General features: G+C 43.7%; 2 protein-coding genes across 4 annotated transcripts in view; both read right to left on the bottom strand.

The window, feature by feature from the left end:
• Nucleotides 1-4,133: 4,133 nt before the first annotated feature.
• On the bottom strand, nt 4,134-102,032 carry vps16 (VPS16 core subunit of CORVET and HOPS complexes). Of its 2 annotated transcripts, XM_056300983.1 has the most exons (25): nt 101,891-102,032; nt 101,372-101,460; nt 96,454-96,545; nt 90,745-90,873; nt 74,721-74,865; nt 69,288-69,403; nt 66,410-66,532; nt 64,937-64,992; nt 64,774-64,863; nt 63,936-64,107; nt 63,682-63,813; nt 56,447-56,574; nt 50,983-51,018; nt 47,834-47,942; nt 41,638-41,772; nt 41,268-41,376; nt 32,283-32,380; nt 31,354-31,458; nt 22,988-23,065; nt 22,724-22,810; nt 9,958-10,040; nt 7,370-7,466; nt 7,012-7,115; nt 5,777-6,019; nt 4,134-4,232 (listed from the first exon to the last, which is right to left on the bottom strand). In XM_056300983.1, exons 1-24 carry the CDS (start codon nt 101,938-101,940, stop codon nt 5,875-5,877), a joined length of 2,508 nt encoding a protein of 835 aa, XP_056156958.1. In that variant the 5' UTR covers nt 101,941-102,032; the 3' UTR covers nt 4,134-4,232; nt 5,777-5,874. The 2 variants fall into 2 exon arrangements, with proteins under 2 accessions (XP_056156958.1, XP_056156959.1); XM_056300984.1 differs by lacking the exons at nt 47,834-47,942; nt 50,983-51,018; nt 56,447-56,574.
• Nucleotides 102,033-106,604: 4,572 nt separating this feature from the next.
• The window catches only part of LOC130131332 (formin-like protein 2), a 214,405-nt gene continuing 176,830 nt past the window's right edge, over nt 106,605-144,179 (bottom strand). For both annotated transcript variants that reach the window (XM_056300987.1, XM_056300986.1), the window contains 8 exons: nt 138,933-139,001; nt 138,681-138,761; nt 133,519-133,648; nt 129,580-129,743; nt 126,897-126,998; nt 125,227-125,322; nt 121,114-121,237; nt 106,605-108,707 (listed from right to left, as the gene is read on the bottom strand). In XM_056300987.1, the coding sequence (XP_056156962.1) occupies nt 108,619-108,707; nt 121,114-121,237; nt 125,227-125,322; nt 126,897-126,998; nt 129,580-129,743; nt 133,519-133,648; nt 138,681-138,761; nt 138,933-139,001 (855 nt within the window). In that variant the 3' untranslated portion in view covers nt 106,605-108,618. The remainder of the gene's footprint in view (nt 108,708-121,113; nt 121,238-125,226; nt 125,323-126,896; nt 126,999-129,579; nt 129,744-133,518; nt 133,649-138,680; nt 138,762-138,932; nt 139,002-144,179) is intronic.

The following is a 144,179-nucleotide window of genomic DNA, read 5'->3' on the forward strand; positions in this document are numbered from 1 at the left end:
CCATGGTAGAAGAGTTTGAAACCACCTCCGATACTCCTGGCCTTACTCCCCTTCCACCTGGTCTCTTGCACACACAGTATGCCTACCTTTCTTCTTTCCATCATGTCAGCCAGCTCTCTCTCTTTACCAGTCATAGTGCCAACATTCAAAGTTCCAACTCTCACCTCCACACGCCTACCCTTCCCCCTCTCTAGCTGCCTCTGGACATGCCTTCCCCCTCTCCTTCTCCTTCACCCAAAAGTAGCATAGTTTCCACCGGCACCCTGCCGGTTAACAGTACCGGTGGCGGTCGTTGGTAAACCGGGCCTCGACTGATCCGGTATGGAATCTTATTTATGATCCGCATATTTGATTTGGCAAAGATTTTACGCCGGATGCCCTTCCGGACACAACCCTCTGTCCGGGCTTGGGACCGGCGCTAAGAATGCACTAGCTTGTGCATCCTCAGTGGCTGGGTTTTTCTTGCATATTTAAAACAATGTCAAATGCATGTTTTAGTAATACATTACAGACAACATACCAAGTAAGTTTACGGTCATCAAAGTATCATATTTTCACTGAAATGCCATAACTTTTGTAAGCCATTTTGAAAAATAAATTATGTGATAGTGGTTGTTTGTTTCTGTATGGCACTATTTTAAGATAACTCCAAATTCTGCATTAGTCTTTTTTTCCGCCTAATAGTTTATAAGAAATGCAAGAGATGATTCCTTCATGCTGCCTTTTTTAAAGGCATCTTGTGTTGGGCCTTCCTTCAATGCACATATCCCTACTGTCTCCCTATGGAGACCAATTGTGCTGGGAAAGTGATGGGGACCATCTATATTTAGGTTGAAGGTACTAACATACTTACAGAATAATAGCTTAATACCTGTAATGGTTTACAGACAGAGGGTTGGTGACTTAAACTCAAATCCTTTCCTTTATAGAAAGCCTTCCATTCCAGCGGAGAAAATGTGAACATGTGACATCAAGACTAGTTTTGGAGAGAACATGAACATATGACATCATCAAGACTACACTGCTCAAAAAAATAAAGGGAACACATAAGCAATGCAATGTAGCGCCAAGTCAATCACACTTTTGAGATATCAACCTGTCCAGTTAGGAAGCAACACTGATTTGTGAATCAATTTCACCTGTTGGTAAATTGTCTAATTTCCACCAGGTGGAAATTAGACAATTTGCAAGACAACCCCTATAAAAGGAATGGATTTGCAGGTGGTGGCCACAGACCATGCCAGAGGTGGCATGAGGCGGTATCTGCAACCTACAGAAGTTGCTCAGGTAGTGCAGCTCATCCAGGATGGCACATCAATGCGTGCTGTGGCAAGAAGATTTGATGTGTCTCCCAGCACAGTGTCCAGAGCATGGAGGAGGTACCAGGAGACAGGCCAGTACACCAGGAGACGTGGAGGGGGCCGCAGGAGGACAACAACCCCGCAGCAGGACCGCTATCTGGTCCTTTGTGCAAGGAGGAACAGGAGGAGCACTGCCGGAGCCCTACAAAACGACCTTCAACACGCCACTGATGTGCAGGTTTCTGCTCAAACAGTGAGAAACAGAATGCATGAGGATGGTATGAGGGCCCGACGTCCACAATTGGGGCCTGTGCTCACAGCCCAACACCGTGCAGCCCGATTGACCTTTGCCAGAGAACATCTTGGTTGGCAGATTCGCCATTGGCGCCCTGTGCTCTTCACAGATGAGAGCAGGTTCACACTGAACACATGTGACAGACGCGAGAGAGTCTGGAGACGCTGTGGAGAACGTTCTGCTGCCTGCAACATCCTCCAGCATGACCGGTTTGGCGGTGGGTCAGTGATGGTCTGGGGAGGCATATCCTTGGAGGGCCGCACAGACCTCTACGTGCTAGCCAGAGGTACCATGACTGCCATTAGGTACCGGGATGAGATCCTCAGACCCATTGTCAGACCATATGCTGGTGCAGTGGGCTCTGGGTTCCTGCTCATGCATGACAATGCTCGTACTCATGTGGCCAGAGTGTGTCAGCAGTTCCTGTATGTCGAGGGCATTGATGCTATGGACCTGCCTGCACGTTCCCCAGACCTGAATCCAATCGAGCACCTCTGGGACATCATGTCTCGTACCATCCGCCAACGCGATGTCGCACCACAGACTGTCCAGGAATTGACCGATGCCCTGATCCAGGTCTGGGAGGAGATCCCTCAGGAGACCATCCGTCGTCTCATCAGGAGCATGCCCAGACGTTGTAGGGAGTGCATACAGGCACGTGGAGGCCACACACACTACTGAGCCTCATTTTGAATCGTCTTGAATAATTTCCACAGAAGTTGGATCAGCCTATGTTCTCATTTTCCACTTTGATTTTGAGTATGATTCTGAATCCAGACCTTAATGGGCTAATGATTTTGATTTCCATTGATCATTCTTAGGTTATTTTGCTCTAAACACATTCCTCTGTCTAATAAATAAAGATTTTCAGCTGAAATATTTCATTCATCGAGGTCTATATTGTGTTTTTAGGTGTTCCCTTTATTTTTTTGAGCAGTATAGTTTTGGAGAATGTGAACATAAGATATCATCAAGACTAGTTTTTGAGAGAATGTGAACATATGACATCATCGACTAGTTTTGTAGAGAACGTGAACATATGACATCATCAAGACTAGTTTTGGAGAGAACATGAACATACGACATCATCGACTAGTTTTGGAGCTAACGTGAACATATCACATCATCGACTAGTTTTGGAGAGAATGTGAACATTTGACATCAACAAGACTACTTTTGTAGAGAACGTGAACATATGACATCATCAAGACTAGTTTTGGAGAGAACATGAACATACGACATCATCGACTAGTTTTGGAGCTAACGTGAACATATCACATCATCGACTAGTTTTGGAGAGAATGTGAACATTTGACATCAACAAGACTACTTCTGAAGAGAAAGTGAACATTTGACATCATCAAGACTAGTTTTGTAGAGAACGTGAACATATGACATCATCAAGACTAGTTTTGGAGAGAACATGAACATACGACATCGACTAGTTTTGGAGCTAACGTGAACATATCACATCATCGACTAGTTTTGGAGAGAATTTGAACATTTGACATCATCAAGACTAGTTTTGAAGAGAAAGTGAACATATGACATCATCAAGACTAGTTTTAGGCCGCTCTGATGGCCCAGCGAAATAAACCACTGTTCTCGCGATCTGCTCGTCATGTGGCTGGGAGGTTCATATCCCACACTCGCCGTAACCGGTCAAGGCCAAAGCATCCACGGGGTAAGGCATTCATTAGGCCGTCCTTACCCGAGGGATAGAGGGTGTAGATCAATGTAGTGTTCGGGGACTCGTCATTCTCCGGCAACCCCTCTGGCCCATCCGGGACCCTGCAGCCAAGCAACCGAAAGCATTCTCCCTACGCCTCCTTTGCAGCCTGAAGGTAATGCAATCCATGTGAGGCTTCAGCGTGTAAAATAGCGAGAGCAGCCGATGCAAGTTTGAAGGAAGCTGGTGTTACGACTATCTCCTTCCTGTGGAAATGTGAGCCAGGGGAGTTATTCGACAAGAGTTCTGGCAATATGCCATTGGCTTAATCGGGTGGGATAAGGGGCAAAACTAGAAGAAGAAAAAAGACTAGTTTTGGAGAGAACGTGAACATATGGCATCATCAGGACTAGTTTTGGAGAGAATGTGAACATATGACATCATCAGGACTAGTTTGGGAAAGAATGTGAACATATGACATCATCAGGACTAGTTTTGGGGAGAATGTGAACATATGACATCATCAGGACTAGTTTTGGAGAGAATGTGAACATATGACATCATCAGGACTAGTTTTGGGGAGAATGTGAACATATGACATCATCAGGACTAGTTTTGGAGAGAATGTGAACATATGACATCATCAGGACTAGTTTTGGGGAGAATGTGAACATATGACATCATCAGGACTAGTTTTGGAGAGAATGTGAACATATGACATCATCAAGACTAGTTTTGGGGAGAATGTGAACTTATGACATCATCAGGACTAGTTTTGGGTCCCTTGCTTCATGCATACTGTTGAATCCTGGGCAGACACTACATGAAAATGAAATGAAACAACACCATGTCACCATCACATATGTATTGTTTGTCAAAGACTGACAACATGTTTATTCTTTAGACAGATGTGTTTGGATCTATACTGGTACTTATACTGCGCTGTAGAGAGGAAGATGAAGGCCGTCTGTGGACAGAAGAGAAATATAGCTGCAGTGGACAAAAAGGATCGCTGTTCAGACGGTAACCTTGACAACTTTTAGTTGAGTACATGAAGAAGAAAAAGTCATTTCAGATCAATAATGTGACTGATTCCAAACATATTCCAACTTTATGAAAAAATCCCATGAGGCATCGCTGCTCTTTACTACTTGTTATTCCAACCATCGTGGGAACCAGGGGACAGGTTAGTGAAATTCCTTTTTTTTTCCTTCTTAAATTGTTATTCATGTTTACTAAACAGGCAGAACCATTGCATTACTAGCTGTTGTGTGAAAGCTGTAACCCTCTAGAGGGCTGTGTACTGGGAGGATGAGGACTGTCAGCTGTTTCACATACCCAGAGACATCACCATGACATATATATATATATATATATATATATATATATATATATATATATATATATATATATATATATATAAAAAGCACGGTGACAACTCAGAGACCACACTTTCTTTCACTCAGTTTCCAGTCAAATGACCATTCGATACAGATTATTTTTTGTGTGTCAAACAATAATGCTGAGAACATATTGAACAGAAAATTACACAAAAGCCTCCAACACTATGTATATTATCAAGTCTATCAGGATTCAGTTTGCCCATGCATCTAAAATGACTAAAAGGAAATATTTCTGATGAGATTAGAAAATAATTCACTTGCATGAAGAAGGTTTAAGTCAAAGGAAAATAAGAGAAAAAACAGGAGTTTCTAAAATGGGAGTTCAAGAAAATCATTGCAAGATATAGAGAAAATCCTTCCACTGTGAGAAGAGAACCGGAAACTGTGGGTCTGGAAGGATGTGCAGCCATCAAAAAGACGTTACAGAGAAAAGGAAATGGAACAAAAGCAAAGAAAAATGTGCACTGGTACACCAAAACTGGACACCTAAGATTTGCTGTAAGGTTTTAAGGACCAAATAGTCTAAATCTGAGATTTCTGGAAGTAAGAGAAGGCAGTATATGTACGCCACACCATCTAAGCAGTGAAAGACTCTTGGAACTGCACCTATAATCATCAGTCAAGAACGGTGGAGGATCAGTACAAGTTTGGAGATGTATAACAACATCTGGACTTGGGGATTTGTTTTGATTTTGTTTTTGAGAACATCATGAATGCTGATAAATATAAGCAAATCTTAATACATCATGAGATTCCCTCTGGAAAACGTTTGATTGGAGACGAATTCATTCTTCAGCAAGCTAATGATCCCAAGAACACTGGATATCAAACTAACAAAAGGGCAGTCTCTGACACTTGCACAGTACTGTATATATATATATTTAAATCCAGAAGAGAGTGATAGTTCCAGACCTCCACTTCCAGACTCCAGTTCCTAAACCTCCACTCAATGTATTACATAATTGTTTATAACACACCTCCATCTGACAGCTGGGACAAAGCATACAACTGACAAAGTACAAGTGTATATATATATATATACACACACACACACACACGTCTCTCTCTCTCTCTCTCTCTCTGCCCATATGTAGTTGGTGAGGCTCACGTTTATCTTATGGCAGTGCTCAGCCTGAGCTTCTTTTCACTCGACTTCAGATGGAGGATTCACTTTTATGAAGCAACGGTTCTGGTTTGGAGAGAGGATCATTTTTTTCCAGTGGTGGTTCTGGCCCGGTTGAGTCTGTCTATGAGAAGGCGGTCAGTGGAGGCAGAACATTGGGCCAACACCATCCCGATCTCTGCTTCGCTCCTCCTCTCTATGGCTGCCTCCGCTGCTCCCTCCAGATCACTGAGGACCACAAGCAACAAGTCACACTGTCATGCAGTTATTTCAGTTTTCGACAAATCACATGAAGAGAAGGAGAGCGCACACATCACAAAAACTAGAAATCAGCTGCTGGACCAAGAAGACACTAACATGAAGATACACGAAGGTCTGCATGCTCTTCTTCAGATCTTAAATAGATCATGAGCTCTGGTCACATGACAATGATGTGACCAATCATGTAGCTGGAAATGTCACTTTTTAGATGTCTGAATAAACGTCATGTTAGGAAGCTACTGTATGTGGACCTTCCTTTAGCTTCATTTTAGTCTTCTAAAAATCAACACTGAAGAGTCATTGTTCATCACACTGACAAAAACTAGGAAGCTTCTTTGTTGTGTGTGTGTGGTGCAGTTTAAAACCTGTATTACAGCTGGCGTAGCTTAACGTTCTTCCAGTGTTATCTGTGACATATTACAGCTGGGAGCAATTCAAATGGTCTGAGAGAAAACCCAGCCCCTGTGTTTCAACCTGCATCTGTGTTCAGGAGCTCGCCATGTTCTTGTCGTCACTAATGGATCTCAGAGGTAGAGCGTCTAAATCTTTATAAATACTTCAGCTGTAAGTAAAGCAGTTTCACAACATCAGTGTGGGTGTAAGTGAGAGACTCGCTGGAGAAGATCTCCCTACATGCAGAGATGAACAACTGCGGTTAGTTTTACCCTCCGTGGTGTATGGCCAGAGGCTGGCACACCGCTACTTTGGAAATAACAATATTTATAAATACTTCAGCCTTAAGTAAAACAGTGTCTCACAAAATCAGTGTTTGTGTTACTGACAGGTTTGCTAAAAATGTAAAAAAAAATTTACTTCTCCAGAGCTGCCCACCCTCGCTTTAGTCACTTACTTTAACATCTTGTTCAATTAATGCTTCTGTGTTTGGTTTTAGTTGAGAGACGCATGGGAGAAGTCAAAAGCACACACACACACACACACACACACACACACACACTTACCCAACAGCCAGGTGAGCTTTGACCTTCTGCTCTGGTGTTACCTTTGAAATGTACTTCTTGGCCTCATACTTATTGTGATGTTTTACACACACTTCTATAAAGACCTGAAGATGAAAGCAGAGGTGAGAAGAAGAGAAAAGAGGGAAGGAGAAGATTAGAGAAGGACATGGGGAGAGGAGAAGAGGAAAAACAAAAGGAGACCAGAGGAATGTTGGTGAACCATCAATTAAGCTGACTGATAATTGTTCTGGTCTTCATTATAATTATTGTTTATTAATATTCCTGTTCTTTCTCTTTGACACAATAAAACATTCAAATAAAATAAAATATCAGCTTCACTACCAACATGACTTCCTACCAGGTAGCCAATAGGAGACTTCTTGCTCTTGGCGAATTTCTCAAGCTCCTCCCAATCCTCCTTCTCGGCCAGAGACCTCAACTTCAACCACCAATACCTACACACACAGACCGACACACAGACAGAAAGAGAGACTGTGATGGAACCAGATTTGTTTTTTTTTATTGTATTTGCTACACACACCCTAGTGGCTGTTCTGAGTAGTTCCTTTTGTTAACCCCGGAAATAGGAAGTGCTCCACTTCCTCTCAAGATCTTGCCAGAGACGGCTGCATGTTACTGCTAGCTGCAACACAACGCAATCCTTTCCTTCATAGCTTATACATGGCATCATGTGTAAGTTGCATGTGTTATTGGTATAAAAGGAACAGTATGCATCATTATTTCTTTGTTGTGCAGCACAGTAGTGTAAGTTTTCATTTGTATATCTTCATTCTTTGTTGTGCAGCACAGTAGTGTAAGTTTTCATTTGTATATCTTCATTCTTTATTTTGTAGTACAGTAGTGTAAGTTTTCATTTGTATCTCTTCATTCTTTGTTGTGTAGTACAGTAGTGTAAGTTTTCATTCGTTTATCTTCATTCTTTGTTGTGTAGTACAGTAGTGTAAGTTTTCATTTGTTTTTCTTCATTCTTTGTTGTGCAGCACAGTAGTGTAAGTTTTCATTTGTTTTTCTTCATTCTTTGTTGTGTAGCTCAGTAGTGTAAGTTTTAATTTGTTTTTCTTCATTCTTTGTTGTGCAGCACAGTAGTGTAAGTTTTCATTCGTATCTCTTCATTCTTTGTTGTGTAGTTCAGTAGTGTAAGTTTTCATTTGTTTTTCTTCATTCTTTGTTGTGTAGTACAGTAGTGTAAGTTTTCATTCGTATCTCTTCATTCTTTGTTGTGTAGTACAGTAGTGTAAGTTTTCATTCGTATCTCTTAATTCTTTGTTGTGTAGTACAGTAGTGTAAGTTTTCATTCGTATCTCTTCATTCTTTGTTGTGTAGTACAGTAGTGTAAGTTTTCATTTGTTTTACTTCATTCTTTGTTGTGTAGTACAGTAGTGTAAGTTTTCATTTGTTTTTCTTCATTCTTTGTTGTGTAGTACAGTAGTGTAAGTTTTCATTCGTATCTCTTAATTCTTTGTTGTGTAGTACAGTAGTGTAAGTTTTCATTCGTATCTCTTCATTCTTTGTTGTGTAGTACAGTAGTGTAAGTTTTCATTCGTATCTCTTCATTCTTTGTTGTGTAGTTCAGTAGTGTAAGTTTTCATTTGTTTTTCTTCATTCTTTGTTGTGTAGTACAGTAGTGTAAGTTTTCATTCGTATCTCTTAATTCTTTGTTGTGTAGTATAGTAGTGTAAGTTTTCATTCGTATCTCTTCATTCTTTGTTGTGTAGTTCAGTAGTGTAAGTTTTCATTTGTTTTTCTTCATTCTTTGTTGTGTAGTACAGTAGTGTAAGTTTTCATTCGTATCTCTTCATTCTTTGTTGTGTAGTACAGTAGTGTAAGTTTTCATTCGTATCTCTTCATTCTTTGTTGTGTAGTACAGTAGTGTAAGTTTTCATTCGTATCTCTTCATTCTTTGTTGTGTAGTTCAGTAGTGTAAGTTTTCATTCGTATCTCTTCATTCTTTGTTGTGTAGTTCAGTAGTGTAAGTTTTCATTTGTTTTTCTTCATTCTTTGTTGTGCAGTACAGTAGTGTAAGTTTTCATTCGTATCTCTTCATTCTTTGTTGTGTAGTACAGTAGTGTAAGTTTTCATTTGTATCTCTTCATTCTTTGTTGTGTAGTACAGTAGTGTAAAGTTCTGTTGTGTTCTCCACTTAAAAAAGCAGTACATCATCCTCTAGTATGACCCACACCACACCACAGTCTCTGTCCTCTAGGCCAGACCTACATGTGTTCTCCACTACACACAGCAGTATAACATCCTCTGGTATGACCCATACCACACCACAGTCTCTGTCCTGTAGGCCAGACCTACATGTGTTCTCCACTACACACAGCAGTATAACATCCTCTGGTATGACCCATACCACACCAGTCTCTGTCCTGTAGGCCAGACCTACATGTGTTCTCCACTACACACAGCAGTATAACATCCTCTAGTATGACCCATACCACACCACAGTCTCTGTCCTGTAGACCAGACCTACATGTTGTGTTCTCCACTACACACAGCAGTATAACATCCTCTAGTATGACCCACACCACACCACGTTCTCTGTCCTGTAGGCCAGACCTACGTGTTGTGATGACATGAGATGAACTGATATGTATAACATACTTCATTTAACTGTAAAAAGAAAAACCTTCAACCAAAGTAGAATATTCACTGATTTAACTGTAAGCATCGTAAACATGTCACATAATTACCACGACTTAACCTTTTTCTTCCCCCCTTGTTATCCCCAATTGCACTTGGCCAATTACCCCAGTCTTCCAAGCTGTCCCGGTCTCTGCCCCACCCACTCTGCCCATCTGGGGAGGGCTACAGACTACCACATGCCTCCTTCCATACATGTGGATTCACCAGCCGCTTCTTTTCACCTGGCAGTGAGGAGGTTCACTCACACACACACACACACACACACACACACACACAAACCTCTTGTCGGGCACTCTGAAGTCTCTGTAGAGTTGTTCTGCCTGCTTGTGGAGACCAGAGGCCAACAGCGCCTCCATGGTGGCCTGGAGGAAATGACAGCACATAAGTTGATTTGACTGCAGTCCACTTTTACTGCAGTGAACATAACGAGAACGAACTTTCTGTAACTGCACCTTCATATTCCTTTTTTAACAATAGTTTTATTGAACTTAGCATACATTTCACACATGCACACACACCAATAATAATAAATAAACAACACAATAATAATAAACTAAACAATTAACATATTTAACAAAGTAATAGAACAAAAACACATTGGACAAAAAGGGGAAAAGAGCACTCAACAACACACAACAATTTCAAAATTACTTTGCACCATGACATCCAAGGAACTCCAACAATTTTTTTTTTCAATTGCCCTGAGCATATTTCGCCTTATCCTGTGGTTCACTCTTTCTTTCCTCCCTTTGAAATTTATCTTTTTTAAATGTTATTTTAGGGTGTACCTACTGCGGGTGGAAAAGCAAAAGGGGCTACACAGCAGAACATACATAACAGTATACATACAATATTTAAAGACACAACTAGAGGGGAACAGAGCCTTCAGGGGTAAGCAAGGCCATATTCATCTAGACAGCACTACTGTTTATGTCCTTTTCTTTTTGATTTATGTGTTAACCACTTCCCCAGTCTTTTTCAAAATGTCCTTCCTTCATCTGTAACCTGTGTGTGAGAGTCTCCATCACTGGGATATCATCTGTGGTTTGGTGCATTGTCCTGAGCCAGTTCTTTGTGACTGCCTTCTTTCCAGCAGCAAGGAGGATCTTGATCAAATACTGGTCTCCTTTATGCACGGCTCCTTCCATGTGTCCCAGGTATAGCACAAGACAGGATCAAATACTGGTCTCCTTTATGCACGGTTCCTTCCATGTGTCCCAGATATAGAACAAGACAGGATCAAATACTGGTCTCCTTTAAGCACGGTTCCTTCCATGTGTCCCAGGTATAGAAGAAGACAAGATCAAATACTGGTCTCCTTTATGCAAGATTCCTTCCATGTATCCCAGGTATAGAACAAGACAGGATCAAATACTGGTCTCCTTCATGCACGGTTCCTTCCATCTGTCCCAGGTATAGAATAAGACAGGATCAAATACTGGTCTCCTTTATGCACGGTTCCTTCCATGTGTCCCAGGTATAGAATAAGACAAGATCAAATACTGGTCTCCTTTATGCACGGTTCCTTCCATGTGTCCCAGGTATAGAACAAGACAGGATCAAATACTGGTCTCCTTTATGCACGGTTCCTTCCATGTGTCCCAGGTATAGAACAAGACAAGATCAAATACTGGTCTCCTTTATGCACGGTTCCTTCCATGTGTCCCAGGTATAGAATAAGACAGGATCAAATACTGGTCTCCTTTATGCAAGATTCCTTCCATGTGTCCAAGGTACTGAACAAGACAGGATCAAACACTGGTCTCCTTTATGCACGGTTCCTTCCATGTGTCCCAGGTATAGAATAAGACAGGATCAAATACTGGTCTCCTTTATGCACAGTTCCTTCCATGTGTCCCAGGTATAGAACAAGACAGGATCAAATACTGGTCTCCTTTATGCATGGTTCCTCCCATGTGTCCCAGGTATAGAACAAGACAGGATCAAATCCTGGTCTCCTTTATGCACGGCTCCTTCCATGTGTCCCAGGTATAGAACAAGACAAGATCAAACACTGGTCTTTATGCACGGTTCCTTCCATGTGTCCCAGGTATAGAACAAGACAGGATCAAATCCTGGTCTCCTTTATGCACGGCTCCTTCCATGTGTCCCAGGTATAGAACAAGACAAGATCAAACACTGGTCTTTATGCACGGTTCCTCCCATGTGTCCCAGGTATAGAACAAGACAGGATCGGGGGATTTTGTAACCCAAAACTTCTTCACAGAACAGAATGTACACCATCCCAGAAAGCTTGTATTTTCATGTAACTCCAAAACATGTGTGTGGTTTGGTTCCATGTGGTTACATAGTCTCCAGCATGGTTGTTGAATATTTATTTGATATTAATTTTCATTTTGGGTGTGATAAAGTAATGAATTTGGTTCTTCCAAACACATTCTCTCCATGTCTGTGATTGTGTCATGTTCTGATGTATTTTCCACTTATCATACCACATTTTTTCTGTGATCTCTACATTCAGTTCTTTTTCCCCATTTAGCTTTTACAGATAATGTTGAGTCCTTTCTAGATTCCATCAAACAAGAGTACATGATTGACACAGCTCTGGGTGTAGCCTTATTGTATGCTTGTACTAATACCTTAATGATTGGGTGTATCTTATTCTAATTTTTCTTGATTTTTTTTTGTTATAATCATCAATTTGTCCCTATCTAAATAAATCCTGATTTGTTAGTTGATATGTGGTTTTCAACTCTGGAAAGCTTCTCATTTCACCCTTTTGAGTTACCTTGCATATGGCTGATATACCCATTCCTGTCCACTGTTTGAATCTGGTATCAGTTCTTCCTGGTTCAAATTCATCAACATATGCTATCCATCTTAACAGACCAAGTTCATGTCCCAGTTTTAATTGTTTGCCAATGGAATACCATGTTTCTAGAGTAAATTATGTTATTGGGTCTGGATCCACCTCATCTTTTATATGGGTGGGGATCATTCTTCCCCCTATACTTGTTTAGATTGGGAATTTAGATGTAGACACTTCAATATCTTTCCATCGGGCTACGTTAGAGGCTAAATTAGAGGGACCGCTCAGGTTGGACGGTTTAGAGACAAAGCAAGAAAGGCAAGATTGACATGGTTTGGACATGTGTGGAGGAGAGATGCTAGGGTATATTGGGAGAAGGATGCTGAATATGGAGCTGCCAGGGAAGAGGAGAAGAGGAAGGCGAAAGAGCAGGTTTATGGATGTGGTGACGAAGGACATGCAGAGGACAGGAAGAAATGGAAATGAATGATCCGCTGTGACAACCCCTAACGGGAGCAGACGAAAATAGTAGTCGTAGTAGTAGTCGTCCATCGGGCTACGTAATCTGCACTGCTACGTAATCTGCACTTCCACGCGGCGCAATTGGAAGTGCCCTTCCTCCTTTATCTTTTGTTAACTGAAGAGTGGTATAACATACTCTGGGCCTTTTACCTTCCCATATAAATCTTGAAATGAGCTTATCTCATTTAAGAAATTTGACTTGTGGTATATTCACAGGTAGGGACTGGAACAAATATAGCAAACGTGGTAAAATGTACATTTTCATCACATTTATCCTGTCGTATAACCCCAATGGATAAGTTGACCATCTGTCAATATCGTTCCTTGTGCTAACATCGATATGTTCCTAGTTACATTTTTTTTAGGTTTTTAGGTATTTTCACTCCCAAGTAATTAAGCAATTTTGCTTCTCACTTTATCTTAAATTCTTTAAGTTTTTGGTTTGGTGAGCAGTTAAACATGAGAACTTGAGTTTTAAGTATATTTAATTTATAACCTGAATATGAGCCGAATTTTCCAAAATTTTCATTAGGTGCATAAAGGTGTTAACTGGGCCGTTCAGGTGGATCATAATGTCATTCGTGAACAGACTTATTACATTTTTACGACTGTTGATTTCTATTCCTGTAATTGAAGTGTCCTGTCTGATCATTTGGGCCAATGGTTCAATGCATAGCGTGAATACAGTCGGACTAAGGCAGCAGCCTTGTCTGGTTCCTCTCTCTAATGTGACTCCTTCTGAGAGAGATCCATTCACTTTTACTCTCACTGTGGATTTTTTATATAGATAGACTTAATACAATTAATTGACTTTCTGTGAAAACCAAATTATCCCAATGTTAAGTATAAAAATTCCCAATTGACCCTGTCAAGTCAATTCAAGTCCATTTTATTTGTATAGCCCAATATCACAAATTACAAATTTGCCTAAGAGGGCTTAACAGCAACACAACATCCTGTCCTTAGACCCTCTCATCGGATAAGGAACAACTCCCTAAAAAATGTCAAATGCCTTTTCTACGTCTAGGCTAATCAATGCTGCTGGTAACTTGTTTCTTTTTTTTTCTTAAATTTATTTCTGATTTTTCTCTTTTTTCTCCCAATTTAGTGGCCAATCGCTCCCTATTTTAGTTCAAACACCCACCCTTGTACGCGATCGCCAACTGCATTTCTCCGGCCGGCAGTCTCGAAGGAGACACCTCACCACTTTCGTAACAAGGCCAATCCATGCCGAACCGCTGCTTTTTCCGACACACGTAGAGATGCATTCATGTGACTAACACAAACCGACTCCAGCCCCCTCCCGAAGACAGCGTTGCCAATTATTGCTGCTTCATTGAATCCGGCCATAGTTGGATCTGACGAGACCGAGGCTCGAACCCCGGTCCCCAGCGGGCAAACTGCATCGACACAAAGCCGATACTTAGACCGCTACACCACCGCGGACCCTTGGTAACTTATTTCTATGTATTCTATGTATGATGTGTAGCGTTCTGCTAATATTATCATGTGTTTGTCTACCCATAACAAAGCCGGGCTGATCTACGTCTACTAAGTCCGGTACAAATGATTTGGGCCTGTTTGATATAATAGAGGTGTAGAGTTTGTAATCAACATTTAAAATTGATATTGGCCTATAGTTCTGGCAATATTCTTTATCCTTTAGTGGTTTGGGAAGTCCTGTGATTATTTCTTCCATCCACGAGGGCGGGATAGTATCTTTGGTCATAATCCAGTCGAAGGTAGTATAGAATAGAGGTGCCAGTTCTTTTTCAAACTTCTTGCACCACTCCGATGGATATCCATCACTACCGGGTATCTTGTTTGTTTTCAGTTTTCTCATTGCTTTCTGGATTTCATCTATAGTTTTCCCTGTTGTTATGCACTCATTTTGCTCTGTACCAGGGAGTCAGGGAATGCTTTAGTATCATTTTGATTAGGGGCCAATGATTAGGTATAGAGTTCTTTGTGGTAGTCTAAAAATGTTTTCAATTTCTTTTGGTTCATATTTAAGTTGATTTGTTTTTGGGTCATACATTTTATGGATCTTAGTTTCTGTCTGTTGTTTCCGTAATCATCTCGCCAGTAATTTGGCAGCTTTAGGGCTTGATTCATAGTAATTTTGTTTTAAGTATATTGTTTTTATCTCTATTTCCTGTTGGAGTAAATCATTAATTTTCTTTCTCACCTGTTTAATTTGTTGTGTCTTTTGGTCAGTTTTTATTTTATGTTTTTGTTCCAATTGTCTTAGTTAAGAGTATCTTATGTTGTTTCACTTTATCTTTTTTGAGATTACTTGTGTTTGCAATCACTTTTCCTCTTATGACCACCTTTAATCCATCCCATACTCTAGCTCGGTCCGTCTCGTCATTATTATTTTCCTCCAGATAATTCTGAATATCTGTTTTGAGTTGCTCAACTATCAACTTATTGTTTAATATTCCCACATTCGATCTCCATATTGTATCTTTCTGTCTACTGTTTAAATAAACGTTTAGGTAAATGATCAGACATGTCAGACACTCCAATCTGATATTCTTGTATTCTATTCCTATTTTCTTTCTGCATAAAAAAATAATCAATTCTGGAGTATTAGAGTAAGTTGCAGATTGAGGAGAGCCTGGAGAGGTGGAGGTATGCACTCGAGAGAAGAGGAATGAAAGTCAGTAGCGGCCAGATGAAATACATATGGCTGCTCTGATGGCAGAGCGGAATAAACCACCATTCTTGCAATCTGCTCATCATGTGGCTGGGAGGTTCATATCCCAGACTTGCCGTAACCGATCACGGCCAGAGCGTCCACAGGGTAAGGCATTCATTAAGCCACCCTTACCCGAAGGATAGTGGGTGTAGATCAGTGTAGTGTTCGGGGACTCATCGTTCTCCAGCGACCCCTCTGGCCCATCTGGGCGCCTGCTGCCAAGCAGGAAAGCATTCTCCCTACGTCTCCTTCGCAGCCTGAAGGTAATGCAGTCCATGCGAGGCTTTAGCGTGCAAAATAGTGAGAGCAGCCGACACGAGTTTGAAGGAAGCTGGTGTTACGACGATCTCCTTCCTGTGGAAACGTCAGCCAGGGGAGTTATTCGACAAGAGTTCTGGCCATATGCCATTGGGTTATTTGAGTGAGATAAGGGGAAAAACTAGAAATAAATTTATTTAAAAAAGAAAGATCAAATATCTATGCGTGAACGAGAGGGAGGACAGTGGAATGGTCAGGATGCAAGGAGTAGAGGTGACGAAGGCGTATGAGTTTAAATATTTGGGGTCAACTGTCCAAAGTAATGGGGAGTGCAGAAGAGAGTTGAAGAAGAGAGTGCAGGCAGGGTGGAGTGGGTGGAGAAGAGTGTCAGGAATGATGTGTGACAGAAGGGTACCAGCAAGAGTTAAAGGGAAGGTTTACAAGATGGTAGTGAGACCAGCTATGTTGTATGGTTTGGAGACAGTGGCACTGATGAAAAGACAGGAGGTGGAGCTGGGGGTGGCAGAGGTGAAGATGATAAGATTTTCATTGGGAGTGATGAAGAAGGACGGGATTAGGCACGATTATATTAGAGGGACAGCTCAGGTTGGACGGTTTGGAGACAAAGCAAGACAGACAAGATTGAGATGGTTTGGACATGAGAGATGCTGGGTATATTGGGAGAAGGATGCTGAATATGGAGCAGCCAGGGAAGAGGAAAAGAGGAAGACCAAAGAGGAGGTTTATGGATGTAGTGAGAGAGGACATGCAGGTGGCTGGTGTGACAGAGGAAGATGCAGAGGACAGGAAGAGATGCAAACGGATGACCTGCTGTGGCGACCCCTAACGGCAGCAGCAGAAAGTAGTGGTAGTAGAAGTTAGGTAAATGGCACTGTGATCAGACACGTCAGACACTCCAATTTGACATTCTTGTATTCTATATCCTTATTTTCTTTCTGCATAAAAAAAGACTCAACTCTGGAATATACTGAGTGTGTTGCTGAAAAATGACTGAAGTCTCTCTGCAGAGGATAAAGATCTATCCACACATCAAAAAAAGCCCATTTCCACCCATGTATTTTTTATTACTTCTGCAATAGATTTTTCATTTCTCTTTAAGCTCGTTGTGTCCAGATCATAGTCCATTATCATATTGAGGTCTCCTCTACATATACACATGCCCTCAGTTTCTACAGCGATAGTATCCAATAGACATTTAAAGAATTGTTTATCACTTTCAGGCAGTGCATATATGTTCACCAAAGTAATCACCGATCGGTCAACTGTCCCTTTCGCAATAATATATCTTCCCTCTTTATCTTTTATTTCTTTTTGGCATTCGAATTTAATCGCATTAGATATTAGAAGTGCTATTCCTCGTTTGCGAGTATTAAGAGTGGGAGCTTTAAAAGGTGTTTTTGAATCCAAATCTCTTCAATTGCTCATGCTCTGTTTGTAATAGGTGTGTTTCTTGTAGGAAGCTGATCTGTGTTTTATCCTTTTAATTTAGCCATAGTTTTAGCTCTTTTGACTGGGTTTCGTAATCCATTGACATTCAAAGACATGAACTTCATTTCTTCTTGTTTAGTATCCATAGGTTGTTTTTGGGTCTATTAAGTTTATAGTAATTCCCCCACAGGCTAACAGAAACATCATCATGAGTGATTAACAGCATTATAAACAACAGGTAAGAACATCTAACTTTAACTACGTACGTACGCAAAGATGATGTTGTGGTTAAACCGCCCCGAGCTGCCTCCCCGGCATGTTCAAGCCGCTCCCCCAGCTCGGACGTGCCAGAAACATCCGAACGCTGGGCTGCAGCAGGTGTTTGCCATCATCTATCAGGCACACCTGCGGCAATCACGCAGCCCTCTACAAGAAGCCTGCCAGAACGTCTCTCTGTGCTTCGACGTACTGAACCCTGCGGTAAAGCTCTGACAAGCCTATTCGAGTGATTTTCCTGCATACCTTTTTCTCATGCCTATTCCCACGTTGTTGTTTTGTTCCTCAGTATAAAACTCCTGTGTTCCTTTTTTTTTGTGTTTGGTCTCGCCGTTTTTGTTTTCCCTCAAGACCCTCCCTCTGCGAATTCCATGACTCCCTGCGTCTCCCTCACTCCTCGTCCCCAGCGACCATCACATTTTCCCCGGACCTCTCCAGCGATCTCCCTCCGCGTCTCTCTCCCTGGACCCCTCCCTTCGGACTTGACTTCTTGGATCTCGGACCCGAGGGGTAGGCGGTCGCTCAGGCAGCTATAGCCCCTACGCTCCAGAACCCTATAGCTCTAGAGGCAATGGTAAAGGATCACAGCACTCAACTCACCTAACTCCATTATGGGCTTAGCACTGCCTCCTCCCACATCACTGGAGAAATCAGCGGGCTCCAGGCTAACTCGCATACCTCGGCGAACACCCTTGCTTCGCTCTCCACGCAGATCGCTGCTCTGACAGTGGCAGTGTCTAGGATCAGCGATCATCCTGCTCTAACCCCAGTCTCTGGCCCCAGCTCAGCTCCAGCTCCCAGTCCCTCCAAGCCTCCCTCCGGTCAACTGTATCATGAGCCCCGTGAGAGCCTAACCTCCCCTGTCCTAAAGCCTTCGGTGGGGAGTTCGAGCAGTGCAGACGTTTTCTTGGTCAGTGTGAGCTCCTGTTCAAACACCAGCCAGCCAGATATAGGACAGGGGAGGCTAAGGTAGCCCTGGTGATATCCCTGTTGACTGGCAGAGCCCTCAGTTGGGCAATAGCGGCGGTTGGCCATCACGAACCATTCTCAACCAACAATGATGGCTTCCGCATCCGGGGAGGAAGCAGCTGGCCGCCTCCATTCTATCCAGCAGGGAGCTAGGTCAGTGGCAGACTACACCCTGGAGGTTAGGATACTGGCGGCTAACAGTGGGTGGGACAACACGGCGCTTAAGAGCGCATACAGGAGGGGGCTCAACGATTCCATCAAGGATCTCATTGTTAGATACCGGCCCTCTTCCTTCAACGAGCTCGTCAATCTCGCTCTCTGGATGGACAAATGGTTGCGGGAGCAACGTCTGGAGCTCCCATAGACCTACCCCTGCCTAAACTACCAGCAGGTCCCCTGTTCCAGCGTCCCGCAGCCACTCTCCGCTCTCTCAGTACCCCATGCTACCCCCAGCATCATCTGCACCCACATCAGAGGAGGAGCCTATGCAGTTGGGTCGATCACAGCTTCCACTGGAGGAGCGGGAGCAGAAGATGCGTGACCGATTCTGCCTCTACTGTGGGAAGTTGGGCCATTACATACGAGCCTGCCTGACTCACCCACAAAGACCAGCCTCACTAGTGGGGGGGGGGTCCTAATGAACTTCACCCTCCAGCCCCAGTCCAAAAAGGAGCACAACCGGTTATTTCCTGTCACTCTCACCTGGGATAAGGAATCACTTTCTATCAGCGCACTGTTAGATTCAGGGGCAGACGAGTGTTTGATTGACATCTCGCTGGCCCGGCAAGCCAGCATTCCACTCATTCCCCTTGACACTCCCCTCACAGCCCAAGCCTCACTCTTTCAGGTAATCACGTAGAGACTGCACGTTTGTTGGTCTTGCACACCCCTGCAGCGCCCCTAGTGTTACATAGACCGTGGTTGGAGAGGCATGATCCCCACTGTTTCCCTGTCAAGAGTTGGGGATGGTGGTCCCGCCCACCAGGGCCCCTCTCTGCCGGTGCCATCGCATCTGGAAGACTGCCCGGGCCGCGATGTTGCTGACCACAGAACGGTCCAGTCGCAGCGCCAACCGGCGGATAGTGCCGGCCCCGGCCTATCGTCCTGGCCAGAGGGTGTGGCTACTGGCCCGGGACCTCCCCCTTCCAACACTCTCCCGGAACCTGGCCCCTTGCTACGTCGGTCCCTACACCATTGACCACATCATCAACCCCTCCTTGGTACGTCTCCTCCTCCCTGCCTCACTTAAGATCCATCTTGTATTTCATGTCTCTCACCTCAAACCAGTAGCCTCCAGCCCCTTGTCTCCCCCTCTCCAAGCTCCTCTGCCTCCCAGGGTCCTCCATGGTGGCCATTTGGTCTGGGACGTCAACCGACTGCTCGCCGTTCGCCGCCAGGGCCGGGGTTACCAATACCTGGTGGACTGGGTTGGTTACGGGCCCGAGGATCGCAGCTGGGTGCCCCGATCCTACTTGGCCGACCCCACACTCCTGAAGGAGTTTTATTGGCCCTACCCCAATGCCATTGGATGGTCACCCGATGTCTCCCGTAGGAGGGGGGGTCCTGTTGTGGTTACACCGCCCCGAGCTGCCTCCCCGGCACGTTCAAGCCACTCAGACGTGCCGGAAACATCCGAGCGCTCGGCTCGTGCTCTGAGGAGACGAGCGCTGTGCTGCATCAGGTGTTTGCCATCATCACCTGCAGCAATCAGGCAGCCCTCTACAAGAAGCCTCCCCGAACAACTCTCTGTGCATTGACGTACTGAACCCTGCGGTAAAGCTCTGACAAGCCTATTCCTGTGATTTTCCTGCTTACCCTTTTCTCATGCCTATTCCCTCGCTGTTGTTTTGTTCCTCAGTATCTAACTCCCGTGTTCCTGTTTTTTTTAGTCTCGCTGTTTTTGTTTTCCCTCAAGACCCTCCCTCCACGACTTCCACGGCTCCCCGGGTCTCCCTCGCTCCTCATCCCCAGCAACCATCACATTTCCCTGGACCTCTCCAGCGATCTCCCTCCACGTCTCTGTTCCTGGACTCCTCCCTTCGGACTTGACTACCTGGATCTCGGACCCAGACTTCCTCAGACAACCCCCTCGCTCTACGGATTCGGACTTTGGTAGCCAAGCGCACGCACATCGTCACAACAACCCCCACCTGAGATTCCCTTGTTACCATCCCTGTGGCAGTGTTGTTTATCTTCCTGCATTAAAATCGCCTTTGGGTGTTTTCGGTGCTCTGTGTCCGTCTGTCCTTTGGGTTTTGCTACACGGGCCTCTGGTCTTCATTCGTGATACGTAACAGATTACTTCCAAAAAGAGGTGTCAACACCCCTCATTACATGTTGACTCTCTTTGTTTTGAGGGGGAAAGCCTTCCACTTGGGGGGGGCAGCTAGTTGTGAGATTCACCCCAAAAGGAGCTAATCTACCCACAGTAGAGCTGTATCATAGGCACCTGTGTTTTTATTCCTCTCAAGCCAACATGCCAATTATCATTAACCCTTCAAAGCAAAACACATTCAAAACTGAAATGTTGCCTCCACCTGAGTTATGTTTTGAGTCTGTTATTCTTCTCAGTTCAGATCAACTCAGTCTCATCTCGCATTGTTATTCTTGCACTGGAATTCTTGCAGCCGTCCTCTTGCATGCCTCCCTATCTCCAGAGATCGGTCGCCTCTGAGGACTTTCCATGCCGCGGTCCCAGTTGCCAAGGAGGGGGGGGGGGTGGTTTCCCAGCATCTACCCCCGTGTCCCGCACTTCATATCCTCTTCTCTGCATGTCGCTGGCTGCCTCTTCTGCACTGCTGTAAGTTTTCAGTCCACTGTCCCAGTGTATGTGCATCTTACTGAGGGGTGAGTGGCAGCGCATGCCTTCTCCTTTAAGGCTCTTCTGGATGTCTGTGTACGCTTTATGTTGTCGCAGCATCCTTGCAGAGTAATCGTGGTCAAAGTAAATCCTATTTCCACCGAGTTTAACTGTTCTCTTCTCCCATGCTTTTTTCAAATACATCTCCTTCACAGTAAACTGCTGAAAGTTGAGGACAATTGATCTAGGAGGCTGCCTTGTTTTAGGGTTCAGTGCTAAAGTTCTGTGGGCGCGTTATATCTGGAGGTCAGTGTTTATTTTGAGTTCCTCATGCAGCCATTTGTCCATAAACAGTGCAACCGGCGTCGTCCTGTATGCCATATATCTGGATATTATTCCTTCTGGACCTCGCTTCCAAATCGTCTAGTTTGTCCATCACAACTTTCTCCTCCGTCAGTAGTTCCTGGAGTGCACAGGTAGCTTCACTGTTCCTCAACGCGACTTCTTTTCAACGCGAGTTAAAGCAGCATCCACCTTCTCTCTCTGCTCCTATCTCTGTAGTTATTTTGCAAATTCGTGATCAAGGTCTTTGAATTTTGTCAGTTGGTTTCTCATTTGGGCTGTGATTTCGTCCTTGGCCGATTTCAGCTCTGTTTTCAGTTCGTTTCGCAAGGCTTGAATCTGCTTGCTAATGCACTCCAGGCTGGTTTGAAATGACACCATGGTGTCATTAGCATCAGATGTTAGCATTTGTTTGTCATCGGCCAAACGGTTTGTTTCTGTACCCTGGTTGTCTGGGTTTCTTTTGTTGTTTCCGTTGAACCACCCTCATTGTCAGAAGTCTTAGGTCCTTCTGCGTTTACTTCTCAAGTTTTGACGGAGTTTAATATGTTGGCGTGAGGGCGTTCACAGTTCAAGCGTGCATGCAGCTCTAACGTGCCACAGGAAGTTGATGGATCCCTTCATATTCCTTTTATCACCTGTATTTATTTATTTAGGACTGGCCCTTTCAGCTATCATTTACTTATTGAGAGCCCTCCTACCATTAATTTAGCCTTAGCTTAACAACCATTCATAAGTCTCTAGCTATAAGTTACTTAGCATTAGCATCACAACCATTCACTTAGCATTTGCCCCTGAAACTACCACTCATTTAGCATACACAACACATTTAACAAAACATTTATTCAGCACTGGATAAGATGTTCATGCTGGGCAGGACGCAAACAATAATTTGATTCATTTCAGTTTAAAGCAGCTATGTGACAGTCCCAGTAGCCCCGCCCCTTTCTTCAATCACCTGTAGAGACAGTCCCAGTAGCCCCGCCCCTTTCTCCTCATCTAGCTTCTTCTGGAAGCGAAGGAGGCGCATCTCCTCTTCTGTGGCCTGAACATGGGGTGAGGGTTGTTGTTAACATCATCATGTTTCACAAATTTCCGTGTTTGTATGTCTGTAGAGAGAGAGAGTGTGTGTGTGTGTGTGTGTGTGTGTGTGTGTGTGTGTGTGTGTGTGTGTGTGTAAACCATGAATGTGTACATGATTCTGTCTGTGTGCATTTGTTACCTTGGCTGCAAACTCATTCTTGGCCTTGTTGTATTCATCTACAGCTGTCTGTAGCAGAGAAAGACGAGACTCCAAACGCTGCGCGTGCACACACACACATATACACATACACACACACACACACACACACACACACATGCACACACAAATACTGAAATATAAAGTAATAAGTAGTGAAGCACTCCTAGTTTGATTTAACACATTCTCAGTGGCCAGACTTTGGAAAACGCATCTTTTATGTTCTGAGAAGACCATTCTATACCAGAGGCAAAACAGATCCATTCCACAGAACGCACATGCATATTTTAATCAACAACAGGTGCAGAAAGAAATATATCTGACTTGTTCATAGCAGACATTTGTCCGAACACAGAAATGTATTTGTAAACCAGCAAAACTAAGCAAAAGTCTGGAAAATGGACCAACTTAGAAATAAGGGAGCTTATGTCAGTCCACAAAGGATAAATACCAATAGTTGGCAGTGAGGTAGTTATATGGAAAATTATAAAAACATAGTACATAAAATAATGCTAACGTAAGAACTGTTGTGCGTACTAACATGAACGGCATCCTATGTCAGGAAGGTGTAATGAGACAGAAGATGCCATCGTGTTCGGTGTGAATAAACAACATCAATAAATCTAACATGCATACGCTTGTAGGCTGGGTTACAGATTATGTTTGGATGTACAGCATGCTGATTAATGAAGAGAAAAATGTTATGCTAAGATTGGGCTTATTTATCTTGACACATCTTCATATCAGCATTCTCTATTTAAAGAGCAAGAGACAGAACGAACAGACAGGTCTTACACTTATGAGATGTGGAGTTGATTTAAAGTTCATTCAGCTGGTTGGTTGTGGATTGAGTCACATATACATTCTCATCGAAAGACACTAGCAACACTGTGACCGGGTTATGGGATAAAAATTGGTCTTCTATAAAAAAAAACTAAAAATACTACAAGGTTTCCTGCTTGCTGTCATCTGAAAGCATTCTAACATCCATGCAATAAAAAAATATAAATTAAGAGAGCAAAATACTTCTGCTTCCGGTGTGGGAAGATGGTGGCTTAAACTCACATTTGCAGTGGCCTCACCCAATACTGGTGTGGGAAGATGGCGGTGCAAACTTACATTTGCGGCAGCCTCACCCAGTACTGGTGTGGGAAGATGGCGGTGTGAACTCACATTCACGGCGGCCTCACCCAGTACTGGTGTGGGAAGATGGCAGTGTGAACTTACGTTTGCGGTGGCCTCACCCCGTACTGGTGTGGGAAGATGGTGGCATGAACTGACGTTTGCACTGGCCTCACCCAGTACTGGTGTGGGAAGATGGCAGTGTGAACTTACATTCGCGGCAGCCTCACCCCGTACTGGTGTGGGAAGATGGTGGCATGAACTGACGTTTGCAGTGGCCTCACCCAGTACTGGTGTGGGAAGATGGTGGCATGAACTGATGTTTGCAGCAGCCTCATCCAGTACTGGTGTGGGAAAATGGTGGCGCGAACCCATGTTTGCAGCGGCCTCACCCAGTACTGGTGTGGGAAGATGGTGGCGCGAACCCATGTTTGCAGCGGCCTCACCCAGTACTGGTGTGGGAAGATGGCAGTGTGAACTTACATTCGCGGCGGCCTCACCCCGTACTGGTGTGGGAAGATGGTGGCATGAACTGATGTTTGCAGCAGCCTCATCCAGTACTGGTGTGGGAAAATGGTGGCGCGAACCCATGTTTGCAGCGGCCTCACCCAGTACTGGTGTGGGAAGATGGTGGCATAAACTGACGTTTGCAGCGGCCTCACCCAGTACTGGTGTGGGAAAATGGTGGCATGAACTGACGTTTGCAGCAGCCTCACCCAGTACTGGTGTGGGAAGATGGTGGCACGAACTCACGTTTGAAGCGGCCTCACCCAGTAATGGTGTGGGAAGATGGTGGCACGAACCCACGTTTGCAGCGGCCAGCCACCAGTCATGAGGCCTGGTCTGCAGTCACCTCTCCCGACTGCAAACCAGTTTTCGCCCCTCACCAGTCCTCTTGGTCCTGTGTGTACCTAAAGCTAAAAAGCAGTCAGCTGTTGGCAGGGCCTTTTCCTATCGGGCCCCGTTCTTGTGGAATAACCTACCTACTGCCATTTGACAATCAGAGTCTGTTGAGTCTTTTAAATCCAAACTTAAAACTCGTCTTTTTGCCTTAACCTACAATTAGCTGGTTTTTGATTGAGTACTTCACAACCTGTACTGCATGGCGGGTCAGTTTCTGTCTTGATGAATTTACCAAGCACTGTTCTGCCGATGAGATCATAGTGTATAGATTATTGACTACTGCAAAATCTTCTCTTCTCTCACATGTCTTTTCTCTCTCTGAACATCTTCTCCTTTCTCTTCTTCTGTGTATGTGAATGGTGTGATGAAAGTCTTCCTTGTGTGCGGGTGTAGTCTGCCCTCCTCCCAGGTGTTCATGGTGACGGCAGTCGCCACCCAGACCTTACTTGGCATCCTCCTCATCACATTTTGCCACCCTCCTAGGTGCCTATGCACCAACACTGCCATCAGAGGATGATGTAAAGGACCGCTTCTACCAGTCACTAGATGAGGCTCTCCATCATATACCCAAGGAGGACAAGATCTTTTTGCTGGGTGATTTCAATGCCAGATTGGGGAAAGACAACAAGGTGTGGAGTGGTGTCATTGGTGGGCATGGCATTGGGCAAGTCAATGCTAGTGGACTGTGTCTGCTAAGCCTCTGTGCTGAGCATGGCTTGACCATCACAAACACCCTCTTCCAAATAAAAAATAAGCACAAAACATCCTGGATGCACCCACGCTCCAAACATTGGCACCTCTTGGACTACATCATTGTGAGACGCACTGATATAAAAGACGTCTCACTCACTCATGCAATGAGAGGTGCTGAGTGCTGGACAGATCACCGGCTCATCATGACCAGGCTCCAGGTGGAGGTACGCCCTGCTGTTCGTCTCCAGAGTTCAGGAAAGAAGAGGCTTGACTGTACCCGGCTAGAAAAGGCTGAGGTCCAGAACAATCTCCGCCTCCCTCTGGCGGAAAACCTGGAAGACATTGAACTTCTCTTGAGCACAGATGATTCCATTGATGGCAAATGGTCTTCCGTGAGCTCCAGACTCTACAAGGCAGCATCCCAATCCATCGGTTTCAAGAGCAGAAAGCACCAGACTGGTTCAATGACAACACAGGCACAATAACTTCCATACTCAAAGGCATGCACAAAGCACACAGCGCTGTCCTTAACAAGCCCACATCAGCTGCACTCCAGCAACAATGGCAAGCATCCAGGAGAGAGTGCAGTCAAAATTGCGTGCCCTGCAGAATGAGTGGTGGATCTCAAAGGCAAATGAAATACAAACCCATGCCGATAAAAATGATATGTACAACTTTTATGATGCAGTGAAAACCATCTACGGCCCAAGAAACTGCTCTGTCTCCCGCCTGAAGTCTGATGATGGTACCACCCTCATAAAGGACCAGAAACTCATCACAGAAAGATGGGCAGAACATTTTGAGACCCTTTTGAACCAGTATTCCCCAACAGATTCCTCAGTCTTGGATGAACTACCTGTCCACCCCACCATCCAAGACCTTGACCTTCCACCAACCTTTGAAGAGGTTCATTGTGCAGTTAAGTCACTGAAAAATAACAAGACCCCTGGCCCTGACAGTATCCCTGCAGAGGTTTTTAAACAGGGAGGCTACCTCTGTACCCGTGCACTTCTCCTGTTCATCTCACACGTATGGAAGAACGAAACTGTCCCTCGGCAGTGGAGGGATGCTAACATCATCTCCATATATATAAAGGCAAAGGAGACAAGTCCCTCTGTGGCAACAGCCGTGGCATTTCACTACTGGCTGTTGCTGGAAAAGCCCTGGCCAAACTCATGTTACACAGGCTGGTAAAAAACATCTCAGAGGAGTTGTTGCCTGAGTCACAGCGTGGGTTCAGGAGGAATAGGAATACTGTGGACATGGTGTTAACAGCACGGCAACTCCAGCAGAAGTGTAGGGAGCAACACCAGGACCTCTTCATAGCCTTCATCGACCTGTCAAAGGCTTTCGACACAGTCAACAGGGACATCCTATGGAACATCCTCCTGAAGTTTGGCTGCCCACGAAAGTTTATCAACATCCTTCAAAGATTTCATGTGGGGGTGATGGCACGTGTGACCACTGGAGGCCAGGAATCCGAGCCCTTCAGGGTGTGCACCGGGGTACGTCAGGGGTGCATCCTTGCTCTAGTTCTCTTCAACATATTCCTCCTGTGTGTGACATTGCTGCTCCACGAGGAAATCAGGAAGGACAGTGGGGTTACTGGGGACTTCAGAGTAGATGGAAACCTATTCAAAATCCGTAGGCTCCAAGCGGTCACAAAAATGACATCTGAGCACATCATGGAGTTACAGTACGCAGATGATTGTGCGGTTGTGGCCCACACATCGGAGGCACCGCAAGCTACCCTTGCAGCTGCGCGTATGATAGGCTGGGGCTCTCTATAAATGTGGCAAAGACTGAAGTAGTATGTCAGTGGCCATCTACTCCTCCATCTCATTCACCAACCTTCACCATCTCCGACAAACCACTTGCAACAGTGGAAACCTTCAAATACCTGGGCAGCTTCCTCTCTGACGACTGCAGCATTGAAAGGGAGATACAAAACCGGATTAAACAAGCGTCATCCTCTTTTGGCAGATTTAGGAGAAGGGTCTTTCAAAACAAAGACCTCAACCTCCACACCAAAATATCTGTCTACTTGGCAGTTGTCATCATGACTCTCCTCTACAGCTGTGAGGCGTGGACCCTGTACAGCCACCACCTCAGGATGCTTGAGGCCTTCCACATCCGATGCCTACAATGCATCCTGAGGATAACCTGGCGTGACCGAGTGCCCCATACTGAAATACTCCGCAAGACCAACTGCATCAGCATGGAGGCTACCGTCACCCAGCACCAACTTCGCTGGCTCGGTCACGTCATCAGGATGCCGAAGGAGCGCTTACCGTGTAAAGTGATGTATGGCCAGCTACATCTTGGCCGCCACTTGGCAGGGGGCCAGAAAAACGGTACAAAGACCAACTGAAGACCGTCATAAAGAAGTGCGGCCTGAACCCAAGCCAGCTGGAGGACACTGCTGCCCAACGCTCCATCTGGCGGCAGCTCTGTCAACAAGGGGTGCAAAACCTCGAAGAGGACCGCGGTGATTGACGGACCAGGAGACGTCTGAAGAGACATGAGCCAGTACCACACCTACACCCCCAGTCAGTACACCTACACCCCCAGTCAGTACACCTTCACCCCCAGTCAGTACACCTACACCCCCAGTCAATACACCTACACCCCCAGTCAGTGATCTCACCTGTTCTGTCTGTGGCAGACATTGTGGATCGCAGATTGGGCTTCACAGCCATAAGAAGACTCACAAATAACAGAGGCAGGATTGTCATCATTGCACAGAACGTACAACCTTAAGCAAAAAGTGTGTGTGTGTGTGTGTGTGTGTGTGTGTGTGTGTACCTTCTCTCTGTAGCTAGCCGTTACATAGTAGACCTGTGATGGGCAACATAGTCTGTGTGTGTGTGTGTGTGTGTGTGTGTGTGTGTGTGTGTGTGTGTGTGCACCTTCTCTCTGTAGTTAGCCGTTACATAGTAGACCTGTGATGGGCAGTGTAGTGTGTGTGTGTGTGTGTGTGTGTGTGTGTGTGTGTGTGTGTGTGTGTGTGTGTGTGTGTGCACCTTCTCTCTGTAGCTAGCCGTTACATGGCAGACCTGTGATGGGCAGCGTAGCGTGTGTGTGTGTGTGTGTGTGTGTGTGTGTGTGTGTGTGTGTGTAAATGTTTAGCTATCCTTGTGCGGACAGCTAAACCTGACAGGACGTAGGTCCGCACAAGGAAAAGAGTCTACTTTAGGGTTAGGAGTTGGTTTTAGGGTTATGGTTAGAATTAGGGTTAGGTTAAGGTTAGGGTAAGGGTTAGGAGTTGGTTTTAGGGTTATGGTTAGAATTAGGGTTAGGTTAAGGTTAGGGTAAGGGTTAGGGTTAGGAGTTGGTTTTAGGGTTATGGTTAGAATTAGGGTTAGGTTAAGGTTAAGGTAAGGGTTAGGGTTAGGAGTTGGTTTTAGGGTTATGGTTAGAATTAGGGTTAGGTTAAGGTTAGCGTAAGGGTTAGGGTTAGGCATGTAGTTTGCATGGGTAAGGTTAGGGTTAAGGGCTACGAAATGAATGAAGTCAATGAGGTTAGGGTTAGGGTTAGGGTAAGGGTTAGGAGTTGGTTTTAGGGTTATGGTTAGAATTAGGGTTAGGTTAAGGTTAGGGTAAGGGTTAGGGTTAGGAGTTGGTTTTAGGGTTATGGTTAGAATTAGGGTTAGGTTAAGGTTAAGGTAAGGGTTAGGGTTAGGAGTTGGTTTTAGGGTTATGGTTAGAATTAGGGTTAGGTTAAGGTTAGCGTAAGGGTTAGGGTTAGGCATGTAGTTTGCATGGGTAAGGTTAGGGTTAAGGGCTACGAAATGAATGAAGTCAATGAGGAGTCCGCACAAGGATACTGAAACACGACTGTGGTGTGTGTGTGTGTGTGTGTGTGTGTGTGTGTGCGCACCTTCTCTCTGTAGCTAGCGGTTACATAGTAGACCTGTGATGGGCAGCGTAGCGTCTGTGTGTTTGTGTGTGTGTGTGTGTGTGTGTGTGTGTGTGTGTGTGTGTGTGTGCGCGCACCTTCTCTCTGTAGCTAGCCGTTACATAGCAGACCTGTGATGGGCAGCGTAGCGTCTGTGTGTGGTGCGTGTGTGTGTGTGTGTGTGTGTACCTTCTCTCTGTAGCTAGCCGTTGCATAGTAGACCTGTGATGGGCAGCGTAGCGTCTGTGTGTTTGTGTGTGTGTGTGTGTGTGTGTGTGTGTGTGTGTGTGTGTGTGTGTGTGTGTGTGTGTGTGTGTGTGTGTGCGCGCACCTTCTCTCTGTAGCTAGCCGTTACATAGCAGACCTGTGATGGGCAGCGTAGCGTCTGTGTGTGGTGCGTGTGTGTGTGTGTGTGTGTGTGTGTGTGTGTGTGTGTGTGTGTGTGTGTGTGTGTGTGTGCGCGCACCTTCTCTCTGTAGCTAGCCGTTGCATAGTAGACCTGTGATGGGCAGCGTAGCGTGTATGTATGTGTGTGTGTGTGTGTGTGTGTGTGTGTGTGTGTGTGTGTGTGTACCTTCTCTCTGTAGTTAGCCGTTACATAGCAGACCTGTGATGGGCAGCGTAGCGTCTGTGTGTTTGTGTGTGTGTGTGTGTGTGTGTGTGTGTACCTTCTCTCTGTAGCTAGCCGTTGCATAGTAGACCTGTGATGGGCAGCGTAGCGTGTATGTGTGTGTGTGTGTGTGTGTGTGTGTGTGTGTGTGTGTGTGTGTGCGCACCTTCTCTCTGTAGCTAGCCGTTACATAGCAGACCTGTGATGGGCAGCGTAGCGTCTGTGTGTGTGTGTGTGTGTGTGTGTGTGTGTGTGTGTGTGTGTACCTTCTCTCTGTAGCTAGCCGTTGCATAGTAGACCTGTGATGGGCAGCGTAGCGTGTATGTGTGTGTGTGTGTACCTTCTCTCTGTAGTTAGCCGTTACATAGCAGACCTGTGATGGGCAGCGTAGCGTCTGTGTGTTTGTGTGTGTGTGTGTGTGTGTGTGTGTGTGTGTGTGTGTGTGTGTGTGTGTGTGTGTGTGTGTGTGTACCTTCTCTCTGTAGCTAGCCGTTGCATAGTAGACCTGTGATGGGCAGCGTAGCGTGTATGTGTGTGTGTGTGTACCTTCTCTCTGTAGTTAGCCGTTACATAGCAGACCTGTGATGGGCAGCGTAGTGTGTGTGTGTGTGTGTGTACATGTTTAGCTATCCTTGCGCGGACAGCTAAACCTGACAGGACGTAGGTCCGCACAAGGAAAAGAGTCTACTTTAGGGTTAGGAGTTGGTTTTAGGGTTAGGGTTAGAATTAGGGTTAGGTTAAGGTTTGGGTTAGGAGTTGGTTTTAGGGTTATGGTTAGAATTAGGGTTAGGTTAAGGTTAAGGTAAGGGTTAGGAGTTGGTTTTAGGGTTATGGTAGAATTAGGGTTAGGTTAAGGTTAGGGTAAGGGTTAGGGTTAGTCATGTAGTTTGCATGGGTAAGGTTAGGGTTAAGGGCTACGAAATGAATGAAGTCAATGAGGAGTCCGCACAAGGATACTGAAACACAACTGTGGTGTGTGTGTGTGTGTGGTGCGTGTGTGTGTGTCTCTTCTCTCTAGCTGGCCGTTGCATAGTAGACCTGTGATTGGCAGCGTATTGTGTGTGTGTGTGTGTGTGTGTGTGTGTGTGTGTGTGTGTGTGTGTGTGTTGTGCGTGTGTGTACCTTCTCTCTGTAGCTAGCCGTTACATGGTAGTTAGCTAGTTCCTGGTGATCATCGTCCTGGTTAAAGAGATCCTTCAGAGTCTCCTGCTGCTGCAATTTACAGAACTACACACACACACACACACACACACACACACACACACACACACACACACACACACACGCAAACACACGTACACACACAACAAGAACAGTCATACACACACACAAACATACACCCACAAAATACAAACACACACACACACACAAACGCAAGCATACACAAATACACACATAAACAACATACACACACAAACACAACGTACACATACACACACACAACATGCACATACACACACAAACACAGAACATGCACATACACACAACATGCACATATACACACAAACATACACACACAACATACACATACACACACATACGACATGCATATATACACACACAAAACATACACACACACATACACACGAACACACACAGAAACACTTATTTTCTGGCATGCACAAACTGCAAATGTGTTTTTCGTTAGGCTAGCTGAGTGTGTGTGTGTGGTTAGAAAAGAACCAGCAATGGTGAGGAGGGATGAAGGTACCTGTGTATACAGACTGGTGAAGAGCAGGGAGGGGAGTGATGAAGGTATCCATTTGTACAGACTAATGAAGAGGAGGGTGAGGAGTAATGAAGATACCCATGTGTACAGTGATGAAGGGGAGAGTGAAGAGTCCATGAAAGTACTCATGTCAATTTGATTTGTATAAGCTCATTATTACAAATCTGCCTCAGTGGGCTTGAATGTTTACAGACTGATGAAGAGGAGGGAGAAGTGATGAAGGTACTGATGTGTAAGGACTGATGAAGAGGAGGGCGAGGAGTCTCGGAAGGTACACATGAGTACAGACTGATGAAAAGGAGGGTGAGCAGTGATGAAGTACCTGTGTGTAAAGACTGAGGGCTACTGGCTGGTTACGTAGCGTCATGAAGAAATCCCCTCTGTTCATCTCATTCTTCAGAAAACTCACTACTGTGTATACTAACACACACACACACACACACACACACACACACACACACACACACACACACACACACACACACACACACACACACACACACACACGTTTTTGTTATTTTCAAATTGTCTGCTGTATCTGTGGTGTGTGTGACATTTTTGTAGTTTTGTGTTAATGTCTGTTGTTTGTCCAGAAGTGTCTTGGTCAGTGTGTGTGTGTGTGTGTGTGTCTGTGTGTAACATTTGTGTATTTTAATTCTGTATTTATGCAAGTTCTGTGTTATTGCAAATCATATTTAAATCCCAAGTTCATTTTGTGGTTTGGATGTTTTGTATTGCACAGAATGTACTGAGTGAAAGATAGTGTAGTGGAATGAAAACATAAGCCCCAGACAGGAAGTCAGGAGTAAGCACCCAGACAGGAAGTCAGGAGTAATGGCAGATTCATTCTCAGCACATGCCCCTTTATTCCATTTCTTAGGGAAGTACTGGTTTTTTGAAAGCAGGTGATGATGTTGTGGGATGCAAGTATGATGTGATAAGTTCAGCTGTGCATGTCAGTAGCAACATGTAGCAAGAATCATGTCAGTAACAAACCCAAAAGATCATCCTATTCCCTGTTCCTATTCTACCTTCCTATTCTACCTTACTATTTTATCTTCCTATTTTATCTTCCTTCCTATTCTACCTTCCTACTCTAGTATCTTCCTATTCTACCTTACTATTTTATCTTCCTTCTAGCTTCCTATTCTACCTTACTATTCTATCTTCCTTCTAGCTTCCTATTCTACCTTACTATACTATCTTCCTTCTAGCTTCCTATTCTACCTTCCTATTCTATCTTCCCTCTAGCTTCCTATTCTATCTTCCTTCTAGCTTCCTATTCTACCTTACTATTCTATCTTCCTTCTAGCTTCCTATTCTACCTTACTATTCTATCTTCCTATACTATCTTCCTCCTAGCTTCCTATTCTATCTTCCTTCTAGCTTCCTATTCTATCTTCCTTCTAGCTTCCTATTCTACCTTACTATTTAACCTCCTTCTAGCTTCCTATTCTACCTTACTATTCTACCTTCCTATTCTATCTTCCTTCTAGCTTCCTATTCTACCTCACTATTCTATCTTCCTTCTACCTTCCTATTCTACTATCTTCCTATTCTATCTTCCTTCTAGCTTCCTATTCTACCTTCCTATTCTATCTTCCTTCTAGCTTCTTATTCTACCTTACTATTCTATCTTCCTTCTACCTTCCTATTCTTACTATTTTATCTTCCTATTCTACCTTACTATTTTAGCTTCCTATTCTATCTTCCTATTCTACCTTCCTTCTATCTTCCTATTCTACCTTCCTATTCTAGTATCTTCCTATTCTATCTTCCTATTCTACCTTACTATTCTAACTTCTTTCTACCTTCCTATTCTATCTTCCTTCTATCTTCCTATTCTACCTTCCTTCTAGCTTCCTATTCTACCTTACTATTTTATCTTCCTATTTTATCTTCCTATTCTATCTTCCTTCTAGCTTCCTATTTTACCTTCCTATTCTATCTTCCTTATAGCTTCCTATTTTACCTTACTATTCTATCTTCCTATTTTACCTTCCTATAGTAGTATCTTGCTATTCTACCTTCCTATTTTATCTTCCTATTTTATCCTCCTTCTATCTTCCTATTCTATCTTCCTTCTAGCTTCCTATTCTACCTTACTATTCTATCTTCCTTCTAGCTTCGTATTCTACCTTACTATTCTATCTTCCTATTCTATCTTCCTTCTAGCTTCCTATTCTACCTTCCTATTTTATCCTCCTTCTAGCTTCCTATTCTATCTTCCTTCTAGCTTCCTATTCTACCTTACTATTCTATCTTCCTATTTTATCTTCCTATTCTAGCTTCCTATTCTACCTTCCTATACTAGTATCTTCCTATTCTACCTTCCTATTTTATCCTCCTTCTATCTTCCTATTCTATCTTCCTTATAGCTTCCTATTCTACCTTACTATTCTATCTTCCTTCTAGCTTCCTATTCTACCTTACTATTCTATCTTCCTATTCTATCTTCCTTCTATCTTCCTATTCTATCTTCCTTCTAGCTTCCTATTCTACAGTACTATTCTATTTTCCTATTTTATGTTCCTTATACCCTCCTATTCTACCTCCTTATTCCACCTTCCTATTCTATCTTCCTGTTCTACCTTCCCTTTATCGTCCTATCCTACCGTCCTATTCTATCTTCATATTCTAGCTTCCTTCTAGCTTCCTTCTACCTTCGTATTCTATCTTCCTATTCTACCTCCCTATTTTACCTTCCCATTCTATCTTCCTTCTAGCTTCCTATTCTACCTTACTATTCTATCTTCCTTCTAGCTTCTTATTCTACCTTCCTATTCTATCGTCCTACTCTACCTTCCTATTCTATCTTCCTTCTAGCTTCCTATTCTACCTTACTATTCTATCTTCCTATTTTATCTTCATTCTACCTTCCTATTCTATCTTCCTTCTATCTTCCTATTCTACCTTCATATTCTATCTTCCTATTCTACCTTCTTTTTCCACCTTCCTATTCTATCTTCCTGTTCTACCTTGCCTTTATCGTCCTATTCTACCTTCCTATTTTATCTTTCTATCCTACCTTCCTATTCTACCCTCCTTTTCTATCTTCCTTCTATCTTCCTATTCTACCTTCCTATTCTATCTTCCTATTTTACCTTCCTATTCTATCTTTCTATCCTACCCTACTATTCTATCTTCATATTCTAGCTTCCTTCTACCTTCATATTCTATCTTCCTATTCTACCTTCCTATTCTATCTTCCTATTTTATCTTCCTATTTACCTTGCTATTCTTTCTTCCTATTCTACCTTCGTATTCTATTGTCCCTCTATCTTCCTATTCTAGCTTCCTATTCCATCTTCCTATTCTATCTTCCTATTTTATCTTCCTTCTATCATCCATTCTATCGTCCTATTCTATCTTCCTTTTATCTTCCCATTCTACCTTCCTATTGTCTTCCTATTCTACCTTCATATTCTATCCTCCTTCCATCTTCCTATTCTATCTTTCTATTCTATCTATTCTACCTTCCTATTCTATCTTCCTATTCTACCTTCCTATTCTATCGTCCTTCTATCTTCCTTCTACCTTCCTATTCTATCGTCCTTCTATCTTCCTTCTACCTTCTTATTCTATCTTCCTATTCCATCTTCCTATTCTGAAATAATTGTATATGGACTACCTGATCTTCTGGATGGTTATGATAGCACTCTTGGCCCTTTAGCTTCCTACAGACACTCTTCTGTTAGGAATCTTTTGACAGCTCTTTTAACTTTGATTAACAAATAAGCTCAGTGGTCAAAACAAGTTTTTTTCAATTATGAATTCTGGGAAAAGTAAAGGCCTATCTCCCTCCAAATGATCTTGAAAGGGTAATTCATGCATTTACAAACCCTAATTCCAATGAAGTTGGGACGTTGTGTAAAAGGTAAATAAAAACAGAATACAACGATTGGCAAACCCTTTTCAATCTACTTTCAATTGAATACACTACAAAGACAAGATATTTAATGTTCAAACTGATAAACTTTATTGTTTTTTTGCAAATTTTCACTCATTTTGAATTTGATGCCTGCAACACGTTCAAAAGAAGCTGGGACAGGGGCATGTTCACCACTGCGTTCCATCACCTTTCCTTTTAACAACACTCAATAAGCGTTTGGGAACTGAGGACACTACTTGTTGAAGCTTTGTAGGTGGAGTTCTTTCCCATTCTTGCTTGATGTACGACTTCAGCTGCTCAACAGTCCGGGATCTCCGTTGTCATATTTTGCGCTTCATAATGCGCCACACATTTTCAATGAGAGACAGGTCTGGACTGCAGGCAGGCCAGTCCAGTACCCACACTCTTTTACTACGAAGCCACGCTGTTGTAACACGTGCAGAATGGGGCTTGGCATTGTCTTGCTGAAATAAACAGGGACGTCCCTGAAAAAGACGTCGCTTGGATGGCAGCATATGTTGCTCCAAAACCTGTATGTACCTTTCAGCGTTAATGGTGCCTTCACAGATGTACAAGTTACGCACTAACACCCCCCCCCCCCATACCATCACAGATGCTGGCTTTTGGACTTGGCACTGATAACAATCTGGATGGTCCTTTTCCTCTTTAGCCCGGAGGACACCAAGTCCATGATTTCAAAAAACAATGTGAAATGTGGACTCGTCAAACCACAGCACACTTGTCCACTTTGCGTCAGTCCATCTCAGATGAGCTCGGCCCAGAGAAGCCGGAAGCGTTTCTGGGTGGTGTTGATATCTGGCTTTGGCTTTGCATGGTAGAGTTTTAACTTGCGCTTGTAGATGTAGCGACCAACTGTGTTAACTGATGATGGTTTTCCCAAGTGCTCCTGAGCCCACGTGGTCATATCCTTTACAGAATGATGCCGGTTTTTAATGCAGTGCCGCCCGAGGGGTCGAAGGTCACGGGCATTCAATGTTGGTTTCCGGCCTTGCCGCTTACATGCAGAGATTTCTCCGGATTCTCTGAATCTTGTGATGATATTATGGACTGGAGATGATTAAATCCCTAAATTCCTTGCAATTGTACGTTGAGAAACGTTGTTCTTAAACTGTTGGACTATTTGCTCATGCAGTTGTTCACAAAGTGGTGAACCTCGCCCCATCCTTGCTTGTGAACGACTGAGCCTTTCAGGGATGATTATTGTTTACATTTTAATGTCTTTATTTTATTATGTCTTTTTTACATATATTTTTATATTCATATGTGTCACCTATTTTTTTTTGTATTTTAAGTTTGTGCAGCACTTTGGTTCAACTGTGTTTGTTTTATCCTTTCCAAGATAGCGGCGCGCTGGACGCAGCGGCTACTGCGGTTCCCTGTTCAGTTCTATGTTTTCTTTGTTATTTACATCTTAGTTTTAAGTTTACTTACAAGTGTAGGTCATGCACTTTTCTACAACCGTCAGGAACTTTTAAACCTCAGAACGGATTACTCACTATCCTCCACCATCATGGACAATTTCCCCATTGATATTTTCCGCTCACCGGTCTCACAGTGGAAACGCTGCCCCCGTCGGCAACGTGAACAGAAGAGGGGGAAACGAGTTGGGCTACATGCTAAGCTAAGTAGCGCTCCCTTCACAGTTTCCCTCCCCAGCATCTTCATGGCTAATGTCCGGTCGTTAGCTAACAAAATGGATGAGATAAGACTCAGGCTGTCCTCTCAGAAAAGGCTGCAGAACTGCTGTCTGCTGATGTTTACAGAGACTTGGCTCAACAGCAACATGGCGACTCGGCAGTTGAGCTAGCGGGCCGCACAGCCTTCCGTGCCGACAGGACAGCGGACACCGGCAAGATCCGCGGGGGAGGTTTGAGTATTTATGTCAATAACTCTTGGTGCAACAATATAATGATCGTTGAAAGGCATTGCTCTGCTGATCTCGAGCTCCTTATGATTCAGTGCAGGCCTTTTTACCTGCCCAGGGAGCTAACGGCCATTACCATCACCGCTGTATACATCCCCCCACATGCTAATGCTAAGGAAGCACTTAAGCAGCTACAATGTAGCTTCAGCAGACAACAGACCAACACCCGGACAATGCCTTTATCATAGGTGGTGACTTTAATCAGGCCAACCTCAGGGCTGTATTGCCCAAATTCCATCAGCATGTCTCCTGCCCCACTAGGGGACAAAACACCCTGGACCATCTCTATACAAACATCAAGGACTCATACAAAGCTACTCCCTGCCCTCATCTGGGGCATTCTAACCACCTCTGCCTGTTCCTGGTCCCAGCCTACAAACCCTTAAGAAATCAGATCAAGCCAGCAGTAAAGACAATCACTGTCTGGCCAGAAGGAGCAGTCTCTGAACTCCAGGACTGTTTTGAAAACACAGACTGGAGTATTTTTGCACATTCAGCTACCCATGGCTCCCATACAGACATTAATGAACAGACATCTGCCATACTAGCCTACATTAACTTTTGCACTGAGAGTGTCACAACAAAAAAATCAGTCCGCTCCTTTCCAAACCAGAAACCCTGGATGACCAGTGAGGTCTGGCAGCTGCTGAAAGTCCGGGATGCAGCATTCAAGTCAGGTAACTGCGAGGCCTACAGCGCAGCCAGATCCAACCTCAAAAAGGGCATCAGAACAGCCAAACATAAATATTCCCTACGAATAGAGGACCACTTTCACAATAACTCTGATCCCCGGCGAATGTGGCAAGACATTCAGTCTATCACAGACTACAAAAGTTCTAATCGCGGTCCCACTGTCCATGATGCTTCCCTGCCAAACAAGCTAAATCATTTCTATGCCCGCTTTGACAAGGGCAATACTGACCGAGCCACAAAAATCTACAGCCACCCAGAAAACCAGGTGCTCACTCTATCAGTCACAGAGGTCAGAGAATCACTGCGCAGAGTGAACACACGGAAGGCTGCCGGACCGGACGGCATACTGGGAATGTGCCGACCAGCTGGCTGAGGTCTTCACACCTGTATTTAACCTCTCACTGTCCCAATCTAAAGTCCCGGCATGCTTTAAGACCACGTCTATCATTCCTGTCTCCAAGAAACCAAAATCCACATGTCTGAATGACTACCGACCCATAGCACTCACCCCCATTGCCATGAAGTGCTTTGAGAGACTGGTTCTGGCTCACATCAAAAACATTATCCCCCCCACATTCGACCCACGTCAGTTCGCCTACCGTCCCAAAAGGTCTACTGAGGATGCCATTGCCACTGCCCTGCACGTTGCTCTGACCCACCTTGAACTTCACAACACATACATCCGGATGCTGTTTATAGATTACAGCTCTGCCTTCAACACTATCATCCCCGCCAAACTAACCACCAAACTCCTCTCCCTTGGCCTCAACCCCTCCCTCTGTAACTGGATCCTGGACTTCCTGACCAACAGACCTCAGTCTGTTAGGTTAGGTGACCACACCTCCTCCACCCTGACCCTCAGCACAGGTGCCCCTCAAGGCTGTGTTCTGAGCCCCCTCCTTTTCTCCCTCTTTACCCACGACTGCCTATTAACTCACCCTTCAAATGTTAGTTATAGTTGAGTTTGCAGATGACACCACAGTCACTGGCCGTATCACCAACAATGACGAGATGACCTACAGACACGAGATTGAGCACCTCACATCGCTGTGTACTACCAACATCTTGTCCTTAATGTGCAGAAAACGAAGGAGCTGATTGTGGACTTCAGGAGGTCTAGAAGCTGCAGCCACCACTCCCCCATACACATCAATGGGGTGGAAGTGGAGCGTGTTTCCAGCTTTAAATTCCTTGGAGTCCACATCATCGAGGACCTTTCGCGGACATTAAATACCCAGGCCCTTGTGAAAAAGGCCCAACAACGCCTGCATTTCCTGAGGAGGCTGAGGATCGCCCGTCTACCCCCCAAAATTCTCACCAACTTCTACCACTGCACCATAGAGAGCATCCTGACCATCTGCATCTCAGTGTGGTACGGCAACTGCACCTCAGTAGACCAGAAAGCTCTGCAGCGGGTCGTCAAGGCGGCCCAGCTTATCACCGGTACCCAGCTCCCAGCCATAAAAGACATTTATCACAAACGCTGCCTTCCAAGGGGTCTGACCATCAGCAGAGATCCCACCCACCCCAACCATGGACTGTTCTCCCCCCTGCGCTCTGGGAGGCGCTACAGGAGCCTCAGAGCCCGCACCACCAGGCTCAAAAACAGCTTCTTTCCACAAGCTGTTGCCCACCTGAACCTGGCTACCCACTGAATGTCTGTATATATTTTTAAATATTTTGTACTCCAGCTCTTTTTTTTAACTTATTTTTAGCTTTTGGTCTTCATGTGTGTATATCTTATACTGTGTTTGCTGTGTTTGTCTGTCTGTCTTGCACTGTTTGGTGAAGCCACAGCCCCCATTTCATTTTTAACATGTGCCTGCACATTGTTTTTAATGACAATAAGTTGAATTGAATTGAATTTATATGTGCTATATATATAAACTTGACTTGACTTATTCTATCTTCCTATTCTATCTTCCTATTGTACCTTCCTATTCTATCTTCCTATTTTACCTTCCTATTCAACCTTCCTATTCTATCTTTCTATCCTACCTTCCTATTCTATCTTTCTATTCTATCTTCCTATTCTACCTTCCTATTCTATCTTCCCTCTAGCTTCATATTCTAGCTTCCTTCTATCTTCCTATTCTATTGTCCTTCTATCTTCCTATTCTATCGTCCTTCTATTGTCCTTCTACCTTCATATTCTATCTTTCTATCCTACCTTCCTATTCTATCTTCCCTCTATCTTCATATTCTAGCTTCCTTCTATCTTCCTATTCTATCATCCTTCTACCGTCATATTCTATCTTTCTATTCTACCTTCCTATTCTATCTATGACAGCCTCAATGTTCACCTCATTCAAGCATAACATTTTTGCTGAAATTTAGTATTTATACATTAACACTTATTCACTTTCAAAATTTGCATCAGACAGATGGATGGAAACAGTTTGTATGCGTGTGTGTCTGTGTGTGTGTGCGTGTTTTTGTCCATGTGTATGTGCGCATGTGTGTGTGCATGTGCATGTTTGCATGCATGTGTGTGTGCATGTGTTTGTGTGTGTGTACATGTGTTTGTGTGCATGTGTGTGCATGCATGTCTGTGTGTGTGCATGTGTTTGTGTGTGTGTGCATGTGTGTGTTTACATGTGTTTGTGTGCATGTGTGTGTGCATGTTTGTGCATGTGCATGTGTTTGTGTGTGTGTGTGTGTGTGTGTGTGTGTGTGTGTGTGTGTGTGTGTGTGTGTGTGTGTGTGTGTGTGTGTGTGTGTGTGCATTTGTTTGTGTGCATGTGTGCGTGTTTGTGTGCATGTGTGCGTGTGTGTACCCAGGTCAGTGTCTCCACTCTCTATAGCTTTACTCAGAGCCAGCTGACTCCTCTTCATCTTTAACAGCAGAGGAACCTGCTCCCCAGAGCGAGGCTCATAGTCCAGCAGCTAAACAGAAAGAGACAGACGGATACAGAGACAGACAGACAGAGAGAAGAAACAGAAACACAGAGACCACATCAGATGAGCTCACCTTCTGTAAAGCCAGAACACATCAATAAAAAACTGCTCATTTCAATAGAAAATCCCTCTCCAGCAGCATCTGTCCTCTAAGAGACTGTGTGTGTGTGTGTGTGTGTGTGTGTGTGTGTGTGTGTGTATGTGTGTGTGTGTGTGTGTGTGTGTGTAAATAATGTGTGTATCCAGTACTTTGATAGCCAGCTCAGTGCGGCCACAGGTGTAGGCCTTTGAGGCGATGTGAGAGAAGGAGATTCCTGGAGTCTCCCCCAGTTTGGTGCTGACGGCTCGAGCTATGACATCATCTGACTCCTCCTTCTGCTGCACCTGCACAGACAACACACGAACATTGTAGCATGATAGCCTCTAATTAAAATGAGGCAGTACATGAGTGTATGATAGACCATGACATAAGAAGAGCAGACACATTACAGACTGAGGCAGTTTAAGAGTTGGTAAGCAACTCTGGAGAAGTAAGCAGTTTTGACGTAACACCTCCAAAAAAATCCAGGCTTCCTTTGCTCTGCTTCCTCCTTCCTTCCATAACCCCCTCCCCCCAAACCAGCTTCATAAAGATGCCTGTTGAAACAAACAAACATTGACCATCTCTGCATGTAATACTTATTCTCTTCCTGCAAGTCTTAGTTACAGCAATACTGGTGTTGTGAAACAGTTCTACTTACAGGTGAAGTATTTATAAAGATGAATGCTGTTTTGTCTCTCTACCTCTGAGATCCATTAGTGACAACAAGAAAATCGACAGGCTGTGGATGTGAATGAGTCACTGGCAGTAGTACCGCTCCATGACTGAAGTGCTCCTCTGATTGGTTGAGGCCTACCAGAAGCAGTTAAGCCTCAACCAATTATAGGATTACAGGCGAGATCACAGAGGTCAGAGAATCACTGCGCAGAGTGAACACATGGAAGGCTGCCGGACCAGATGGCATACCGGGTCGGGTCCTCAGGGAATGTGGCGACCAGCTGGCTGAGGTCTTCACAACTATATTTAACCTCTCACTGTCCCAATCCATAGTCCTGGCATGCTTTAAGACCACCTCTATCATTCCTGTCCCCAAGAAATCAACACCCACATGTCTGAATGACTACCGACCCATAGCACTCACCTCCATTGACATGAAGTGCTTTGAGAGACTGGTTCTGGCTCACATCAAAAAACACTACCCCCCCCCACATTTGACCCACCATCCCAAAAGCACTACGGAGGACGCCATTGCCACTGCCCTGCACTTTGCTCTGACCCACCTTGAACTTCACAACACATACATCCGGATGCTGTTTATAGATTATAGCTCTGCCTTCAACACTATCATCCCCACCAAACTAACCACCAAACTCCTCTCCCTTGGCCTCAACCCCTCCCTCTGTAACTGAACCCTGGACTTCCTGACAAACAGACCTCAGTCTGTTATGTTAGGTGACCTCACCTCCTCCACCCTGACCCTCAGCACAGGTGCCCCTCAAGGCTGTGTTCTGAGCCCCCTCCTTTTCTCCCTCTTTACCCACGACTGCCTGCCAACTCACCCTTCAAATGTTATAGTTAAGTTTGCGGATGACACCACAGTTATTGGCCATATCACCAACAATGACGAGACAGCCTACAAGGATGAGATTCAGCACCTCACATCATGGTGTACTATCAACAATCTGGTTCTCAATGTGCAGAAGATGAAGGAGCTGATTGTGGACTTCAGGAGGACTAGAAGCTACAGCCACTCCCCCATACACATCAATGGGGTAGAAGTGGAGCATGTCTCCAGCTTTAAATTCCTTGGAGTCCACATCAGTGAGGAACTCTCCTGGACATTAAACACCCAGGCCCTTGTGAAAAAGGCCCAACAACGCCTGCATTTCCTGAAGAGGCTGAGGAGCACTCATCTATCCCCCAAAATTCTCACCAACTTCTACCACTGCACCATAGAGAGCATCCTGACCAGCTGCATCTCAGTAGACCATCAGTAGACCAGAAAGCTCTGCAGCAGGTCATCAAGGTAGCCCAGCATATCACCGGTACCCAGCTCCCAGCCATACAAGACATTTATCACAAACGCTGCCTTCCAAGGGGTCTCAGCATCAGCAGAGATCCCACCAACCCCAACCATGGACTGTTCTCCCCCCTGTGCCCTGAGAGGCACTACAGGGGCCTCAGAGCCCGCACTACCAGGCTCAAAAACAGCTTCTTTCCCCGGGCTGTTATCCACCTAAACCTCACTACCCACTGAAAGTCTGTAAATATGTTTATAGTACTTGTGCTTATATATATATATATATATATATATATATATATATATAGCGTTTTTTTTCTGAAACTGTCAATGGTGTTGTGAGTGCTCAACTAATGAGGAGCGGAATATCAACACAGATACAGGAAAAAAGATGTTAATGCATAGCAGTACAGGCCTGTTTCATCAGCTGCTAATGTGTTTTCACAAAGAATCATACAGTTACGTTGCCCAGCGTCATGCCCCTAATTTCGGTTGGACAGCGACCAATCAGATGGGGAAACATTCAAACTATAACAACCAACGGGGTAGGTACTTATGATGCACAGCAACCAATGGAGGGGTAGAAAACATTACAACCAATGGCACTGGGGTTTGTTTGGAAAAGCATTTAGTGGCCAGGGCGCTATTGAAATGGTGTACATTAAAAATATAACAAGGTAACTTATGTGAATTATATATTGGGGTGGTGTTGGGGCACAGTGGGAAGGACAGGCAGTTAAAATATTTTTAAAAAAACTAATAAATGTCATATGTGTATCATCTAATGGGGGGGATAATAAAGACGTTTTACTTGAAGTTACAAAGGAGATATTTTTTTCAGTGTCTACAGCTGATGGCCAATTCGTTTCTATTATTCAAGGTGGACATATCAGGTCTGCAAATAATAAAATACTTTTCTGCCAAGCACAGGTTACGTCTTTTACCCCTAACTGAATATGCACTACTCTTTGCAAGGACTTTCCATGAGACAGAATGACTGATATTCTTGTCAACAAATGACCAAATGTGGTGGCTTAAGGCCGATGCATTTTTCACATGCTCATTTCTGAAGGTACTCATATGGGCGTTAAACCTCATTTCAAAAGGGCCCTCTGTTAATCCCAAGTAAGTGTCCACATTGCAGTTGTCTACTCTTGTCACCGATACCTGGTAGACGACTCCCTCTGTCTGGCATTTTCCTTCAAGAGGACACGATGTCTTAACACGGCATTTGCAGTTGGTGGTGCTTGGTTGTGGCGAGAGGGTCTGTGCTTTGGCCATGATGTTTGTGTTGTGGAATGAAATAACCTGCTTAACATTTGGCACGCAGCTGTAGCTCATTTTGACGGTGCAAATGCCGTGTTAAGACATCATGTCCTCATGACGCTGGGCAACGTAACTGTATGATTCTTTGTGAAAACACATTACAGCTGATGAGTGCAAGACGCATGAAACAGGCCTGTACTGCTTTGTATTAAAATCTTTTTTCCTGTATCCGTGTTGATATATATATATATACTTTAGCTTTTGGTGTTCATCTGTGTATATCTTATACTGTGTTTGTCTGTGTCTGTCTTGCACTGTTTGGCGAAGCCGCAGCCCTTATTTCGTTTTTAACATGTGCTTGCACATTGTTTTTAATGACAATAAATTGAATTGAACTGAACTGAGATTCAACATTACTTTATTATTTTAAAGGCCCTCTTGCAGGGATGAGAATAATAATAATAATCATAATAATACATTTTATTTTTGGGCACCTTTCAGAGCACTCAAGGACACCTTACAGAACAGCAAAAAAACAAGCAGCACTGTGTCAGACAGCATAAAATAAAAACAAAGCAGGGTAATAAAAAGTTAACACAACTGATAATTATAAAATCATCACCTGCACAAAACTCAATGAAGCGTGGATCAGACTGAATATGCCAGTCTGAAAAGTACATTTTGAGATGGGATTTGAAGGTTGAAAGAAAGTCAATGTTGCAAATGTCTTGTGGGAGAGTTCCATAGGCAAGCGGCAGAATGACTGAAGATTCTAGACCCCATGGTAGTCAAGCGGGCCAATGGTGTAGCGAGTTGGAGAGCAGAAAAGGATCTGAGAGTGCGGGAGGGTGTGTGGATATGAAGGAGTTAAGAAAGGTATGAAGGAGCTGGGTTATTAAAGGCCTTAAATTGATACTGACATCAAAATCTGAAAATTCCTATTGATAGGCTATGTTCCGCGTTGGAATGTGACTACGGAGAAATTCAGTGGCCAAAACGGCGTGTCTGCGGCCACTTGAGAGAGATCTGTGATTGACTGTAGATGGTGTCCAATGACAAATTGTGCCGGTGGATTCGTAGACACCTCAATTTGCATATAGGGTTACACTGCCCTCTTTACTATGTATGAGAGCTGTGGATAACTGGATCCATGTCAAACGTCACCGCGCTACCGCTCATGTTTACTACCTTAAAATAAAAACTTTATATCCACGTACCTGTGTTTGTAACAGATTTTGAGTTATGAAGTCAAAATACTCACCGAATTGTGATATTAATCGACGTTTATCGGTCAGTTATCATGTCGGCGGACATGAGCGGTAGCACGGTGACATTTGACATGGATCCACCCACCCAGGAAGACAGTAGCCAATAGCTTTGAATTCATAAAACCACACCTATTTTCGGTTATGATTCAAACTCCCAATGTTAAAAAATGTGTTCAGAAAGGGCATGTCAGTCTCTTTTTAAAGGTGAGGAGCAGGATCTTGACGTCATTACGGTATTTAACAGGGAACCAATGGAGTTGCTGAAGTATAGGAGTGATATGATCTATGGAAGGAGTTCTGGTAATGATACGGGCAGCTGAATTCTGGACCAATTGAAGCTTATGAAGACACTTGAGGGGAAGACCAAAGAGGATAGAATTACAGTAGTCAATACAGGACGTAACCAGGGGGTGAGTGAGTATGGCTGTGCTATTAGGTGTAAGTGACAGCTGAAGACGATTAATATTGCGTAGGTGGAAGTATGCAAACCGAGTAACATTGTTGATGTGAGCTTCAAAAGATAATGTGCTGTCCAGGATGACACCCAGACTCTTTACCTGAGGCGATGGAAGAACTATAGAATTGTCAATAGTCAGACAAAAACTATCAGGTTTGGCCAAAGAAGATTTAGTGTCTACTAGGAGTACCTCAGGTTTATCACTATTAAGTTTGAGGAGTGGTATGAAAACCAGGATTTAATTTCTAGTAAGCAGTCTGAAAGGGAAGTGGGCGGAAGCATGGAGCTTGGTGGATAGATAAAGCTGGGTGTCATCTGCCTAACAGTGAAATTGAATGCCAAATTTTCTGAAAATGTGGCCAAGAGATAGTAGATAAATAATAAATAGGAGGGGTCCCAATACAGAGCCCTGGGAAACACCAGTAGTAACAGGAAAGGACTGTGATCTCAAATTTTTAAGTTAGACAAACTGAGTGCGGCCAGAGAGATATGATCTAAACCAGTCAAGGGGAGGGGGGTGCCAGTTATCCCAATGGAAGCTAATCTTTCTAGGAGGATGTGCACATCCTTGATAGGGAGGACTGCTGGTTTGAACGGAGAGTCAAAGAGGCCATCTATGTGAAGAGGGAACAATCATCCCTGAACCGAGGGGGGGGCTAAGAGTACATCTGTCACGATCTTACAATGCTGTGATTGCACCTATTCCCCAATCCTCTGTGAACAGTACACATGGCCATTTAACTCTAGTTAATAATCACGACAATTTGCATATGAAACCGGTCATTGGTTTTGGTTGTCATGCCACTGTATTGTTTATAAGGGTGGGGATACCTGCAGTCAGCTGTGACTCACTAAATGTTGTGTCCAGATGAACTGATTCAACTTTCTGGGATTTCCTTACCTGGATTATTGAGCATACATTAAGACATCTATATGGTGGTATATGAAGTATTGACTCCATATAGCCATATATAAATTACTGACTTTATCATAAATAAAACAAAAAGCCCATAGAGCAGTATATAAGGAACTATGTCTCCATATGTTTCTAACAAACTACACTGTGACAGGTTGAAGTGCTTGAGATATGGAAGCCAATAAAGCAAGATCAGATCATGCTTCATTTAATTTAAGTACAACTTGTGAAAAGGAGGTATTTTATTTAAGGTGAAAGATAAGAAGAGGGGACAGATTAAAGAAAGAAGCAGAATAGAAAAGGAGACTGAAATAGAGGAGGTGATATCTTAAAGGATGAGAAAGATTAGGGACATTGTTTCATTAGAGAAAATAGACAAGAGGACATGAAATGGAAGAGTTAGATGTCAGATCAGAAACATGTCATTATAGGCTTTACACCAGATAAAATATAAGGAATATTTAACATATGGCTTTACCTTGCAACAGGCCCAGTGTTTGAGCACTCTGCTGACTCCCTGGTACTCTGGTATCTTTAAGTACTGACAGATTTCTATGGCCAGAGGATAAAAGTGACGATACACTAGCCTGCAGGGACAGAAAAGACCTCTATTGATGGCAAACCAAAGAAACACATAACAACATCACACAGCAGAATGAAACATCTTACTGACCAATAAACCAATGTTAGATCTTTATGACATATCAATGTACACACACCCATCGATACAGCTTAACACCAATAAAACAGCCTTTTAACCTAGAACAAAATTACACACCTATACAACATGTTAACCTTCAAATACAAACACACATTTAAAGACAATGTAAAGGAAATTCAGAGATTTGTTTCTGAACACATTACAAATGTGGGAAAATAATTGCTGAAAACGTGACACGCCTGGGAACTATGGGGGGTGTCCGGATAGCATGAAGGTGTATTCCGTTGCCTATCAACACGAGGATTGCCGGTTTGAATCCTCGTGTTATCTCTGGCTTGGTTGGGCATCCCTACAAACACAATTGGCCATGTCTACGGGTGGAAAGCTGGCTGTGGGTATGTGTCCTGGTTGCTGCACTAGCGCCTTCTCTGGTCGGTCGGGGCGTCTGTTCGAGGAGGAGGGGAAACTAGAGGAAACAGCGTGATCCTCTCACTACATCCCCCTGGCAAAACTCCTCAGCAAAGGAGGTGGAGCAGTGACCAGGATGGCTCGGAAGAGTGGGGTAATTGGCCAGATACAACTGGGAAGAAAAAGGGGGGAAAACCCCCCCCCAAAAAATAAAATGACTGGGAACTATGCAGTACTAGATTGTGGCGTTTGACCACTTTTTCCAATTTTCATCACATCCGTGTTCAAGATTTTTTGGCCAGAGTTGAAATCGTGGCTCGATGATGCACTGGAGCCATCCATAGAATGATCCCTCCCCTACAAGTATGTAAGAGATGTGTGGAGATACACAAGTAGAGCCTGGCACGTGTGCAGAGTCAAGGGTGTTAAGGGTGGTCCTATTGCTCAGGGTGGGGTGGTCTTGTAATTTCATACAGACCACCTCCACTGCTTCATCAACAGGAATGAGAGACGTAACATCATGAGACCAGAGAGAGACAAGAGCACTTTAAAAACACTAGAATAAAAGGCATACCATGATGTATTATGGCAGCCATGTAAGCAGGTTAACGTCATAGCATTGCAACACATAAAAACACTAGAATAAAAGACCTGCCATGATGTGTTATGGAATAAAATTATATTATATTAGACAATATAAATACTTGAACTCCTTCACTTGAGGCAACAACTCATCCCCTACCCGGAGCGAGCAATCCACCATTTTCCGGTAGAAAACCATGGCCTCAGACTTGGAGGTGCTGACTCTCATCCCGGCCATTTCACACTCAGCTGCAAATCACCTCAGTGCGCACTGGAGGTCGTGTTCTGGTGAAGCCAACAAAACCACATCATCTGCGAAGAGCAGAGATGCAATTCTGAGGTTCCTAAAACGGACACACTCTTCACCTTGGCTGCGCCTTGAGATCCTGTCCATGAATATCACAAACAGAATCGGAGACAAGGGACAACCTTGGCGGAGTCCGACACCCACCGAAAATGTGTTTGACTTTGTGCCGAGAATAGGGACACAGCTCTCACTTTGGTTATACAAGGCCTGGATTACTTGTAGTAACTGCCCCGGTACCTCATACTCCCCCAGTACCCCCCACAGAGTGCCCCGGGCACAGAGTGCCCCGGGGTACATGATCATAAGCCTTCTCCAAGTCCACAAAACACATGTAGATTGGCTGGTCAAACTCCCATGCCCCCCTCAGCACTTCCGCAAGGGTAAAGAGTTGGTCCGTTGTTCAACGGTCAGGACGGAATCCGCGTTGTTCCTCCTGGATCCAAGGTTCGACAATCGGTTGGAGCCTCCTTTCGAGCACCCTAGAGTAGACTTTCCCTGGGAGGCTGAGTTCACGAGTGAGGGTAGGATGGAGCGGGAGATTGACAGGCGGATTGGTGCAGCATCAGCAGTAATGTGGACATTGTACCAGACCGTTGTGGTGAAGAGGGAGCTGAGCCGGAAGGCAAAGCTCTCAATCTACCAGTCAATCTCTGTTCCAATCCTCACCTATGGTCATGAGCTTTGGGTCATGACCAAAAGGGTGAGATCGCGCATACAAGCGGATGAAATGAGTTTCCTCCGTTGGGTGTCTGGGCTCAGCCTTACAGACAGGGTGAGGAGCTCGGACATCTGGAGGAAGCTTGGAGTAGAGCCGCTGCTCCTTCGCGTCGAAAGGAGCCAGTTGAGGTGGTTCGGGCATCTGATTAAGATGCCTCTTGGGCGCCTTTCTTTGGAGGTTTACCGGGCATGGCCAACTGGGAGGAGACGCCGGGGTAGACCCAGAACTCGCTGGAGGGACTACATGTCCAATCTGGCCTGGGAATGCCTTGGGATCCCCCAGGAGGAGCTGGAGGGTGTTGCCAGAGAGAGGGATGTCTGGAGTACCCTACTTAGCTTGCTGCCACTGTGACCCGACCCCGGAGAAGCAGCTGATGATGAATGAATGAATTAGACAACATAATATTATATTATATTTTAAGTATTATAGAATAAAAGAACTGCCATGATGTATTATGACAGCCATGTAAGCAGGTTAATGGCATAGCATTGCAACACATAAAAACACCAGAATAAAAGACCTGCCACGATGTATTATGGAATAAAATTGTATTATATTAGACAATACAATATTATATTGTATGTATTATAGAATAAAAGACCTGCCATGATGTAATATGGCAGCCATGTAAGCAGGTTAGCGTCATAGTGACGCAACACATATAAAAAGCACAAACAGCTTTCAAAGGAATGCCGTTTATGTACATGTAGCAGCAGTACATGGCCCACTGAAAAACGTGTGAACACATCGAACTCATCATTGTCCCCAGCACTTTTCAAAACAAACTGACACCCATGCAGTAGAGCATACTGACATACACATATATATAAAACTAGCTACTCAGTAAAAGATAACAAATACACATGTATCAGAACAGAAAAATAGAGACCACCATTAATCATTCTGCTGGCCTGATGTCATCCAAAGCAAATTAGTAATTGGATTACAAACCTGTCAATCAACACCTGCACCGTCATCTGCTTATATCTGAGGAGGTCAAAGGTCAAGGAGTCAACCAGTGTCAGAAAACAGCCAACTCTAGTTAATGTTAAAAACTAGTTGGAGTTATAGAAGTAGAGACATCTTCACAGCTGGTCAACATTCAAACCAGGAAGAGATGTTAGATATGGAACCAGGGGCGCTTCAGCCCTGTCACATGCCCCTGGGCTAGGCTAAGCCTTTGAGAAGTTTTCCCTAAATTTATTTCGGATTTTTCCCTTTTTCTCCCAATTTAGTGGCCAATCGATCCTTATTTTAGGTCAAACACCCTCCCTCGTACTGCATATGCGTTCGCCAACTGCATCTCTCCGGCCAGCAGTCTCGAAGGAGATGCCTCGCCACTTTTGTGACAAGGCGAATCCAGGCCGAACCACTGCTTTTTCCCCACACACACGGAGACGCATTCATGTGACGAACACAAGCCGACTCCGCCCCCCTCCCCAAGACCGCGTTGCCAATAATTGCTGCTTCATCGAGTCCGGCCATAGTCAGATCTGACGAGACCGAGGCGCAAACCCCAGTCCCCAGTGGGCAACTGTATCGACACAAAGCCAATGCTTAGCCTGCTACACCACCGCGGACCCCGAGAGAAGTTTTTAAAGCCGCTTACAGACTCAGCTGATCTAACAAAGTGGGGGAGATCGTTCCAGAGGGATGGGGCCCTTACAGCAAAAGCACAGTCACCATTTGCAGAGGGAGTGGGGTATAGATAAGAGACCTTGGTCGGAAGAGCTGAGTGGACTAGATGTAGAGTAAGGATGCAAAAGTCTGGAAATGTATAAAGGGGCAAGACCATGTTACTAGACATCCAGAGGGCCTTTGAAATTCAGGGCCCCTGGGCTTTAGCCTAAGGAAGCAGATGTACATCGCCACTTTATGGAACATTAAATTATGACAGATATTACGCTACTTAACATTGAATTAAGACACAGATATTACATATACATAGGGCGGGACGGTGGCACAGTGGTTAGCGCAGTCGCCTCACAGCAAGAAGGTCCTGGGTTTGAGCCCCGAGCTAGTCCAAACCTTGGGGGTCGTCCCGGGTCATCCTCTGTGTGGAGTTTGCATGTTCTCCCCGTGTCTGTATGGGTTTCCTCCCGGGGCTCTGGTTTCCTCCCACAGTCCAAAGACACGTAGGTCAGGTGAACTGGCCGTACTAAATTGTCCCTTGGTGTGTGTGTGTGTGTGGTGATGGTCAGGTGGCCTGTCCAGGGTGTCTCCCCGCCTGCCACCCAATGACTGCTGGGATAAGCTCCAGCATCCCCATGACCCTGAGTAGGATAAGCCGTTTGGATAATGAATGAATGAATGTTACATATAGTTAACATTACAAAAGTCAGATATTACACCTAGTTAACATTCAAACACAACAGATATTACACCTAGTTAGTCATGTCAAGTCAATTTTATTTGTATAGCTCAATATCACAAATTCCAAATTTACCTCAAAGGGCTTTACAGCAACACAACATCCTGTCCTTAGACCCTGGCATCGGATAGGTTAGCATTAAAATAAGACAGATAATGCACTAGCTAACATTAAATCTAGACAAATCTTACACTTAATTCATTTAAAACAAAGATGATTAATATTAAAACTGGAAAGAGATTACACTATGTAACATTTATACAATGACAGATTCCATAGTAGTTAACACAGAATCATTGAATTAAGACATTACATCTAGTTAGCTAAAACTATAAAACCATTCAAACTAGACACACATTACATCTACTTAACATTACAACTTGACACACATTACATCTACTTAACATTGCAACTAGACAGAGAAGGTTTCAGAGGACACTGTGTGTGTGTGCGTGTGTTCTCCTGGAACGCCACCTTGCCGTGGTGGAGAAGCTTGCGTGTACTAATGATTCCAAGAGCCATGCCGTCCAGAGCTTGGCTCCTGGTAGGGTCACCAAAGGCGGATAGGTTGAGGCGGAGGTTCCAGACGAAGTGCAATCCAACTAAGACCTCAATGGCAAAACTGGTGGAAGATGTCTCCAGGTCACAATGCCAGTGAAGGTGGATGAAGGCTGCAACAGAAGGTGGTCCTCAATTGTCTTGATTCTCCATGCCATTGGACTCTGGCCACCCCCTGCCAAGGACTGTGTGGTGGCTGCAGGCGCATCAACCTCTCCACATAAAAAGCTATCACGTGCAGATGTCCTCCCACAAGGATCAAGCCATAAAACCTTGTCGCGATCAGGAAAAGGTGACAGGGGCAGCACAGTAAAGTCAGCACCCGGTAGCCACAACCTGGCACACAGGCAGTGGGTGTATGATCAGTCACTAAACCCTGGGACTGAGACAGAGGGGCTTCTTGGCTGTTGCACCCACAACCTAGCAGCCCTATTTAGGATCCGCTCTGCCCAGTTGGTGAAGGGGCTAAAAAAGGTGCCCTAAATATAGTCTGCTTCATACATCCTGTCTGGACCACCGCTTCCACAGGGATCACAACCATGCGGTCAGAAAAACAAAACATATATTTTGGGAGCCTGGAACATACAAACCCTCATGGACAATCAATCCGGAAATAGACCAGAACAGCATACTGCCATCATTGCCCGAGAGCTGAGAAGATTCCGGATTGATATTGCTGAACTCTCTGACACCCAATTGACCAACCAAGGGCAGCTGAAAGAAGAGAAGGGTGGTTCCACTTTCTTCTGGAAAGGAAAAGCAGCTGATGAGCCGAGGATCCATGGTGTGGGCTTTGCCATCAAAAACAGCCTCATTCACCACATCGCAGAGCTTCTTCTGTGCATCAATGAACGCCTGATGACAACACAACTGGCACTTGTAAATAACCAATGCGTCACTGTCACCAGTGCATACGATCCAACACTTGACTCACAAGATGAAATAAAGGAGACCTTCTATGCTGACCTGAACAATGTTCTCACCAAAGTCCAGTACAGATCTCCCCTCAGTACAACAGCACAAACACAACCATTAACACAGTCACAAAATGATGAAACAGATCACAAGTCACAACACTGACTTCCAATATTAAGGCCCTCTTAAGGCGTTTTGACTCTGATGGGATATGAGTATGGAGGGAAAGTCTCTTCCGCCTCAGGAAGATCCTTAAGATCAGCTGGGAGGATAAGTGCACCAACATCAGCATCCTTGAGGAGGCCAACATGTCTACTATAACTGCCACCATCACACAAAATCAGCTGAGATGGACCGGCCATGTCCTCCACATGTCTGACTCTCGCCTCCTGAAACAAGTTCTTTACTCTCAGCTCGTGACAGGACACCGTGCCCCAGGAGGACAAAAGTGATATAAAGACATCAAGGCCCACGTCAAAAGGTTTGGCATCAACCTTAACACCTGGGAACAAGCAGCAAAACACAGGGAGGCCTGGAGACTGGCTGTCCGTGAGGGTGCTGGGCACTACAACCATGACCTTCACCGTGCTGCTGAAAACAAGCAGACTCATAAAGGAGCGAGTTACCACAAAGGCCCAAATCACATCCTCAACCACTTCTTCACACCCTTGCCCAGCTTGCCCATATGCTTATGCATATGAGGAAGCCGACTCTGGTCTACCGCAGCTTCTAGTACTTGCACATACACTCACCGGCCACTTTATTAGGCACACCTGTCCAACTGCTCGTTAACGCAAATTTCTAATCAGCCAATCACATGGCAGCAACTCAATGCATTTAGGCATGTAGACATGGTCAAGACGATCTGCTGCAGTTCAAACCGAGCATCAGAATGGGGAAGAAAGGTGATTTAAGTGACTTTGAACGTGGCATGGTTGTTGGTGCCAGACGGGCTGGTCTGAGTATTTCAGAAACTGCTGATCTACTGGGATTTTCACGCACAACCATCTCTAGGGTTTACAGAGAATGGTCCGAAAAAGAGAAAATATCCAGTGAGTGGCAGTTCTGTGGGCGAAAATGCCTTGTTGATGCCAGAGGTCAGAGGAGAATGGCCAGACTGGTTCGAGCTGATAGAAAGGCAACAGTAACTCCAATAACCACTCATTACAACCGAGGTATGCAGAAGAGCATCTCTGAACGCACAACACGTCCAACCTTGAGGCAGATGGGCTACAGCAGCAGAAGACCACACCGGGTGCCACTCCTGTCAGCTAAGAACAGGAAACTGAGGCTACAATTCGCACAGGCTCACCAAAATTGGACAATAGAAGATTGGAAAAACGTTGCCTGGTCTGATGAGTCTCGATTTCTGCTGCGACATTCGGATGGTAGGGTCAGAATTTGGCGTCAACAACATGAAAGCATGGATCCATCCTGCCTTGTATCAACGGTTCAGGCTGGTGGTGGTGGTGTAATGGTGTGGGGGATATTTTCTTGGCACACTTTGGGCCCCTTAGTACCAATTGAGCATCGTGTCAACGCCACAGCCTACCTGAGTATTGTTGCTGACCATGTCCATCCCTTTATGACCACAGTGTTCCCATCTTCTGATGGCTACTTCCAGCAGGATAACGCGCCATGTCATAAAGCTCGAATCATCTCAGACTGGTTTCTTGAACATGACAATGAGTTCACTGTACTCAAATGGCCTCCACAGTCACCAGATCTCAATCCAATAGAGCACCTTTGGGACGTGGTGGACCGGGAGATTCGCATCATGGATGTGCAGCCGACAAATCTGCAGCAACTGTGTGATGCTATCATGTCAATATGGACCAAACTCTCTGAGGAATGGTTCCAGTACCTTGTTGAATCTATGCCACGAAGGATTAAGGCAGTTCTGAAGGCAAAAGGGGGTCCAACCCGGTACTAGGAAGGTGTACCTAATAAAGTGGCGAGTGAGTGTATAACTCGGAAAAAAATAACAACAGAAGACATAAGTGGAATAAATAGGATATTGGAGGTACTAAGTATATATACACAACAGGTATGTCACTACTATACAGAATTTTGTTATGGTTGCATAACAAATAACTTCTGCTTGTATGTTATATTGCTTGTACATTATATTATATACTAATATTGTAACCTCGTAATGTATTATGTTTACATGTTATATACGTTCATTATATTAGCTTAAATACTAAAAGTATATACTGTATATTTATCTATTATCTAATTATATATTTTATTATATACTTATGTTACAATTACAACGATAACAGTAATAATTTGTAACCAGAACAGAAGTTTTATGTGTATATATATTTGTATTGCACATCATGACCTGAGGCGGCTATTTTCAAAGTGTCATATTTGTATAATAAATGTCCACCATGCTGTTAAGTGTTCATGACAGAGGTGGCCTGTGGGAAAAAAACTGTTCCTAGGTCTGGTGGTATTAGTGCACACTATATACACAAAAAAAAAAATATATATACACACACACACACACACACACACACACACACACACACACACACATATTTAAGATATAATTTCAAAGGATACTGTGTGTGTGTGAGCGGCATTCCCACAGTGTAATTTCTCACAGCATTCAGGACTCTCAGATCTCTGCAGATGGAGACAAAGGTGTCTGGACTGAAGGTGTTCAGGAAACATTTTCCAAATGACGCCGCCTGGTGGACAAAGGAAATAATTACTTTGGTAAACCAGTCTGGACCTTTAGATAACATACTTTAATATTAGATTTGACATAATTCCTGTTCATAATGTGACATATGTTAAATGTTTTTATTTGTGTGGTGTTCTTCGTGATGCATGCTAATGATTTTTATCATTTATTTAGGCTTGATTTAAACTGATTATTTATTTCATGTTCTTTAACCAATGTGTTATCATCATCTTCCTCTACATTTAGGGACAGACAAAGGGACAGAGCTAGCTTAGTTTAGCCTGGCTGTTAGAGCCAAATTCCATTTAAGATTTTTTTTTTGTACATATTTAAGCGAAATTACACCACCTGGTGGGCACCCCCTGCAACTTGCAGAAAGTATAGCCCTGTATATCACATTATTACTTCCACGGCACCGGTTGATTGAAACACATGTGGAACTGTGGATATGGAAATGCTGTCAGAAACCTTAATCAGCCATTTACCTTTGTTTTTCAAGTGTCATGTTAACATTTACAACCCAGCCACTGAGGATGCACAAACCAGTGCATTCTTAGTGCCGGCCCAAAGCCCGGATAAATGGGAAGGGTTGCGTCAGGAAGAGCATCCGGCATAGGTTGAGGTACGCCGGGATACATGATCGTAAACCTTCTCCAAGTCCACAAAACACATGTACACTGGCTGGTCACACTCCCATGCCTCCCTCAGCACTTCTGTAAAGGTAAAGAACTCGTCCGTTGTTCCACAGCCAGGACATTATCTGCATTGTTCCTCCTGGATCTGAGGTTTGACAATCGGTCGGTGCCTCCTTTCCAGCACCCCAGAGTAAACTTTCCCAGGGAGGCTGAGCAGTGCGATGCCCTGATAATTGGAGCACACCCTCCGGTCCCCTTTTTTAAATATGGGAACCACCACCCCAGTCTGCCACTCCACAGGTACTGTCCCCAACCTCCACGCTACACACAGAGGTGATGAGGAGGTGATGGGCAGGTATGGTGTCAAGGAGAGGAATGTGGGAGGAAAGATGGTGTGAGGTGAACATATCTTTCAAGAAGAGGGAGGAACACAGGGTGACATACAAGAGTGGAGGAAAGTGCACACAGGTGGACTATATCTTATGTAGGAGGCGCGATCTGAAAGGGATTGGAGACTGCAAGGTGGTGACAGGGGAGAACGTTGCTAGGCAGCATCGGATGGTGGTCTGTAGGATGACTTTAGAGACCAAGGAGAGGAAGCAAATGAAGGCAGAGCTAAGGATCAAATGGTGGAAGTTGAAGAGGAAGACTGTTGTGTGGAGTTCAGGGAGGAGGTAAGACAGGCACTGGGTAGTAGTGAAGAGTTGCCAAATGGCTGAGCAACTACTGCAGAAATAGTGAGGGGGACAGCTAGGAAGGTACTTGGTGTGTCATCCGGATAGAGGAATGAAGACAAGGAGACTTGGTGGTGGAATGAGAAAGTACAGCAAAGTATACAGAGGAAGAGGTTGGTAAAGAAGTGGATAGTCAGAGAAGTCAGTTACCCCCTTCAATGTGAAGTGCTCTGGGTGTCTAGAAAAGCGCTGTATAAATGTAATCCATCATTATACAATATCATTAACAATGATAATTGTCTTGATGCATGCTCAATAATCCAGATAAGGAAATCCCAGAAAGTTGAATCAGGTAATCTGGACACAACGTTTATAGAGGGAAACATTTCATCACCCATCTAAGTGACCTCTTCAGTCTCACTTGACTGACTTTAGTGTATTTTGTAATCCTTATTTGATCAGTCTAGAAAAAATAGGATGTGATTTGTTACTTCTAGGGGCAGTATTTTGTATTTAAAAATACTCAAAAATATTTGTTAGCAGCGATTAGACTTGCGGCCTTTTTTCAATTTATATATTTAATGGAAGCAATGGTAATGATGAGGATGATGTGAAGACAGTTTGCCATCACATCATGCCATGATGCCATGAAGCAATGCAGTGTGTCTGGTGTGATGCTGATGTGCTCAGGCCTGATGGTTTCTCCTTCCCACTGGTACTGGCAGGAATTCCAGTAGCGTGAGGTTTTAACTGTTTTGAGTCAAGATGCATTGAAAAATACTGTTGTTTTCCAGCACATGTGTTGGTACATCTTGTGAACAAAGCAGTTCTGTGCTGGTACGCCTTGTATGTTTGACCTGCACACAGATGCCTCATTTCCTTATCCATGGCCACTTTGTCTTTGTCAAGGTCAGCACTACTCCACATGCACATTATTTACAAGCTGATCTATTTAACAGTATATCAAGCAGTATCACAGGACACATTTCAGAAAGTAGGGTTGACGTGTAAACTGACTGGATTCAAACCAATATCACTGATACAAACAAAATAAGAGTTGGTAAGACCGCTCTAAATTATTATAGGTCTTTATTTATTTATTTTTAAATGTATTTCTGATTTTTCCCTTTTTTCTCCCAATTTAGTGGCCAACCGATCCCTATTCTAATTCAAACACCCACCCTCGTACTGCATGCGTTCGTCAACTGCATCTCTCCGGCCGGCAGTCTCGAAGGAGACGCCTCCCCACTTTCGTGACAAGGCAACTCCAGGCCGAACCACTGTTTTTTCCAACACACACAGAGACGCATTCATGTGACGAACACAAGCCGACTCCGCCCCCCTCCCGAAGACAGCGTTGCCAATGATTGCTGCTTCATCGAGTCCGGCCATAGTCGGATCTGACGAGACCGGGGCGCGAACCCCAGTCCACAGTGGGCAACTGCATCGACACAAAGCCGATGCTTAGACCGCTACACCACCACGGACTGGTCTTTATTTATTTTTTAACAATACTTTATTAAAGAAAATGCAGCAATATGTTGTACAAAAATAAAAAAGGTCATACACAGGGCATTTTCAGTTTTTTCATTTTCTTCCCAACCCAAAACACCCTTAACCCCCTACCTTACACCCCATCCTGCAGGCCTCTTCCACAGCAAATAAATTACTACAGTAGTATAAATAAAGACGGAAATTACAGTAACTAAAATTAAATAAATAATAGAACACTACAATTCAGTATAAAAATAGAGATGTACACTACCGTTCAAAAGTTTGGGATCACCCAAACAATTTCGTGTTTTCCATGAAAAGTCACACTTATTCACCACCATATGTTGTGAAATGAATAGAAAATAGAGTCAAGACATTGACAAGGTTAGAAATAATGATTTGTATTTGAAATAAGATTTTTTTTACATCAAACTTTGCTTTCGTCAAAGAATCCTCCATTTGCAGCAATTACAGCATTGCAGACCTTTGGCATTCTAGCTGTTAATTTGTTGAGGTAATCTGGAGAAATTGCACCCCACGCTTCCAGAAGCAGCTCCCACAAGTTGGATTGGTTGGATGGGCACTTCTTTGAGCAGATTGAGTTTCTGGAGCATCACATTTGTGGGGTCAATTAAACGCTCAAAATGGCCAGAAAAAGAGAACTTTCATCTGAAACTCGACAGTCTATTCTTGTTCTTAGAAATGAAGGCTATTCCATGCGAGAAATTGCTAAGAAATTGAAGATTTCCTACACCGGTGTGTACTACTCCCTTCAGAGGACAGCACAAACAGGCTCTAACAGGTACTATTTAATGAAGATGCCAGTTGGGGACCTGTGAGGCGTCTGTTTCTCAAACTAGAGACTCTAATGTACTTATCTTCTTGCTCAGTTGTGCAACGCGGCCTCCCACTTCTTTTTCTACTCTGGTTAGAGCCTGTTTGTGCTGTCCTCTGAAGGGAGTAGTACACACCGGTGTAGGAAATCTTCAATTTCTTAGCAATTTCTCGCATGGAATAGCCTTCATTTCTAAGAACAAGAATAGACTGTCGAGTTTCAGATGAAAGTTCTCTTTTTCTGGCCATTTTGAGCGTTTAATTGACCCCACAAATGTGATGCTCCAGAAACTCAATCTGCTCAAAGAAGTGCCCATCCAACCAATCCAACTTGTGGGAGCTGCTTCTGGAAGCGTGGGGTGCAATTTCTCCAGATTACCTCAACAAATTAACAGCTAGAATGCCAAAGGTCTGCAATGCTGTAATTGCTGCAAATGGAGGATTCTTTGACGAAAGCAAAGTTTGATGTAAAAAAAATCTTATTTCAAATACAAATCATTATTTCTAACCTTGTCAATGTCTTGACTCTATTTTCTATTCATTTCACAACATATGGTGGTGAATAAGTGTGACTTTTCATGGAAAACACGAAATTGTTTGGGTGATCCCAAACTTTTGAACGGTAGTGTATATAAGTATCGGTATAAGTTATACTCATGAAGGCAGGGGGAAAAAGTAAATAAATACAATGAATAAAAGCAGTGGTTAATTGCACCATGACTGTTGCAGTACTGCTGAGAGTCCCAAACATAGTCTGGGACCTGCGGTTAGGGTATGTACACCCGAGAGCATACATATAACCACATTAACAATGCATGAGTCCCCTTAAAGAGGGGCTGGGTGGCAAACAGGCAGCAAGGCTCCCACATGTTGCAGACAGGACCACAACACACCTCCACGATGACGTTTCGCTGGCAGGCAGTCGCTCAAAATAACTGATTAATGGTTGCCAATGGGGAAAGAATCTGTCAGTGAAACCCCTCATAGAGAATTTAATTATTTCCAACTTCAAGAAAGACATTACATCGCGTATCCAGGATTTAAATAATGGCCGTAGAGAGGATTTCCATAGCAATTAGGGAGGTAAAGGCAATAACGTTAGTTTGAATATTGGTTGTGATGTTGTCTCCTGTTGGTCTTCCAAAAATGGCTATGTGAGGAGATGGTGAAATTTGAGTCTGTGTTATTTCGGGGACTACACTGAAAAAAAGACTCCCAAAGCCTAAATAATTTGGGACACGACCAGAGCATATGTGTTAGATCACACAGACAAAACGAGCATCTATTGAATTTATCTTCGATTGTATCTGGGTAAATTTGCCTTACTATAGTGGAGTCTGTGAAGCGCCTTAAACTGGATAAGGCTAAGCTGGGCACCAGAGCAGGTCAAGTTTACAGTTTTTAGGGCTTCTTCCCAGAATTGATCGGAGAAAGTAGTCTGTAACTCGCTCTCCCAGTTTGCTCTAATTTTCTCTAAAATCAATTCGTTTGTAGATAGTAAACGGTGATAAAGGTAAGAGACATGTCCCTTGGTTAAAGTACCAGCCATGAGTATGTGATCTGTGCCAGTGGCAGATGGAATTTGAGGGAAGATCGAAGAATGAGTCCTTGCAAAGTCCCATAGTTGAAGGTAACTAAAAAGGTCTGAGTTGTTTAGTTTGATAGTGGTGCACAATTGATCGAAGCTGGCAACTGACCCATCCACATACAAGCCCCCAAGCAGCACAAGCCCTTCCTATCTCACCCTAATCTAGGGTGTCCGTCAGGGTGCCCCAAGCCCTTTCTACCTCACCCTCACCTAGGTCATCTGTCAGGACGCCCCAAGCCCTTTCTACCTCACCCTCACCTCGGTCGTCCGTCAAGACACCCCAAGCCCTTTCTACCTCACCCTCCCCTAGGTCGTCCGTCAGGACGCCCCAAGCCATTTCTACCTCACCCTCACCTAGGTCGCCTGTCAGGATGCCCCAAGCCCTTTCTAACTCAACCTCACCTAGGTCATCTGTCAGGACGCCCCAAGCCCTTTCTACCTCAACCTCACCTAGGTCATCTGTCAGGACGCCCCAAGCCCTTTCTACCTCACGCTTACCTCGGTCGTCCGTCAAGACACCCCAGGCCCTTTCTACCTAACCCTCCCCTAGGTCGTCCATCAGGACGCCCCAAGCCGTTTCTACCTCACCCTGACCTAGGTCATCCGTCAGGACGCCCCAAGCCCTTTCTACCTCACGCTTACCTAGGTCGTCTGTCAGTACGCCCCAAGCCCTTTCTATCTCACCCTCACCTAGGTTGTCCGTCAGGACACTCCAAGCCCTTTCTACCTCAACCTCACCTCCTACGTCGTCCGTCAGGACGCCCCAAGCCCTTTCTATCTCACCCTCACCTAGGTCGTACAGCAGGACGCCCCAAGCCCTTTCTATCTCATCTTCACCTAGGTCGTCCGTCAGGACACCCCAAGCCCTTTCTACCTTACCCTCACCTGGGTCGTCCGTCAGGACGCCCCAAGCCCTTTCTACCTCACCCTGACCTCATAAGTCGTCTGTCAGGACGCCCCAAGCCCTTTCTACCTCACCCTGACCTCATAAGTCGTCTGTCAGGATGCCCCAAGCCCTTTCTATCTCACCCTCACCTAGGTTGTCCGTCAGGACACTCCAAGCCCTTTCTACCTCAACCTCACCTCCTACGCCGTCCGTCAGGACGCCCCAAGCCCTTTCTATCTCACCCTCACCTAGGTCGTCCAGCAGGATGCCCCAAGCCCTATCTATCTCATCCTCACCTTGGTCGTCCGTCAGGACACCCTAAGTCCTTTCTACCTTACCCTCACCTAGGTCGTCCGTCAGGACGCCCCAAGCCCTTTCTACCTCACCCTCACCTCATAAGTCGTCTGTCAGGATGCCCCAAGCCCTTTCTACTTCACACTGTTCAGAAAGGTGCAGTATAAATATGTGCATTATTTTATGTTGTTGTGTATGGCGACTTGTGAAGCTGTTCAGAAAGGTGAAGTACAAGTATGTGCATTATTTTATGCTGTTGTATACGGCACCTTGTGATGCTGTTCAGAAAGGTGCAGTATAAATATGTGCATTATTTTATGTTGTTGTGTGCGGCACCTTGTGATGCTGTCCAGAAAGGTGCAGTATAAATATGTGCATTATTTTATACTGTTGTGTGCGGCACCTTGTGATGCTGTTCAGAAAGGTGCAGTATAAATATGTGCATTATTTTATGCTGTTGTGTGCGGCACCTTGTGATGCTGTTCAGAAAGGCGCAGTATAAGTATGTGCATTATTTTATGCTGTTGTGTGCGGCACCTTTTGACGCTGTTCAGAAAGGTGCAGTATAAGTAAAGTGTACTACTGTCGTGATCTTTTCTTAGCCAAGTTAATGTGAATGTAATTTTTTGTATTTTAATTTTGGACTCCTTTTGTCAGTCAGTTGAGCCAGTTTGTGCCACCAAGTTCTAGAAAACTGTGTACTGACCCTGAGCAGAGCCTTCTGAGTTTGTGAGTCTTGTTCGTGTCCCGCTGCCTCCACACACTGTCGAACAGCCTCTCCCAGCATGCTTTGCTCCTTGATCTCCCTCAGGTACTCATCTGCCTTCTGACTGGACTTCTGCACATACACACATACACACACACACAGCTGCTGAGTGGGAATTGAGTTGACAACATTTTGTACACAGGTGCAGACAGACAGACACATGCGCTGACAGAGAGACGGGTGTGCAGACAGACCTCATACTCCTTATGGGCCTCCAGTAGCAGTGCTCCTGGGGCCATGGAGGCAATCTTGAAGATCTCCTCACAGACAGCTGGCACCTCCTGCAAGAGCTCATGACGAGAGCCTCCTATGAGCCGCACTCCATCCAACTCCCCAACACACACACACTCTTCATCCAGAGGATACCTGCCCTAGGGGTCAAGGGTCAAAACACAACCACGGGTCGGGGGAGGAGCCTGATCTGGATCCAACCAACCGTCTGTTTATGAATTTACTACCACTACTGAAAAGAAACACAGCTAGGTCAATTGGTTTAACTCTTTTATAGTTTTTGATTTGTACTCATGCTGCTAGTTGAATTACTCAGACACTGTTAACTAAACCATACGACTTCCACTGAACATTGTTCGATAACTAATTTCACAATATGACTGTCAGTACACCAGGGGTCCCCAACCTGTACTGTATAATCTATAATCAATAATCTATACTGTATAATCAATAAACTATACTGTACAATCTACAATCAAGAATCTATACTGTATAATCTATAATCAATAAACTATACTGTATAGTCTACAATCAATAATCTATACTGTACAATCTATACTGTATAATCAATAATTTGTACTGTATAATATGTAATCAATAAACTATACTGTATAATCTATAATCAATAATCTATATGCTATAACATCATGATCTCGTCATCATCTGTGAGTGTGTGTGTGGTGGACCCCAGGAAGAACAGGCAATGGTGCTAATGGGGATCCTAATAAAGGAACAAAGGAATATGACCGTCAACGAGACTAGACCATACTGCTCTGTAACTGAACATTGCTTAAAGGATACTGAATGGTGTCAGTACAGACTCCTGCCACCAGGAGCAGCCGATCCCACATTAACACCACAGATGGTTGCTGACTCTTGGGTCTACGACACCTGAAGAGATGGAGAGAGTGAGGCCAACAGAAAGACAGACAGACACAAGGACATTCTTACAGGTGATACATACCAGACCATTTGTTTTGGTGGAGTCCTGACCTTGGTGTCCACTTCACTGAGTTTATCCTGAGCAGAGAGAAGAAAGTTCATGTTCATCCAACAGCCTAGCTAAATGACCACTGAGTGGATCTGTGTCTGCAAATGGTTTCTTTATTCAATTCAAAGTGTTTACTCCTCAAAGAAATACATCATTGGCCTCTGGTTGCTTGGTCTAACCTAAACCTATTTTACAACGTTCCCAACAACACCTTTTCACCCCGTGCCTTTCCTTTTTTTTTTTTAAACATGTCATATACCCCTTTCACACTGGCCAAAAAACCCGCTAACATCCACCTCTGGTCAATGTAACATTGACCACCAAAGGCGGATGTTAGCGGGTTTTTTAGCCGGTGTGAAAGGGATAATTACATTACCTATCACACCTTGCATCCAAACTGCTTTGCTGATTTCAGTGAGGTGTCAGATGTAGAAGGACGAGGAGCGGATTGATCTACTGATGTGTGAATCACGGTGTCAATAGTGAACCAAGCATATCTACCAGCTACATGGCTAACCTAAGATCTAACCTATATATTAAGATCTAACCTACATACTAACCTAACCTTTAAACTAAGATCTAACCTATATACTAACAGCTAACCTATATCCCAACCTAACCTCTACACTAAGATATAACCTATATACTAAGATCTAGCCTATATACTAACCTAACCTTTAAACTAAGATTTAACCAATATCTCAAGATCTAACCTAAAAACTAACCTAACCTTTAAACTAAGATCTAACCTATATACCAACCAAACCTTTAAACTAAGACCTAACCTATATACTAAGATCTAACCTATATACCAAGATCTCAGATATACATTAACCTAACCCTTAAACTAAGATCTGACCTATATATTAACCTAACCTTTAGACTAAGATCTAACCTACATACTAACCTAACCTTTAAACTAAGATCTAACCTATATACCAAGAGCTAACCTATATACTAATCTAACCTTTAAACTAAGATCTGATCTATATACTAACCTTATCTTTAAACTAACCTATATACTAACCTAACATGTAAACTAAGCTTTGACCTAACCTTTAAACTAAGACGTAACCTATATACCAAGATCTAACTTATATACTAAGACATAACCTATATACCAAGATCTAACCTATATACTAAGATCTAACCTAAAGACAAAGAGCTAACCTATATACTAAGATCTAACCTATATACTAACCTAATCTTTAAATTAAGATCTAACCTATATACTAAGATTTAACCTATATACTAATGTAACATATATACTAAGATCTAACCTATATACTAACCTAACCTTTAAACTAAGATCTAACATACGTATATACTAACCTAACCTATATACTGAGATCTAACCTATATACTAAGATCGGCAGACAGACAGAGAGATAGTCAGGTAAACAGACACAGAAAGACAATTGAAAGACAGACAGACTTCCTGTTTACCTGAAGGTGGGCAGATCCTGTCCACAGGTGTCCAGTGTCTGTAAACAAGGCCAGGTATTTGTAGCTGAAGGACACGGCCATGTGGACAATACTGCTGACTTGAGGACTCAGTCCAGGGGGAGTCTATAAGACATCCACACACACAAAACATAACACACCAACACATACACATTAACATTACACAGCACAACAGTAGAAACCATTACATCGAAGTTTTGTGGTAGAATTTATCTGCTGATGTGGTCTTTAATCTGGGTGTCTATCTGTGTCTATCTGCTGATGTGGTCTTTAATCTGGGTGTCTATCTGTTGATACGGTCTTTAATCTGGGTGTCTATCTGTTGATGTGGTCTTTAATCTAGTTGTCTATCTGCTGATGTGGTCTTTCATCTGAGTGACTATCTGCTGATGTGGTCTTTCATCTGGGTGTCTATCTGCTGATGTAGTCTTTCATCTGGGTGTCTATCTGCTGATGAGGTCTTTAATCTGGGTGTCTATCTGCTGATGTGGTCTTTAATCTGGGTGTCTATCTGCTGATGTGGTCTTTAATCTGGGTGTCTATCTGTTGATGCGGTCTTTAATCTGGGTATCTATCTGCTGATGTGGTCTTGAATCTGGGTGTCTATCTGTTGATGCGGTCTTTAATCTGGGTATCTATCTGTGTCTACCTGCTGATTGGTCTTTAATCTGGGTGTCTCTATCTGCTGATGTGGTCTTTAATCTGTGTGTCAATCTGTGTCTGTCTGCTGATGTGGTCTTTAATCTGGGTGTCTATCTGCTGATGTGGTCTTAAATCTGGGTGTCTATCTGCTGATGTGGTCTTTAATATGGGTGTCTATCTACTGATGTGGTCTTTAATCTGGGTGTCTACCTGCTGATTGGTCTTTAATCTGGGTGTCTCTATCTGCTGATGTGGTCTTTAATCTGGGTGTCTATCTGCTGACGTGGTCTTAAATCTGGGTGTCTATCTGCTGATGTGGTCTTTAATATGGGTGTCTATCTGCTGATGTGGTCTTTAATCTGGGTGTCTACCTGCTGATTGGTCTTTAATCTGGGTGTCTCTATCTGCTGATGTGGTCTTTAATCTGGGTGTCTATCTGTGTCTATCTGCTGATGTGGTCTTTAATCTGGGTGTCTATCTGCTGATGTGGTCTTTAATATGGGTGTCTATCTGCTGATGTGGTCTTTAATCTGGGTGTCTATCTGCTGATGTGGTCTTTAATATGGGTGTCTATTTGCTGATGTGGTCTTTAATCTGGGTGTCTATCTGTGAACCATCAACAGGCAACAGTGAGATCTCTAGTTTTGCTCATCCAACACAGAAAAAGCACGGGCACATGGACTGTACAGCTATTTAAATAACCTTCATACTAACCTGAACCACAGCACAGTGTCAACCCAACACAAGCTCAAGTCTACAAATTCATTACTACTACTACTACTACTTTCGGCTGCTCCCGTTAGGGGTCGCCACAGCGGATCATCCGTCTCCATCTCTTCCTGTCTTCTGCGTCTTCCTCTGTCACACCAGCCACCTGCATGTCCTCCCTCACCAAATCCATAAACCTCCTCTTTGGCCTGCCTACAAACTCATTACAAAATGTAATAAAAGCTAGCAAGAAGAACGTAGGCAGTTAACTACACAACATTTAATATTTTTTATGATCCACATCTTCTCTGGAAAGTTTCAATTCAGTAACGCCCACATTAACTAAATGTTCTAGTTTTTAGCACAACAAAATTATGAGAAGGTATAACAAATGTTAATGTCTCTAATCCCCAAAACACAGGAGAGGTGACGGTCACATGAAATCACAGTGCCATGACAGTTATGATTTATAAGTGGCAGCACAAACTATTGGGACAACAAGTAGGCAACGTCGTTAACACATCAGCCTGAGTTCAAACGTAATTTTGGCATGGTTTTGGCCCATTTGGTCTACCACATGCTGAAACTGGTGCCTCACACATCTTTTACATCATATGTACCCCTTCATTCAGCTCCCTCCCCTCTTTCTCCTAACAATTGTTATCCTTTCATTTTTTTTTCTCCCCCTTTTCCTTCCCAATTGCACTTGGCCAATTATGCCACTGTTCCCGAGCCATCCTGGTCTCTGCTCCACCCCCTCTGCTGATCCGGGGAGGGCTGCAGACTACCACACGTCTCCTCCAATACATGTGGAGTCACCAGCCACTTCTTTTCACCTGACAGTGAGGAGTGTCACCAGGGGGACGTAACGCGTGGAAGGATCACACTACTCCCCCCAGTGCCCCCTCCCCCCTGAACAGGCACCCCAACTGACCAGAGGAGGTGCTAGTGCAGTGACCAGGACTCATACCCACATCCGGCTTCTCACCCACTGACATGGCCAGTTGTGTCTGTAGAGACACCTGATGAAGCCGGAGGCAACACAGGTATTTGAAGTGGTGATCCCCATGTTGGTAGGCAACGGAATAGACCGCCACGCTATCCGGACGCCCCGTCAGTACAAGCCTGTTTCATGCCATAAGAAATCAGCAGGTTAGGTGATTGCATCTGGCATGAAACACGCTTGTACTGTCTCATAAAGAATTTACTTGACTCACTGGATTATTTTGCTCCTTATTTGTTGAGCACTTTCCCTACCGTTGAGTGTTTCTTTTAACGAAGTTATATCCGTATTTTTATATATATATATAAATATATATATATCGTTTTTTCTCCGAAACCGTCAATGGTGTTATAAGTGCTCAACACAGATACAGGAAAACTTTTTTCCTGTATCTGTGTTGAGATATATATCTATCTATATCTATATATATATATAGATATAGATATATATATATGTGTGTGTGTGTGTGTGTGTGTGTGTGTGTGTGTGTGTGTGTGTGTGTCTTACCACAGCTGTACAGGAAGTGTTATCTAGTATGAAAAGGTCAGTTCCATTGGCCAGCAGAACCTTGGTCTGTCTATCCTGAGTCAGTACAGCCCAGCAGGATGGTGCCCCTTGCAGGGCTGCAGGACACAAAACAGAAGATACACAATCAACACAACTCTGGTCATGGTTAGCTGGATGTGGCTGTCATTCCAACAGGCATCATGTTGATGTTCATGTATCATGTCATCTGTATCATGACAAGCCAATTAGCTGGAATTACTTTTCTGCTAACAGATATAAAGAAAGACTGGCAGCATGTGTGGGAGTGGCACCTTTGAGTTCGAAATCATCTTCTCCATCATTTATTTTGGCTGTTTTGGTTTTGACCTGTGTCCGTTCATCTCTGTTTGAGTGCCCTCTACAGCCCCAGAGAAGTTAGATGTAGGAAGAGGCCCCGTCAGTGCTCGAGTGTTGGCTGATCAGGAGCAGAAACCTTTTTACAGCTAGGCCAGAGACATCTTTTGCTAGTGTGTGTTTGTTTAGTAACAATCCCGTTATTTTTTGTTCTTTACAAACAACTCTGTAACGCAAACCTGGAATAAACCTAGACCTTTACTTTTCAACCATTGCCTCCAGCTGGACATTCCCTCTTTTCTAACTTCCTCAGTCTTCAAAGCAAAGCGGGTCAAATCTTTTCCTACTCAGCCATCCGAGTGACAGAGGACAGATCAGGTGCTCTTGACAAAACTGACGCTACATTAGTAAAAAGCTCTGCTAAACGATTTTTGATTTTCAGATTCTGGAAATGGATTCTAAATGGAGCTGGATATTGTCTGTTGGACAACAGAATCCTGTGCTTGAACTGGAAGCTTCCAGCGCTGTTGAAAATGGTTGCCGTAGCTCTAGCTCTGCTTTAAATGAGTGTTTTTTTGTCTCTTTACTATTTTTGTGAAGTGTTCCCCCCCCCTTTTTCTCCCCGATTGTATCCGGCCAATTACGCTACTCTTCTGAGCCATCCGGTGGCTGCTCCACCCCGTCTGCTGATCCGGGGAGGGCTGCAGACTACCACATGCCTCCTCCCATACATGAGTCACAGGCCGCTTCTTTTCACCTGACAGTGAGGAGTATCACCAGGGGGACATAGCGCGTGGGAGGATCACGCTATGCCCCCCAGTTCCCCCTCCCCCCCAAACAGGTGCCCCGACTGACCAGAGGAGGCACTAGTGTAGTGACCAGGACACATACCCACATCTGGCTGCCCACCCGCAGACATGGCCAATTGTGCCTGTAGGGACCCCTGACCAAGCCGGAGGTAACACAGGGATTCGAAATGGCGATCCCTCTGTTGGTAGGCCACAGAATAGACTGCCACGCTATCCGGACGCCCTGTATATCTTAATTTTAATTATAAATCTGTGTTGGCTGCCATTAGCTATGACAGACAAACACTACTGGACATCAGGAATATGACAGACAGGGTTTACATCGAGAACAACAGTGATCACGGACTAGCTATTGTTCAGGTTAGGGTTATTGAAGGAGTTGTTGGACTGCATCCATCTCAGGGCTAGAGTTCCAGTTTAAAAGGTCCTGGTACTGCTTTTTCCACCTGTCTTTGATTGACTCATCTGTTTGCAGAAAGACTGGACAATGGAATCCATCTCGTTGGTGCTGAAAGAGAGCTGAGGAAGGCCTTATCTGCAATAAATCAAGGTAAGTTGAAAATTACCTGCTGAGAAAAGCTGTGAGATGGAGCTTCACCTCTCCAGCAGCATCCCATCTTGGTGGAGTTTGGGAAAGGCTAATTAGAATGGAGAGGCAAGTGCTCCACTCTGTCTTGCATTAGCAAACCCTGGATGATGAAGGCCTGTCTACTCTTTTGTGTGAGGTGGAGTCAATTCTAAACAGTCGTCACATCACTACAGTGTCAGGAGAACCACTTGACCTGGAGGCCTTGACCCTTAGCCACATCCTTCTAGGAAACACCAAACCTTATCTACCACCTTTGAAAAGTCTGACACGTATGTACGGAGATGCTGGAAACAACACAACACAATTAAATCCCCTGGCTTTGTTTTATTTTTTTTTTTTTTTAAATGCAAATATTTAATCATAAATATTTTATGGTAATTTCAAACTTAACTAAAAAATTGAAAATTACAAACTTCTTTTTTATTTATTGTAAATGACCTCTCACAACCCACCTGCAGTACCTCCATGGTCCACCAGGGGAATCACTGCCCTAGAGCAGTGTTTCTCAAACTTTTTTCAGCCAAGGCACCCTTTTTAAGTGCCTAAAATCTCAAGGCACCCCAGTGTAAAAATATAGCTAAAAACGACACTGCATCCCTCTATTAGTGCAAATATCCTTTTTTATTTTTAGGGGACGGCGTGTATCAATGAACAGATAGGCAGACAGATAATAAGGTGGGTAAAGAGATAACATCCCTCCAGAATAAAAAATAAAGTGTCAAAATAAGTCCTTCAAACTGCCATCCCCCTTCCCAGCATAATGAAGTGACAGGAACTTCACACAAAGAAATGGCAGGAACACTCCCATCTGTACTCTTCCATCCAGCCTCTGTACACACACACACACACACACACACACACACACACACACACACACACAACCCGCATTTAAAAAGTGAGATAGGCCTACATGTGCACATGAACACACACTCACGCACAAATATGCCACAACTGAGAGCCAGGGGTGCATAGGGGAGAGAGAGAGGCCGAGAGGGGGCGTGACTCACCATCAATGAGAGACTTGGGCCTGGGAAGACGCACAAAGCTGCCCTATCCTGGTAGGGATGGATGAGAGGCAGACACGTAGATCCTGGTCCACAGTCCTTAGTCGCTCCCTGTACCTGTTCTTGATGTACGTCAGGCTTGAAAAACTCAGTTCACATAGATAGGTTGTGGAGAAGGGTAGTTAAATAGCAACAGCGCATCTTGAAGCCAATGGGTACTCGTTTCCCACTGATATCCAAAAGCTGTCCAGTTCCACAACACAAAATCTCATTTTCAAAGTGCGATCTTCCCTGATCTCCATCAGTTGTTCCTGTATTGGAAGTGAGCAGTCCTTTGCACTTTCCATTGCACGCGCACTCCAAGGATCACGGACCCAGTCAAACTCAGCATATGACTCAGAGGGAAAATAGTGATTGAATCGCTCGTCAAGAGTGGTCAGATGCTGGGCTATTACGCCTGACAATGTGGTGTTGTTTGTATGCATATTGCACAGGGGAAACATATCCAGCCTGCCCTGGTCTACAAAGGAACGCCAGAGTGTGAGCTTGGACCTGAAGCCGCGTAGTTTGTCAGATGAGGAGAGGAGGGTTTCTTGTCTACCTTGCATTTTGATATTCAGCTCGTTTATGTGCTTAAATATGTCAGCCATATGCGCACCACTGCTCGTCTGCGAGTAGCTCTGCAAATGCAGGTTTCTCGTCTATCACGAAGGCCCTCAATTCTTCTCTTAACTCGTACACTCGGGTCAAAACTTTACCCCGTGAAAGCCAGCGGACAGCCGTGTGTAACAACAAGCTTTGATGCTCTGCTCCCATTTCCTCGCAAAGAATGGAAAAAAGGCGGCTCTTTAACGGGCGCGCCTTGATGTAATTAACCATGTCCACTGCTTTGTTCAGTACGTCGGAAAGTTCTTTTGGTAGCGTCTTAGCAACAAGTGCCTCTCGGTGAAGGAAGCAGTGGGTTGTTCGTATATCAGGGTTTTGCGCTTTGGCCCTGGTAATGAAACCTTTGGCACTGCCCGTCATTGCAGCCGCGCCGTCGGTGCAAATACTGATACAGTTCTTCCAGCTCAAACCACCCTTGTCAAGATACTCAGTTGTCACACGGAAGATTTCTTCTCCTGTAGTGTTGTTGGGGAGCAGTTTGCAAAATAAAAAGTTCTCTCTAATACGGCCCCCATCAACAAAGCAAACATTTGCTAAAAGCTGAGCGTGCCCGCTCACATCAGTTGACTCGTCGAGTGGTAAGGAGAAATGTCCACTGGCCTTGATTTTATCCAAAACGACATCTTCAATATCGGCAGACATGCTGTTGATTCGCCTCGCTATTGTGCAGTCTGACAGCGGGACCTTGGCTACTTCTTTGGCAGCTTGTGGGCCAAGCATTTTGGTAACGATTGCCGTGCAAGCAGGTATTATGACGGACTCTGCGATTGTGTGGGGCTTCTTGGCTTTCGCTACTATTTCTGCTACGAGGTAGCTGGCCTCCAGAGCCTTCTCGGATACTTTGGCAGCTTTACACATGACTTTCTCTTGCTGCGATTGCTGGGTTTTAAGGCGAACAAAGTACTCCTTCCCCTTGTTTTTAAGGTGTGGGTGTTTTTGCTTCAGATGTCGTTTGAGTTTGTTGGGAACCATAGTTTGGTTTGCCAGTGTCTTTCCACATACGAGGCAGAGCGGGAGAGGGCATGCATCATCGGTACTAATGAAGCCAAGTGCAATGTAGCTGTCGTGGTATCGTAAAATCTTTGTCTTTGTCTTTTTAGCCTTGCCCTTGCTAGTAGCCTTGCCCTTACTAACATTAGCATCTCCCGGTGGTACGACGGGTGCAGAGGACTCCGAACTGGAGGATAAAAGCCGGTTGTTGCTAGAAGAAGGCTCCGGTTCACTGTCAGTGTCTGTTGAAGTATCCCCATCTGTTGGAGCTTCTGGTGGGACTTTTCTTTTTAGGAAACGATCCATGGCTTGGTTTTGGGTTTTAGCGGCATCAAAATGTCAGGACGTGTAAAATGATAACAACGATGCCCTGACCTTACGTGACCGCGCACTGCACTGACCCGTATGTAACGTGGGAGGGGAAATGGGCACGCGAGACAGTTTCTCATGAGTATGTAGGCTATTTATTTATCTGAAATGAATTTATTTATCCATTTATTTATTCATCCATTCATTTATTCAGTAACATTTTGTAAAATAAATTAGTATTTTAATTTTTGATAATTGATATGAAAATGTTAGATTTGCAAATTTTTTCACGGCACCCCTGACACTGTCAGACGGCATACCAGGGTGCCGCGGCATACAGTTTGAGAAACGCTGCCCTAGAGGATTCTTCCTCCCTCACCCCGTGAGATGGTCAGCCTTTCTACATGCTAACTACTCTCGTTTATGCAAAGAACACTGGTCTACATGTCAGGCCACACCCTATGGTATTTGAACGTAAATTCATTTACATTATTTTACGTTACTATGGTAACCAGTAAGAGCATCATGCTGGATGAAAGTTACACAACAATGTGAGTTTAAATTACATCTTATTCAGATTGCTATTCACTGTATAAAAATAATTGCTCTGTTACATTCGTGAGCCAGTCCATAAAAACTACTGTACACCACAGGTCTCCCTGCCCACAGTCACAACACTAAAGCTGCTGAACACAAAAACACACAAAATCACAGACACACAAACACAATCTACCTGGAATCTCAGGTAGTCGCCTCAGTTTTAGGTCGTCAATGTTTGTTGCCAGGGTGAAGCGGGAGGCTCCTGTTACTATGGCAACCCCAGTTCCATAGGGTGAATGGAAAACTTTGGCCTCCAACACTTGACTCTGGACTACCTCCTAGAGGGAGAGGCAGAGAGAGAGACGGAGACAGACAGAGAGAGAGACAGACAGAAAGAGACAGAGAGTTAGAGAGAGATAGAGACAGAGACAGACAGAAAAAGACAGAGCGACAGAGACCGACCGACAGACAGACAGACAGACAGACAGACAGACAGAGAGAAAGAGACAGAGAGAGATTGAGACAAACACAGGGACAGAGAGAGAGAGAGAAACAGACAGACAGAGAGTTAGAGAGAGATAGACAGAGACAGACAGAAAAAGACAGAGCGACAAAGACCGACCGACAGACAGACAGAGAGAAAGAGACAGAGAGAGATTGAGACAAACACAGGGACAGAGAGAGAGAGAGAAACAGACAGACAGACAGAGAGAGCGAGAGACAGACAGACAGAGAGAGACAGACAGACAGACAGACAGAGTGAGAGACAGAGACAGAGAGATAGACAGACAGACAAACGGAGAGAGAGCGAGAGAGAGACAGCGAGATTGAGATTTTAAAAGCATTTATTCAAAAGACTGAAAAAAATCCAAAAAAAAATTTCCACGACAAAAAAAATCATTGTACAGCACGATTAAAAGAACAATTTCATCACATGCTTAAAAATGGTATTAAAAATTAAGTCTTCACCTGCCACAGAACCAATTGCATCATTATAGCACCACTTTTTGATAAATCCCCCATGTTACTTTAAAGCAGTGTTTCTCAACCCAGTCCTCAAGGACCCCCTACCCTGCAGATTTTCTTTGCAACCCTGAATAGGTATCTGTTTGTAGCTATTCAACCAATTAGCAATGAATGTCAGAGTTTGCACACCTTGCATAATTAAGTGCTATGAGATGATTGGTTAAGTACAAGCAGGGCTACCTATGCAGGGTTACAATGAAAAACAGCAGGATAGGGGGTCCTTAGGGACTGGTTTGAGAAACACTGCTTTAAAGAATCTAAACTCAACCCAGACTCTGGCTTTCACCACTGAGATGAAAACAGGAAGTACTTCCTGCCCTATCCTGTTCTCAACTCTGTTCTTTCTGCTACTATAGATGAAAACAGAAAGTACTTCCTGCCCTGTCCTGTTCTTCACTGTGTTCTCCTGCTACTGTAGATGAAAACAGGGAGCACTTCCTGCCCTGTCCTGTTCTTCACTCTGTTCTCCCTGCTACTGTAGATGAAAACAGGAAGTACTTCCTGCCCTGTCCTGTTCTCAACTCTGTTCTCCCTGCTACTGTAGATGAAAACAGGAAGTACTTCCCACCCTGTCCTGTTCTCCACTCTGTTCTCCCTGCTACTGTAGATGAAAACAGGAAGTACTTCCTGCCCTGTCCTGTTCTCAACTCTGTTCTTCCTGCTACTGTAGATGAAAACAGGAAGTACTTCCCACCCTGTCCTGTTCTCAACTCTGTTCTCCCTGCTACTGTAGATGAAAACAGGAAGTACTTCCTACCCTGTCTTGTTCTCCACTCTGTTTTTCCTGCTACTGTAGATGAAAACAGGGAGTACTTCCTGCCCTGTCTTGTTCTCAACTATGTTCTCCCTGCTACTGTAGATGAAAACAGGGAGTACTTCCTGCCCTGTCCTGTTCTCAACTCTGTTCTTCCTGCTACTGTAGATGAAAACAGGAAGTACTTCCTACCCTGTCCTGTTCTCCACTCTGTTCTTCCTGCTGCTGTAGATGAAAACAGGGAGTACTTCCTGCCCTGTCTTGTTCTCAACTCTGTTCTTCCTGCTACTGTAGATGAAAACAGGAAGTACTTCCTACCCTGTCCTGTACTCAACTCTGTTCTTCCTGCTGCTGTAGATGAAAACAGGGAGTACTTCCTGCCCTGTCCTGTTCTCAACTCTGTTCTCCCTGCTACTGTAGATGAAAACAGGAAGTACTTCCTACCCTGTCCTGTACTCCACTCTGTTCTCCCTGCTACTGTAGATGAAAACAGGAAGTACTCCCTGCCCTGTCCTTTCTCCACTCTGTTTTTCCTGCTACTGTAGATGGACAGTTTGGTCTCCCTTACTATCAGATTTAGTAGTTGTCACTTGGCAGTGTCAGATTTTTTTGTAGCCAACTCCCAAAATGAAGACAGTCTTGGAGCACCTCTCACCAAACAGCCTAAAAACATTCTTCAGTGTATTAAAAAGTTTGCAGAGTCTTTTGCACCAGTAAAAACAATGAAAAACAGTTTCAACTTCACCACAATATGGACATTCATTTGAAAGAGAGACAGACAGACAGACAGACAGAGAGACGGACAAAGACAGACAGAGACAGACAGACAGACAGAGACAGAGAGACAGACAGAGAAAGACAGAGACAGCGAGAGACAGTCAGAATCCCCCTACTTCTCAGAGGACATCTTCCCCACCCTTGAGACAGAGATATACCATTTCCAGGCCCAGGGAAATGTGCTCATATGTGGGGACACAAACACACACACACAGGAACACTCGCTGACCTCACAGATCCACAAATGGACATTTACATCTCCAGTGAAAATATCTCTCACCCTTTTACTCTCTCCACAGGAACAATAGTGAGAAGGTCATTAACAAGAGGGGAGAGACCTCCTGCAGCTCTGTCAGAGCCTCAGTCTGTACACTGTCAACGGTAGGACACGGGGGACAGCCTGGGTAGATTCACCTACTGCTCACCTCTTGTCCACAATACTATAGGTTATATAATCACAGACTTTGACCCTTCCTCTCTCAGCTCATTTACTGTCACACCACTGACCCCTCTGTCTGATCACAGCCAAATTACCCTGTTTATTACAAGATCACACATTAAAATGGCACACACACAACCCAGTAAGCTGTACAATATCACATATTCATACAGATGGGACCAAAACAGTGCAGAACAACACCAGAAGGCAACTGATACCCCCAAAATCCAAACACTTTTAGACAACATTCTGGATTTTACAGACTCCTACAGTAAAGAAAGCTTCAATCTAGCAGTAAACAATATTAACAATATATTCAGGCAAACAGCAAAGGAGGCACAACTGACACTGACCATGAACAAACCAAAAACTGCAACAAATAACAACTGGTTTGATAATAACTGTAAAATTATTAGGAAAAAAACTTAGAATGCTATCAAATCAAAAACACAGAAATCCCTATAAGGCTGATGTAAGCTTTCTTTACTGTGAGACCCTAAAACTCTACAAACGTACACTCAGACTCAAAAAACAACAATACAGCAAACAGCAACTGACATTAATTGAGGAGGCAATCAACACAAACAACTTCTGGCAACATTGGAAACACCTACACAAACCCCAACACCAGGAATTAGCTACACAAAGCAGTGATATATGGACAACTCACTTTAAAACACTATACCATCCATCAATCAATCCTTTATCTTAACCGCTTATCCTGCTCTCAGGGTCACGGGGATGCTGGAGCCTATCCAGTCATTGGGCAGCAGGTGGGGAGGACACCCTAGACAGGCTGCCAGACCATCACAGGGCCCACACACACACACACACACACACACACACACACACACACACACACACACACACACACACACACACACACACACACACACATTCCTTCCTAGGGACAATTTAGTACGGCTGATTCACCTGACCTACATGTCTTTGGACTGTGGGAGGAAACTAGAGCACCTGGAGGAAACCCACGCAGACACGGGGAGAACATGCAAACTCCACACAGAGGACGACCCAGGATGACTACCCCGGAGCTCGAACCCAGGACCTTCTTGCTGCGAGGCGACCGCACTAACCACTGCGCCACCATGTCGCTAAAACACTATACCACACTGTTCAAATGCATGTAAACACAGAGCAATCCTACATTCATGAGAAGTGGACTAAATTGGAGCTAGCTATAAAAGACAATCAGAATCCATTAGACTCCCTAATTATTGAGCAGAAACTCCTTAAGAACCTGCAGGCCCTCAAATTTAAAAAAGTTTGTGGACCTGATGGCAGCTTGAACGAAATGCTAAAAAATGTGAACAAGAAATTCCAGTTGGCTATATTCAAACTTTTCTGTTTGGTTCTGAGTGTAAGCTATTTTCCTGACATCTGGAATTATGGATTTATAACCCCAATCTATAAAAGCAGAGACAAACTTGACCCTAATAATTCCCGAGGCATCTGTGTGAACAGTGATCTGGGGGAGGTTTTCTGTAGTATTATGAATGCCAGACTTCTGAACTTCCTTACCAAGCACCATGTCTTGAGCAAAAGCCAAATTGGATTTCTACCAAAACACCGCACAACTGATCATATTTACACCCTACATACCCTAACTGATAAACATATAACACAAAATACAACAACAATTTATGCCTGTTTTATTCACTTCCAAAAAGCCTTTGATTCTATTTGGCATGCAGGACTGTTCTACAAAGTTATTGGGAGTGGTGTAGGGGGTAAAACATATTATTAAATCAGTGTACTCGGGCAATATGTGCAACGTAAAAATTGGCAAAAAAGAACAGAATTCTTTACCCAAAGGCGAGGTGTCCATCAGGGCTGTACCCTCAGTCCCGCACTCTTCAATATCTACATCAATGAATTGACTACTATACTAGAAAAGTCCTCTGTCCCCAGGGCAAGTCTCCACAATCAGGAGGTGAAATAACTACTCTTTGCAGATGACCTGGTTCTGCTGTCCCCCACAGCAGATGGCCTACAGCAGAGCTTGGATCTGCGAGAACATTACTGCCAGACCTGGGCCCTGACAGTAAACCTCAAAAAGACCAAAATAATTATATTCCAAAAGAGATCCAGGTCTCAGGACGTTCTTCCTAAATTCTCAATTGGTACAAAACATATGGAGTACTGCACAGACTACTCATATCTAGGATTAAAACTACGTTCAACTGGACATTTTAATGAAGCAGTTCATGAGATGAGAGGGAAAGCAAGCCGGGCTTTCTAAACCATAAAAATAAATATACAAACAGAAATACCAGTTAGAATTTGGTTAGAATTAACTGAGTGTGTTATTGAACCAAGTGCACTCAATGGCAGTAAGGTGTGGGGTCCACTTACAACACAAGACTTTACTCAATGGGATAAACACCCCATTGAGACCCTGCATGCAGAGTTCTGTAAGATCCTCCTACATGTCCAGAGGAAAGCTACAAACAATGCATGCAGGGCAGTAGGCCAATACCCACCAATACTAAAAATACAAACAAGAGCAATTAACTTTTGGACACATCTAAAACTAAGTGACCCCCTCTCGTACCATCACCAAGCCCTGCAATGCCAAGAGCTGAATAGTAATAGGGACCCCCTTACCCAACTGGTCCTGAGGCTGAGAGCACATACCTGCTCTGTTAACACACCTCAGCAACACAACACATCACCAATCAGACCCAACACATTACCAAACAGTTAGAACAAAACTACATCACAAATTGTAACACAAACAAACACACAGAGCAACATGCAGTGCTGTCTGTCTCTACATGGACAGTCCCCCATAGCAGATGATGTGAGCATGGTGACTGATCAACAACTGAAAAGAACCGTGACTGTGTGCAGACTGAGTGAGCACATCCTTGCTATTGAAAAGGGGACACAGGGAAACCTGCCCCCTGCAGAGCAAAGGCTGTGCTGACACTGCACCCTCATCATCATCACTGCAGCCTCAGTGAACCTGAAACAAAGCTACACTTCCTCACCACATGTGAACACATATACATGTTGGAGAAGCACATTTTAAACAATTCCAACGAATAACAAAAGGTTTTCTAAACCTGCCAGATGAAGAAAAACTACCGGTCCTACTAGGAGAAGACCCAAATTGCTGTAGGTTAGCAGCAGTCTATGTTGCTGCTGCCATAAAGTGAGGCACACTGAGTTTAAGTTAGCAGCAGTCTATGTTGCTGTTGCCATAAAGTGAGGGACAGTGAGTGTAAGCAGCAGTCTATGTTGCTGCTGCCATAAAGTGAGGGACAGTGAGTGTAAGCAGCAGTCTATGTTGCTGCTGCCATAAAGTCAGGCACAGTGAAGGTAAGTTAGCAGCAGTCTATGTTGCTGCTGCCATAAAGTGAGGCACAATGAGTGTAAGTTAGCAGCAGTCAGTCTATGTTGCATATGCACGCAAGATGCAACCTCCAGTTGCCTTCTCTGGAAGCTCGAATCAGGCCCAACATACTCTCTGTCATATCAAGGTATGACATGCAAAAGGCTGAAGGACCATGCTAGGTATGGAGGGAGTCTATGTAGACCTGGAACAGTTCCATGGTGCGGCTGATAGCAACATTCTCAAAAAGTTGTTTGAGTGTTGCCTGACGGCTGTCACAATGGAAGTTGTCGATGCTTCTCAGGGCTTCTTCAAGGTGGCAAACCTCTGTTGGATATGGGTCTTTAAGCCACAGAAGAAAGCCTTTCCAGGCAAGTCGCATCAGTGCTTTGTAAACAAGCTTGTGTAGCCTGACAGCTCTGTTGTACTTTCTGCCTTCCATCACACCAGCTACTGACCCCTCAGCAATGACACCAGATTCCACACAGAGGTCCCTCAACCCTGCATCTTTAAAAAGTTTCCCCAGAATGGAAAGAAGATTGCAAATGGTGTGGAACACACCCATCCTGATATCAATGTTGTTGAACTTGTCATGTTTCCGCACGATTTCTGTTGCTTTGGCATAGAGTGCTTGGTCAAACACACAGACGACTGTCTATAACTGCAGGGACTCCATGATGCCTACTGTCGGGTTAAGTATTTCATACACTGTAGACAACTCTTCTTTGTCCAGAATTATAGATGGGCAGCATCACTGCTTTGGGGCTGATACTTCTCTCCTTTGACTTGGTGACAGTAGGCATAATTCTTTGAGGTGCAGGTCCAATGACTTTTGCCTGAACAGCTATGCCATTGACTCGTTGGGAGGTTCCTGCTCCACTAATTGTCTCTTCTAGCCAGTCTATGTTGTCAAAGGCCAGGGTAGTAAAGACATTTCAATAGATGTTTTCAGGTAGTGGTACGCCATCCCTCGACAGTTCCATCTTCTGCAGACACAGTGCTGTGTCAATCTCTTCAACGTGAGAATATGACACCGTGTCCGAGGCGATTCAATGTGTGTAAAAGTTCTGTGTTTCCTGTCAAGGACTTCACAGCAAATGGAAGCAGTAGGTGTTTTGGTGACTTGATTCTGCCACAGGGGACTGCAAAGATCAAGTCACTGCCAAAGGAGGCGGTAAGTCGCTTGACCCTTTCAGATGGACTTGTGTACTCAGTTTCCAGTCAGTAGTGTTTGCAGGAATTGAGTGATTAATTCAGGAATGATGAATTCATCTTCTTCAACATCACGTGGCCACACTTTTTTGCCATCTTGTTTTTTTTTTAATCTAATTTCTTATCAGTAAAGCTGCTTTTGTTACAACATCCCTGGAGTTGACAGATCTGGAATAATGTAGTTCCATATTCAAGGAGTATGCTGTTTTAGCCAGCTCGGTCATTGATAGGCTGTGTGGGTACAGAAGAAGCTTCCCGTTGTCATCAGGAAATATATGGATGGATCTACCAAGTTTGGTTTCCAACCTGCGGCGGAGGTGTTTCTTGGTTGAGTCCTTAACCTGGCTGATACCAAGAGACTTCATTGATGCAGAGAGATGGAATCTGACAAAACCTTAAAAGTGTTTGTGTTTTATTGCAAAGTGGAGACAGCTACTATATTACTATTATTAATAGTACTACTATTGATACTGTGTAATTACTGTTAATTACATATTTTATTTAGAAATTATACTGGTGAAAACAAAAACTACAACAAAACCTCCTACAGGTATGGTAAAATGAAATGTCCAATAAATATGAAAAGCTGCTCCAATGGAAAGTTTATAATGTCGAAGGTCTATAAATGTCTATAAAATAGACACAATATTATAAAACATTGAAAAGTGTCTTGACCATGAGCCTAAACCAGGATATGAACCAGCGGCAAAAATGCAGCTTACTTTCAGGGGTGGTTTACTTCATGAGGTGATAACCACTGAAAAGCTACCTGTCTGAGAGGTCTATCATATCAAAACATAAACTAGGGATGTATAGTTGGTATAAAAACAATCACAACTAGAATCTGCCCACCCAGATGGTACCGGTATGTCATATTTTGGGTCTTGGCCCGTGGACTATATAAAGGTCGAGGTTTTTTGCAGGTACTGCTAGCTAGCATGATGTCTTCGCATAGAAAATGCACTGTTCTTGGCTGCAATAACCCGCACACATCGCTACACCGGCTCCCAGCCTCGGAGGGCAGAAGAGCTGAGTAGATAAAGTTTATAGCAACGTTCCCGCTAAAGTTGGCAAAACACTGTTAGTGTGTGGTGGGTTTCGGCAGGTTTTCAGGAGACTGTCGATTTTCAGTGTGAGAGCCAGGTTAAGTGTCGGCCGTACCGCGGATGCTTTCTCTGGCTGGGCTGCCTGCACCATACCCGGACCCGCGTTGTGTCTTTGTGCCCTGATCGATGGGCTAACTTAACTTAACACGCCTTCGGAGGGCCTCCGCCGGCCGGCTTGGCCTAACCGGTGATCGGTTCCTCCGGTCTTGCGGAACTTTGTTGTTGTCGCTGCTGCAGCGAGCAAAGTGCCGAGTGGGCAGGGCTCTAGCGCCCAGTCCTCTCCGTTGCTCCGCTCGTCAGCTCTTGCGGCGGGGCTCAACCGGACCGCTTGTCCCAGTTGTTTTTCCATGGCTCCCGCCGCCCCTCCCCTGGTCCCAGAGCTCGGTGTGTTTACCGACCACGGCCGCGGGGTCCGTCACCTACCCGTCCGTACACCCCACCACCAATGGGGTTGCGGTTTTCGGGTCCGCCCAGCCCAGTCCGTTCAGCCGGGCTCGGCGACATGAGGCTACCTGGCTGATCCTGCCAGTAGCATATGCTCGTCTCACAGATTCAGCCATGCGAGTCTAAGTGCACACGGACGGCCCGCACAGCGACACTGCGAATGATTGATACTTTCCCACCCACTCAAAGCAGATCCTCAAGTATCAGTCAACTCGGTGGAGTGGACTGAAGAGGTTCTGTTTACATCTCGTTGTCGCCTGGGAATGACATCACGGAGTGAGTGGGGCGTGGGGTGCAGCCGCAACAATATATTTATTGGTTTTCAGTTTGCAAATCACATCAAATTGTACATCAACAGTACAGAACACAGCAAACATTTTTCACCCTGTTCTCCCTCCCATAACCCAATCCCTACCAACTTATGTGCAAAAAAGAAAGTTCTATAAAATAAACAAAAGTAAAGAGAAGATGGAAAAAGAAAAAAAAGAAAAGAAAAGAAAAAAAGAAATAAGATTTAAAGGGTGTTTTTCTGGTCAGTGTACACGATCATATAAATCCACCCTACTCCCCCAGAGCTTGTTCTTGCTGAAGCAAGTTGCCAACATTAACATGAGCCTTAAGAAGTACACAGAGGGTCTCCAGATATCATCAAAAACATTCTGTTTACATCTAACAATATACCTTATCTTTGCCATTGACGTGTTTGATGCCATTTCTTTGATCCACGTTCCAAGTCTTGGTCCATCAACATTTTTCCAATTAAGAGCAACTGTATGTTTAGCTTGTAATATATACATGTCTATGAACCTGACCTCTCTTCTTTGTAAATGTGGGTTGGTAGGATATATACCAAGAATAAAAAGCTTGGGATCCAGTGGTCATTTCTTTGATAACATTTGACAGATCATATTAATAACATCTTGCCAAAAGGTGTCGATATGCGTGGCTCTCCTGTGCTCCGATGTTTGGCCGCGCCATCGCCATCGGAGCTATTGATTTGCATTGGTTTAGTGGCGACGGTCGTTGGGGGTGTTAGTTTTGACTTCATTGTTCAGTGGTCATGAGAGTCGTTGGAGCCGTTAGTGAGCGACTGTTGTTCTTGGAGGCTAGGCTTCTTGAGTCTCCTGGGTAGAGATGAAAGGACGGCATTGTAAGTGGGAGTCATTGTGGACATCGGGGCACATGAGAGCCACGCATATCAATAGCTCCGATAACGACGGGCGTGGTCACACATCGGTACACAAAAGAGCCACTCATATCTATGGCTCGGTTAGCGACAGGCGTTGGTAAACATCGGGACACAAAGAGCCACGCATATCAATAGCTCTGATTACGACTCCAAAGAGGATAAATTCTGAGTCTCATCAGCAGCCAGTCAGACTAGCTTGGTCTAGTCAGAAAGGCAGAACTGAGGAAGCCTCTTGGATGAGAGGGGAAACGTCTTCACGGATATATACCAAGTCCAGTTGCACTTGATTCAACTCCTTTGGATAACCATGACCTGGATGAATGAGAACATTCACAGAGATATTATCCCTCGACACCCCGAAGGCATTCGATCAAGTATCCTGGCAATACTTGCTCAAACACTGAAACGATTCCAATTTGGCCCTAATTTCATAAAGTGGATACAAACACTATATTCTAATCCACAAGCTGCTGTTAAAGTAAATGGAGCTCTATCAAACCGATTTGCCCTAGAACGTGGCTGCAGATAGGGCTGCTCTCTATCACCCCTACTGTTCGATATTAATACTGAACCACTAGCACAGCTTATTAGAGATGACAATAACATAAAGGGACTGACAATAAATGAAGAAAACAAATTATCCTTATACGCAGATAATGTGCTTTTATATATAGCCGAACCTACAACAACAATTCCACACTTAAAGGATCTTATTTCAACATATGGGCACTTCTCGGGTTATAAAGTAAATGTGGACAAAACAATGGCAATGGATATAAATGCTAGAATTCCTCAAACGGTCAAACTCCAGAGTGGGTTTAAATGGCCTAAAGCTGGCATTAAAAATCACGGTATTCAAATCCCCCCATCGCTAGGAAAGTTATATGATGCAAATTACAAATGCATAATTCATAATAGCAGTAAGGATTTGGACCAGTGGTCAACACTTCCCCTGACGTATTGAGAGTATATGCTTGAATGCTAAGCTTCTCTATCAATTTCAGATGATACCTATTGATATTCCTAAATCTATATTTGATAAATTAGACAGGCTCATTTAAAACTGTATATGGCAAGGAGAACAACCAAGAATTAGATTAAAAACATTACAGCTATCGTCCGCGGTGGTGTAGCGGTCTAAGCATTGGCTTTGTGTTGATGCAGTTGCCCACTGGGGACTGGGGTTCGCGCCCCGGTCTCGTCAGATCTGACTATGGCCGGACTCGATGAAGCAGCAATCATTGGCAACGCTGTCTTGGGGAGGGGGGCGGAGTCGGCTTGTGTTCGTCACGTGAATGCGTCTCTGTATGTGTCGGAAAAGCAGTGGTTCGGCCTGGAGTCGCCTTGTCACAAAAGTGGGGAGGCGTCTCCTTCGAGACTGCCGGCCGGAGAGATGCAGTTGGCGAACGCATGCAGTACGAAGGTGGGTGTTTGAATTAAAATAGGGATTGATTGGCCACTAAATTGGGAGAAAAAGGGGAAAAATCAGAAATAAATTTATTAAAAAAAAAACATTTCAGCTATCAAAACTGCATGGAGGGCTCAAACTCCTGAATCCAAGTTATATTTGGGCTGCACAGTTAAAACCTTTTAACAATATGGATTCAGGATCTTACATGTACTCGCTGGCTGAACATAGAAAAAAGCTTGTGTGTGAAGCCCCTACAGACCTTGCCTCTCCTAGATGTCTCCTTAAAAGAAACTCAAATGGGTGAATGGACTAGAGTTACACTTAACATCTGGAGGAAAATAAAACTGTCATTTCGATTGCCGAAAGTAATTTCTGTACTAACTAGTATCGGATTTATAAAGGATTTTGTGCCCTCCCATATAGATATAGGTTTTAGAAAATTGTCAGACCATGGACTCACTAATCTACACCAACTTCATAAGGATGGCATCCTTAACTCATTTTTATACAGCTGAGCAGAGGTGGAAAACTCCACTTCAGAAAGTAGAAGTACTAACCATGTATTTCCTCCACCCATGCACTAAACCAGCTGAGAACTAATTAGTGAAATCAGCTGGTTTAGTCCATGGATGGAGCAAATACATAATTAGTACTTCTACTTTCTAAAGCTGGGTTTTCCACCTCTGCAGCTGAGAGAGGAAGTTATGCTTCCTAACACAGATTTTTTCAGGTATTTACAATTAAGGGACTTTTTAACAAAACATAAAGCAGGGGATAGTGTATTGGTGCCCACTCCAATTGAAGAGTTCTTGATAAAATTACAAACAGGATCAGGGATAAGTGACACATGAATATAAAAATATATGTAAAGAAAACATAATAAAGAGAATATAAAAATAAACACTAACACATAAATGAAAGTTTGCACAATAAAATCACAGTGTCAAGCTCAACTTGAATTGAATGCCAGCGAGAAGAGGTAGGGCTTTAACAAAGATGTAAAAGTCTCTGGGGTCAGAGCAGATCTTATGTGTACTGGTAGATTGTTCCTGAGATCAGGGGCAGCCAGTGCAGAGGCTCTGTCGCCCCTGTTCTGAAGCCTGGATTTGGAAACATGTAGGAGCATCTGGTTTGTCCACCGGAGTGCTCCTGAGTGCACTAACCATTAACCGACAAGATTAAAATGTACTATTTCCAATGGACAAGGGTCTGTGAAATAAAAAACGATAAAACAAATGTTTTTTTCATACAAGGGGTTTATTTTTACATGTGCAAACAGCAGCATAAACAACAACAACACAACATGAGAACATTGTCACACACCTGCAGTGCTGCTATGAACCAAATAAAACAGACCAACAGGCCTACATGAAAAGTATTTAACTTAAATAAATGTTTACGTAAATTCCAAATCATAGCCAGACTTTCTAAAGAACAAAAACAGATTAACAAAACGACAAGCCACACTGAATCCGCCGGCGCCAAGTGTGCTGCATAATGGGCACAATAGCCGAGACCTCCAGTGCAGAATTTTTTGTAAAACTTATTAGAAAAAACAGCTAGTCGCCAGACTTTCTAATGTTTAAACACATCAACAAAATGAAAACACACATTGAATCTTCTGGCTAATTAAATATCAAAAACAGTCAACAGATTAACAAAATGAAAACTTGTAGTTGTTACTAGCTTTGTTACTGTTTGGTTGGACAGAACAGCTGTCTCTGCCCACCATTGTTCAAGAAGTCTTGCAAACATGTCGCACAACAAATTCCATCTTGTGTTGCATGACTGGATGAGCTGGTGTTTTGAATTCCATCTAGTGTTGCATGACTGGATGAGCTGGTGTTTTGAATTCCATCTAGTGTTGCATGACTGGATGAGCTGGTGTTTTGAATTCCATCTAGTGTTGTATGACTGGATGAGCAGGTGTTTTGAATTCCATCTAGTGTTGTATGACTGGATGAGCTGGTGTTTTGAATTCCATCTAGTGTTGTATGACTGGATGAGCAGGTGTTTTGAATTCCATCCAGCGTTGTATGACTGGATGAGCTGGTGTTTTGAATTCCATCTAGTGTTGTATGACTAGATGAGCTGGTGTTTTGAATTCCATCTAGTGTTGTATGACTGGATGAGCTGGTGTTTTGAATTCCATCTGGTGTTGTATGACTGGATGAGCTGGTGTTTTGAATTCCATCTGGTGTTGTATGACTGGATGAGCTGGTGTTTTGAATTCCATCTAGTGTTGTATGACTGGACGAGCTGGTGTTTTGAATTCCATCTAGTGTTGTATGACTGGACGAGCTGGTGTTTTGAATTCCATCTAGTGTTGTATGACTGGATGAGCTGGTGTTTTGAATTCCATCTAGTGTTGTATGACTGGATGAGCTGGTGTTTCAATTTCCATCTAGTGTTGTATGACTGGATGAGCTGGTGTTTCAATTTCCATCTAGTGTTGTATGACTAGAAGAGCAGGTGTTTTGAATTCCATCTAGTGTTGCATGACTGGATGAGCTGGTGTTTTGAATTCCATCTAGTGTTGTATGACTGGATGAGCAGGTGTTTTGAATTCCATCTAGTGTTGTATGACTGGATGAGCAGGTGTTTTGAATTCCATCTAGTGTTGTATGACTGGATGAGCAGGTGTTTGGAATTCCATCTAGTGTTGCATGACTGGATGAGCAGGTGTTTTGAATTCCATCTAGTGTTGCATGACTGGATGAGCTGGTGTCATGAATTCCATCTAGTGTTGCATGACTGGATGAGCTGGTGTTTTGAATTCCATCTAGTGTTGCATGACTGGATGAGCAGGTGTCATGAATTCCATCTGGTGTTGCATGACTGGATGAGCTTGTGTTTTGAATTCCATCTAGTGTTGTATGACTGGATGAGCTGGTGTTTTGAATTCCATCTAGTGTTGTATGACTGGATGAGCTGGTGTTTCAATTTCCATCTAGTGTTGCATGACTGGATGAGCAGGTGTTTTGAATTCCATCTAGTATTGTATGACTGGATGAGCTGGTGTTTCGAATTCAATCTAGTGTTGTATGACTGGATGAGCTGGTGCGTTTCAATTTCCATCTAGTGTTGTATGACTAGAAGAGGTGGTGTTTTGAATTCCATCTAGTGTTGTATGGTTGGATGAGCTGGTGTTTCGGGAATTTCACTTGTTCTTGTTTGGCCTCCAAAGCCTTGCATGCCGGGTTGCTCTGGTTGAAGTGCCTGACAAGCTGCCCAGCTGCAAAAACAACCCGATGCGCATACATGTTAAATCCATCGTTTACCGTCAGTTGCAGTGTAGGCTCAAAACAAGAAACTGAGTCCCAGTTCACCCGTCGGGGAGAGTTAGCAGCAACCATGTTACGTGCATTGTCGTGGACACATGCAGACACTTTCCCAGTAAGTCCCCAAATCTCCCCCGCATCAGTTAGTTTAGCTCTGAGTTTATCCAGTCATAAAAGCCACAAACTTAGTGCTACCAAGTTGCGTTTTAAGCTCTTGTTTTTTTTCTCTGCAAAACGGGCTTCAGTTCAGCAAGTAATAATCACAGTGTTGATGGGATTTGGTATTTAGGCTGGATACAGCCCAGTAGCTCTTGAAAACCCACACCACAGACCACACTGATGGGCAAAATGTCTTTCTCCACCATTGAACAGATTCTCTGAGTCAGCTCCTCAGACCGCTGTGCATCACATCTTCTCCCTGCTAACATGGAAGCTAAAGTTTGTTGTCCTCCATCACCTGGTCCTTGTGGATGTTTGCTTCGCAAGGGGTATTGCATTGTGTTTGTAGTACTGCTATATTTCAGTACTGCATTGCATATTTTACAAATAACCTCATCGTCCTTTTGGTCGAAATGGTCCCACACAGCACTGGTTTTTGCTTGCTCCATTTTGATCAGGCACAGCAAAATATGATTGTAGGCACGTGTGGTTGGTTGCACGTGTTGACACGCCCCCATGAGTTGATTGATGTGTATAGACTATTTTTCTTTTACTATGCAGCAAACTTTTCTTATTTACTTTTTTTAAACACATATCGTTAAACTGATAGTATTAATCGGTCAAAATTCTTATTGTCAGTTAACGGTTAATTATGAACATCCAAATTTCTGATCTTCTCATGCGTTGTTCCACCTCCCGAGCACTCCGATCCTCAATCCTCGGTCTTTTATCCATCCCTCACTCCGAGTGCAAAACAAAAGGTGACCGCGCTTTTGCAGTTTTAGCCCCAAACCTCTGGAATAATCTCCCCCAATCCATTAAATTCACTGAATCTTTGGACTGTTTTAAATGGCAAGTCTTTTATAGACCCCTTAACCCTGACTTCTGTTTTGTTTTATTTTTAGCTTGGTCTGTTACTCCCTATGCCATGTTTTATAGTCATTCAATTTATTTTATGGACTCACATTTTTCTGAGTGTAAAGCACTTTGTAACTTTGTTTTTAAAAGTGCTATATAAATAAAACTTTACTTACACACACACACACACACACACATAGACTCACCTGTCCCATGCTGAAGTGTCTCTTAAAGGATCCAAACAGGTCATATATGAGAACCGTCCCGTCCTCCTGAATACACAACAGCTCATCACAAACCGACCAGCCCAGCTGCACCACAGGTCCACTCTTCCACTGAAAATATATCAAAATATATGAGACTATATAGCTACATTATATACTATATATTATCTTGCTCTCAGGATAAATATATATATATATATATATATATAGACTTTTTTGCCAGAAATCATCAATGGTGCTGATAAAGGTGCTCAACAAATGAGAGGAATATTAATATTAATATATATAACATATCTAATATTTTTTTTCTCCCCTTTTCACCCCAATTGTATCGGCCAATTACCCCACTCTTCCAAGCCATCCCGGTCTCTGCTCCACCCCCTCTGCTGATCTGCTGATCTATTCCCCTCAGTTCCCCCCTCCCCTCCCGAACAGGCACCCTGTCCGACCAGAGGAGGCGCTAGTGCAGCGACCAGGACACATACCCACATCTGGCTTCCCACCCGCCGATACGGCCAATTGTGTCTGTAGGGATGTCCGACTGAGCCGGAGGTAACATGGGGATTCAATCCAGCGAGCCCTATGTTGGTAGGCAATGGAATAGACACATCTAATATTATTTTCCCATAATAGATAGCTCCATAGGCCACCCACGCAACTAGCTCTATTTCTCCCAGAATTCTCTGAGCTAGCTGCTTCTGACTTTATCAGCTAAGTTTCTACTGCAAAATACCAGGACATGCAAAAAATAGTTAGGTCTGGGCGATATGGACAAAATCAAATATCACAATATTTTTGACCAAATACTTTGATATTGATATTTTGACGATACTGTAGAGATGACTATTGGTGCTCTCACGAAATATTACAAAATTATATTTTTTGATAAACACTCATTAGTAATCCGGTCCAGAGGGACCAGAGGATGTGCTCCAATTATCAGGGCGTCACACTGCTAAGCCTCCCTGGGGAAAGTCTACTCTAGGGTGCTGGAAAGGAGGCTCTGACCAATTGTCGAACCTCAGATCCAGCAGGAACAATGCGGATTCCGTCCTGGCCGCGGAACAACGGACCAACTCTTTACCTTTGCGGAAGTGTTGAGGGAGGCATGGGAGTTTGACCAGCCAGTCTACATGTGTTTTGTGGACCTGGAGAAGGCTTAAAACCGTGTACACCGAGGCACTCTGTGGGGGGCAGTACTGTGGGAGTATGGGGTACTGGGGCAGTTGCTACAAGCCATCCGTTTTTGTATGCCTGCTGCTCCTCGTTAAGTGAGATGGGGAAAGTGACGCTTCATTTGGGGAAGTGTCAGTGGGGATGGGATTTGGATTTGTCAATGTTTAATTTTGTTAAGAGCTGCCAGATTTATTGTTTTATCTTTACTGTTAGTTTCCACCTTGATATGCCTTTTAGCCTGTTTTTGCTTTCACAGCTGTATATATGTCAGTGATTAACGGTATGTATCAGGTAGATATGAGTAATATAACGTTGGTTTCATGGAATGTACGGGGGCTTGGTAACACTGTCAAGCGGGGTAAAGTGTTGGCACATTTAAAATCCTTGAAAGCTGACATAATGTTTCTACAAGAAACTCAAAGCTACAGAGCAGAGGCGACTGAGAGTTAATTGGATTTCTCAAGTTTATCAATCGCTCTTTACATCCAAAGCTAGGGGTGTTGCAATTCTTTTTGCAATAATATTCAATTTCAGCTTGTTTCTATGGTCACAGATCCAGATGGCAGGTATATTATGATTACTGGAAATATACATACGCTCCCTGTCACATTATTGAATATATACGGTCCAAATATTAATGATCAAAACTTTTTCCGTAAAGTATTTGATTTAATTCCAGATCTCAGCAACACCAATCTGTTAATGGGAGGCGATTTTAATTGTTACCTTGACCCATATCTTGATAGGCTCTCCTCCCGCACCCCACCTGCCATTACATCTGTCCAAACATTAAATAACCTAATTAAATCAAGAAATATGGCTGACATCTGGAGACTACAACACCCAACGGACAGAGACTATTCGTTTCTCTCACGTCCATAAATCATATACGAGAATTGATTATTTTCTAGTGGATGCAAAATTAGTATCTAACATTGATCATACTAAGTATCACAACATATTAATATCAGATCATAGTCCAGTATCACTAAAACTGAAGCTTGATTTGCCTAAACAAATTTAGTATTGGCGCTTTAACCCATGGTTGCTCACAGACCAAGGGTTTATTAAGTATATGGCAGCATGGTTCAAGGAGTTCCTTGAGACTAACGATACTGGGGAGGTGTCAGATTCCATACTTTGGGAGACCCTCAAAGCAGTAATGAAGGGGTATAGAATTTTATTTGAAGCCTCCAAAAAAAGGGAACAGCGTCATCGGTTGGTGGAGATTGAAAACATACTCCCAATGCTTGAACAGTCCTACAGGAACTCTCTTCTACAAGAAGATTACAATAAGATTTTGAAGTTAAAATATGAGTGAAACTGTATTCTCGGTGGAAACATCAGCAAACTCTTACTCAAGCTCAGACAGAGACATTTTGAGTTGGGCGACAAACCGGAGAGACTGTTGGCCAGACAATTAAAGGGGCCGCAGGCGAGCCGTGCAATTCACAAAATTAAATCCAAAACAGGTGATTTGTTAATTAACCATAGAGAAATAAACAATCGATTTAAAGAATTTTATTCAGAATTATACACCGCTAAGTCTCAGGCCATTAGTGCAGACTTTGCCGGCTTCTTCGACTCTCTTAATTTGCCAACACTGGATGAGTCGACGAGGTTAGAATTAGATTCAACTTTTTCAGAGAGCGAATTAATAGAGGCAATTAAGGCATTTCCCTCTGGCAAAGCGCCAGGCCCAGACAGGTTTGGTTGTACATTTTACAAGGCATTTCATAAGACACTTGCCCCACTGTTGCTCCGGATGATTAACGACTCCATTAAAAATAACATTGCCTAAGTCCCTATACGAGGCAAATATATGTATTTTGTTAAAAAAAAAAGTAAGGACGAAACGGAACCTGTTAGTTACAGACCCATTGCTCTCCTCAACTTTGATCAAAAGTTTATTACAAAAATACTAGCTAACAGAGTGGGGAGGCATATTTTGTCAATTATACACCCTGACCAAACGGGGTTTATCCCAGGTAGAGTCTCATTTTGCAATGTTCGTAGGCTTCTGAATAATTTATATACCAACCAGGTCGGGGACTGTGGAGCGGCTATCTCGTCCCTCGATGCCGAAGAGTCATCTGATCAGATAGAGTGGCCCTACATGTTTGAAACACTTCAAAGATTTGGGTTTGGGGATTCCTTTCTTGCATGGGTCAAAATGCTGTATCTCTGCCCATTATCCTCTATCCTCACCAATAGTGATAGATCTGGGCCTTTTGACCTACAACATGGGGTCAGACAGGGGGATCCACTATCTTCCTTACTTTTCGACGTTGCACTTGAGCCCCTTGCAGTTGGAATAAGGAATCATTTCAGCATCAGAGGCATTCAGATAGGAGACCTAGAAAGCCATGTGAGCCTTTATGCCGATGATACATTGATATATCTTACTGACCCAGAAGCCTCTGTTCCTCCCTTGTTAGATCTTGTTAAATCATTTGGCAAACTCTCTGGTTACACAATTAATTGGGGTAAGAGTGAGTTCATGCCACTATCGGACAGTATAGATTCAGATTTCCTTAACACTCTATCATTTAAACTAAAGTATGATCATGTGACATATCTAAGGCTTATAATACCATGAAATCCCAAACTGTTATCTAAACTCAATTATGCCGATATGCTCACAAAGCTTAAATTGAACATAGAGAAGTGGAGGATTTTGCCATTGTCTATGGTGGGGCGTATTAGCGCAATTAAGATGGTGTCTCTCCCCAGATCTTTGTACCTATTTCAGAATCTGCCAATCTTTCTGACGTCACTATTTTTTAAGAAACTTTACTCTATTATCTTTCCATTTGTTTGGGGATATAAAGCTCATCGCATAGCTAAAGCACATCTTCAAAAGCCAATAAAGGAGGGAAGCTTAGGCCTTCCTGTATTTAAGAACTATTATTGGGCAGCCAATGCAAGGGCTTTGATTTAATGGCAATGGGGATTCCCAGATAAGACGTCTCAGAAAGGAGACAACTCCCCCTTGTGGCTAAGCATTGAAACTACAGCAGTAAAAACCTCTTCCCTTTGTACTTTACTTTTTTCCAAGACCGAATCCCCTGATAAATTGATTGGTAATAATTTTATTCTAAGAAACTCTATTAGGATTCTGAATCAGATCAGAAGTGTTAACAAACTACCTAATGTCTCAATAGACACTCCTATATGTAATAACCATTCCTTTTTGCCATCTCAGACGGATGGGGCGTTTGCTATCTGGAGGGACAGGGGTATTGCGACCCTTGGAGATTTATATATAGATAAAAAGTTTGCATCATTTAATCAGTTGAAAACAAAATTTAACATCCCTAACTCCCACTTCTTTCGTTATCTCCAAATTAGGCATTATGTCAAAGACAAAATTCAAAATTTTGAAAACAGGCCAGAGTTTCCCATTCTATGACCTCCTGCAGCTTCCTCCGGATTCCAAACATCTGATATCTCGCTTTGTGTCCGTTTACCACCTCTGTATCTACTAACCATCTGAAGGAAGCCTGGTCCACTGAGCTGAATCTTGAAGTGTCTGACGACATTTGGAATGAAGGTTTGACTAGAATCCAAACTTGCTCGATCAATGTCAGATATAAACTAACCTAATTCAAAGTCATCCATAGACTCCACTATTCAACGACCAAACTACACAAAATTTACCCGGCCGTTTCTCTACTGTGTGTTAGATGCAAAATTGAAGAAGGTTCTCTAGTGCATCTTTTCTGGCTCTGTCCTCACTTATACAAATTGTGGTGTGAAATATTCCAGTGGTTCTCCAGAGTCTATGAAAGGGACATTCCTCCTGATCCAGAGCTGGCACTCTTTGGATGCTCGGAGTCTGCTTTAAGCTATACACCTGAGGAACAATCGGCATTGATGGTTGGCATGGTAGCTGCCAAGAGAATTATCCTAACAGATTGGAAATCACCTACGCCCCCTGCTTTCAGAAATGGCTCAATGAAGTTATAATAATCATACAGATGGAGAGAATAAGCTTCCATAAATCTAAAGCATCCAACAGGTTTCTGAGCATATGGGGTCCATTCACTGACTATCTAAAAGAAAAATGATTTTTAATTAGTCTGTAGTGATGCAACCCGATACTCTTTACCTTTTATCTGTACTCTTGTAATACCTGTGTGATTTCTTGAAAACTGCTGTGAACAAAGTTATATACCTATATATGTCTTGCAGCTTTTTTTCTCCTTTTTGTTGTTTTTGTTTTTTGTCTGTTTTTTTTTGTTTTGTTTTATTTTGTGTGTGTCTTGAATATAAAACCGAAAAACTGAAAATAAAATATTTAAAAAAAAGACTAAGGAGACAAACAACCATTCCTACCCCCACTAACTCAGACTTCATATGCCCAATGTGCAATAAAACTTGTGGATCTAGAATTGGACTCTACAGTCGTCAAAGAACACACCGTTAATGAGGAGGGATGTCATCATCGGACCCGATGGACTACCAGCAAGCAAGCAAGCGTGTGTGTGCATGTGTGTGTGTGTGTGTATATACCAGGAAGCTGGCCATGGCGACACCAGATGATGAGTAAATCTCCAGCTGAGGACGACTGCTAGGAGAACGTCTTTGAGGCTCCTTTAGTAGTGCTGGGGGGGGGGGCAGATAAAACACACTGATCAAGTTTTAAACAAGTTTTAAGTTTCAACACTAATGCTCATTTTCATGTTCATCCATTCAGTATTTCATACTGGACACAGAGTTCTTGCTAGCCCACTACAAATCATGGAGTACAATTCCTATTCAGTGAGAAAAAAAATCACTGTGGTTCATCCAAAGACAACATTCGGCTAGGGTTGGGCATCGGAAATCAATTCCAAGTTAGAACCGGTTCCAAAGGAATCATTATGAAATTTTAATTTCAGTTCTGCTTATTGGTTCCTAAACAAATTTCATTTGCACTAGTCTTAGTTTCAGTACCAGGACCTGGCTATCCGTCTGCGCTGCTGCACCTACAGTCATGCGAGTTGAATGCATGCGTGTCTTCCCGTCTCCTAAGCTATACACTGGTGCTCTTTCTGGACTGGACAACGCAGTGCAAAGCAATAAATTTTGTTTTTCTTTTGTGGGAAGATCAATAAGAGTAGCGAGCACATAGTCTGGGTAGAGCCGTGCACCATCATAGACCGCAGCAAGCGCTCAAAAGCGTGGCCTCACTTTGTTCGAAAAAATAACGGCACTACTAACATGACAAAACACCTTCGCCAGCACGGTATACAAATAAACAAGTGTACCATGTTTGACGTCTTGCACCGATCTCCCTCCCCCTCACATGCTTCGTCCTCCTTGGTCAACCCTCAACCAACAGCCAGTTCCTCTTCGCAATCAGGAAAGTGAAAATTAAATAACGATTGTTTTATTCTTAACAGCGAGACAGTAACCTAGCTATACTTGATCGAACTGCTAAAAAATGTGTCAAATATGTGCATATACTGTAATGTATTTATTCGTAGATGAATGTTTGCACAGACGTTCCTACTTCTCTCTCGTCAACACCTACATGGGCTGCAGCTCCCCAAACTGTAAATTAATTGCTTTTTAGACAGTTGCAATGAGTCGAAATATATGACTTGTACTGTACTGTATTTTTTATAATATTGTATATATTTGATTGCATAACTCCAATGTAAAATATGACATTTCAAGGAGAAAATTTTCACATTTTACATTGGAGTTGGGCGATCAAATTGGATGGAAAATTTACATGTAATTGAAATACATAAGCATTAACTTATGGGCTTAAATATTCTTTTGAGTGTAGGACTAGACTGAAAACTCTGAACTGTTCCTTCATCTGGACCCGAGATGATTTCTAAAGCATGTGTTTTGTTTATAAATACTATATATTTGTCTGATGTTACTGAACATAATGAGGGTGGTTCAGTGTCTTTTACGGGAGATTTTCATATCCTTTCTTTTCTAATCCATAATGCAGCACAGTATTCATCATCCTGACCTTTCATTTTTAAGCATCATCTAGGTTAATTGCTCTGTTTTAACACTGAAAAGAGAATTAAAGAATTCAGCACTCTGACCTATAGTTTACCAGCCACAGCATGAAGATATGGGAAAGAGTAATAGAAGCTAGGTTAAGAGGAGGAGAGGTGGTGATCAGCAGCAGCAGTATGGTTTCATGCCATGAAAGAGCACCACAGATGTGATGTTTGCTTTGAGAATGTTGATGGAGAAGTATAGAGAAGGTCAGAAGGAGTTACATTGTGTCTTTGTGGATTGAGAGAAAGCATATGACGGGGAGCCAAGAGAGGAGGTATGGTATTCGTTCTGACCCCAGCTGTTACATTACTGTACTGAATACATGCTCTTTTGTAGATAAACTGGATTCTCTCCCAGGTGAGAGATGCACACAAAACACTCAACTCGGAATAAGATTCCTTCCTGCTCTCTATAACTGCATGAGAACTGAAGACGACAGAACTGCCCATGCTTTGTTATGACGTTAGGTGTTACCGTGCTGCCCTCTATTGGTTGTTTTAGGTACTGTTAGTTTCACCAGCTGAGAGTCCGTTTTGTTTATCTTCCGTGTGGCTCGTTGTGAAGCAGCAAGCAGTGTGTGTGAAATGCGGTCTGTTTATCTTCGTTTGAACCTTGGAGTAGATATGTCTGTGAGTATCAGCACTTACATGTTAGATCTGAAATGTAATTTTTTAAGTTAAGTTGCATATTACTAGAAGACATTTCTTGTTGTTGCTAGCTAACCTATTTTAGCTAACTCAGAAGCTTATTCAAGCTGACAGCTCCCTAGCTAGCATCTGACTAATTGACATACGTTCTCATGTTTGCTAAGTTCTTATGCTAGTTTATTGTTTGGCTGTCTATATCTGGATAACGCTAAATAAATGAATTTTATTGTTAATTGTGATGTTATATTTCATGCTAAAAAGCAATTTCATGTAAGCCGTATGTGTTTAGTTATCTGTACTCTTTGTTTGGATTTTCAGTTTTACAATGTTGAAACCAGTAAAGCCACACTCTGTTGAAAATGGGTTTATTGAGGATTCTTTTTGTTAGCTATCTGTCTAGCCTTGCTCAGATGCAATTGTGAGGACAGAATAGTATTGTATGAGGAAGTCAGGAGTCACAGTGCAGTCTGCAGGAGTGGTGCAGGATACGTATGAGGGCAGTGTGACAGTGATGAGGTATGCGGTTGGAATGACAGACGGGTTCAAGGTGGAGGTGGGATTACATCAAGGATCAGCTCTGAGCCCTTTCTTGTTTGCAATGGTGATGGACATGTTGACGAACAAGATCAGGCAGGAGTCTCCGTGGACTATGATGTTTGCGGATGACATTGTGATGTGTAGTGAGAGTAGGGTGCAGGTTGAGGAGAGCCTGGAGAGGTGGAGGTATGCACTGGAGAGAAGAGGAATGAAAGTCAGTAGGAGCAAGACAGAACACATATGCATGAATGAGAGGGAGGACAGTGGAATGGTGAGGACGCAAGGAGTAGAGGTGATGAAGGTGGATGAGTTTTAATACTTGGGGTCAACTGTTCAAACTAACGGGGAGTGCGGAAGAGGTGAAGAAGAGAGTGCAGGCAGGGTGGAGTGGGTGGAGAAGAGTGCCAGGAATGATTTGCATCAGAAGGGTACCAGCAAGAGTAAAGGGAAGGTTTTCAAGATGGTAGTGAGACCAGCTATGTTGTATGGTAAAACAGTGGAGATGTCAGTGGACTTCAGGAGGAGCCCCACAACACTGCCCCCCCCCACCATACTCAACAGCACGGTGTCTATGGTGAAAACCTAAAGATTTCTGGGCTCCAAAATCTCCCAGGACCTAAGGTGGGCATCCAACACAGACACAATCATCAAAAAGGCCCAGCAGAGGATGTACTTTCTCCACCAGCTCAAGAAGTTCAACCTAACTCAGGAACTGCTGATTCTGTTTTACACTGCAATAATCCAGTCGATCCTCTGCTCATCCATCACTGTCTGGTTTGTTTCAGCCACCAAACAGGACAGGGACAGACTACAATGGACAGTTAGGTCTGCAGAGAAAATCATTGTTGCCAACCTGCCCTCCATTCAGGACTTATACACCTCCAGACTCAGGAAACGGGCAGGCAACATCACTGTTCAGTCACAAACTGTTCCAACTCCTCCCCTCTGGTAGGCGCTACAGAGCACTGTACCCCAAAATAACCAGATATAAAAACAGTTTCTTTCTGTCATTCAAATGAATGCTTAACACTGTCAATAAATCCAACCATGTACAAACCCCAATTCCAATGAAGTTGGGACGTTGTGTAAAATGTAAATAAAAACAGAATACAATGATTTGCAAATCCTTTTCGACCTATACTCAATTGAATACACTACAAAGACAAGATATTTAATGTTCAAACTGATAAACTTTTTGTTTTTTTGCAAATATTCACTCATTTTGAATTTGATGCCTGCAACACGTTCAGACCAGACTAGACAATGTTTTTCAGTTTCAGCTCGTTAGTGTGATTTTTTCAGACCAGACTAGTGAATGTTTTTCAGTTTCAGCTCGTTATAGTGTGATTTTTTTCAGACCAGACTAGTGAGTGTTTTTCAGTATCAGCTCAGTAGTGTGATTTTTTCAGACCAGACTACAGAATGTTTTTCAGTTTCAGTTCGTTAGTGTGATTTTTTCAGACCAGTGAGTGTTTTTCAGTTTCAGCTCGTTAGTGTGATTTTTTCAGACCAGACTAGTGAGTGTTTTTCAGTTTCAGCTCGTTAGTGTGATTTTTTCAGACCAGACTACAGAATGTTTTTCAGTTTCAGCTCATTAGTGTAATTTTTTCAGACCAGACTACAGAATGTTTTTCAGTTTCAGCTCGTTAGTGTGATTTTTTCAGACCAGACTACAGAATGTTTTTCAGTTTCAGCTCGTTAGTGTGATTTTTTCAGACCAGACTAGAATATTTTTCAGTTTCAGCTCGTTAGTGTGATTTTTTTCAGACCAGACTAGTGAATGTTTTTCAGTTTCAGCTCATTAGTGTGATTTTTTCAGACCAGACTAGTAAATGTTTTTTAGTTTCAGCTCGTTAGTGTGATTTTTTCAGACCAGACTAGTGAATGTTTTTCAGTTTCAGCTCATTAGTGTGATTTTTTCAGACCAGACTAGTGAATGTTTTTCAGTTTCAGCTCGTTAGTGTGATTTTTTCAGACCAGACTAGTGAATGTTTTTCAGTTTCAGCTCATTAGTGTGATTTTTTCAGACCAGACTAGTGAATGTTTTTCAGTTTCAGCTCGTTCGTGTGATTTTTTCAGATCAGACTAGTGAATGTTTTTTAGTTTCAGCTCGTTAGTTTACTCAAGCAGACACTCAGCCAGGTGCACAGCTACTTACTGTAAGGAGGCCATGTTTGTCCCCAACATGTAGTCTGCTGGGGAAAACATTGACTGATGTGTAATGAGAGTTAACTCACCTATCGGTCCTCCATAGGGGGCAGCGGCCACAAGACAGTCTTTGAGTCCCTCACGCAAATTCCACCCCATCTCATACAACTCAGTTTTCCTACACACAAACAACAAGCAAAACAAAAGGATAAGCAGTTTGGATCATGGATAGATGGACAAACACTCACATGACATGTATATGCTCACATACACGAGAACACAATGCAAATTACACAAATACAACAGGCCACAGACATTTGAGCGTCTCCGCTTGAAACGACTGGTGGTGACGCTGAGGAGATCCGCTGTGCGCACACACACACACACACACACATTAATCATGTCGGGCATCGTGCCGCAGTTTAACCGTATGCACGGTGCAATAAACCCTACTGATATTCTTCTGTGTCTTCAGCATTGCTTGCTAGTAGTGGAAAGAAACTACACTCGGTCCGTGTGATAGTCATGTGACAGGTTACATGACCAACCCTAACCCTGATGAACACGATCATTCCCAACATGAAAGCGTTTTGGTTTGGGCTTCGCACCTGTAAAACGCCTTGCCGAGAGGATTCCAGTTGGCTGTTATGAACGCCATGCTGTCCCCGTAGGGAGGAAAGCCCTTCAGTCGGCTCGCTGTTTGGATTAACGCAGACTTCTGCTTCTATAGCGCTACCTAAACACTTCCGGGTGTTCTTCTTCGAGGGTATGATCAGTCCTTGCCTTTTCCGTGCGGGATACGAAGGGGCGCCCTCCTGCGTCTGCCGGTGTCCGTCGAGAAGAAGAAAACGCGCTGAAGATCCTCCACTCTCCGTCTCATCCATCGCTCATTCATTTGTGAGCGCCGACTAGCGGTACACGTGTGCACAGCATCAGAAATGAAGAAAGGACGAGTCCGGACCGAGACACGGCTACAGGGCTGAAAACCTCTGTCGTGCCACTACAACCGCCAGCGCCTCTTTTGTTTTCAGGTTCTGGAAAGTGTTATGTCCAAACACTCTCAAACGACGTTAATCAATAAGGACACTCGAATTTCAACCTCATACGTTTGTTTGAAGCTTGCTTCTGTAGATGTGAGGCTAAACATCGATGTCAAAGAAAGGTGAATCACTTCATCTGGACACAACGTTTATTGAGAGAAACGTTTCATGTAAGTGACCTCTTAAGCCTCACCGGACTGCCGGTGTGCCCACCCTTATAAACAACACAGTGGTACAGTGACCGAACCAACAACCAGGTTCATATGCACACAAGGGTGTGACCATTAACCAGTGTGAAGAGGGAACGACCATCCCATAACCAGGGGGGGGGGGGACTAAGAGTACATCTGTCACCATCTTACCATGCTGTGGTTGCAACTATTCCCCAGTCCTCTGAGAATAGTCCACATGACCACTGTAACTCCACTTAATGGTCACACCCATATCTGCATATGAACCTGGTCGTTAGTTTGGGTCGTTATGCCACTGTATTGTTTATAAGGGTGGGGACACCTGCAGTCACTGTATTGTTTATAAGGGTGGGGACACCTGCAGTCACTGTATTGTTTATAAGGGTGGGGACACCTGCAGTCACTGTATTGTTTATAAGGGTGGGGGTACCTGCAGTCACTGTATTGTTTATAAGGGTGGGGACACCTGCAGTCACTGTATTGTTTATAAGGATGGGGACACCTGCAGTAACTGTATTGTTTATAAGGGTGGGGACACCTGCAGTCACTGTATTGTTTATAAGGGTGGGGATACCTGCAGTCACTGTATTGTTTATAAGGGTGGGGACACCTGCAGTCACTGTATTGTTTATAAGGGTGGGGATACCTGCAGTCACTGTATTGTTTATAAGGGTGGGGACACCTGCAGTCACTGTATTGTTTATAAGGGTGGGGGTACCTGCAGTCACTGTATTGTTTATAAGGGTGGGGACACCTGCAGTCACTGTATTGTTTATAAGGATGGGGACACCTGCAGTCACTGTATTGTTTATAAGGGTGGGGACACCTGCAGTCACTGTATTGTTTATAAGGGTGGGACACCTGCAGTCACTGTATTGTTTATAAGGGTGGGGACACCTGCAGTCACTGTATTGTTTATAAGGGTGGGGACACCTGCAGTCACTGTATTGTTTATAAGGGCGGGGACACCTGCAGTCAGGTGAGACTGAAGAGGTCACTTAGATGATGATGAAACACATCTGTCAATAAACGTTGTGTCCAGATGACCTGATTCACGCCCTGGGACTCTGCGTTGTGTTTGTTGTAGTATGACGTTTACGTGGAAAAGGAAGGAGGCGGAGGGTTGGGATCGTGGCTGAGACCTGGACACGTTATTGGCACTCGCTTGCACTTCACCTCTCGTCTATCAGCTGGCCGCTGGCCTCATCATACTCACAGCTTCCGGCAGAAGAAACAAAAACATTTGATCAACGTAGAATTTTGCCCGGGACAAGCACTAGGGGTACGGTGTTGCAAGAGGGACAAACATCGCCATTTGCGGCATTCCCAGGGGAACATACAGCGTAACAGTGCCACCCTGTGGCGGATTTACATTACTACCTTACACATACATAGACACCTTTCTACTGACTGAGCATACATAGACACCTTTCTACTGACTGAGCATACACAGACACCTTTCTTCTGACTGAGCATAGACAGACACCTTTCTAGTTACTGAGCATACACAGACACCTTTCTAGTTACAGAGCATACACAGACACATTTCTACTGTCTGAGCATTCAGACACCTTTCTACTTACTGAGCATACACAGGCAGCTTTCTAGTTACTGAGCATACACAGACACCTTTCTACTTACTGAGCATACACAGACACCTTTCTAGTTACTGAGCATACACAGACACCTTTCTAGGTACTGAGCATTCAGACACCTTTCTAGTTACTGAGCATACACAGACATCTTTCTACTTACTGAGCATTCAGACACCTTTCTATTTACTGAGCATACACAGACACCTTTCTACTGACTGAGCATACACAGACACCTTTCTACTGACTGAGCATACACAGACACCTTTCTATTTACTGAGCATACCCAGACACCTTTCTATTTACTGAGCATACACAGACACCTTTCTACTGACTGAGCATACACAGACACCTTTCTATTTATTGAGCATACACGGACACCTTTCTACTGACTGAGCATACACAGACACCTTTCTAGTTACTGAGCATACACGGACACCTTTCTACTGACTGAGCATACACAGACACCTTTCTAGTTACTGAGCATTCAGACACCTTTCTATTTATTGAGCATACACAGACACCTTTCTATTTATTGAGCATACACGGACACCTTTCTAGTTACTGAGCATACACAGACACCTTTCTAGTTACTGAGCATACACGGACACCTTTCTACTGACTGAGCATACACAGACACCTTTCTGCTGACTGAGCATACACAGACACCTTTCTAGTTACTGAGCATACACAGACACCTTTCTGCTGACTGAGCATACACAGACACCTTTCTAGTTACTGAGCATACACAGACACCTTTCTAGTTACTGAGCATTCAGACATCTTTCTACTTACTGAGCATTCAGACACCTTTCTAGTTACCGAGCATACACAGACACCTTTCTACTGTCTGAGCATTCAGACACCTTTCTAGTTACTGAGCATACACAGGCAGCTTTCTAGTTACTGAGCATACATAGACACCTTTCTACTTACTGAGCATTCAGACACCTTTCTATTTACTGAGCATACACAGACACCTTTCTACTGTCTGAGCATTCCGACACCTTTCTAGTTACTGAGCATACACAGGCAGCTTTCTAGTTACTGAGCATACACAGACACCTTTCTACTTACTGAGCATTCAGACACCTTTCTAGTTACTGAGCATACACAGACACCTTTATAGTTACTGATCATACACAGACACCTTTCTAGTTACTGAGCATTCAGTCACCTTTCTAGTTACTGAGCATACACAGGCAGCTTTCTAGTTACTGAGCATTCAGACACCTTTCTAGTTACTGAGCATACACAGGCAGCTTTCTAGTTACTGAGCATACACAGACACCTTCTACTTACTGAGCATTCAGACACCTTTCTAGTTACAGAGCATACACAGACACCTTTCTACTGACTGAGCATACACAGACACCTTTCTAGTTACTGAGCATACACAGACACCTTTCTACTGACTGAGCATTCAGACACCTTTATAGTTACTGATCATACACAGACACCTTTCTAGTTACTGAGCATACACAGACACCTTTCTACATACTGAGCATTCAGACACCTTTCTAGTTATTGAGCATACGCAGACACCTTTCTAGTTACTGAGCATACACAGACACATTTCTAGTTACTGAGCATACACAGACACCTTTCTAGTTACTGAGCATACACAGACACATTTCTAGTTACTGAGCATACACAGACACCTTTCTAGTTATTGAGCATACGCAGACACCTTTCTAGTTACTGAGCATACACAGACACATTTCTAGTTACTGAGCATACACAGACACCTAGTTACTGAGCATACACATACACCTTTCTACTGACTGAGCATACACAGACACCTTTCTAGTTACTGAGCATACACAGACACCTTTCTACTTACTGAGCATTCAGACACCTTTCTATTTACTGAGCATACACAGACACCTTTCTACTGACTGAGCATACACAGACACCTTTCTACTGACTGAGCATACACAGACACCTTTCTAGTTACTGAGCATTCAGACACCTTTCTAGTTACTGAGCATACACAGACAAAATAGGTTACATGTTGTACATCTATATACTTATTTGAATAGATAATATCTTTCACATATTCTTCTTAGCTACTTCATGTGAGTCATATAATAGCCTATTTGGAGATGTTGGAGCACCACCATGTGGCTAGTCGGTGAGGCTGTGGCTGAGACTCCTAACCTTCTGCCTAAGTTGGCAGTTGTAGTTTGGTTCTGACATCCAGATAGTACTACTAGTACCAAGAGGAAAACGGTAATGAAGATTCTATGCCATTCCAAGAAGGTTCCAGCACCAGGTTCCTTTGTGCCTGGACCCTTGATAAAACATTTACACACTGACTCGTTCTGATGGTCAAGGTATGGGCTGGAGAGAGAATGTTGTCAATGAGGGGTTCTCACAAAGATAGAGCTGTTAGAATGTGCGTGTGTGTGCATGTTAATCTGCATGAATGTGTATTAAATGGATTAAATCTTTATTTGAAGGAAGAGACGACAGAGCCATGTAGACAGAAAGGTTTATTTACAACAAAAGCACGGCATCACCACCAATCAACATAAAGCAAGGTCAAAGCAACAGTACAAGATTCCTAGAAAACATATTTACACGTAAAAAAACGTTGTGCTGTTTTTTAATTCATGTTTTAATAGTTTAATTGTTTTATCTGAAACAATGCTTGTTTTCTAAAATGGAAGGTGGGTAAGCTGACAGGCAGGAGGAAGGGTAAAGGACAGAGGCTGGAATGGAGAAAGAAAGAAAGGATGCTGATGAAGTCTATCAGGACACATCAGTGACTATTCCTTCTCTGCTCCCAGACTGGTGACTGGACTCTAGACAGACACTTGCTACCATGGCAACCATCACAGATAGAAAACATGACATCCATCCATCTATCTATCTATCTATCTATCTATCTATTTATCTATCTATCTGTCTATCTGTCTGTCTATCTATCTGTCTGTCTGTCTGTCTGTCTGTCCATCCATCCATCTGTCTCTTCATCTTGGTGTCAGGTCACAACAGAGAACATGGAGAGGAGAGACAGACGGTGTTCAGAATCACAGGATACATCAGAACCAGAACCACTGGTCTATCATAAACTACATCAGAACCAGAACGACTGGTCTATCATAAACTACACAGCAGTGACTGGAAGCAGTTTGGAGACGTTGGTTGGTTTCATCTGAATTCATGAAGTTAGAGATGATGTAGAAAGAAGCTGTTGAAAACCAACAAAATATGATCTATTATCTAACTTCAAACATTTTATAACAAAAAAATCTGAAAGAGACATTAAAGATCAAACCATTTATCTTCTCTGTGTTTTGTTTGGCGTGTGTCCTCCTGTAGCTCAGGTGATGCTGGCTCACCCAGATGGGCAAACACCAACCAGGCTAACGGGAGGATCGCAAAGAAGACCAGTCATCATTCTTTACTCTGAACACCAGACTGACAGCTTTGTTTTCTGCAACTAGAAGTGTGTGACTTCTTAAATCCTACAATATTTTTTATTTATTCAGCTGTTCTAGACTATGGCTCAGAGAAAGCTAGCCACGGTGTGCGAACAGAAAGCAGGGACGTGGGGACAGAGCTAGTAAATACATGAGAACACAATGAAGTCAAAGGCTGTACAAGAATGGGACACGGCACACTGATAATCTTGTTAAAGACACAATCCCTCGGTACCCCAAAAACACCATCACAGTGCCCCACCAGTCAGTGTAAACATTTTCACAATGAAGGACCAACCAGTTTTAAAACAGGAAGCATAAAGGCTGTCTAAATCCTCTTCAACACCATGGTGCCTTTTGATTTCAAAGAGACATTTGGACCTTCTAGAACACCAACAGTCCTCCCGCTTTCCTGGCTGAGAAGCGGAACCAGGGTGGCTCTCATCAAGCTGGGGAGCTCGATGCTCCTCCCAGGAGCCAGATGTTTCACCAGCGGTTAGCAGAGATATACTAATTACAGTAATGAGGGAGTACTCCACCCCCCCCAACAAGAAAAAAAACACTAACGGTCGGAAGTCAGGGTCACATGACCTCCAACCTCTGGAGTTGGTAGGAATTTACTGTTTTGCCCAAGGACACCTCATCAGCATAGCTATTGGTCAACAGGGAAACTGAACTTGGAACCTCCTGCTGGAGGACAGAAATGTTACTGGTCTACTGGGTCCACGGGGTTCACTGGGTCTATCGGGTACATCTGGTATACTGGGAATACTGGGAATACTAAGGATGTTTTGTAAACATGTAGTAGCTCTGATCTGCCGACCGTCAGATGTGAGCGACCCAGCTCAGTGTCTTACGAGTTTATCAAACACGAGACAAATTAAAAGTTTATCAAACATGAGAAAAATTAAAAGAAAAAAATCAAACTGATGAACAAACAAGCATTTTTTTCTTCTTCACCTTAAACAAAAACATTTTACATTTTGTCATCAGTTCATATTAATCAAAGATCTTCAAAGTGCTAATTGGTCCCATGAAGTGGGTGTGGCCAGCTGGACAAACCACATCTCAGCCCCTCCTCTCTCTCAGTAGTGATCCTCTGTGTGGGCGGGCTCACAGAAGAAACGGGAGCTGCGTTTGGCTGAGCGGGCCGTAAAGGGGACGGTCTTCAGCACTACAGACAGGAAACCAGCCAATCAGACAACAGCACAAACAAGGTCAACCTGCAGGTCTGTGTGTGTGTGTGTGTATAAATATATATGTGTGTGTGTGCGTGTGTGTGTGTGTGTGTGTGTGTGTGTATAAATATGTGTGTGTGTGTGTGTATAAATATGTGTGTGTGTGTGTGTGTGTGTGTGTGTGTGTGTGTGTGTGTGTGTGTGTGTGTGTGTGTGTGTGTGTGTGTGTGTGTAAATTGTGTGTGTGTGTGTGTGCAAATATATATATATGTGTGTGTGTATAAATATATGTGTGTATAAATGTGTGTGTGTAAATATATATGTGTATGTAAAATTATGTGTATATGTGTGTGTATAAATGTGTGTGCGTGTCTGTATGTGTGTATAAATATGTGTGTAAATATGCATATATAGGTGTGTATATAAATATTTGTGTGCGTATGTATATAAATATATGTATATATATGTATATGTGTGTGTGTGTATATATATGTGTGTGTGTGTGTGTGTGTGTGTATATATGTGTGTGTGTGTGTGTGTATATAGGTATATGTATGTATGTGTGTATATGTATATGTATATGTGTGTATATAGGTATATGTATGTATGTGTGTATATGTATATGTATATGTGTGTATGTATATAGATATATGTATGTATGTGTGTATGTATATAAATATATGTGTGTATGTGTAAGATGGTGAAGGTATCATTTATGCTGTAATGTTTTATTTATGAGATGTCTCATTCCTGGCTCAATTTACAAGGTAATCTGGGAATAGCCACTGGGGGCGCTCATTTTGTTGATATACCTGGTTGAACAGCTGTTTGGGCGGCCGTCGTTGGTCGTGGTGGCCATTTTAGGTCACAACGTTTTTGATATGTTAAAGGTGAGATGTTTGAAACGGGGTGCTCTGTTAAATCCATCTGCAACCCTATGTTTAAATGGTCATCCATGCAGTTTTATATGTAAACATGTGTGCCGGAGATATCATTTTATGTTTTAGGTTGTTAGTTTGTGAAAATGGTTTTGTTTTATGACGTTTGATGCCCATGTGGCTAGCGAACTACTGAGAGCTAACCCGTAAATGCTAGCTAGGCTGCTCGGGAGCTAACCCGTAAATGCTAGCTAGGCTGCTCATTCTGTGTCGCACCAGGCCTACTGTTAATTTAAAAAGTAAGTTTGAAATTAGTGACAACGTTTTTGATATGTCAAAGGTGACGAAAGACAGCCAAGAGAAAATAAATTCTACACTGCTCTGACCAAAGAACGCCGACTCCTGTCCGTTTTCTCCTGACTCCAACCACACCAATCAAATGACACAACGCAGAAGGAGCCAGGGAGGAGGCAAAAACACAGGGTTAGGGAGCCAGCCTGCAGAACCAAGGGCTACATCTGGTGCCGTGACCCGGATCTGCGGATTCCACTGCAGAGCAGAAGAAACTCAACATGCATATCCTTGGCTGTGTTAGTTAGTTTTTTTATAGGGACTACTAGTCACTAATTGTTGCTTTAGTTTACTGTATATTGGGATCATATTCACTGCAAAGATATTCACTGCAAAGATATTTTTTGGTTTAATTCATATCGTCATTAGTTTATTATTTCATGCCATTGAAGGACATTTTAATTACATGTCTGTAGAATCCTGTGACTATTTTGTTTTTGTTCATGAAAAATTCTGTGAATGTTCTCATTCATCCAGGTCATGGTTATCCAAAGGAGTTGAATCAAGTGCAACTAGACTTGGTATATATCCGTGAAGACGTTTCGCCTCTCATCGAAGAGGCTTCCTCAGTTTGTGCCTTTCTGACTAGACCAAGCTAGTCTGACTGGCTGCTGATGAGACTCAGTATTTATCCTCTAGGAGTTTTTGTCAGAGCTATTGATATGCATGGCTCTTTGTGATCAGATGTTTACCAACGCCCGTCGCTAACAGAGCCATACTTATGCGTGGCTCTTTTGTGTACCGATGTTTGGCCGCGCCCGTCATTATCGGAGCTATTGATATGCGTGGCTCTCCTGTGCTCCGATGTCCAGCCGCGCCCGTCACCATTGGAGCTATTGATTTGCATTTGTTTAGCAACTACAGAAAGGAGGAACCATTGATCGGATACAATACCACCGTCTCTACCCACAAGATAACATTCCATGCATATATGGACTCCCTAAGATCCATAAAGATTGAACCCCCCTCAGACCCATCGTCAGCAGCATAAACTTGGTCACATACAACATTCCCAAACATATAGCCAACATCTTGACCCCTTTAGTGGGCGAAACACCTCACCATATCCAAAACTCCATTGACTTCGTGGACAAGGTCCAAGGCGTAAAACTGGATCCGGATGAAACCATGGTATCCTACGACGTGACCTCGTTATTCACCTGCATCCCAACCATGGAGGCTTTGGAAACTGTGAGGCAACATTTGCTACGGGACGACACCCTCCACAATAGGACCAACCTCAGCCCAGACCAGATTTGCCAACTACTGGGCCTTTGCCTGAACACTACATATTTCCAATTCAGGAGCCAGTTTTACAGACAGAAACACCGCTGTGCAATGGGCTCACCAGTATCGGCCATTGTGGCCAACTTATATATGGAAGAGGTAGAACACAGGGCCCTGAACTCCTTCAGAGGAACACCTCCAAGCCACTGGTTCAGGTATGTGGACGACACATGGGTCAAAATCCAAACACAAGAGGTGCAAGCATTTACCAAACACATCAACTCAGTGGACAAGAACATTAAGTTCACAAAGGAAGATGTAAAGAACAACAGTTTGCCCTTCTTGGACTGTGACGTCCACATTGGGGAAGACAGGAGCCTCCACATTGGGGTTTACAGGAAACCTACACACACAGACCAATATCTATTTTTCGACTCACACCACCCGCTGGAACACAAACTGAGCGTCATCAGAACTTTGCAACACGGAGCTGACAATGTGCCCAGCAGCACTCAGGCCCAATGGGAAGAACACAAACACCTGAGGGGAGCTTTAAAAACCTGCGGCTACCCCAGTTGGGACCTTTGTGAAAACTGCAACACGTTCCAAAAAGACCAACCGGGTGAGCGACGAGGAGAAAAGGAACAGAAGGAAGAGCACAGTCATCCCGTATGTTTCTGGGGTCTCCGAGAAACTCAGGAGAATTTTTAACAAACACCACATCCCGGTATACTTCAAACCCAGCAACACACTCCGACAAAGACTGGTTCATCCCAAAGACCGTGTACCACACACCCAGAAAAGCAATCTGGTGTATGCCGTACAATGCAATGAGGATTGCATTGACCTATACAGGAGAAACCAAACAACCACTACACAAACAGATGGCCCAACACAGAAGACCAAACTCCTCAGGACAAGACTCAGCAGTCTATCTACACCTAAAGGAGAAGACACACTCCTTCCAGGACAGCAACGTACACATTTTGGACAGAGAAGATAGATGGTTTGAAAGAGGGGTGAAGGAAGCCATCTATGCGAAACTGAAAAACCATCCCTCAACAGAGGAGGAGGTCTGCGACACCACCTATCTCCCACTTACAATGCCGTCCTTTCATCTCTACCCAGGAGACTCAAGAAGCCTAGCCTCCAAGAACAACAGTCGCTCACTAACGGCTCCAACGACTCTCATGACCACTGAATAATGAAGTCGAAACTAACACCCCCAACGACCGTCGCGGCTAAACAAATGCGCATCAATAGCTCCAATGGCGACGGGCGCGGCTGGACATCGGAGCACAGGAGAGCCACGCATATCAGTAGCTCCGATAATGACGGGCGTGGCCAAACATCGGTACACAAAAGAGCCACTCATATCTATGGCTCTGTTAGCGACGGGCGTTGGTAAACATCTGATCACAAAGAGCCATGGACATCTATAGCTCTGACAATGACTCCTAGAGGATAAATACTGAGTCTCATCACTAGCCAGTCAGACTAGCTTGGTCTAGTCAGAAAGGCACGAACTGAGGAAGCCTCTTGGATGAGAGGCGAAACGTCTTCACGGATATATACCAAGTCCAGTTGCACTTGATTCAACTCGTGTGTATGTATGTATATGAATATATGTGTGTATGTATATAGACATATGTGTGTATAAATATATGTGTGTGTATATGTACATGGGTGTCAGTTTGTTTTGAAAAGTTTTGGGGACAACATCTGGTTCAACGTGTTCAAAACTTTCTTCAGTGGGCCAGATAACGGATGTCACAACACATCATGATAAGGTCTTTTATTGTGGTGTTTTTATGTGTTGTGATGTTATAATGTGAAGCTGCTGACATAGATGTCACAGCACATCATGATAAGGTCTTTTATTGTGGTGTTTTTATGTGTTGTGATGTTATAATGTGAAGCTGCTGACATGGATGTCACAACACATCATGGTAAGGTCTTTTATTGTGGTGTTTTTATGTGTTGTGATGCTATAATGTGAAGCTGCTGACATAGATGTCACAACACATCATGGTAAGGTCTTTTATTGTGGTGTTCTTACATGTTGTGATGCTATAATGTGAAGCTGCTGACATGGATGTCACAACACATCATGGTAAGGTCTTTTATTGTGGTGTTATGTGTTGTGACGCTATAATGTGAAGCTGCTGACATAGATGTCACAACACATCATGGTAAGGTCTTTTATTGTGGTGTTTTTATGTGTTGTGATGCTATAATGTGAAGCTGCTGACATAGATGTCACAACACATCATGGTAAGGTCTTTTATTGTGGTGTTCTTACATGTTGTGATGCTATAATGTGAAGCTGCTGACATAGATGTCACAACACATCATGGTAAGGTCTTTTATTGTGGTGTTCTTACGTGTTGTGATGCTATAATGTGAAGCTGCTGACATAGATGTCACAACACATCATGGTAAGGTCTTTTATTGTGGTGTTTTTACGTGTTGTGATGTTATAATGTGAAGCTGCTGACATGGATGTCACAGCACATCATGGTAAGGTGTTTTATTGTGGTGTTTTTATGTGTTGTGATGCTATAATGTGAAGCTGCTGACATGGATGTCACAACACATCATGGTGAGGTCTTTTATTGTGGTGTTATGTGTTGTGATGCTATAATGTGAAGCTGCTGACATGGATGTCACAACACATCATGGTAAGGTCTTTTATTGTGGTGTTATGTGTTGTGACGCTATAATGTGAAGCTGCTGACATAGATGTCACAACACATCATGGTAAGGTCTTTTATTGTGGTGTTTTTATGTGTTGTGATGCTATAATGTGAAGCTGCTGACATAGATGTCACAACACATCATGGTAAGGTCTTTTATTGTGGTGTTCTTACATGTTGTGATGCTATAATGTGAAGCTGCTGACATAGATGTCACAACACATCATGGTAAGGTCTTTTATTGTGGTGTTTTTACGTGTTGTGATGTTATAATGTGAAGCTGCTGACATGGATGTCACAGCACATCATGGTAAGGTGTTTTATTGTGGTGTTTTTATGTGTTGTGATGCTATAATGTGAAGCTGCTGACATGGATGTCACAACACATCATGGTAAGGTCTTTTATTGTGGTGTTATGTGTTGTGATGCTATAATGTGAAGCTGCTGACATGGATGTCACAACACATCATGGTAAGGTCTTTTATTGTGGTGTTATGTGTTGTGACGCTATAATGTGAAGCTGCTGACATAGATGTCACAACACATCATGGTAAGGTCTTTTATTGTGGTGTTTTTATGTGTTGTGATGCTATAATGTGAAGCTGCTGACATAGATGTCACAACACATCATGGTAAGGTCTTTTATTGTGGTGTTCTTACGTGTTGTGATGCTATAATGTGAAGCTGCTGACAGATGTCACAGCACATCATGGTAAGGTCTTTTATTGTGGTGTTCTTACGTGTTGTGATGCTATAATGTGAAGCTGCTGACATGGATGTCACAACACATCATGTTAAGGTCTTTTATTGTGGTGTTTTTACGTGTTGTGATGTTATAATGTGAAGCTGCTGACATGGATGACACAACACATCATGGTAAGGTCTTTTATTGTGGTGTTTTTATGTGTTGTGATACTATAATGTGAAGCTGCTGACATGGATGTCACAACACATCATGGTAAGGTCTTTTATTGTGGTGTTATGTGTTTTGACGCTATAATGTGAAGCTGCTGACATAGATGTCACAACACATCATGGTAAGGTCTTTTATTGTGGTGTTTTTATGTGTTGTGATGCTATAATGTGAAGCTGCTGACATAGATGTCACAACACATCATGGTAAGGTCTTTTATTGTGGTGTTCTTACGTGTTGTGATGCTATAATGTGAAGCTGCTGACAGATGTCACAGCACATCATGGTAAGGTCTTTTATTGTGGTGTTCTTACGTGTTGTGATGCTATAATGTGAAGCTGCTGACATGGATGTCACAACACATCATGGTAAGGTCTTTTATTGTGGTGTTTTTACATGTTGTGATGCTATAATGTGAAGCTGCTGACATGGATGTCACAACACATCATGGTAAGGTCTTTTATTGTGGTATTTTTATGTGTTGTGATGCTATAATGTGAAGCTGCTGACATAGATGTCACAACACATCATGGTAAGGTCTTTTATTGTGGTGTTCTTACATGTTGTGATGCTATAATGTGAAGCTGCTGACATGGATGTCACAACACATCATGGTAAGGTCTTTTATTGTGGTGTTATGTGTTGTGACGCTATAATGTGAAGCTGCTGACATAGATGTCACAACACATCATGGTAAGGTCTTTTATTGTGGTGTTTTTATGTGTTGTGATGCTATAATGTGAAGCTGCTGACATAGATGTCACAACACATCATGGTAAGGTCTTTTATTGTGGTGTTCTTACATGTTGTGATGCTATAATGTGAAGCTGCTGACATAGATGTCACAACACATCATGGTAAGGTCTTTTATTGTGGTGTTCTTACGTGTTGTGATGCTATAATGTGAAGCTGCTGACATAGATGTCACAACACATCATGGTAAGGTCTTTTATTGTGGTGTTTTTACGTGTTGTGATGTTATAATGTGAAGCTGCTGACATGGATGTCACAGCACATCATGGTAAGGTGTTTTATTGTGGTGTTTTTATGTGTTGTGATGCTATAATGTGAAGCTGCTGACATGGATGTCACAACACATCATGGTGAGGTCTTTTATTGTGGTGTTATGTGTTGTGATGCTATAATGTGAAGCTGCTGACATGGATGTCACAACACATCATGGTAAGGTCTTTTATTGTGGTGTTATGTGTTGTGACGCTATAATGTGAAGCTGCTGACATAGATGTCACAACACATCATGGTAAGGTCTTTTATTGTGGTGTTTTTATGTGTTGTGATGCTATAATGTGAAGCTGCTGACATAGATGTCACAACACATCATGGTAAGGTCTTTTATTGTGGTGTTCTTACATGTTGTGATGCTATAATGTGAAGCTGCTGACATAGATGTCACAACACATCATGGTAAGGTCTTTTATTGTGGTGTTTTTACGTGTTGTGATGTTATAATGTGAAGCTGCTGACATGGATGTCACAGCACATCATGGTAAGGTGTTTTATTGTGGTGTTTTTATGTGTTGTGATGCTATAATGTGAAGCTGCTGACATGGATGTCACAACACATCATGGTAAGGTCTTTTATTGTGGTGTTATGTGTTGTGATGCTATAATGTGAAGCTGCTGACATGGATGTCACAACACATCATGGTAAGGTCTTTTATTGTGGTGTTATGTGTTGTGACGCTATAATGTGAAGCTGCTGACATAGATGTCACAACACATCATGGTAAGGTCTTTTATTGTGGTGTTTTTATGTGTTGTGATGCTATAATGTGAAGCTGCTGACATAGATGTCACAACACATCATGGTAAGGTCTTTTATTGTGGTGTTCTTACGTGTTGTGATGCTATAATGTGAAGCTGCTGACAGATGTCACAGCACATCATGGTAAGGTCTTTTATTGTGGTGTTCTTACGTGTTGTGATGCTATAATGTGAAGCTGCTGACATGGATGTCACAACACATCATGTTAAGGTCTTTTATTGTGGTGTTTTTACGTGTTGTGATGTTATAATGTGAAGCTGCTGACATGGATGACACAACACATCATGGTAAGGTCTTTTATTGTGGTGTTTTTATGTGTTGTGATACTATAATGTGAAGCTGCTGACATGGATGTCACAACACATCATGGTAAGGTCTTTTATTGTGGTGTTATGTGTTTTGACGCTATAATGTGAAGCTGCTGACATAGATGTCACAACACATCATGGTAAGGTCTTTTATTGTGGTGTTTTTATGTGTTGTGATGCTATAATGTGAAGCTGCTGACATAGATGTCACAACACATCATGGTAAGGTCTTTTATTGTGGTGTTCTTACGTGTTGTGATGCTATAATGTGAAGCTGCTGACAGATGTCACAGCACATCATGGTAAGGTCTTTTATTGTGGTGTTCTTACGTGTTGTGATGCTATAATGTGAAGCTGCTGACATGGATGTCACAACACATCATGGTAAGGTCTTTTATTGTGGTGTTTTTACATGTTGTGATGCTATAATGTGAAGCTGCTGACATGGATGTCACAACACATCATGGTAAGGTCTTTTATTGTGGTGTTTTTATGTGTTGTGATACTATAATGTGAAGCTGCTGACATGGATGTCACAACACATCATGGTAAGGTCTTTTATTGTGGTGTTTTTATGTGTTGTGATGCTATAATGTGAAGCTGCTGACATAGATGTCACAACACATCATGGTAAGGTCTTTTATTGTGGTGTTTTTATGTGTTGTGATGCTATAATGTGAAGCTGCTGACATAGATGTCACAACACATCATGGTAAGGTCTTTTATTGTGGTGTTCTTACGTGTTGTGATGCTATAATTTGAAGCTGCTGACATAGATGTCACAACACATCATGGTAAGGTCTTTTATTGTGGTGTTTTTATGTGTTGTGATGCTATAATGTGAAGCTGCTGACATAGATGTCACAACACATCATGGTAAGGTCTTTTATTGCGGTGTTCTTACGTGTTGTGATGCTATAATGTGAAGCTGCTGACATGGATGTCACAACACATCATGGTAAGGTCTTTTATTGTGGTGTTCTTACGTGTTGTGATGTTATAATGTGAAGCTGCTGACATGGATGTCACACCACATCATGGTAAGGTCTTTTATTGTGGTGTTTTTATGTGTTGTGATGTTATAATGTGAAGCTGCTGACGGATGTCACAACACATCATGGTAAGGTCTTTTATTGTGGTGTTTTTATGTGTTGTGATGCTATAATGTGAAGCTGCTGACATGGATGTCACAACACATCATGGTAAGGTCTTTTATTGTGGTGTTATGTGTTGTGATGCTATAATGTGAAGCTGCTGACATGGATGTCACAACACATCATGGTAAGGTCTTTTATTGTGGTGTTATGTGTTGTGACGCTATAATGTGAAGCTGCTGACATAGATGTCACAACACATCATGGTAAGGTCTTTTATTGTGGTGTTTTTATGTGTTGTGATGCTATAATGTGAAGCTGCTGACATAGATGTCACAACACATCATGGTAAGGTCTTTTATTGTGGTGTTCTTACGTGTTGTGATGCTATAATGTGAAGCTGCTGACAGATGTCACAGCACATCATGGTAAGGTCTTTTATTGTGGTGTTCTTACGTGTTGTGATGCTATAATGTGAAGCTGCTGACATGGATGTCACAACACATCATGGTAAGGTCTTTTATTGTGGTGTTTTTACGTGTTGTGATGTTATAATGTGAAGCTGCTGACATGGATGTCACAACACATCATGGTAAGGTCTTTTATTGTGGTGTTTTTATGTGTTGTGATACTATAATGTGAAGCTGCTGACATGGATGTCACAACACATCATGGTAAGGTCTTTTATTGTGGTGTTTTTATGTGTTGTGATGCTATAATGTGAAGCTGCTGACATAGATGTCACAACACATCATGGTAAGGTCTTTTATTGTGGTGTTCTTACGTGTTGTGATGCTATAATGTGAAGCTGCTGACATAGATGTCACAACACATCATGGTAAGGTCTTTTATTGTGGTGTTTTTATGTGTTGTGATGCTATAATGTGAAGCTGCTGACATAGATGTCACAACACATCATGGTAAGGTCTTTTATTGTGGTGTTCTTACGTGTTGTGATGCTATAATGTGAAGCTGCTGACATGGATGTCACAATACATCATGGTAAGGTCTTTTATTGTGGTGTTCTTACGTGTTGTGATGTTATAATGTGAAGCTGCTGACATGGATGTCACAACACATCATGGTAAGGTCTTTTATTGTGGTGTTTTTATGTGTTGTGATGTTATAATGTGAAGCTGCTGACATGGATGTCACAACACATCATGGTAAGGTCTTTTATTGTGGTGTTTTTATGTGTTGTGATGCTATAATGTGAAGCTGCTGACATGGATGTCACAACACATCATGGTAAGGTCTTTTATTGTGGTGTTATATGTTGTGATGCTATAATGTGAAGCTGTTAATATGGATGTCACAACATATGCATGTTGTGTTAAGGCCTGAACCACTGAGAGCATTTTTGACACCCTTGTTTTCTGTTGCGTCTTCTGATGGTCTTTTAAACACACTGCGGGCATGTATAGATTCCAGCGTCAACAGACCACCGATCAAGTGACTTCACACCTATGATGGCAACATTAGGTCAACTTTATATATTATTACAAACACTGCATATGGAGAGAAAAAAAATTCAGTTGAATACAATTGTGATATATCACCATGATATTATTATTATTGTTTTTTTATCATCATCATCATCATCATTATTATTATTGTTATTATTATCATTATCATCCTTGCCCAATCTGAGCAATAGCTTGAATGGTCAGGCAGTCCACAGGTTTGGCAAGAAAGGGAACAATAAATCAAGCACAGCGTCATCTGGGCACAAACATGCAGGAAATCTGTGAACCAGTCTGTAATGAAGCAGCTGAGTCAGGAAACAGTCTGTATTAAGCAGCTAAGTCAGGAACCAGCCTGTAATTAAGCAGCTAAGTCAGGAACCAGTCTGTAATTAAGCAGCTAAGTCAGGAACCAGTCTGTAATTAAGCAGCTAAGACAGGAACCAGCCTGTAATTAAGCAACTAAGTCAGGAACCAGTCTGTAATTAAGCAGCTAAGTCAGGAACCAGTCTGTAATTAAGCAGCTAAGACAGGAACCAGTCTGTAATTAAACAGCTATGTCAGGAAACAGCCCAACTGTTGGCTGTGTTCACCTAACCTCAATCTATAGGTTTCCTCACTAAAATGCAGTGTGTGCTCAGGTGTGATGCAGTGGCCTTGTGGCAGGCAGCAGCTCTCCCGCTATGGGCCGGTCACATCACTGCACATGGGCGGCACAAGTTCATCTATACACTAATTTAATAAATGTGAACGGTGAACCCTAGAGACACTGGGTATGTCATACATTCACGGCAACTCAGCTACCTGGGAAGACAGGCTTTACCAGACTGCTGTTGGCCTCTCCTTTCCCATTAACTTGTAGCCTGTCATAAAATAACACCAGGTCCAGTCTGTCCACTTCTGTTTTGATTCCTCAATATCCAAACATTGTCAGAGCCCAGGCATCAAGGTGGTTTGAAGAGCATCAGAACACTGGCAGTATTCGCCATGCAACAGAAAAAGTATTGGACTGGAAAGTGGGTTTAACATGCGTCAAAATGGCTCCCAGTGTGTTCAGGTCTTTAGAGTTATGATCAGTAAGCATGTTGGGTCACCATGTTGGGTCTTTCTCTTAATGACTCGATATGAACCAGAAGTGGTGGGGACATGGTGAACATGTTGGGTCTCTCTCTTAATCACTCGATATCAACCAGGAAGTGGTGGGGACATGGTGAACATGTTGGGTCTCTCTTAATGACTCGATATGAACCAGGAAGTGGTGGGGACATGGTGAACATGTTGGGTCTCTATCTTAATGACTCGATATGAACCAGGAAGTGGTGGGGACATGGTGAACATGTTGGGTCTCTCTCTTAATGACTCGATATGAACCAGGAAGTGGTGGGGACATGGTGAACATGTTGGGTCTCTCTCTTAATGACTCGATATGAACCAGGAAGTGGTGGGGACATGGTGAACATGTTGGGTCTCTCTCTTAATGACTCGATATGAACCAGGAAGTGGTGGGGACATGGTGAACATGTTGGGTCTCTCTCTTAATGACTCGATATGAACCAGGAAGTGGTGGGGACATGGTGCACATGTTGGGTCTCTCTCTTAATGACTTGACATGAACCAGGAAGTGGCGGGGACATGTTCCCAGTGGGGAAATGACACCTATGTGTGTGTGTATATGAGTGTGTGTACCGGTTATAATATCCTCGATAGCTCCATCTTTGCCTTCATAAACATGGCGACTGTCTTTGCCCTGTCTTCTTCTCAGTTCTGATATCACTTCCTGTTGCTGACGACGCCCTCGATGAGATGGAGACTGGAGAACAGGATAGGAGAAGAGGAAAAAAGAGAAGTTTAAACAGACTGGCAGGCAGAGCAGCAGTGTTATCCTAACATTTCCACAGAAATCATATTTGTCCCTGCCAAAAGTCCCCAGGACTGAAAGTGGGTCAGAGTTAAATCCAACAGAGGCAGACCTTTTCCATGTTCTGGATTTTACTTATTTAGCACCAGTTCCTGTTCAGAACCGGGCGTGCCCACCTGTCTCACTGTTAGACCTCATCCCACTGGCCAACACAGACCCTGTTACACTGGACAGACCTGGACATGGTAAGACACCAGCGCCAGTAATGAGAGACGACATCAATGAATCACACAACGCAGATGGAAACGTGCGGCAGCAGCCATTTAGTTGAAACAGAAAGAACAACCCAGACTGCAACGCAGGCAGACCGGAAGGGAGGCTTGGTAACTATAGCAACCACAAGCAATACTGGCGTCACCCCTTTTTATCCAAAAGAAAGACCCCCCCCCTTCACACAGTACAACAATAACACCACAGAACACCAGGCAACATCACAGCTCAGGCTATATAACTAGACCTGTAAGGTAAGACAAAACATTATCACCAGTACACACAAACAACTGGCCTAAAGTTCAAAGTCCTCTAAATGCCGCGGCAAGCGCCGGCGACGCTCCAAGCGTTGAGGTGCAGCATCAGGTGCAAGAGCAGGCACACACTCGCCAGGGGAGCTCCCCCCAGGCTCGACCTCAACGAGAGGAACAGTCTCATCCCCCAGCCTCATATCGTTATCACAAGGCAGGCAAGGTGCAGGTGGGGGCTCGGCAATGGCTGGCAGTATGCCAGAGCAGTGCGGGGCAGGGTTGTCCAAGTCCTCATCAGACGCGAAATCGTCCACGAGGGGTTCAGAGGCTGTAGAGGGACCTTCCACTTTATAGCAGTCACCCAGCCTGACCCTGTAGGAGGTGCGACGGAGTTGAGACCCCGTGAACGTCTGGATATTGCACCATGAACCATCCACGCTCGTGACGAGGTACCTGTCATGGGCCTTTGACTTATTCTGGTCACCATACCGGTACACCAGTTCACCAGGTCGAATGGCGGGAGGCACGGCCACACGACCAGAGGGCACCTTTGACTTCATGCTGTACGGATGGTTGGTGACACGCTCCGAGTGTTGTTTCAAAATGAGGTCCTGGTCGACCACAGGCAACTGCCTATGGGAGAACTGGTCACGCTGAAGCAGCATTTCACAGGCAGACAATCCACATGACCTAACACGACTGTTCAGGTTGGCCGTAGTGACAGAGGGTAACAGGGGAGTAGCAGCCCTATAGTTAGGCTCGAGACGAAGAATCTCCCCCTGAATCTCTTGAACAGCCTTCTCCGCCACTGGGTTCTTATTGACATTCTTGGCGTTGCCCACCTCAACAACTAGTTTGTGCATAGCGAGGGCCCCATCCCCTGCCAATGCAGCAAAACCAGGGGCAGGGTCAGTCCTGATCACAGCAAAGGGGCCATTGAGAGGGCACAGACCCACACATAAGCGGGTTAAAGCGTCCCTGAGAGTGTCTCTGCACTCGTCGTCGATGAGACAAGACAGCGTGAAAGACGTGACACACTCCCAGACAATCAGAATGAACTGGCGGTCCCACCTGAGCACATCAGCCATGAAAGAAGACCCGACCACTTCCGGAGGGTCACTTGTAGACCGGTCAGATACGAACGCAGGGGCTTTCTTCAGAGCTGCACACTGGTGGCAGCCGCTGGAGACATGTTGCACAGCAGAGTCCATATCCAACGCGTAGAAGTAGCGTTGCACACCTGTCTTCAAGTGGGTGCCAGTGGGGTGATCACGCTTGATATGGAGAGAGGTCAGTAGACAATCGAGGACAGACCGAGGCACAACGATGCAGTCCGTTGAGGCTGCGAGGGGTGTTTGCCGGCGAACAACTAGGAGGCTGTCCTTAGCCACTGTGGTGATGTTCAGGTAACATTTCACATCATGAATGTAGTCAGCTTCTTGGATGGACACGTACCCTGACGGAGGTGAGCGCAGGTCCATCTGAGGTCAGAGCACCCGACCTGTATGGCAAGCCAGGCCGACCTGTTGGTGAAGGGCAGAGGTAGGACAGGTCCCATGTTCACCCTGGCTTGGAACGGACTCACAGCGTCGTTATATCCTTCAAAGTGGGGATCAAACACTACATCAAACTCTCTATGCAGGGCGCGGAACTCATCTCTGATGTCAGCAGGGATGATGTTATCTGGGTCCAGAGCGACAAGGTCAGAGGACAAGGCTGATATGGTCGTCGAGGCCGGTTTGGGGGGGATCAGCTGGCACGGCGGCGTCACTGAGTGACGGGACATATGTAGCGCGGACACGGCATAGGTGGTGGCTTTTCTGGACCAGCCGTGACTCGCCAGTGAGATTTGGAACACGGGTCTTCCCGGACTCACCCCGAAGCAAAGTTGGGGCAGGCCACTGCTGTTTGTCAGACTGGTCACATGAGACATCGACGTGTGGCTCAACAGTCAGCTCACTGTCCACATTGCACAGCTCAGGAGGCAGCTCGAGCTCAATGTACTCCCCTGGCCACACAGTAGATTTATCCGGAGCGCGGAGCACGTGCGCGCGCCGTATGGCATGCCTGTCCATCGGTGTTTGGAGGGTGCCGTAGCGGTATATATCCTTGCCCAAGCAGATGTGGTATTTGGCTGGTCTGACGGAGACGTCGTTCTTTTCCATAAAGGAATTCCAGCCAGGATGTCAGAGTCGAGATTCTCAACAACGAGGCCCTCAAAATAGAGGTCATGGCCATCTCTCTGGAAGTGTGTCCGTGTCTCTCCCAATACTTTCAAAAGGTACAAGCCAGCTGCTTGGAATGTGGACTGCGTACTTCCTGTGATGGTGACGCCCAGCCTGGTCACGCATGAGGCCCTCATCATGTTGCCTGTTGCCCCACTATCAACGGTGAGATGCACAGGGCAGTGTTCGTGGAAGGCATCGAGGTAAGAGGACTGTTTGACACGTTTCACACTACTAGATGGCGCTGGCTCCCCACTAATGCACTCCTCTACCTCATCATCAGTCTCGACCTGCTCTCCCAAAACCTGACGCGACTTTGCCATGTACATTTTATCTTGGGGGGGCAGAAAGGAACATTTGCTGAGGAAGTGATTATCAGGCCTGCCAGCACATTTACAAAGGGGACATGACCTTCTTGTCCGGACAGGGATGGATTGCTTTGACTTGGGGAATTCAGACACTGCCCTGGTGCACTGAAAGCCGTAATGTAGACGAATAGCTTGCCATATGCCGTCAATAGATGCGGAGTTCCTGACTATGCTGTGACGAGAGATTACGGGACAATAATTGGCTATCTGTCCCAACATTAGCTCTAACATGGTTACCTTCTGTTCTTTATTGCGACGTCGGGGCGAGGGAATATCTTCACCGTCGTCTGTGAATCCCCGGACAGGGGGCGTTTTAGACTTCTTCTCCCACTTCACGCCATCGCGCAGGAAGGGGGCAAACCCGGCGTCGAGCGACAGTATATAAAGCAGGTTCTGACGCCAGTTTCAAAAGAGTTCACCGTCTCGGTCTTTGTTAAACACCACTGCTTCGGTGCTCTGTGTGTCGCCATGCTGCCCACTTAGCTAGCACAACTGTGTCTGAGCTAGCCCAGCTGCATCTGGTTGTAGACGTAACTACCCTGTGATTCCCCTGGAAGGGCTACCGCGATTAGTTCGGTAAATATCAGTCCTCGGGACGTAAGTCTGGTAAGCGTTGCCACCACGCCAGTAATGAGAGACGAGATCAATGAATCACAACGCAGATGGAAACGTGCGGCAGCAGCCATTTAGTTGAAACAGGAAGAACAACCCAGACTGCAACACAGGCAGACCGGAAAGGAGGCTTGGTAACTATAGCAACCACAACCAATACTGGCGCAGTCTGCATGTTAAAGACACAATATGGACAACATGATCTGGAATCCCACCTTGGTCTCCTCCTCCTCCTGCTGCTCCTCCTGTTCCTGTTTGTGCTGCAACATCTGCTCCTGTCGCCTCTTCTGCTCATTCTCCTCCTCTGCCAACTTCACATACATAACCACACGTGAAACACACTGGAGGTGAATGTGAACATGGAACGTAAATCCTTTTCTACAGGTTATCACCTGAAGAAGGACAAACTGCTGACTACTGTTAGCATGTTAGCATGCCTCTGTGAATGCTGACTAATGTTAGAATCAGAATCAGCAAGTTAGCATGCCTCTGTGAATGCTAACGTTAGAATCAGAAACAGCAGGTTAGCATGTTAGCACGTCAGCATGCCTCTGTGAATGGACTGACTTAAAACAAAGTAAGTATTGTACCATCTCAAGGTAAAACAGGCTTCAACCACTGATCTAAGAAAAAAAAAAGACTGGATCGAGCAACTCGCGATTTGAAGTGAAGCCGGCATGGGCGACTTGGCGGCCATCTTAGGTAGACCAAGAAGCGATCAAATTGCATTAGAATTGCCAGCTAAAATGTTGAGTTGCGGCACATACCAGTGCTCTAACCGCACAGGGTCGAAAAAAAGTGGCAATTCAGATAATATAACATTTCACAAGTAAGTACCCTTTTTTATTTGACTCTTGCATTTAAGATGCCATAGCAACTGCTGTTTTAAGATGCCTTGATTTGTCAAAATGTTTTTCCCGAGCTGGCTCCTCAGACGAGGGCGTGAAAGAAGGACAGAGCGTGCCGCTCGCAAGGGAGAGAGCGGTGCATCCTGGCTTCATCAGGCCGTTGCTCGCCATCGCTGCAACACGCTAGCTCGCTACCTAAGAAAACGACAGTATACTAGGCTACTTTACGATCACCTATATGTGCAAGCAAGACTATTACACTTTCCAATGAGTCTGTTGTTTGTAAACAACAGAGTCTCATATTCTCATGTTCTGCAATCATGATCTTACATTTACATCTGGAAGTTTTGTCAGCTGTTTTCGCAGCTTCTTGCCAGCTAGCTTTGCAGTGCGTTCTTTGACAAGATGATGCAGTCGTATCTTGCAATAATTACAAGATTACTTTTATAAGATTAAAAACATGATTATCCGCGACAGCAGTGTCGAACATGTGAGGAGCCAGCTTGGGAATTTTTTTTGACAAATCAAGGCATCTTAAATCAGCAGTTGCTATGGCATCTTGAATCCAAGAGTCAAATAAAAAAGGGTACCTCCTTTAGAAATGTTATATTATCTGAATTGTCACTTTTTTCGACCCTGTACGGTTGGAGCACTTGTATGCTCCGCAAGTCGGCATTTTAGCTGGCAATTGCAATGCAATTTGATCTTTTTTTTGCTCTACCTAAGATGGCGCCGATCAAGTTCAATTGGCCTTCATAAATTGGTGGCACAGAATTATGGGTTGCGCGATCCAGTCTTTGTTTTTTAGATCAGTGGCTTCAACCCAAAAACACTGCAGAGCGAGCTCTCACCTGTAGGAGGGAGTAACTCAATACAGGTCAGACAGTGAAATAAAACAACTTGTACTGCTCGCATCATACTTCACCAAACGATTTCTATTAAAGGCTTTAATTAAATATATTATTTCTATTGTTCTTCAAAATAGCAAATAGTGCTCTTCCATTTTGAAGATTCTGACACACACACATACTACTCACCCTGTATGCTTTGATGAAGCGAACAAAGACAGGGAAGAAGACTGAGGGGGGCGTGATCTTCGAGCTTTCACCAAAAAACTTCACCACATCTTCAAAAGCATCCTGACACACACACACACACACACATACACACACACACACAGAGTACAGCACTAGTTTCATGTACACTTTGGTGGAATGACAGCTGACTGGACTTTTACTCTGCATTTAACTAGCCTAGCTGTGTAGCTAGGAGCAGCGGGCAGCCGCCGTGCAGCACCCGGGGACCAGCTCCAGTTATTTCTCCCTATTGCCTTGCTCAGGGGCACAGACAGCAGTATTAACTCTAACATGCATGTCTTTTTGATGGTGGGGGAAACCGGAGTGCCAAGAGGAAACCCACGCAGACACAGGAGAACATGCAAACTCCACACAGAAAGGACCTGGGATGGCCTGGGGTTCGAACCCAGGACCTTCTTGCTGTGAGGCAACAGTGCTAACCCCTGGGCCACCGTGCCACCTCTTATAAAATCCTAAATGGGCTGGCCCATTTAGAAGTAATGGCCTACATATCCTGAATATGCTAGCATATAGAAAAGTAATGGCCTAAATAACCGGAACATACTAGCACATAGAAAAATAATGCCATACATATCCTGAACATGCTAGCACATAGAAAAGTAATGGTCTACATAACCTGAACATACTAGCATATAGAAAAGTAATGGCCTACATATCCTGAACATGCTAGCATATAGAAAAGTAATGCCTACATATCCTGAACATGCTAGCACATAGAAAAGTAATAGCATACCTATCCTGAACATGCTAGCATATAGAAAAGTAATGCCATACATATCCTGAACATGCTAGCATACAGAAAAGTAATAGCATACATATCCTGAACATGCTAGCACATAGAAAAGTAAGGCCTACATATCCTGAACATGCTAGCATATAGAAAAGTAGTGCCATACATATCCTGAACATGCTAGCATACAGAAAAGTAATAGCATACATAACCTGAACATACTAGCACATAGAAAACTAAGGCCTACATATCCTGAACATGCTAGCATATAGAAAAGTAATGCAATACATATCCTGAACATGCTAGCATACAGAAAAGTAATAGCATACATATCCTGAAAATGCTAGCACATAGAAAAGTAATGGTCTACATAACCTGAACATACTAGCATATAGAAAAGTAATGGCCTACATATCCTGAACATGCTAGCATATAGAAAAGTAATGCCTACATATCCTGAACATGCTAGCACATAGAAAAGTAATGGCATACATATCCTGAACATGCTAGCATATAGAAAAGTAATGCCATACATATCCTGAACATGCTAGCATACAGAAAAGTAATAGCATACATATCCTGAACATGCTAGCACATAGAAAAGTAATGGCCTACATAACCTGAACATACTAGCACATAGAAAACTAAGGCCTACATATCCTGAACATGCTAGCATATAGAAAAGCAATAGCATACATATCCTGAACATGCTAGCACATAGAAAAGTAATGGCCTACATAACCTGAACTTACTAGCATATAGAAAAGTAATGCCATACATATCCTGAACATGCTAGCATATAGAAAAGTAATGGCCTATATATCCTGAACATGCTAGCATATAGAAAAGTAATGCCATACATATCCTGAACATGCTAGCATGTAGAAAAGTAATGCCATACATATCCTGAACATGCTAGCATATAGAAAAGTAAGGCCTACATATCTTGAACATGCTAGCATATAGAAAAGTAATGGCCTATATATCCTGAACATGCTAGCACATAGAAAAGTAATGGCCTACATATCCTGAGCATGCTAGCATATAGAAAAGTAATGCCATACATATCCTGAACATGCTACCATACAGAAAAGTAATATCATACATATCCTGAACATGCTAGCACATAGAAAAGTAATGCCTACATATCCTGAACATGCTAGCACATAGAAAAGTAAGGCCTCCATATCCTGAACATGCTAACATATAGAAAAGTAATGCCATACATATCCTGAACATGCTAGCATATAGAAAAGTAATGCCATACATATCCTGAACATGCTAGCATATAGAAAAGTAATGCCATACATATCCTGAGCATGCTAGCACATAGAAAAGTAATAGCATACATATCCTGAACATGCTAGCATATAGAAAAGTAATGCCATACATATCCTGAACATGCTAGCACATAGAAAAGTAATAGCATACATATCCTGAACATGCTAGCATATAGAAAAGTAATGGCCTACATATCCTGAACATGCTAGCATATAGAAAAGTAACAGCATACATATCCTGAACATGCTAGCATATAGAAAAGTAACAGCATACATATCCAGAAGACTATGCACGTTCTGACCTACATAGTTGCTACGACAAACAGTAGAGTAGATAGACGGCAAAAAAAAAAAACAGAAAACGCCAAATAATAAAAATAAAGAGTGAGGAGAACAATAGCATGAATTACGATGAATGAATTAGTATCCAGGACATTAGTGTGACTGCTGTACAGCAATCACACTAATCAGATGGAAAAAAACAAGCACAATGGATCATCCACGAGAGTCACATGCCTGTGTAGATGTGTTGGAGTATGGATGAAGACTGTATGTATGCTTATTTGTTTTGTGCGTGTGTGCGTATGTGTGTGTGTGTGTGTGTGTGTATTACCTGTGCAATGCGAGCATCCTCCTGAAGTTTCTGCAGACGTGATTCATTGCGGCTGATGAAATCTTTGAGTGTGCTGTTGTGTCCGTGCACACTGTATTCTCTCCATGTTAGCTCCATGCCGCGCTGCAGCTCTCTGACATCACTCAACACATTCTCTAAAGACACTGCGCACGCGCACACACACACACACACACACACACACACACACACACACACACACACACACACACACACACACACACACACACACACACACACACACACACACACACACACACACACCAATCAGCCAAAACATTAAATCCAGTCAGTGGTTGTAGTTGATGTGTTAAGGGTGGGATATATCAGGCAGCAAACGAACAGTCAGTTGTTGTAGTTGAAGGAAAGGGTGAGGGTTATATGATGAAAATAAGGACAGGGTTAGGGTTATATGATGAAAATAAGGACAGGGTTAGGGTTATATGATGAAAATAAGGACAGGGTGAGGGTTATATGATGAAAATAAGGACAGGGTTAGGGTTATATGATGAAAATAAGGACAGGGTGAGGGTTATATGATGAAAATAAGGACAGGGTTAGGGTTATATGATGAAAATAAGGACAGGGTTAGGATTATATGATGAAAATAAGGACAGGGTGAGGGTTATATGATGAAAATAAGGACAGGGTTAGGGTTATATGATGAAAATAAGGACAGGGTTAGGGTTATATGATGAAAATAAGGACAGGGTTAGGGTTATATGATGAAAATAAGGACAGGGTTAGGGTTATATGATGAAAATAAGGACAGGGTTAGGGTTATATGAGGAAAATAAGGACAGGGTGAGGGTTATATGATGAAAATAAGGACAGGGTTAGGGTTATATGATGAAAATAAGGACAGGGTTAGGGTTATATGATGAAAATAAGGACAGGGTTAGGGTTATATGATGAAAATAAGGAGAGGGTTAGGGTTATATGATGAAAATAAGGACAGGGTTAGGGTTATATGATGAAAATAAGGACAAGGTGAGGGTTATATGATGAAAATAAGGACAGGGTTAGGGTTATATGATGAAAATAAGGACAGGGTTAGGGTTATATGATGAAAATAAGGACAGGGTTAGGGTTATATGATGAAAATAAGGACAGGGTTAGGGTTATATGATGAAAATAAGGACAGGGTGAGGGTTATATGATGAAAATAAGGACAGGGTGAGGGTTATATGATGAAAATAAGGACAGGGTGAGGGTTATATGATGAAAATAAGGACAGGGTTAGGGTTATATGATGAAAATAAGGACAGGGTTAGGGTTATATGATGAAAATAAGGACAGGGTTAGGGTTATATGATGAAAATAAGGACAGGGTGAGGGTTATATGATGAAAATAAGGACAGGGTGAGGGTTATATGATGAAAATAAGGACAGGGTGAGGGTTATATGATGAAAATAAGGACAGGGTTAGGGCTATATGATGAAAATAAGGACAGGGTTAGGGCTATAAAGTAGACCAAAATGGTCGCATAGCAAACTGTTTGTTTTTGGAAAGTGCAAGTTCATATTAGACTTGGTCGTATTCATGTGAGGGTCTGTGTAGGAGGCTGCGCATCCACAGGCTGACAGGCAAAACATTGTTACTAGCTAGTATGCTTAGGGTGAGCACCGCATATTCTGTTTTCCCATACTTACTGTTCAGTTGACTTGGACACTGTGCAAAAATCTGACAATGGCAGAAAAAACATTGGCTTTTCTGTGTGTGTGTGTGTGTGTGTGTGTGTGTGTGTGTGTGTGTGTGTGTGTGTGTGTGTGTGTGTGTGTGTGTGTGTGCGTGTGTGTGTGTGTGTGTGTGTGTGAGTGTGTGTGTGTATCTCTGCTGCTAATCTCCATATTACTGGGCCTGTCAGCCTGAGAGTACTTGTGTACCGTTATGACTGTCATACTACTGGGCCTGTCAGCCAGACAGTACTTGTGTACAGTTATAACTGTCATACTACTGGGCCTGTCAGCCTGACAGTACTTGTGTACCGTTATGACTGTCATACTGCTGGGCCTGTCAGCCTGACCGTACTTGTGTAGTTATGACTGTCATACTACTGGGCCTGTCAGCCTGACAGTACTTGTGTACCGTTATGACTGTCATACTGCTGGGCCTGTCAGCCAGACCGTACTTGTGTACCGTTATGACTGTCATACTGCTGGGCCTGTCAGCCAGACCGTACTTGTGTACCGTTATGACTGTCATACTACTGGGCCTGTCAGCCTGACAGTACTTGTGTACCGTTATGACTGTCATACTGCTGGGCCTGTCAGCCAGACCGTACTTGTGTACAGTTATGACTGTCATACTACTGGGCCTGTCAGCCTGACAGTACTTGTGTACCGTTATGACTGTCATACTACTGGGCATGTCAGCCTGACAGTACTTGTGTACCGTTATGACTGTCATACTACTGGGCGGGTCTGTCAGCCTGACAGTACTTGTGTACAGTTATGACTGTCTGATCAAGGACCTGTCATGGCTGCGGTGATTGAAAACCTTTGAAAAGCCTGTTATAAACCACAACTGACTGCTAACTCCTCAGCTGGTTTTTCGCCTAAGTCCGAGCGCCGGAGAAGGGGAGATACGCCTGGCGGGGATCTGCCCTCTTCTAGTTTGAAATATGGCATGGTTATGCTTGGGACAGCAAAGCAAATTATTTGTCAATGGCGTTTTCATTTTCATTTTGCAGGAAGTGAAGCATTCTCAACATGGAAAAAAATTCAATGATTGAATTGTAATTGTGCGATCCATGATATGTACGCTAATGCATACTTTTGCTGTTAAAGCCCCCACACTATAGAGCTCTCTTCCTAAACCAAGTCTCTAGCTTCTTTTGAATCATTCATTCATTCATTCATCATCAGCCACTTCTCCGGAGTGGGGGCGCGGTGGCAGCAAGCTAAGTAGGGCACTCCAGACGTCCCTCTCCCCAGCAACACCCTCCAGTTCCTCCTTGGGGATCCCAAGGCATTCCCAGGCCAGATTGGACATGTAGTCCCTCCAGCAAGTTCTGGTTCTACCCCGGGGTCTACTCCCAGTTGGACGTATCCGGAAAACCTCCAAAGCAAGGCGCCCAGGAGGCATCCTGATCAGATGCCCAAACCACCTCAACTGGCTCCTTTCAACAAAAGGAGCAGCAGCTCTACTCCAAGCTCCCACCGGATGTCCGAGCTCCTCACCCTATCTCTAAGGCTGAGCCCAGACACCCTACGGAGGACACTCATTTCAGCTGCTTGTATCTGCGATCTCACCCTTTCGGTCACTACCCAAAGCTCATGACCATACGTGAGGGTTGGAACGAAGATTGACTGGTAAATTGAGAGCTTTGCGTTCCGGCTCAGCTCCCTCTTCACCACAACGGTCTGGCACAACGTCCATATTACTGCTGATGCTGCACCAATCCACCTGTCAATCTCCTGCTCAACCCTACCCTCACTCGGGAACAAGACCCCGAGATACTTGAACTCCTTCACTTGAGGCAACAACTCATCCCCAACCCGGAAGGAGCAATCCACCATTTTCCGGTAGAGAACCATGGCCTCAGACTTGGAGGTGCCGACTCTCATCCCATCATCTCATCATTCTTCAACTTAAAACTTTTCTTTTTATGAAAGCTTTTACAAATGTTTGATATTTGTTTTTATTTATACTGTTTTTATTTTTACTCTTACTTATTGGATCTTACTCTTACTTTTACCTTGTCTGGTTTTATCTTTTTTTGTGAATCATTTTATAACATTGTTTTAGAAAAGTGCTATATAAATAAAATTATTATTATTATTATTATGGAAGTGAACTTGCAATTTGACTTAATGATTACATGAGTGTTAGTTCTGAACTTCAGTGATGGGGTGAGAGGATGAGACAGAGACAGACAGACAGATAAACAGACAGACAGACAGACAGAGAGCTCTCACCAGCAGCAGCTTTGTCTACGTAGTGCAGTTCATTGTAGAAGAGAGCCACCACTGGGTATTTCTCTCTCACCAAGTTGGCGATGTAATGAAGCAACGTCAGCTTCCTGTCTGTTGATTTAGTATCTAGGAGCTACACACACACACACACACACACACACACACACGCACACACTAACCATCACTGTTTGACCTTTTGTTGTGTGTGTGTTGGAGGAGATCCTCATGGTGGTAAAACGGCTGCTGGAAGAGATTTAAATCAGATGTACTGTAATCTGGCTTTATTTCATTGATCTAGTATGCTTTTCATTGGATTCCTTTGAGGTATCAAGATACAAGTCTAAAATTTGTCTTATTGTAACTTTTCACATTTTCCTCCTATGCTGGTTAATAATGCCAACTAGTCCCAACATTTTTGGTAAAGCTTTTAAAAAATATATATAAACCCAGCCACTGAGGATGCACAAGCCAGTGCACTCTTAGTGCCGGTCACAAGCCCGGATAAATTGGGAGGGTTGTGTCAGGAAGGGTATCCGCGTAAAATCTTTGCCAAATCAAATATGTGGATCATAAATAAGATTTCCATACTGGATCAGTCGAGGCCCGGGTTACCAACGACCGCCACCGGTACTGTTAACCAGCAGGGTGCCGGTGGAAACTATGCTACTGTTGGGAGAAGGAGAGGGGGAAGGCATGTCCAGAGGCAGCGGGAAAGGAGAAAGGGTAGGAGTGTGGAGGTGAGAGTTGGAACTTTGAATGCTGGTGCTATGACTGGTAAAGGGAGAGAGCTGGCTGATATGATGGAGAGAAGAAAGGTAGGCATACTGGGTGTAAAAGAGACCAGGTGGAAGGGGAGTAAGGCCAGGAGTATCGAAGGTGGGTTCAAACTCTTCTACCATGGTGCGGATGGGAGGAGAAATGGGGTAGGGGGTCATTCTGAAGGAAGAGTATGTCAAGAGTGTGTTGGAGAGGGGTCCTGGTAATGTAGCGGTCTATTCCATTGCCTACCAAGATGGGAATCACTGGTTTGAATCCCCGTGTTTCCTCCAGCTTGGTTGGGCATCCCTACAGACACAATTGGCCGTGTCTGCGGGTGGGAAGCCAGATGTAGGTATGTGTCCTGGTCGCTCTACTAGCACCTCCTCTGGTCAGTCGGGGTGCCTGTTCTGGGGGGGAGGGGGAAAAGGGGGTAATAGCGTGATCCTCCCATGCACTATGTCCCCCTGGTGAAACTCCTCACTGTCAGGTGAAAAGGAGCAGCTGTTGACTCCACATGTACAAAGTAGGCATGTGGTAGTCTGCAGCCCTCCCTGGATTGGTGGAGGGAGTGGAGCAGCGACGGGGACGTCTCGGAAGACTGGGGTAATTGGCCGGGTACAACTGGGGAGAAAAGGGGGGGGGGGAATCCAAAAAAAAAAGTGTGCTGGAGGTGAAGAGATTGTCAGACAGAGTGATGAGTATGAAGCTGGAAATTGAAGGTGTATTGCTGAATGTTATCAGTCCATATGCCCCGCAAGTTGGGTGTGAGATGGACGAGAAAAAATAATTCTGGAGTGAGTAGGATGATGTGGTGGAGAGGGTACCCAAGGAGGAGAGAGTGGTGATTGAAGTGGACTTCAATGGACATGTTGGTGAAGGGAACAGAGGTGATGAGGAGGTGATGGGTAGGTATGCTGTTAAGGAGAGAAATGTGGAAGGACAGATGGTGGTGGATTTTGTGAAAAGGATGGAAATGGCTGTGGTGAATACATATTTCAAGAAGAGGGAGGAGCACAGGGTGACGTAAAAGAGTGGAGGAAAGTGCACACAGGTGGACTATGTCTTATGTAGGAGGCACGATCTGAAAGGGATTGGAGACTGCAAGGTGGTGACAGGGGAGAACGTAGCTAGGCAGCATCGGATGGTGGTCTGTAGGATGACTTTGGAGACCAAGAAGAGGAAGAGAGTGAAGGCAGAGCCGAAGATCAAATGGTGGAAGTTGAAGAAGGAAGACTGTTGTGTGGAGTTCAGGCAGGAGGTAAGACAGGCACTGGGTGGTAGTGAAGAGTTGCTAGATGCCCGGGCAACTACTGCAATAGTGAGGGAGACAGCTAGGAAGGTACTTGGTTTGTCATCAGGACAGAGGAAGGAAGACAAGGAGACTTGGTGGTGGAATGAGGAAATACAGCAAATTATACAGAGGAAGAGGTTGGCAAAGAAAAAGTGGGATAGTCAGAGAGATGAAGAAAGTAGACAGGAGTACAAGGAGATGTGATGTGAAGTGAAGAGAGAGGTGGTGAAGACAAAGGAAAAGGCGTATGGTGAGTTGTATGACAGGTTAGACACTAAGGAAGGAGAAAAGGCCTTGTACCGATTGGCTAGACAGAGGGACCGAGCTGCAAAGGATGTGCAGCAAGTTAGGGCGATCAAGGATAGAGATGGAAATGTGCTGACAAGCGAGGAGAGTGTGGTGAGAAGGTGGAAGGAGTACTTTGAGGGGCTGATGAATAAAGAAAATGAGAGAGAGAAGGTTGGATGATGTGGGGATAGTGAATCAGGAAGTACAGTGGATTAGCAAGGAGGAAGTGAGGGCAGCTATGAAGAAGATGAAGAGTGGAAAGGCGGTTAGTCCAGATGACATACCTGTGGAGGCATGGAGATGTTTAGGAGAGATGGCAGTGGGGTTTTTAACTAGATTGTTTAACACAATCTTGGAAAGTGAGAGGATGCCTGAGGAGTGGAGAAGAAGCATACTGGTACCGCTTTTCAAGAACAAGGGCGATGTGCAGAACTGTAACAACTACAGAGGTATAAAGTTGATCAGCCACAGCATGAAGATATGGGAAAGAGTAATAGAAGCTAGGTTAAGAGGAGAGGTGACGATCAGCGAGCAGCGGTATGGTTTCATGCCACGAAAGAGCACCACAGATGTGATGTTTGCTTTGAGAATGTTGATGGAGAAGTATAGAGAAGGTCAGAAGGAGTTGCATTGTGTCTTTGAGGATTTAGAGAAAGCATAAGACAGGGTGCCGAGAGAGGAGGTATGGTATTGTATGAGGAAGTCGGGAGTTGCAGAGAAGTATGTAGGAGAGGTGCAGGATATGTATGAGGGCAGTGTGACAATGGTGAGGTGTGCAGTTGGAATGACAGATGGGTTCAAGGTGGAGGTGGGATTACATCAAGGATCGGCTCTGAGCCCTTTCTTGTTTGCAATGGTGACGGACAGGTTGACGGAAGAGATCAGGCAGGATTCTCCATGGACGATGATGTTCGTGGATGACATTGTGATCTGTAGTGAGAGTAGGTTGCAGGTTGAGGAGAGCCTGGAGAGGTGGAGGTATGCACTGGAGAGAAGAGGAATGAAAGTCAGTAGGAGCAAGATAGAATACCTATGCGTGAATGAGAGGGAGGACAGTGGAATGGTGAGGATGCAAGGACTGGAGGTGACGAAGGCGTATGAGTTTAAATACTTGGGGTCAACTGTCCAAAGTAACGGGGAGTGCAGAAGAGAGGTGAAGAAGAGAGTGCAGGCAGGGTGGAGTGGGTGGAGAAGAGTGTCAGGAGTGATGTGTGACAGAAGGGTACCAGCAAGAGTTAAAGGGAAGGTTTACAAGATGGTGGTGAGACCAGCTATGTTGTATGGTTTGGAGACAGTGGCACTGATGAAAAGAGAGGAGGAGGAGCTGGAGGTGGCAGAGTTGAAGATGATAAAATTTTCACTGGGAGTGATGAAGAAGGACAGGATTAGGGACGAGTATATTAGAGGGACAGCTCAGGTTGGACGGTTTGGAGACAAAGCAAGAGAGGCAAGATTGAGATGGTTTGACGCGTTGGGAGTTTGTTGATGTTCATAAAACCTTGTTCTAGCTCAGTCTGTCTCCGCTGTCTGCATGTGGGTGCAACTCCTGCTCCTGGTGTGACAGTTATGATGATACTTTGACATTAAAAAACATTTTATGTTATTTGTTTGCTGGGTTTGGTGATGTCTAAAAGAAACCTGAAATGATGCAAGCATACATGTTTTGGTGATGTAAATTAATGGTCTAAAATCCAACACTTTAATCAGTTTAAGTACGTTTTGACCGTGACTCTCCCAAAGCTACCCAACAGACCAATAGCTTCAGATATTGCAAACTGAGCCCTGTAGACTATCATCAACATTTTGGCTGATTCCACCACTGACTGGATCTTTTATTAAATGGGCTCCTCCATTTCCTCAGCTATGCCACGTTTCCTGACATCTTGTTTTCACTCATCCTGCAACAGACCACATCATCATTTTAATCGATCTTCTCATTGGCTGCCTGAGGCTGTGTAAGGTTAACAAAACGACCACCGACATGAAAGACTAAGAGATGAAAAACAGCCGATTCCTGCACATGAAGGCATCAGCACTTGTTAGTACTTAGTTAGTATTTCGTTAGCACATTTACAGTAAATATACTGCACACATGTAAACGTACCGTAAATTTACTACAACGGATTGCATTTACATGTGTAAAATCAACAAATCTAGTTGTGAAAACCGATATATATACACAGAGAGAGAGAGAGAGAGAGAGAGAGAATTAACCACCATGTATGTTAAAATCAACGACATTTTGGCATCAATATGTTTGGACAAACTACATTTTTTTAACTGTCCAGCTAACTTACCAGCCATGTGCTAACTTACCAGCCATATGCTAACTTACCAGCCATGTGCTAACTTACCAGCCATATGCTAACTTACCAGCCATGTGCTAACTTACCAGCCATGTGCTAACTTACCAGCCACGTGCTAACTTACCAGCCACGTGCTAACTTACCAGCCATGTGCTAACTTACCAGCCAAGTGCTAACTTACCAGCCATGTGCTAACTTACCAGCCATATGCTAACTTACCAGCCACATGTTAACTTACCAGCCATGTGCTAACTTACCAGCCATGTGTTAATTTACCAGCCATGTGCTAACTTACCAGCCACGTGTTAACTTACCAGCCATGTGCTAACTTACCAGCCATGTGCTAACTTACCAGCTATGTGCTAACTTACCAGCCATGTGCTAACTTACCAACCTGTGCTAATGTTAACACATTCACTTCTATTGAGCTAGCCGTCATCTGCACTCCTTGTCAGTGAAGGTCAATTAGGAATCTGGTAATGAAGAGAGAGAGTGTGTGTGTGTGTGTGTGTGTGTATTACCAGGTCTAAACTCTGTAGTTTAAATCCATAAACTGCTCCTCTCTTACTGCTGTTCATGTAGTTTCCCAAAGCCAAGATAATCTGCACACAAACACAGAGAATACAAATGATCAGCACCATCATCCAACACAATGTTCAGCACATACTGATTATGACAGCATTATCACTGGCAAAAAACACACACACACACACACACACACACACACACACACACACACACACACACACACACACACACACACACACACACACCTCCAAGATTTTCCTGAGCTTCTGGGAGGACTTAATGGAGACAGAGGCAGCGATGATGGCATGAAGTTGCTGAAAAAGAAAAAACACACAAAAGATAATCAAACCTTAAAGCCAAAGACAACATGCCTCCAATAAAAATGTTTTTTTAAATAAAATAAATAAATTTATATATATATATATAATAGCGCTTTTTTCCAAAACCGTCAACGGTGTTGAGTGCTCGACTAATGAGGAGCGGAATATCAACAGGGATACAGGAAAAAAGATGTTAGTGCATAGCAGTACAGGCCTGTTTCGTGCAGCTCGCACTCATCAGCTGCTTATGTGTTTTCACAAAGAATCATACTTGAGTACAATTTCCCAGATGGAGGGTGTATAATTGCTGTGTGTGTGTGTGTGTGTGTGTGTGTGTGTATGTATATATATATATATATACACTACCGTTCAAAAGTTTGGGATCACATTGAAATGTCCATATTTTTGAAGGAAAAGCACTGTACTGTTCAATGAAGATAACTTTAAACTAGTCTTAACTTTAAAGAAATACACTCTATACATTGCTAATGTGGTAAATGACTATTCTAGCTGCAAATGTCTGGTTTTTGGTGCAATATCTACATAGGTGTATAGAGGCCCATTTCAAGCAACTATCACTCCAGTGTTCTAATGGTACAATGTGTTTGCTCATTGGCTCAGAAGGCTAATTGATGATTAGAAAACCCTTGTGCAATCATGTTCACACATCTGAAAACAGTTTAGCTTGTTACAGAAGCTACAAAACTGACCTTCCTTTGAGCAGATTGAGTTTCTGGAGCATCACATTTGTGGGGTCAATTAAACGCTCAAAATGGCCAGAAAAAGAGAACTTTCATCTGAAACTCGACAGTCTATTCTTGTTCTTAGAAATGAAGGCTATTCCATGCGAGAAATTGCTAAGAAATTGAAGATTTCCTACACCGGTGTGTACTACTCCCTTCAGAGGACAGCACAAACAGGCTCTAACCAGAGTAGAAAAAGAAGTGGGAGGCCGCGTTGCACAACTGAGCAAGAAGATAAGTACATTAGAGTCTCTAGTTTGAGAAACAGACGCCTCACAGGTCCCCAACTGGCATCTTCATTAAATAGTACCCGCAAAACACCAGTGTCAACATCTACAGTGAAGAGGCGGCTGCGGGATTCTGGGCTTCAGGGCAGAGTGGCAAAGAAAAAGCCAGATCTGAGACTGACCAATAAAAGAAAAAGATTAAGATGGGCAAAAGAACACAGACATTGGACAGAGGAAGACTGGAAAAAAGTGTTGTGGACGGATGAATCCAAGTTTGAGGTGTTTGGATCACAAAGAAGAACGTTTGTGAGACGCAGAACAAATGAAAAGATGCTGGAAGAATGCCTGACGCCATCTGTTAAGCATGGTGGAGGTAATGTGATGGTCTGGGGTTGCTTTGGTGCTGGTAAGGTGGGAGATTTGTACAGGGTAAAAGGGATTCTGAATAAGGAAGGCTATCACTCCATTTTGCAACGCCATGCCATACCCAGTGGACAGCGCTTGATTGGAGCCAATTTCATCCTACAACAGGACAATGACCCTAAACACACCTCCAAATTGTGCAAGAACTATTTAGCAGAAGCAGGCAGCTGGTATTCTATCGGTAATGGAGTGGCCAGCGCAGTCACCAGATCTGAACCCCATTGAGCTGTTGTGGGAGCAGCTTGACCGTATGGTACGCAAGAAGTGCCCATCCAACCAATCCAACTTGTGGGAGCTGCTTCTGGAAGCGTGGGGTGCAATTTCTCCAGATTACCTCAACAAATTAACAGCTAGAATGCCAAAGGTCTGCAATGCTGTAATTGCTGCAAATGGAGGATTCTTTGACGAAAGCAAAGTTTGATGTAAAAAAAATCTTATTTCAAATACAAATCATTATTTCTAACCTTGTCAATGTCTTGACTCTATTTTCTATTCATTTCACAACATATGGTGGTGAATAAGTGTGACTTTTCATGGAAAACACAAAATTGTTTGGGTGATCCCAAACTTTTGAACGGTAGTGTATGTATGTATGTATGTATGTATGTATGTATGTATGTATACAGTGCATCCAGAAAGTATTCACACCCCTTCACTTTCCCCACATGTTGTTATGTTACAGCCTTATTCCAAAATGGATTAAATTACTTTTTTTTCCCACTCATCAATCTACACACAATACCCCATAATGAGAAAGCGAAAAAGGTTTTGTAGAAATTTTTGCAAATGTATTAAAAATAAAAAACTGAAATATTGCATGGACCTACGTAAGTATTCACACCCTTTACTCAGTACTTGGTTGAGGCACCCTTGGCAGCGATTACAGCCTCAAGTCTTCTTGGGTATGAAGCTACAAGCTTGGCACACCTATATTTGGGATATTTCTCCCATTCTTCTCTGCAGATCCTCTCAAGCTCTGTAAGGTTAGATGGGGAGCGTCGCTGCACAGCTATTTTCAGGTCTTTCCAGAGATGTTCGATGGGGTTCAAGTCTGGGCTCTGGCTGGACCACTCAAGGACATTCACAGACTTGTCCCGAAGCCACTCCTTCGTTGTCTTGGCTGTGTGCTTAGGGTCATTGTCGTGTTGAAAGGTAAACCTTCGCCCCAGTCTGAGGTCCTGAGCGCTCTGGAGCAGGTTTTCATCAAGGATCTCTCTGTACTTTGCTCCATTCATCTTTCCCTCGATCCTGACTAGTCTCCCAGTTCCTGCCGCTGAAAAACATCCCCACAGCATGATGCTGCCACCACCATGCTTCACTGTAGGGATGGTATTAGCAAGGTGATGAGAGGTGCCTGGTTTCCTCCAGACGTGACGTTTGGCATTCAGGCCAAAGAGTTCAATCTTGGTTTCATCAGACCAGAGAATCTTGTTTCTCATGGTCTGAGAGTCCTTTAGGTGCTTTCTGGCAAACTCCAAGCGGGCTGTCATGTGCCTTTTACTGAGCAGAGGCTTCCGTCTGGCCACTCTACCATAAAGGCCTGATTGGTGGAGTGCTGCAGAGATGGTTGTCCTTCTGGAAGGTTCTCCCATCTCCACAGAGGAATGCTGGAGCTCTGTCAGAGTGACCATCGGGTTCTTGGTCACCTCCCTGACCAAGGCCCTTCTCCCCCGATTGCTCAGTTTGGCTGGGCGGCCAGCTCTAGGAAGAGTCCTGGTGGATCCAAACTTCTTCCATTTACGAACGATGGAGACCACTGTGCTCTTCGGTACCTTCAAAGCTGTAGAAGTTTTTTTTTTGTACTCTTCCCCAGATCTGTGCCTTGATACAATCCTGTCTCGGAGGTCCACAGACAATTCCTTTGACTTCATGGCTTGGTTTCTGCTCTGACATGCACTGTCAACAGTGGGACCTTATATAGACAGGTGTGTGCCTTTCCAAATCATTTCCAATCAATTGAATTTACTACGGGTGGACTCCAATCAAGATGTAGAAACATCTCAAGGCTGATCGGTGGAAACAGGATGAACCTGAGCTCAATTTTGAGTGTCATAGCAAAGGGTGTGAATACTTATGTACATGCAATATTTCAGTTTTTCATTGTTAATAAATTTGCAAAAATTTCTACAAAACCTTTTTCACTTTGTCATTGTGGGGTATTGTGTGTAGATTGATGAGAAAAAAAAGGAATTTAATCCATTTTGGAATAAGGCTGTAACATAACAAAATGTGGGGAAAGTGAAGGGGTGTGAATACTTTCTGGATGCACTGTATATATATATATGTATGTATGATATTAAAGGAGCATACAGTTTACTCTGTCACTGCATGTTTAATACTCCAGATAAGAAAAACAGAGAGTTGCATCAGTTCATGAACGTCTCCGCATGAACTGATGAACGTTCTTGGATACAGATACTGCTTCTTTTATCAGTTCCCCACCACTAGTGGGCGTGGTCCCGTCTCATAATGACTGACAGCAGTGTCTCACTGGCGACATAAACAACCCAACGACACGGTGGTCAGTGAAGGTCACTATCAGAGAAGCAGTTGGTACACGGATGGTCACTGTCTCTAGATGGTCACTGTCTTCACATGGTCACTATCTCTAGATGGTCTCTGTCTAACGGTCCGCGGTGGTGTAGCGGTCTAAGCATCGGCTCTGTGTCGATGCAGTTGCCCACTGGGGACTGGGGTTCGCGCCCCGGTCTCGTCAGATCCGACTATGGCCGGACTCGACGAAGCAGCGATCATTGGCAACGCTGTCTTCGGGAGGGGGGCGGAGTCGGCTTGTGTTCGTCACGTGAATGCGTCTCTGTGTGTGTCGGAAGAAACAGTGGTTCGGCTTGGAGTCGCCTTGTCACGAAAGTGGCGAGGCGGTCTCCTTCGAGACTGCCGGCCGGAGAGATGCAGTTGGCGAACGCATACAGTGCGAGGGTGGGTGTTTGAATTAAAATAGGGATCGATTGGCCACTAAATTGGGAGAAAAAAGGGAAAAATCAGAAATAAATTTACAAAAAAAAAAAAATAGATGGTCTCTGTCTCTAGATGGTCACTGTCTTCATATGGTCACTATCTCTAGATGGTCTGTCTCTAGATGGTCTCTGTCTATAGATGGTCACTGTCTTCACATGGTCACTGTCTCTAGATGGTCACTGTCTTCACATGGTCTCTGTCTCTAGATGGTCACTGTCTTCACGTGGTCACAGTCTTTACATGGTCACTGTCTTTATATGGTCAATGTCTTCAGACAGTCACTGTCTTTATATGGTCACTGTCTTTACATGGTAACTGTCTTTAGATGGTCACTGTGTTTACATGGTCACTGTCTTATATGGTCAATGTCTTCAGACAGTCACTGTCTTTACATGGTCACTATATTTACATGATCATTGTCTTTACATGGTCACTGTCTTTACATGGTCAATGTCTTCAGACAGTCACTGTCTTTACATGGTCACTATATTTACATGATCATTGTCTTTACATGGTCACTGTCTTTACATGGTCAATGTCTTCAGACAGTCACTGTCATTACATGGTCACTGTCTTTACATGGTCATTGTCTTTACATGGTCACTGTCTTTACATGGTAACTGTATTTAGATGGTCACTGTCTTTACATGGTCACTGTCTTTACATGGTCAATGTCTTCAGACAGTCACTGTCATTACATGGTCACTGTCTTTACATGGTCATTGTCTTTACATGGTCACTGTCTTTACATGGTAACTGTATTTAGATGGTCACTGTCTTTACATGGTAACTGTATTTAGATG

The sequence above is a fragment of the Lampris incognitus genome, chromosome 21, assembly GCF_029633865.1.
Source record: "Lampris incognitus isolate fLamInc1 chromosome 21, fLamInc1.hap2, whole genome shotgun sequence".
Lineage (NCBI taxonomy): Eukaryota > Metazoa > Chordata > Actinopteri > Lampriformes > Lampridae > Lampris > Lampris incognitus.

Coding starts and splice junctions, on each gene's coding strand:
- vps16 (XM_056300983.1), bottom strand. CDS start 101,940: ATGGCGTTCATAACAGCCAACTGGAATCCTCTCGGCAAGGCGTTTTAC. Junction 41,773..47,833: donor AACACTGGGCCTGTTGCAAG/GTAAAGCCATAT, acceptor TTGTCTGTGCAG/GTGCAGCAGAAGGAGGAGTC. Junction 31,459..32,282: donor CCCTCAGTCTTTACACACAG/GTACTTCATCAC, acceptor GTGTGTGTGTAG/TTCTGTAAATTGCAGCAGCA.